Source organism: Crocuta crocuta, unplaced genomic scaffold (assembly GCF_008692635.1).
Source record: "Crocuta crocuta isolate KB4526 unplaced genomic scaffold, BGI_CrCroc_1.0 scaffold223, whole genome shotgun sequence".
NCBI classification, from domain to species: domain Eukaryota; kingdom Metazoa; phylum Chordata; class Mammalia; order Carnivora; family Hyaenidae; genus Crocuta; species Crocuta crocuta.
This window is the reverse complement of record NW_027529426.1, coordinates 331343-456342: the sequence shown is the minus strand read 5'-3', so window position 1 is coordinate 456342 and position 125000 is coordinate 331343. Positions and strand designations below refer to the sequence as shown.

The 125000-nt window shown below is 34.7% G+C and overlaps 2 long non-coding RNA genes across 4 annotated transcripts; both read left to right on the top strand.

Moving 5' to 3' along the window:
• The first annotated feature begins 18964 nt into the window (after positions 1–18964).
• On the top strand, positions 18965–28573 carry LOC144227268 (uncharacterized). The gene is made up of 5 exons (XR_013333890.1): positions 18965–19022; positions 20175–20234; positions 24507–24545; positions 25516–25697; positions 27712–28573. It is a non-coding gene; the product is annotated as an uncharacterized LOC144227268 (long non-coding RNA).
• A 16457-nt stretch (positions 28574–45030) lies between these two features.
• On the top strand, positions 45031–98279 carry LOC144227267 (uncharacterized). 3 transcript variants are annotated; one of them, XR_013333888.1, is made up of 5 exons: positions 45037–45102; positions 50379–50463; positions 82215–82376; positions 90974–91041; positions 96959–98279. It is a non-coding gene; the product is annotated as an uncharacterized LOC144227267 (long non-coding RNA). The 3 variants fall into 3 exon arrangements; XR_013333887.1 differs by having other exon boundaries at positions 96902–98279; XR_013333889.1 differs by lacking the exon at positions 50379–50463 and having other exon boundaries at positions 45031–45102; positions 96902–98279.
• The last annotated feature ends 26721 nt before the right edge of the window (positions 98280–125000 follow it).

Below are 125000 nucleotides of genomic sequence, written 5' to 3'. Positions count from 1 at the left end.
GTGTCTCTCTCTCTTTCCTAGAAATAAATAAAAATTTTAAAAAAGTGTACAATATTTCGAGATTTTTCTTTAGCCATCATTTGTGTCATAGGCTGATGCCAAAGACAGAATGAAACTTCAGTTTTTGGAAACGGGTCTGTAATAGATGCATTAATTCATAATTTCACATTAAAAGATAATGTTGGTAATACTTCGCAATTTGATTCTTGGATTGCTTTTCTTTAAATCTGACTGGCTCCATTATTTTTACAGTGTGAGTAGCTCCGATAATAAATTATAACTTTAAAAACAAACAGAATATGTGGAAATTGAGAGAAGAAGTTGTAGGGAGGGGCATATCCTTGAAGCTGTGCGAATTGAATCTCAAACTGATTAGCCTCTATTCTCACTAAATTCATTTTGGTTACCTCTGTGTGTGCATGTGTATGCATGTACATGCACCACAGACATTTTATCATTAGGAATTCTAATTCCATAGAATGTTCTCTAAGGGCAAGGGACAACATATTCCTTAATTCTTTTTTTTTTAATGTTTTATTTATTTCTAGGAGAGAGAGAGACAGCGTGAGCAGGGGAGGGTCAGAGAGAGAGGGAGTTACAGACTGAAACAGGCTCCAGGCTATGAGCTGGCAGGCAGCACAGAGCCCGACGCGGGGCTCGAACCCACGAACCGCGAGACCATGACCTAAGTGAAAGTCGGACGCTTAACCGACTAAGCCACCCAGGCGCCCCTCCTTAATTCTTAACTTCAGTTCAACGTCTTACATGTGTGCTTGGCAAGAATTCTGCTTTTCTAAAATTTTTTTCTCCCTCTATTTCTTAAGCTTCCAATATCCAAATGTCACATCATTCCTTCATTCCTACGATTATCTAGAACCTACACTATCCCCATATACATCTCTTACCTTCATTTTCTTTTGCATAAACAAAGTTCTACATACTTACGGCCCGAATATGCTAAATTTCCCTTCGGTGGTCTGATACCTGTTTCATGCACAAAGCCATATTCCCCTTCACTGATTGGTGTGCTCTGTGTCAGACACTGTTCTTAACATTTATGTGTATGTCTTAATATTCACAGAATTGTATTAGGTGGGTGCTATTATTATGCTTTTCCTACAACTGGCAAAACTGAGAGGCAATAGCATTTAAATAACTGGGCTGACTTTACCAGCTCTCAAGTGGAGGAGCCATGACAGGAAACCTGAGAGAGTTTAATATTTTTCTCCTGACTGCTGTACCACACACTATTCTTCTACTGCCTCCTTTGAGAGCAGTACAAGCACACTTTCAGTAGAATGGCTGGGAGTTCAAACTTGGCAAATGACTGGCCACGGGTTATAACTGTGAATCTGGAAGAGAATGAAGTTAATTTCCCACATACGAATTGAAACCACTGACCTGGCAAATCTAGCATAATGCTTTCACAAGTTGCACTCAACCAAGTTGCACTCAACCTCTCTTCGAAAGATCACTTCCTCATTATTGTTTACACCATTTTCGGCTCAACAGCTGTGGTTTACAATATGTCTCTTATTGCCTATCCACAATGCTTTATTTCATTTCCTAGACTGTTTAACCCAAGAATTCTCTCAGCTAATATTCTTGAAAAAGATAAAGGGATTTTATCTTAACCTTGAAATTATGTTTCTTATTATTTTGAGAGGTCAGTGAGGTCTGGAGATTAGAACATTGTATTTGGAAGGAAAGTTCATGGATTATAAAGTTGGACCTACTATCAAGTGCTGGGTGACATTAGGTAGGTGGCTTCCCAGGTGTCACTGTCCGTTTATAAAATGCGGACAAAACTAGCTTACCTCACAAGACTGTTGCAAGTCCCAAATGCAACAGAGCATACATAAAGCAACTAAAATGCTCATAAAGTTTTAGAACTATTCACTGGTCCTGTTATCCTGCCATGGATTATCTTTGCCATGTGATTATTTTGATATTCATTTGTTTTAATCTTTGTCAATAATCCACCATCTGAAAATATGGCTTTTTATAAGTGTGTTGCATCAGAGTGTCTACACAATAAGAGGAAATCTATAAGCATAAAGTAGTCTTTCATTACTATTTCTTATAATGAGGAGAGTAGTAAGATAGTAAGATGGCCCTCAACTAATTGGCCTTCTGCATCTGCCTTTCATTTTTCTAGATGTGGGTTGACTTATTTCATTTGTTTACTAGAAATACATGGAAGAATTTTTAGGTCAGGAACTGAGTTTCATTTGCAGAAATACAATCTGAAATTTCAAAAAAAAGTATTAAGTGAATTAGCAGACAAGTGGTACTATTAGAACACTTTCAACTGTCGTGTTCTAGTCCAGGTGGAACAATTAACTGCTTTGAACAGTTTTACAGGTATGCTTTATTTATGTGTTAGACTCAATCGTAGTTCAGTCATATTACTGTGCTTTCACAACCCATTATCCCTAGATACGCTGAACTTTGTAGACCAAATTGAACCATCTGTTATCTACATAAACTCTGAATTCCTTGAAATGTTTTCAACTCAGAAAAAAACAATAAACGTTTACATTTACTGAAAAATTTGTGTGATTTGCAACAGCCATTTAAAATCCGTTTCGGTAAAGCTGTGGTATATGTACAGTAAATGCATTCAGGAATGTGCTGAGCTATGTTCCCCAGTTATTTCTCTTCTCTGGTGGAAAGATAACAGAAACCTCCCCTAACAAGTTTCAAAGGGCCAAGACGTCAGTCCTAACAGCTCAGTTATTGGTAAGAACATTGCTGTAATCAAAGCTCACTTCGAAAATTCTATTAAGACAGGCATGTAAACAAACAAATATCATGCTCCATAAGAACAGTCAAAATGAAGGCAGATATAAAGAGCCCCTAGGCACAGTGGGGGGTAGGATTAGGTCTTGGCCGGAAGTTTTTTTTAGTGTGGACCCTGAAGAATGCAGTCCAGCGAGCATGCAAAAAAACATGGTTTTCTGGGAAAGAAAATGAAACTAAAGTGGAGGAGATCAAGTAGAACAGTGACAGAGAAGTGAACCTTGCATTTCTCCCAGGGCTGCCATTCAATTAAGAAATCTAACTTGTGGCTTTGCTATATTGATGTCCCTATTTTTTCAGTCCTTCCTGTATGTCTAGAGCTCTAGTAATCTCTTATTGAGTAGGATTAGTTCTTTCTTCCTTAGCTCCTAGCCTGCAGCCTCTATTATTTCCTACCTGATTTATATTTTTTTAACCAAGTCATTATCGTAGCCTAGCACTACATCAGTTAAAATCAACTGCTTACTACTCTTCAATCACCATTGAACCAGAGCGATGGTTCTCTGTTAGTGACATCCTACCTATCTCATTTTTTAAAATTTTATTTATTTATTTTGAGAAAGAGGGTAAGCACAGGAGTGTGAATGGGGGAGGGGAGGAGAGAGATGGAGAGAGGGAATCCTGAGCAAGCTCGATACTGTCAGCGTAGAGCTGGACGCGGGGCTCAAGCTCACAACCGTCAAATCATGACCTGAGCTGAAACCAAGAATCGCACGCTTAATGGACTGAGCAACCAGGCTCCCCTATCCCATTTTATAATGCTTGTCACTCAACCATAGCAGCCACTATGCTATAGACTCAAGAAGGCAAAGAGCAGATCAGTCTTGCTTACTACTACAACCCTGCTATCTGGAAAGATGTCTAGTACATAACACACTCAAAACTCTGGTTTTAAAATAAATGCTTGTCTGTGTTTATCTTTCCAATTGATTCAACTTCATATCCTTTTCTTTGATAAAAATATCTATTTTTCTCTCCTCTATTATTGGTTTCTTCTGTTTACATCTTAGTCCGGATAATTAGCCCACCCAATTCTGATGTGTCATAAATTGTGTCATAGTTGAGGTGGTCACTTAATGCTATGGGACTCTTTCTAAATTATTGTTTGTTTCATATCTTGATGCACATTAACCAAATTTTCTCTATCATGCCAGTGGAAAGGCTATGGATAGAAGCCAAGTAAGATTTTATGCTAATAACCTCTTATGAAATATTTCAGAGTAATCCCTAGGTTTCAGTAAATGCTTATAAGTAAATGAGAAAAACACAACTAACTTGTAGTGTCTGCATGTTGTATTAGTCATCTCAGGCTGATATAATAAAATACCAAAAACAGGGTGGTTTAAAGAACAGACATTTGTCTCTCACACTTCTGGAGGCTAGGGTGTCTGAAATTAGAGTGTTAGTGTAGGTTGAGTTCTGGTGAGAGCCCTCTTCCTGGCTTGCAGACTTCTGCCTTCTTGTAGCCTCACAGAGCAGAGAGACATGTTGTTGTTTTTCTCCTTATAGGGGCATCTATCCTAGTCTGAGAGCTCCACCATCATGATCCAAATACCTTCCCAAATGCCCATCTCCAAACACCAGCACATTGGGAGCTGGAACTCCAATATCTGAATTTTAGAGGGACACTTGTCAGTCCATAGCACATGTTTATGTAGATCACATGCATGTGAACATACAAAAATAGACATGTACCTTTTTCCTACATTTGTGCTTTATATTTGTATTACTTATGTACCTAGAGCCAAGTGTGCTCAGGGGACCTTTGGAGTTTCAGATGCATATTCAAGGGTCTGCTAGGATAAGACTACTTTATAACAATAGGAAGACAATATTTAGCTTTTTCACTTTATCAATATTTGCACTAATGGTCCAAAAGCATGGTCTGTTAAAACGCTGATGGCTAAACATGAATCAAGACTGCAGTCTTTGTATGAGGAAGTGCGCTTATGTAATTGTTTGAGTTGTGACCTGAGGAACCATTTTCTCTTAGGCCGCCATTTTTCTTTAAAGAAAAACTGACAAACTGGCTCACCGACAGATATTTTGTCAGAAAGAAATCAATTAAACCTGCCACTTCAAGGAAAATAACTGACAAGATTTATTGCCAATGATAAGAAGTCAAGCTTTCAAGTAAAAGTTAGAATTTTGGAAAACATGTTTGTATCACCATAGGCCTGACATCTTCAAGATTTTCTGACGAGTTTGGTGATTTATTAATGAATGTGATGTTTTTATATTGTGTAATGAAGTGGGTGGACATTTGAAAGATTTGCATGACTTAGGGAACCAATACTTTCCAATCAGTAAGTGATGTCATAAAATTATACACGGGCACAAGGTTGATTCAAAGTGAAAAAGGGACAATAAAACTAAACTATAAGGAACTACTGTAGGTTGAATTTTGGGGTAGTCTCAACGAAGAACATCCATATTACTCTCTTCTCTAACTATATATCTGGGGGGCGCAGATTTTATTTATAGACATCAACCAAAACATACTGAAATATATTGAATACAGAAACAAATGTGAGTGTTAGCTATCTTCCATAAATCCAGGCATTAAAGAGATATACAGAAATAACATACAGTACTATGCTTCTCAATGATTTTTTGGTTTTGAAAATGCATTTTTATGTAAATATATTATCTGCAGGTGATGGGTTTATTATTGTTATATTTAAATAAATTCATTAACAAATAAATTTCTTAATTTCTCAGTTTCAATTTCTAATACAGAGAATAGTGTGAGCAATAAACCCCACAATAAATGTTTTTGAGATAGTCATTATTTCTTAAGAGTATAAAGGCTTTTTGTGATCAAAATTTAAAGAATCTCTTATCTACAGAAATTTGAATCTGTGCTAAATCTAACAGAGAGTGCACACATCTTGTTCCACCATCAAGCACTGTGAAGTTCAACCAGACTCTTGGGGAAAAAGTAATAGGATATTCCTGTATTTGCTCATTATCTCAATTGAGTTTATTTTATTCTCTACTTTTTCACAAGTTTTCTAAAGGTTTTTCTAGAGACTTTGGTCTCTATTTCTCTCTCTCTACCATCTCTATTTCTAAAATGTGATCAATACTGCTTTTTGTGTTTGTATGTGTGTATTTGTGCATCTGTGTATTGTGATTATTAATTCAGTCTTTCCCAACTTACATATGCTTTAGACAATTCATTAGACATTTAGATGTAACAACTGCCGGCATTTAAATATCTCAATGCTCTTGGCCAAAGCTTTCCTAAAACATCAACTTTACCATTTTTGGAAAATAAAATAGTAGCCTACCTATACTTGTTTTGCTTCCTCATCTTCTTCTCTTCCTTAATTTTCTTTAAAAATTGTCAGCCCACTGTTAGCATCACATGCCTACTGCCTGTGAAAATCCTTGTAATTTTATAGAACTCAATTTGCAGACAACTAAAATAGTAAACCTAAGAATCACAAAAAAATAAGAGAACACAGAGAAGATCATTTTAGCCTTTTTTTTTTTTTTTTTTTTTGTGAAACTGCTTTCCTGGCTTTTCTATGGCTGGCCTCATTGTTTTTTTATGCCTACTATACAAAAAAATTAATCACATTGTAGTTTTCTACTTTAGTTTCTTTCTTTATTCATTCAACTTCTCCATCAGATTATATATATTTGGAGAATAGAGTCTATCCTCTTTCTCACTTAATTCCACATTCTAGTACAGAGTCTGTTCTATAAATGTCAACATATTCCGTAAACAAATGATGAAACAAGAGATTTGAACTGGATCATTCAATGTCAAAGCCCAGATCATTTTTGCATTTTTGAGGCTTTTATCTCTTGGAACTTTCTTGGGTTCTGTTTGGGTTTATCTGCCACAGCAATAACATGAGAAATGAATATTAAGCACCTGAATAGTATCTCAGAAGCCAGATACTGTGCAACGGTCTCACAGAAAACACACATTGCCTTTACCTCTCAGGTTCCTATGAACTAAACAAAAATTTCTTACCAGATAAATGTTCATCTTTTTACTCTTTGCTTTGAATATCATTGAAATTAGACCTGAATGACCCTGAGGGTCTTTTTTTTAACACAATTTTGCTTATTAATGCTATATAAGTTGTTTTGAAATGACTAACAATTCTGTTGTGTACCTCTTTCTTATGAACAGGTACTAGGTTATTTCCACGCTGTTTTTCCTTCTTTCGGGCATATCTGTGAATGATCAACAGGAAATAGCATAGTCTTTCATTCAACAAATAATTCTTAAGTTATTCATTGTATGTGAGAATTATTGTACTCAGCACTGTGCAAAACTCAGAGAAGAAAGATTGACACCTAACTTTCCAGTGGTGTCCTCGACCCTGGAATAGCATTTTAAAAACCTAAGAAATTTTAAAATTCCCCGTGTCCAATCCATATACCAGATGAATTGAATTGAAATATTAGGAGGTGTAATTCTATGATGAGTATAGAGTACCCAAGTGATTCTAATGTTCAGTTAAATTTGAGAACCTGGAGGTAAGGGAAGAAAGATAAAAAATACCACCTTCTGTTTGATACCTAAGTGGAAATGTAGATCATGGGTTTTAATTCAAGCCTGCCTAGCTTTAGAAACGTTACACCTTTCTTCCAGTCATAGTGAAAGAGAGAAGTGAGGGACAGAGATACGTATAGTATAAGGTAAAAAGCAATAAACTTAGTAATGTTTAATAGCTATATATTGCTATTATTTTGACTATTTCACAGAAGGCTTCATGGTATAGTTTTTATTTTTGGTGATATAGTAAAAGAAGAGAGTAACAAAGGTAAAAAACAATGAAGGGAGATATTTTTATGTATTTATTGAAATTTTGAGTTATTCTCTATGGCTAAGAAAGATTAAAAAATGAAATGTTGACTGTTTATGAAGGCCAGGAAAAGTCTGTAGAGTCTTGGGAGTTAGCTCTGTTGAGGCTGCTATAATAAAACACTACAGATAAGTAGTTTATAAATAGCACGAATTTATTTCTCACAGTTCTAGAGACTAGAAGTTCAGTAGGGTGCCAGCATGGTTACCCATGTGCTGTCTTCATGATCATAGAGTTCTTATATCTTCATGTTGTAGAAGGGCCTAGGGAATTCTGTTAGATCTATTTTATAAAAGCACTAAGTCCATTCATGAAGGCTGCAAACACATAATTTAATCACTTCCCAAAAGCTCCAACTTCTAATACTATCACACAGGGCATGAGAATTCCCACCTGTGAATTTTGAGGGAACACAAACATTTAGACCATAACACTAGTTATGGAGACTGGAGATTTCCAATAGGCCAGAATTCTGCCTTAGAGTAAGAAGAGATGTCAAAACTTCCAATAGTGATTGAAATCATCTTTATAGAATTAATGTGCTAACATGTGGAATTAGGTGGCAACAAATTGAGGAACTTCAGCAACTTGAGAGTGCAAAGTCTGATGAAGATAGAAAAAAATCATTGAAGAAGAGCACAGTATGACTATATTGAAAGGTGATACATTTCCACAAAAAAGGAGAACTTTACAGTGTTGTGTTATAACAGATGATAAGGACGAGTGATAATATTACTTGGTTTGTTGACAAGATGGTTATTGGTAACATTTGAGATTGTACTATCAGAAAAAATATTGGAGGTGGGAACCTGACTGAATATTCTTAAGAATCCAATTACTGACAAGTAACAAACGTCAATGAAAGTAGACATTCTATCAAGAATATTTACTGTCAAGAAAAAAGAGAATGGTAACCCACTAAGATACCACGTTGATGGAAGGATGTTTTTAGGAGTTAAGGAAATTATCTTTATTTTTTTGTATCTCTCCCTCACATATGTAATTATTTTCAACTGCACCCAAGTATTATGTATATTTTTCCAGCTAGGCTATAGACTTTTGAGTACAATTTCTATGTTTTATTAACCTCAGCAGCCATAAATACTCATCAGAGATCAATAAATGCCCAAAGACCTCTTCAATTATTTATTATATTTCTTGTAATTATTTCCAATGTCACTCCAGATTAATGTTTACCAAAATGGTGGAAAGAAAATGAGAAAACTAAGATGTTGAGGTTCTATTGTTCTATAGGTGTATAAACGTGCCATGATACACAGACTGAAAAAAAAATGTGATGTTTGTAGTACTAAAACATTATACATATATAAATATATATATATTTTTATATATAGGAAATNGGGCTGGGGAGGGGCAGAGAGAGAGAGAGGGAGAGAGAGAATCCCAAGCAGGCTCTGGACTGTCAGCTCGACTCAGGGCTCAACTCACAAACTATAAGATTGTGACCTATGCTGAAATCAAGAGTCAGACACTTAACTGGCTAAGCCACTCAGGAGCCCATAAAAAAATTGCATTTTTGACAAACTATTTCTTATCTACGTTTCATTGATCTCTGTGCTACATGATAAATCCAGAGATTCCATGGACTTAGATATTGGAGCTGTTGCCTTGATTTCTTAATAAATGGTGTCCTGTAACAAATGAAAAATGTTTTAAAAAGATAACAAAAAAATACCTATAGATGCTTGCAAAACACACTAAAACACAAACTAATGTAATGCAGTATCAATTCAGGAACTGAGGTCTCTTCATGTTGACAAGATAGCTACAGGGAGGAGCTGATTCCAGTTGTATCACATTGGTATTACACCTATAACCAGGAGAGAGAGAGACAGAGAAAGAGAGAGAGAGATCTTGGTAGAGACAGACTTAGCAAGAACTTACAAATAACAAGATTACAGACTCCTAGATTGATGAAAGAAAATTGGAATTGAGGTAGCAGAGTCATCATTTATCATCTGCTCCTTGCCATATATGGTTGGATGGAAAATGAGTGAACTGAGACAACTCCCATCAGCATTAAGTCTAGGACACTTGCATGGTCCTTACTTTATAGGATGTAATGAAGAAGACAGCAACAGATTCTATGTGGAAGTTTACTATGCACCCATTATCTATTGACTAGGATTGTCTTTGCACTGATGGAAGAATTCAGGGGGAAAAATAAGGTTATATTTAGAGATGAAATCTATATCTAGCTTCACAGGCTTTCATTAGTGATTGAATGTGGACTCTTCTGGACATGATCACTTATATTAAATGTTAGTTGATTCAGTACTATCAAAAGCAAACAAGTTACTGAAACTTTCTTATATGTTGTAACATACTGCTCTCATCTTTGTACCCTCAGGCTTCCACACTATGTTCATACATAGTTGATACTCAACAAGGTCTTGAAAGATTGCATGAGCAAATTTAAATTAAAATTACAGAAGTCAAATGTAAATATTTGAAGAAGAGAAAAGTTGTGATAACTGTGGTGCTTGAGAAAGAATACTCCCTATTTTTGCTGCAGGATGTTCTAAAATGATGGAATAAAGTAGTGATTGTCAGGGAAAAATGTTTGTGGAAGTGAAGAATTGTGGAATACAAGAGTTATGATCATGGCAGCACTTAGTGGCCAGCTGGATACAAGGGGAAAGAAAAGCAGATTATTGAAGAGAAGGCCAAGTTTACCACACACAGTAAGTCATTACATGTCATTAAAAATGACGAATTGTTCTAGTTTGGAAGCAAAAATATATTGTGTATGTTTCCAAAAAATAGTCTCCTAAGTCACAGTGAATGTTGTTGTGCTGTCATAGTGCTATAAATGGAGGCTGTATAATGAAATGACAAATGTCATTAGACTTCCGGGTTCTAAAACTAAGTTCATCCCTTACCAGGTGTGTGACATTGAGAAAGTTGCCTGACCTGTCTTTGCCTCCATTTCCTCATTTATAAGAAGAAAACAATAAATCTGTCACTTCCATTGGCTTGTCAGGATCAAATATTAAAATCTTTGTGATGTTTTAGTTGAAAACTAACCCAAGGAAACTTTCAACAAGTATTAGCCATTGGAGCATGTTCTCATTTTCATATCAAATTCATGGAGAGGTTACTTCCTTTACTTTCTATAGTTTTATTCACTTTGTACATACTCCTGTTTTCCTATTCAAGAAAAGATCATATTGATCTTTCTGTTGCTTCTTAAGCATTCCAACCACTAGCTTCTGCACTTGTTGCTGGAAATTCACTTGCCCAAAGATCTGCAAGTTTCACCCTTCATTTCCTTTAGGTCTTGCTTAAATGTCACTTTATCAGAAAAGATTTTCTTCAATTTCCTTTATAAAATTGAACCTGCTCATCATATTCTTCATTCACTTACCTGGATTTATTTTTCTTCATCATGCTTATTGCCTCAAAACATGATTTGTTGCATGATTTCTTGTTTACTGTTGTACTCCCTCCACTATGCAAGTTCCCATAGAGAGGATTTGTGTCTTTTTGCTGACTGTAACATCTCCCCACAGTACAATAGGTGCACTCTGTGTTCTTAGCAAATATTTGTTGAGGCAATGAAACACTCCTTGAATCTCTTGCCTCTTAATTTTCAAAACCGTTTTTTCTGAACCATAACCTTCAAAACAGCCTTTTCTTATAAAACTATAGACTAAGTTCTTTCAAGTCAAAATATCTTTATTTTCAAGACAACAAGACTTTAAGAAATCTGTTTTAAAAGTTCTAATTACTATTATCTTTCAAATTTAATGAAAAATTCCACTTGTCTGGCATAATCTGAGCATTAAATTTAGTGCTAAGTCTCTAACGACATATGTTATTTTATGGTCTTTCATTCTTGGGACAAATAAATTCCCCTAAGAAAAATGACATCTCTAGACCACTGAAGGAAAGTGAAGGGGAAAAAATATGAAATAGAAGGTTTCTGTATCCTGAGAAAACTATAGAAGCCTGACCTCTCCAATGTCCCTCACAGTTTACTGGATGAGAATCCAGTTCCTAAGGTCAGGTTTGTAATATTGGAGAGACTGAAAAAAATGCTAAGGATCTCAAACTCTTGGAATTAAGTAGGAGTGAATCTCTGACACGCCAGACTTTTAGTTAAAGCAAAACAAAAAATATTATTTGCTTGTATTCTTTCTGAGTACCTTCACACAGCTCTAGATGCTTGTGGTCATGTTCATTCATGTGGAAGACTGATCATTATTGCCTGAAAATCTGCATATATTAAATCATGAAAGTTCACTGCTTAAAATATCTAATCACAAAAAATATTGACACTGTCACAGAAATCTCTAATTAACTATTGGGTATTTGAGTCTAAAATCAATGTATAGAGAAGTGTTGATTGGCCTACATGAATATTTTCTGGTGTTCTATTTCATCAATATATCTTATCTTTTGCTTTAAAGCCAATTTGGTTTCATTTTTCCCCTTTCTTTGTTAATAAACTGTGATTGTGTCTTGTAATGAATATACCCGTAAACCATCTGGCAGTTGTCTCACGGCTCATTACATGCTATAGGCCACTCTGAGAAGCCGCCTCAGGTGACATTTTAAACTGGTACATGCAGAGAAAATCACTTTTTATTATTGAGATCAAATTTTGGAAAAAAAGTAGAGCTCTCCTTCTTCTTGCCATCAATATCTAGGAGAAAGCAGTGGTTAATTAGGTAATAATCGCCAATAGCTCTCATTTTGGGGTTGTAAATGACAATTCTCTGCATATGCATATCTATGTGTTTTTATGTGAATTAAGGAGATTTTGTTTTTGAATTTTTTAATGTTTATGTATTTTTGAGACAGGGAAGGGGAGGGGCAAAGGGAGAAGGACAGAGGAGCTGAAACAGGCTCTGTGCTGACAACATATGAGGCTCAGACTCACAAACTGTAAGATCATGACCTGAACAGAAGTTGAACAATTAACCAACTGAGCCACCCAGGTTCCCCAGGAGATAATGTGTTACACACTAGGGCTGCTGTGATTTCTAGTACATTTTTCATTTCTTAATTATTAATTGTGTATTTCAATATTACCTCATTATTTTATAAAGTGTTGGGAATATTCCATAGGGACTAGGAACTTGGCATTCTGACATTCCTCCTGGATGAAATCATGCACCTGGAGACCTGATCAACACAGACACAGAAACATGAGTTTTTTTCCAACACATGCTACCACATATTGCCTTTTTAGTTTTGATTGTCCACTCTTAAAACTGTGCTGTCTCCTGTGAATATTATTTCTTTTTGGCAAAAGTCACAATTAGTGCTCTACATGGCAATCTGTCATTCTGTTGCCAGTTAATGATAAGTTTACTGTGGCTGGGCAAAGTGTGGAAAGTATATTTTCTTTCTTTCTATTTTTTTTTTTTTTTTGGTGCAAAAAATGTGCTTTATTAAAGCATGGGGACAGGACCCATGAGCAGAAAGAGCTGCCAAAATTAAATTTTCAAAGAACAAATCTTAGAAGGAAAAGAGCATCTAAAGTGTTTCCAAAGCACAAATGAGATATATTAAACTCATAATTCCACTGAGATGGATTATGTCATGATTCTGCTTCACGGCCATGAGACAGATCCATAATTTAGAAGAATGAAAACACCTTGTGAAAAATATGTATGTAAATGATTTTTAATGTTTTCTTCTGAAGGAAATGAAGTTTTCAAATTGTCATGTTATTACCAGAGAGAGGATAACTTTGATTGATGAAAGTCAGAGGACAGGGTATTTAAACAAATGGGTCCAGCATAATGAGCCTTGAAAAGAAATTTTGACATTTCAGCAAAGGAAATCTTGACAGAAAAAAGTTTTCTCTTAAAATTTTACTAGATGCTTAGAAACACCAACTTATAAAGCTCCTCAAGATACTATAATACTTGCCAAATACTTCTATTTTGATTTATTTTGTGAGACAAAAAAGCCGAAATAACTATAGTTACAAGAAACATTGGTAATTTCTTTTGAGCATCATTGTGTAATTGATTTTTAGGTAGATGTTAAAATACACACATATGCCCGTACATAAAGAGAGAGAGGGAGGGTGAGAGAGGAAGAGAGAGAATATACATGTTTTTAGAAAGATTTGATGTGTTTAATGATTACTGGGATATAGTATTCTTGAAGGAATAAGTTATATTAAAGAGAAAAGACTGGGTGGTTTTCTTGTAGGGTCAGATGATGAATCATATTTCTATAGATGCATGGGAAATATTCTTTGCTGTAATGAGATTTAGTGCAAAAATTTAACTAACTAATGAATAAATGAACTAACCAAACCCAAAACTCTGGCCTGAGAACCTTGAGGCCACACAGCACACAGCATATGCTTGTCCCTACTGTAGCACTATAACTTTATTGCAATTACCTGTTTGAATTATGCTTCATTCATATTCCAAGTGCCCTGAAGAGGAGATGATGTATTTATCATTTTTAATGTAGTACTGAAAGCAGGCACACACAATCTTAAGTATTCAATTCTTTTATCTTCCCTACTCTCCAAAAGTATTTTAATATTATTTCCAAAATCTAATGCTAAGTATGGATAGAAACTACAGAAGTGTGACACTGCATCAAAGGGATTTAGTTTCTTTTTGATGCACTTATTGGTATTTTACAGTTCATCTTCCTGTGTCAGAGAGTAAACATTAAAAGCCAAACACAATTTGCAACATGGAAAATGAATGACATAGTTTATAAGAGCAGTAGAATCTCTGGTGAATGTTTTATGTCGAGTCAGATGAAGCTTTCTCTTACACTTAAGCTCATAGCTCTTATGGGTGGGCATTAGTAGCTTCTCTGAGTCACAGGTGGAGACATCTACCTGAACACAGTTGCTGCCAAGGAAGTCCCACAGAGAACACATTTCAAATCCCTGACTCAGCAAGAGATTACTCAGACTGGAAAATACAATTTGGAGTACTTGGCTAAGGGCGCATATCTATGAATTACAACGTGCATCAGAGAAGGGCTGCACATTTTTTCAACACTATCAAATAAATACATTTGATTAATAGCACTTGCTATTACATGACACATGGATGAAATAGCACCTGCTATTAATTGAGAAGTCCAATTGAACAAGGCCAAACCTCAGAGAAAAATAAGACCATTTAAATTATCCTTCATAATTAGGCCTCCAAATAAAATGAGAAGAACTATTTGTAAAGGTATTTCTGAAAAAGAGGGACATACTGAATTCCTAAGAAATGGTAAAAAAGCACACTTTAGGGAAGTGTGATGGAATCTTCAAGTAACTTAAGATAATGGTGTTAGAGAAATCATATATCGAACAATTGTAGAATCAGTATGAAATCATGCATTCCATAAGGATACTAAATTATTAGAAAATATTTAAGTACAAGATACATTTGAAGATGTTCATATACAAAGGAAATCCCCAAAATTCCCCATTGGGAGATCTACTTTTTTCTCTTTCTTTTTAAGTATACAAGTTCTTAATAAATAGGTACACTTATGTGAAACAAAGAGACACAGGGAAAAATGATACATTTCACACATTCACACACATACACACAAAATCAAGTTTCTGATGGGCTCAGGTAAGTCTCTAGTATAGTAGATGTTCTAATGATTCTTTCCCACTGGCTTCAGATCGCTGTTAAGAGCTGCTATAAATCCCTATTCTCAAGAATAAAAGTTAATTACTATCATAGGTTAAGAATGATTTTTCCTCTTCCCTCTGCACCACAGTGGGTTATTATACAATTAGCTACATAAAAGAGATATCATGCTTTATCTCAAAGCATTCATTCTTGTCCACAGTGAGAAGGGGCCACATTATTGCTGGCCATTTGTGTTGTGGTAATTCTCTTATTCACAACTGTGCAGAGTACCTATGCATTGATCAGTAAATGTCACTGGAAGGAATGTCTTGGGAGATTAAAGAAGGAATTGCATAAATGAACATCTCAAGCATCCTAAGAGGACACTGCAGAGTATATGACACATGGATGAAAGGGCTCACAAATGAGTCTCTATTTAGAGCTTGCCTCTGTGGCTCAATGTCTTATATCTGTGTTGGAAAATTCCAAGACAGTATCTCTTTAAATATTGTTTCTGCCTTGTTCTTGTTTTCTGTTTCTTCTTAGACTTTAGGACAAAATACATTAGCTCTTTCATTAAGTTGCATATAGGTATTATACTCTTTTTTTCCCTCCTTCTTTTTTAATGACCATGCTTCAGTCTGGGTATTTTCTATAGTCCTGTTTTCAAATCTAAAAATGTCTTCTGCTCTGTTTATTTAAAAACTAATCTCATTTGTTAATTTCTTCATGTTAGCCATTGCAAACTTTAATTCTAAAATTTGAATTTATATATAGATTCTATTATTCTGGTGAAATTTTACAATATAATCTTTATTTTCTTGAACATATAAATTGTAATTATTTTAATGCCCATGTCTGAAAAGTCCCACATCTGGGTTTTTTTGATTGTCTACTTTTCCTTCCTTCTTTTTGATCCTGTCTCCAGGCTGCCTTGGTAATTTTAGATCGCTGTATAGGAAAGCATTGTAGAAACTCCAAATGATATAATCTTCACCCAGAGGATTTTCTTTTGGAAAGTCAATCCAGTATGGCCCAAATACTCCTGTACCAATCTGAGTGTATATGATTTGAGGTGAGGTTTTAAATTATTGAGGTCTCAGGGTGCCTGGATGACTCGGTTGGTTGAGTAACCAACTGTTGATTTTGGCTCAGGTCATGATTGAGTCCCATGCTGATAGCACAGAACCTGCTTGGGATTCTCTCTCCCTCTCTCTCTCTGCCCCTCACCTTCTCATATGTGTGCTCTCCCGCCCTCAAAATAAATAGATAAACTAAAAAAAAACAAATTATTGAGGTCTAATCTGTCTCTAATTTTCCTTTTACTCCTAGAGTGTCTTTTGGAGATTGCAATTGAAATCCAGGAGTATTGATTAGAGTTCTTTATCCTGGGTTGGCTCTGAACTCACAATTTTATCTCCTCAGCATGGCAAGATTTCCAAGAGCTCTCCTTAGTTTTTGGCTTCTCCATCTTCCCTTATACTTGACTGCTTGACCTGTCCTTTTATAGAGAGGTGTTCAAGTCTCTAAGTGCTATGAGGAAAATTGTAGGGCAGAATGCATGGAATTTCTGGTAGACCAGAACTCTAATTTTTGTCTCCTAGTCCTGGAAGATTGACAAATATTTTGAGCCATGGCTTTCTGCTCAATTTCTGGGTAGTGCTTCATTAAAGAATCAGAAAATGCCTTTTCCAGTGAATTTTATGACATTTCTGTTCTTCTGGAATTTGACCACTCATGTCTTGAATGTCCAGGTTATTCTCTGATGGCTTTAAGCAATAATTTTGTTGTTTTTATTTTAGTATTTCATGCATCATTTATAGTTGTTACTTTCAAAGGGAGATTGGTCTTATAAAATATAGTCTGTCATAGTCAGAAATGGAAGTTGTACAAGCCTCTCTTTAAAAGGTCCTAAATAAAAAAAAAAATAAAAAAAAATAAAAGGTCCTAAATAATAAGCTTTTTTATTAAGTAGTATAAACAGAAAAAATTCAAAATAGAGGGGGCATGAGAAATGGAAAAATGGGCGAGGGATTCTTAAGGGGAAAGAGGAGGTAAAAAAAAGAAGAATGGCTTTAAAATGTTTTATAAACAAATCAAACTGAGATTTTAAATGTCTTTGCTTTGGGGAAAAAAACAGTTAAAAACATAAGTACTTATAAGGTGTTTTGCAATCCAGTCAAGTAAAACAGATTGATTTTTATCTGTAAATTGTTATTGACTGTGAAAATCAGCTGGCTTTTGTTGTTAGAAATCAGAACACAGTGCATTAGACTGAATAAATGTGTTGCCTAGTAAAGTTGCTTGGTGCTAAATTGCATTCAACTAGTGAATAGTTTAATGATTTTTTTCCTAAGAACTGAACATGTGAATGTGTCTCAAATGGTCTGTTATACTCAGTTGAATTTGTAGGCAGAAAGCTTATATGCCTCACAAAAAGATAAGAGAAGCCATAAAAGTGATGAGGCAAAACAGATCTCCAAATGGCAAACGTGATCTAATTTATCTGTGAACATTTAACTGAAATTAATTTTTAAATGATTGATCGTATTTGGTGACAGCAACTGTAACTGTCTCTATGCATGAGTTAGAGTCAGTCATTGTGAGGATTATAAAGATGATCAATGACTTGGCTTTCTGACAAGTCAAATCACAAACACATTAAAATTCCTTGTGCCATTCATGAAATACCTACCCATGAACACATCAGACATTTGGAATTGTCAGGTATAATTCACATATTGATATTAATATAACTCTCTGAAACATTGTCAACCAGTACTAACTGGGGGCCCTCTGACTATGTGACCAATTAGCAGTGTGAACATGTGGAAAAGGTACACCACTGTCAGGAAAGACTTCTTACACTGTTGTAAGGAAAGATAGTGAGGTATAGAAAATCATTTGCTGAACAAAATTAACTGAACATATAAAATGTTCCTGGCATTTGGTGAGGACTAAGATTACAGAGACACAAATAAACTACTCAGATCTTGTCGCAAGAGGATTATAATATATTGGAGCAGCTGATAAATAAACCAACATAAAGGGTAGGATGTGATAAATCCTATTCATTTCCTTCCTCAACAAATCTTTTTTGAGCAATTTTATGTACTAGGCTTAAGGGAATGCAATATAAGCTAGTAAAAGAAGATAATTTATAAATATGAAATATAGTAAGTATGATAGTAATTTGCAGTTTGGTACAAGATTTATGAGGAAAGACATCTAAAACAAATTGTGAGTTTAGAAAAGGATTCTCTGTAGGGAAGTAGATGCTACCTCAAATGGGTGACGATTGGGGTGATGAGATTCTTTAGGCATAGAAGGGAGCAAAATTGGAGTGTGGTGACTTTGTACTATGTTAATTTAGTTAAGCAGAAACCGAATTTTCTAGAACCACCTTCCCATTCATGGTTAGGATTGGACAGCCATTACCTGTATATGATGAGTGCAAGTCCCATGCCCCACCAGAGCTTGGCACATCCTTGCCAGTCTACTTGCTTCTCTCGCTGGTGGGCTCATACAGCCACAGCTCCTCCACCTGCTTTGCATCTCTTCCTTGAGCTTCTCCAAGTCCAGGGCCAGACATAGGTGCAATTCTGGAGTAAGGGACACATGCTGCTTCTGCAGATTACCTGTATACCTGAAGCTAGAGGCAAGTTCTGATCTGTCCTTGAGGGCACAAGTTAATTATCAAGCATTCTAGTTTGTCTTTGATTTTTTCTTTGTTTGTTTGTTTCACATAGAGATATTTTCCTGACTGTCTAACTACTGACCAAGATAACTTCAGACCCACCGTAAGGTACATAATTCATTCCGCTGACTTCTACACCAGTTTTCCTTCCTGGTTTCTGCTTAGTGTCTTCTCTCTGGTGCTCTAAATATCTTCTTCTAGAAATTTACTTCACCAACTTTCTCCACAATTGTGTAAATTCTAATCATTATAATAAATGTTTTACTACACATCATTCATAGCTGTTTTTATTCCCTTATGGAATCCCAGCTAATGCTTACATAAGGATTTTTTTTAAGTACCTTCATTGGCAACTATTAACAGATAATGTGGCTGAATGAAAGGATGAATGTGAAGAGTAGCAGAAAATGAAATCATAAGGGGATCCCATTCAGAACTATTTTAAAGTAGGATGCATGTCTAAGTTTCCATTTTCTAAAATTCTCACTTACTGCTTGTGAAAATGAACTGTAGTGTCTAGGGGCACCTGAGAAGGGAAAGAAAAATAATTAGTTACAAACAGAGAGGGAGGCAAACCTTCAGAGACTCTTAAACATAGAGAATAAACTGAGGGTTGATGAGAGTGAGAGGGCGGGGGTGCATGGAAAATGTGTAATGGGCATTGAGGAGGGCACTTGTTGGGATAAGCACTGAATATTGTATGTAAGTGATGAATCACAAAACTACTCCCGAAGCCAAGAGCATGCTGTATACACTGTGTGCTGGCTAATGTGACAATAAATTATATTTTAAAAAGATTAAACATTATAAAGTTTTCAATTTTCAAGAAAATACTAAGTACATGTGACTCTTAAAAATAATGACAGATAGGGGCGCCTGGGTGGCTTAGTCGGTTAATCGTCTGACTTTTGTTTAGGTCATGATCTTGCGGTTCGTGGATTCGAGCCCCACGTCGGGCTCTGTGCTGACTGCCAGCTCAGAGCCTGGAGCCTGTTTCAGTCTGTGACTCCCTCTCTCTCTTACCCTCCCCTGCTCACACTGTCTCTCTCTCTCTCTCTCTCCTAGAAATAAATAAAACATTAAAAAAAAATAATGACAGATAATAAATTTAATGGGGGATAGGATTTGTGCTGAACATCTTCCATCTGCCCTTTCTAATACACTTGTTCACCTTCTCCTATTCTGTGCCTTAAGGTAGACTGAGTTTTATGGTATGAGTATACATTGAATTAACAGGTCTCCCTTGTTTTCTGGCTACAGTAGGATTTGATCAATGGAGGGAGACATGTGCTGGAGATTTGAAGGTCGGAGGAAAGTGAGGTATGGTACATTTTCTCTAGACTTTCTGTCTGTTGAACTAGCTTCACACCACCAGAATCTACGACTTCTGTAGAGCTGATTTCTCCAATTTCTCTCTCTGGGTTTTGGAAACGGTTCCTTTCCTGTGTCCCTTCTGATGTGAGTTTGGTAATGCCTCCCCCTATGCTTAGTCTCAGGGTACTAAATTATACCAAATTGAGTTCCTAAAACTTTGCCCGCAACTTTATAAATAGTCCTTGAATACAATCTACTCAATTTACCCAGTCTCTATGTGCTGTTTCTTGGTGTACATAAAACTCCAATTTGTCCTAAAACTATGTTATGCAAAATATTGGAAATTGAGAAAGTTAGACATATTGGTCAACAGAAATTAGGAACCACTACTTCTTATGTATCCATGTATGTATGTATGTATGTATGTATGTATGTATTTAAAAACAGTTTATGACCACATATTTACAAAGCACTGCCATAGATATCAATAAGGAGTTGATAAACAAAATAAAACAAAACATGGAAGGGTGCCTGGGTGGCTCAGTCAGTTGAGCATCGGACTTTGGCTCAGGTCATGATCTCATGGTTTATGGGTTTGAGCCCCACACCAGGCTTTGCATTCAGGGCCTGCTTCAGATTGTCTGTCTCTCTTTCTCTCTCAAAAAAAATAAATAAAATAAAAAGTATAAAATAAAAAATAAAAATTTTAAATATTAAAAAGTAAACAAACAGGAAGGGTCCCTGGCATCAGGGATTTTACATTCTAATTAAAGAGACAGACATTAAGTGAATAATTAGAAAATTAATCATTTAGATACCTTTATGATAATTGCTAAATAATTACAAAATGCTGTCCCTGTGTAAAAGAGGGATCTAACAAATTATTAGGTAAGGAACAGAGCAGAAATTTTGGTTGTTGTTATCTTTTCATTTTGTTTCTAAACATTCAAAATGAAGTCTAAAGAATATATTTGAGTTTCTAAATAAAGTATGAGGAGAAAAACAAAGTATTCAGAGGAGACTAATTAGCCTCTATCACATCCCTGAAATGATTAGAAGTCTTGCATTTTCAAAGAACAAAACGAAGCCAGTACCTGAGGTCCAGTGGGCCAGACAATGGTGAATCTTCTAGTAGAGGTGTAGGCTGCTTCATGCAGATATTTAGGAGATATGAAGGATTTGACTTTAAAAAAATTAAAGTTTATTAATTTTTGAGAAAGAGAGAGAAAGGGCAAGGGAGGAGCAGAGAGAGAAGGAGACACAGAATCCAAAGCCAGCTCCAGGCTCTGAGCTGTCAGTGCAGAGCCCCACATGGGGCTCAGACCCACGAACCATGAGATCATGACCTGAGCTGAAGTCAGAAGCTTAACCGACTGAGCCACTCAAGCTCCCCAAGGATTTGAGATTTTTTTTAAAAAATGAAAACACTTGAAGATTATAGGCTAGGCTTGAGTTAGTAACCACATGTTTAAAAGATAACATTGACTGCATTGTGGGAAGCAGTTTAGAATGAAGAGGAAGAATGTGAATAGAATATGATTATTTGGAAGCATATCTCAGCCATCTACACAAAAGAAGATCCCAGCTTAATTAAGTATAATAAAAAGTGCATGGACACATCAATTGGGTCATCTGGAAACAGACCCTGAGAGATATCAGGAGTTCAGGGACCTACGAAAAATAAAAATGGAGAGAGGAATCAGAATTGGGTATGGAAAACCTTCAGACTGTAATGCATGTGATGAACATTTGCAAGGGTACCAATGAAGTCCACGTTCTCGAATTTTGGAAGTGGTCCTCAGCAATAATCCCTAATGAAAACCTATGTCTGGCTTTCATGTTTGGGCCATAAAATAAGCTGTACTTTCTCCTTTTACTTTCCATAGGAAGTATCTGTATTCCAGGCAATAATCTATGTGTGTGTGCATGCATGTGCACACATGCGTGTGTGTAATGTCTCATAGGTACAAAATATAATATAAAAAGGCTTCATAATTTTTGAGAAAATGATAAGCATATTCTGAATTTTATAGCTGTTGTTTCCTTGCTTTTCTTTTTAATGTCCTATATATTTATTTGTAAGCAGCTTATTTAGTTTTGCTTTTATAAATGAAAAATATTTCTATATCTTTTCTAATCTGCATTTTGCAGTCAATGCTGTGTTTTTCTAAAAGTTTTACCCACGTTGATATGTGAAAAAAATTCTATACTTGCCATAGCTCTAGATCATTCTGTTCTCCAATATACCACAATTTATTGATTAAATAAATCTATTTACATCTACATTGATCCATTTGTGGAAAATTTACACCTTTATTCTGAGTCTCCTTAATATCTTTCAATAAAATTTTATAAGATGTCCCCTCCTCTTGTAACAGTATTGAGGTTGAATATTTGATGTGTTTCATATGTAGATTCATATACTTTACATATTATACTGACTTTTTAAGATCAGTATCTATTTCTAAGTTTATCAAAATACCAAACAAATAAGTATCCAGAACTTTATGGAAAAAAAGTTGGACAGTCACATAAATTAGTGACATATTCCTTTGATTAATTGCCAGCAGAAATGATTGCCTCCTCTGCCACAGCCACTTCCACATATTCGACCATCTCCCGGCTAGCTCTATAAGGTTACTTGACTATTCAAATTAGGCAGTTTCATTATGTCCCAGAGCAACAACTGAATCTATTCTGCTCTGCTTACCTGCTTTGACTTGGGTAATTTCCTTTGTGGGATGGTCTGATCTGGCAAGATATTTGACTATGTGAGATTTAGATAGCTCTGCCTCTGAGCTGAGTCCTCAGCTGAATCCTCAGATGCCCAAAACTCAAGAGAATTTGCAGCATTTCATTTCACTAAGAGTGTGGGAAGAGAGACAGAGAGAGAGAGGGAGTGATTGAGATTTAAACTCATTTACAATAAAAGACATTTGTCAGAATAACTCACACACAATTTTTGCTACATCAACATGTATCAAAATATACACCATCTTTAATAAGTATTGAGCTGTGTGAATCTCCATTTGCATGCATGAAAAAGAAAAGCTCTTCTGTATATGTAGAGCCAGGCTGAACAATCAACAGATGGTTCGGATAAATGTCTCCACATTACATGAAAATTTCCACTGTGGGATGAAACAAGGATTTCATCCACATTTTTACTCCATGCACAGCTTTATACTTTCACACTTGTGTTATTTTTAAGATTAAATTTAGAAAGTAATGTAAATATAGGAAGGGGGTATATATTAGAGAATTTATTGGGCTACAACAAGAATATTCTTTCTATATAAGAGACGACTTGTGGGACACCTGGGTGGATCAATCATTTAAGTGGCTGATTTTGATTTCAGGCCATGATCTTGCAGTCATGAGATAGAGCCCCATGTCAAGCTCTGCACTGAGCATGGAGCCTCCTTGGGATTCTCTCTCATCCTCTCTCTCTGTTCCTACTCCACTTGCACAAGCTCTCTCTTTCAATTAAAATAAATAAACAAACATTTAAAAATAAAGAAGATGACTTGCAGGGCACCTGGCTGGCTCAGTCGGTTAACCATTCAACACTGGATCTCAGCCCAGATCTTGGTCTTGGGGTCGTGAGTTCAGGCCTGGCATTGGGCTCAGCTCTGGGTGTGAACCCTGCTTAAAAAAAAAAAAAAGAAAGAAAGGAAAAAAAAGATGACCTGCAATTCTAGTCCCTTTTCTGCCCAGGTTGCTTACTTCTTTATGTCAAAGGAGTCTGTCTTTTTGAATATGCATGTGTCCTGTTTTTCTGAATGCTTCTGAAAACGAATATTAACTACTATGTAAATGTCAATCAGTGAATACTTCATGATTTTCCTTTTTAAAATGTGTATGGTTTGCCAGGCACTATTTAAACATTTTCTTTATGGCATGGATTTGCTGTTTTTGTTTTTGTTTTTTGTTGTTTTAAATCAATGCTTGATTGTAGGGTGGCAAAGTTAGGAAACAAAAGACTGGAATAGTTCTCTTCTCTTCCTCTTCCCGTGGTCCCCATGATATAATAAAGGGACAAGTAGAAACAATAAATAAAAGAGATTAAAGAGTGAAAAAAACCCTAATCTGGATAAAAAGCAAACTGTATTTAGTTTTATGGCCTTCTCACAGCAATTTCTCAATTCCCATTCTCACTCCCAAGGCCTCCATGTGACCACCATTATAAGTGAGTTGGGTATCTTCTATTCTTTAAATATTACTCATTTATAAAAGTTTATATGTACTCTGATCTTCTCAACCCTGTTACCTTTTCAGGTCCAACATGGCCTCTGCTGCATGAAATTAAGAAAATAAGTATGTTTGATTCCACATTCTATTATTTCATGCCTATATAATTTTGAAATTCAAAGAAGTTTCACTTATTAGTTATATCTGTCATTTACTATTACATACTTACATGCATTCTCTTGTTTAATTCTTACAAAAACTTCATCATAAATCTGCATGTTGCAGATGAGGTAGCTAAAGTTTAGAAAATGTTCCTTCTGGATAGCATAAAATTTCTTTAACAGTTTCACAGAAGATGAGCTACTAAGAATGGTATCGACATATTGGTTTTGGGAGTGGCCACTTAAATTTGGCACAAGATATGCTTGGGCTCTGGGCTACTAACAGTCCTCTGCCTCGTCTTGGCCTTGAGCCACATGTGTGGACCTGAGTCTTAACGCTTGCCCCTGTTATATATGACCATAATGCTACCTCCATCCTCAGCACACAGGAACAGTAGGGGTGGTGATAGGTAGCATTTACCATGCAGCCACCACCTCCTTCCCACTTGCTCCCAGGGTAATGATCCTAACTCCTCCATGGGCTACTGCATACCAAGCATTGGCCTTCTGGCTGGACCTCTCTGGGATTGGCTGAACCTATCTTCTCTAAGATTTTCCTAAATCCATCCCCATGAAGGGAGGTTTGGTGCAAAGAATCTGAAAACCCTTAAAGAATATAGTTTCAGCTATTCCCAAGAGCCTGACTGACATTTGGTACCAAATCCATGGAAGGATTGGGTGTCTATTCCTGGTGCCAGCTGGGGGAGGGGTCATACCCACAAGGGAAAGTATGCCTGTTGTTGGTATGTGGTGCGGAAGATAGCAATCAACATCAACAGCTCAAGGACTAGGAACATAGTGATTATAGCCTAAAAAGTTCAAAAGAGGACACAGTTGAACAATGTGCTATCTATGTTTACAGTACAACGTTCCAAATGGTAAATTTAACTTGACCAGAAAACGAATCATCATTTATATTTCTGTACATTACCTAGGTAAGACTTGGATCTGAGAGACTCATTCTATGACAATAATCATGGGTTGCATGATTGGTGATGGCTGGTGCAGTGTCATGAGTAAGGATGTAATCTGCATAAAATAAATGGCACTGGGAAACTGTACAGACAAGAAGACCTAGCTGGTTCAATACAAATAGCTTCTGACACGCCACAGCATTGTGAGTAATAGCATCACTGCTATGTTTTTTTTCCTCATAATTGGATATATAAAATTAGCTAGAAATGTTGTATTTAAAAATAAAGAACATGGAAAGAAGGTTCCCAGTCATAAACAGGAAGTGATGGTGTCTGGACACTATGAAGACTTTTTATGTGTCCTAACTGGAAAATAAACAAATACATGAGTACCTCTTTTCCAGCCATTATTCTAAATCCTCATACACACAGGCCATGATGTTATAAATATTTTAAAGCCAAATAGTCCATAAAAATACTTGCCTGGGACTTGCACACCCCATGGGAGAGCTTGGTCAGGACAGTAGTGAAACTCACCACTGCTGAATGAGTAAAAGCAGAAACAGAGATGAGAGCTTGTGTCTGCTTCAACCCCTCCTCAATTCCTTCTTCCCTTCTTACTGAGGGATCACCAGGTACTCACAAGGCTCCAATGAGCACAATAGAAAAACAACACATCTTTCATCATCAAAATTATTTCATTATCTTCCCATGTTTACTTATTTATTTTGAGAAAGACAGAAAAAGAAAGAGAGAGAGAGCTCAATCAGGGGAGGAGCAGAGAGAGAGAGAGAATTCCAAGCAGGTTCCACATTGTTGGCACAGAGCTCGATGTGGGGCTCAATCTAATGAACTGTGAGATCATGACCTGAGGTGAAATCAAGAGTGAGACACTTAACTGATTGAGCCATCAGGTGCCCCTCAAAATTATTTCTAACCCAGATAGAGGAATGATATGTTAGGATTTTTTTTCTTCTATTAGTTAAAATAACAAAACAATTATTTTATATAACTATATCATTAGAAAACTGGAAAATATAATTCTGTACTAATTTTTAAAAACTAAGCAGTAAGGGGAGCATCTGGGTGGCTCAGTCAGTTAAGTGTTCAACTCTTGGTTTTGGCTCAGGTCGTGATCTCATGGTTCATGGGTTCGAGCCCCGTGTGGTGCTCTGTGCTGTTAGCCCAGAGCCTGCTTGGGATTCTCTCTCTCTCCCTCTCTCTCTGCCTCTCTCACACTCATTCTCTCACTCTCTCTCAAAATAAATAAATAAACTTTAAAAAAGTCTTAAAAAAATAAACATTAAGCAGTAAGAAAAAAACTACTTTATGGTACTAGTTAATGTGAAAGATAAAAACTACGTTTTCATTAGTGAATTTTCCAATACATAATTTTAATGATTTCATCAATTTTATTTAACTATTACAGGTTTACTAGTTAGTTTTAATTATTTTATTTCACTTTTTTTTATTTCACTTTTAAAGCTAGCATTTGATCCTTGAAAAAATTTTAAATATCAAAAATAGAAAGTCACTTCAGTTTTACCTGCCAAGTGTTATTATAAATAATGTATTATTGCATTTTATTTGACATTTTATTATATGCATTATAAGGGTGCCCTTTAAAAATTTTTAAATATACATGAAATAGCAGATATAATGTTTTCCCAAATGATGCAGTTGGATACAAAAGTATTTAATACTGTGTTAAATGATATTTTTATGACATAATACAAATCATAAACAATCAATAAGTGTTCAAAGAAATTCTCATTGGACCTCCAAATATTTAGGGAAGGATTATTTTTAACTTAAATATTGTTAATTTCTATGTAAATATAACATTTTCACAAAGAAGTACAGTATTTTATTTATTTGAAAAATGCATGGCTATGAAATTAAGCAGTAGTTATACTTTCTCCCAAGCAAATTAAGACAAATCGATCAAACTTACCTCAAATTTTATGTAAGACTTTCTCTGTGCAAACATTTTAATAGTACTTTATGCACAGATTTTTTACTTTATTCATTCAAGTACTTAAATTGCCAGCAATTTCTCATATGTATAAATCAATCAGCAAATCGAATATTAATTTATCAAACCACTCCAAAATAGTTTATACTTTTAGGTACATTTTGTTCACTATTCATACATTATCCATTATTACCACTGTGTAAAAGAAGAATTGTATGTAAATCTCTTCTTACTACCCATAGGTGGCACTGAAAATGTGTATATTTCAACAATAAAGTGTGTTCAGCACTATGTTGAAGATACCTTCTTCCTATAATGCAGTTTCAGCTTGGTTTGAATGAACAACACCCACCTACCATAAAATTACTCTGGTGTGAATGTGAAGAGGTCTGTTATGCAAATAGAATGTAAAATGTTTATAATGATGGAGCATTACATCAAGAATATTTTACTTGTATTATAAAATTTACATTGTGCTCAACTAAAATTGTATTATATTTAGCAAGTTAGATATAATATTTTTCTCTATTATTTCATTATTTTTATTTGGTAAAATTGTCATTTCCATTTTAGTCTTGATGTTGTTTATCTGAGTCAACCATATATGCAGAAGAATTTTGCAAAATTTAGAAGCATTTTCATTTTGCTTAGACTGCTTATAAATATATTCTCTGATTTGTAATGGTTAATAAAACTAGGAGCAAATATCTGAGTATTTGTATGTACATTAATTTTATTAGTAATGTTCTTCATTTTATCCGTGTGTATATAGTTAAAATTCCTCACCTCCATTATAAAAGAATTCTATTATCTCTGTCATTTATAATCCTTTTAAATCTAGTTCATTCAAGAGCTTTGTTTCAACAATTCATTGGTAAAAAAAACAAAAGCCTTATGACATTTATTCTGCATTTTTAACAGCAGTTTTATTAAAATGATTTATTGCCACAAGACAAATCCTAATGATATTCCTATTTTATAACTGCATTTTATTCTGGGCCTGGTTGGTGTGATTTATTCATATTTCCTAAGAAAATCTGAACCACTGTGTCGCAGTAGCTATTATGTAGCAAATGTGTTTTACATTATAATAATAAACATACATTTTTCAAACCCAAACTTTCCAATAATCAGATATTCTTGAGTAGTTTCAGTGGTTTTATTAGATCCTAGTGAAGTCTCATTATCTTGTACAATTTGTCTGAACTATGCTTCCCCAGGTCCCTAATATTTTCCGTTTTTTAAGCCTGTGTGGGAAAATAAACTTACCTGACATGGGCTTTATTTAATTATATTTCCATTGTCTCATCTCTGATCAGAGATCATTCAATATGAAACACTTTTCTTCTTGTTATCAGAATTTAGCTTACTCTTCTTAGTTTTCTGAGCCTCCCAAGCCTTATTTCTTGCTGCCATCCACCACACAGGACTAGAAGAGAATACTACGTACACATCAGCTCTACCCAACACCAGTTCCTTCCTGGATCATCCTCTTCTCTTTAAAGCACCATGCTCAGCTTGAAAGATTTTTAGGGTTTACAGAATGAGAGAGACAAAATGTTAATCATTGTTAGGAACAAAACAAGCTTAAAGAAAAGATATTTGTTACTTTAATATTAAGAATGCCAGAAAGGATTCAGACACAGTCAAACCCGGAGACATCTAAAATCATGCCCCCCATTGATCCTTGCTTCTTGGAATTCATCCTCGTGGGTAGTTCCCTTCCACATTGTGCAGAGCTGGTCTGTGTGGCAAATAGCGTACAACAGAAGTGATGCTATGTCACTTCTAAAATTAGCTTATCAGAAAATGATGGCTTCTGGTTTGGGCACTCTCTTTTTGGTTCACCACATCAGTTATCACGTTATGAAAATTTCACTTGGGGAAGAAGAGAGGTCTCCAGTCAACAGTCCAGAGAATTGAAACCTATGTTAAAACCATGTGGATGAGTTAAAAAGCAGATCTTCCAGCCGAAGTTGAGCCTCCTGAGAGAGATTAAGCCTGAAATAGCAGCTAAGCCACTTCTGGATTCTTGACACACAGAAACCAGATGAAAGAACTATATGTTGTTTCAAGCTGCTAAGTTTTGGGAGTAATGTGTTATATAGCAAAAGGTAACTGTTACAGATCTCAAATAATATTATCAGACCTTTGTCAGAGTTTTTCTATACTAGGTTCTTATTACATCAACTTGCAACAGTTATTGATGCAAATGGATTCAGATGATCCAATGGTACAATTGTGAAGTGTCTCTTTGTTACATGGATTCTATATCAGAGATCCACAAATGACAACTTGCTGTTCAAATCAGGCCTGCCACCTGTTTGGGGCAAATGGTGTTTTATTGGAGCACAATCACTTCAGTTTGTTTACATTTTGTCTATTATTGCTTTCCTGCTACAGTTGCAGAGCTGAGTAGTTAAGACAGAAGACATGGCTCATAAAGCCTAAACCCCTGTTCTACATGGTGGGCAGTATACACTTTGGCATCCATACTTCCAGATGAGCTGCAATTGCAGAAGGAAAAATAAAAAATTCATAACTTGATAAAAAAAAAAGTTTAAAAGAGAACTCTAATTTACCTCTTCTGAGCCTTTGTCCCAATTTTGTAGACAGGTGGAAATGTTACTCTAATTGGCTGAGCCTCACTCATGTGACCATTCTTGCTTTTAGGAAAGTTGGATGAGATATATACTCCAGCCAGATGAAATTGGTTCTTAACAGGAAAAAAGAATTTTGTTACTAGAACAAATGTAGTAGTATCTAGGTTACTTGTGGAGAGGTGGGGAAGTTGAATGAGATGCTCCCATGAAAACACTATCAAAATATACAATAGAAAAATAGCCACTAAAATGAAAATGACAAAATAATAGGGATTTCAGAAGTGCTCCAAAGGATCATGGTCTTTATTACTAATGACTGCATGAAAGTCCCAATCTTGGTAGAAAAAGACCTCCTGTTCTCTCCTTTTTTATTCCTGAGGAAGGAAGTCATACATTTTCCACCCCCTTGATCTTATCCCTTTTTTTTTCCAGGTAGACCTCTTCCTGTGTCACAGGTAGGATAAGGAATAACAGATATTAACCATAGGCTGTGCAAGCCCCATACGGGTCATATGTAGGCTGGGTAAACTTCATACACTTCTCCACCATACTGACAGTCAATCCTTGAATTATTATGGTGATTTCAGATTCTTGGGCATGCTTTGGCAATTTCTCATGTGATTCACATAAAAACTGTGAGTTAAATACTTTATTGACATAGTGACTCTGGTCTCCCAGACACAAGTGCTGATTGGGGCATATCCTGTCAGGAAAACCCAACCCTTTACCTACCTACTACCTGGTCAATTACTGGCACATAACTTAGGCACATGGTATGGGCTCTTCATTTCTTAAGACAATGAAAAGTGCACACACATAATTTAGATGGAAACAGCCAAAACAAGGACTTTGGAATTAGACCTAAATCTCTATTTTACCATTCACTACCTGTGACACCTTAGATAAATTAATTGGCCTTCTGAATTTTATTTTTCCCCCTTGTAACAGTGGATCTGGCAATGGTCACTTTGCAGAAATATTTAGGTTCCATAAATCAAAGTACCCAGCACATAAGAAATAATAAATATTAGGATCCTATATATAGGGTCAAATTGTTTATCTCCTACAATTTAACCATCTGACATAAGACCTTGAATGTTACATTTTTATGTTATAAGTAAAACACAGCTAGGGTTAAACAGAACAGTATGTACCCACTAGAAAAGCATGCGATTAAGGATCTGGGTTTTATTTTTTTAAAAAATTGAGTTTAATTTTCTTTATATAAAATTTTTACATCTCAGATTAAGTTGATTGAACTCTACTAGTTACATATGCCTAAGATGGATTAATTATGAGCAAAATTTCAAATTATTATTTATTCATCAATTACTATTTCTCCTAATGCCGGCTCAGTGCAGAAACACAGCTTAGTCACTTAGCCAGGACATTTAGCCAGGACAATTGTTTTCCATCTTCTTAATTTTAAACTTATCATAGTTGACAGCAGATTGTCCTCTACCACTATATTCTGAATTACAATGACCACCTCTTTCTGGCAGCATTACATTTTGTAACAGCGTTAATGTATAATGCAGTACAGGGGTAACTTTCATTGATGAAGAAAAAAACAAGCACTGCATTTAAAAAAAATTTTTTTTTAATGTTTTATTTATTTCTAGGAGAGAGAGAGAGACAGCGTGAGCAGGGGAGGGTCAGAGAGAGAGGGAGTCACAGACTGAAACAGGCTCCAGGCTCTGAGTTGGCAGTCAGCACAGAGCCCGACGCGGGGCTCGAACCCACGAACCGCGAGATCATGACCTAAGCGAAAGTCGGACGCTTAACAGACTAAGCCACCCAGGCGCCCCACAAGCGCTGCATTTTTGTGCAGTAGGAACAAAGAAGGAGGAGAAATAAAACCTCTACCTTCGTTTTCATAGCATTTGATGAAATGTTGAAATTTTCTTTTTTTAAATGTTTGTTTATTTATTTTGAAGAGAAAGAGATAGAGCATGAGCAGGGGAGGAGCAGAGAGAGAGGGAGACACAGAATCCGACGCAGGTTCCAGGCTCAGAGCTGTCAGCCCAGACTCTGACGCAGGGCTCATACTCATGAACCCCAAGATCATGCCCAGAGCTGAAGTCGGATGCTTAACCGACTGAACCACCCAGGTGCCCCTAAATGTTGAAATTTTCAATTTGATTCCTACATATTCGCTTTTGTTTTCTTCTTTCTTTCCTAGGCTCCTGTATTCTCTGATTTTGGCTTTAATTTGCCTTCCCTGAGTTGTTTTCTTGACTCAAATTTTCATGCCTTATGACTCTGATAAAAGAGCTCTTCTAAAAATGCTTATTATTTTGGTAATTTTCTCTGCACTGAAAGCACCACATGAAACTCTGGAGCTCACATTTCTCTCTTCTTTCCTATCCCTCTGCTCTCTCTGTGTATGTCTCAGTTTAAACACATTACTGATTCTTAGAACAAGTATCTCAGAGAATATAAACTATCTACAGAACTTATTGTCTGCATTGACATGATTTTACTATTCCACCATGTTTATCAACATTACTTTTTCAGAAAATTTCTTGGATAGGAAGAGAAATGTTGCAAATAATGTTATTGCTCATTCTAATAAAAATCTGGAAGACATATCCAGTCTTCAAGAGAAAGCTCGAAGGGCAATTTAAACCCCAAGACTCTCTGATACTTTGTTGCAACATCCTTTCCTTACTACATCCACCAGTCATGAATTATTATATCACGATTCTTACCCAGTCCTAACCAAGCTCGGAACTTCCCCACTCCATTCTCCATCCTTCAATTGAAAGGCTCAACTTAAACTAGTCTTCAAAATGTCATAAATATGTCAGCTTTACCCTCTTTCATGCAAGGTGCTACTTAGACTATGAGGCATAGCTCTCCCCTAGCACAGTAAGCAATAAATGCACCTTTGTCTTATCAACATATTGTTTGGTGATATTTGGGGGACCCAGCATTCAACATCTCTGAAACCAAATTAGTGTTTCTCCTCTGAAAAGTTCCTGCTCCTCTTTCTTCTTTACCATAATGCTACTAATGGAAGATTTTACTTTGTTAAGACTTCCTGGCTTGTTTCATAGATTTGAAATAGTGGACTAGTATCTCTATACTAAAAATAATACCAGATCAGAGTTATTAAATTTATACTCTTTCAAGGAAGGGATTAAGAATTTTATTTTGCTTAAATAATCTATATATCTAATCATTAGGTTTTTCTTCCTTTAAATTGGTAAGCTATTTAAATCTTCTATTGATTAATAATACTTATCCCAACATTCACTAATAACCAGATAGAAGAGGAACTATCTTTATCATCCTTCTCTTTCCACCCATCCTTAGATGCTGGCATTTCTACTTTGAAAGGACAATTATGACCTATTTCCAATTTCATAGCAGTTTCAATAAATTTTATCCTAAATAATTGTGATGAATTCTTCATTTCTATTCTCTGGCTTTAGATTTATTGTCAATAATATTAATGCCACAAATGAGGTGGTTTTTACAATGTTAATTTTAAGTTAAGGGCATAATATCATAAGTATTTTATTTTTTGAAAGGACAGTAAGAACAGATACAATTTGATTAGGAATAGCATAATAGGTTCAGATGCTGATACTATCAACAGAAGTGTATGAACACTACCTGGCCCATAGTAAAAGTTCAATAAATATTTGTGGGGGTGCCGAGTGTCTCAGTAGGTTAAGCATCTGACTCTTGGTTTCAGCTCAGGTCATGATCTCACAGTTCACCTTGTGAGATAGAGCCCTGTGTTAGGCTCTGGGTGGACAACACAGAGCCTACTTGGGATTTTCCTTCTCCCGTTCTCTCTGCAAATTCCCAGCTCACACACAAGTGTTCTCTCTCTCTTCTCACTCTCTCTCCTTTCTCTCGCTCTCTCTCCAAATAAATAAATAAGCTTTAAAAAACCCTAAATGTTTGTGTGATAAATACATGGAATTAATTTGTAAAAATCAAAAATTAACTCTTGTGCCATACATTGCTTACTCCAAATCAATAGTTTCTGTAGGAGCCCGACAGTGACCACGAGAAAGAATGGTTAAGGAAGAAGAGATGTGCCTGCAAACAGGACTCTCTGCATAGGCAGATCATGCTTGCAAACAGGATGCTCTGCCAAGAGGCCTGCACACAATATCCAAGGTTAATGATCCGCTTGCATACGAGGGAACGTGCCCTCCTTAAGAATAAGGAAGAGGCTGGAGTTCTGGGCAGGCCTCTTAGTAAACATGCTGTGGTCACTTCCTCCCTTTGCTCCCCCCCTTCTTTGGAATGTGCTTGGCTTTTTGTCCTTATTTGGTAAAAGAATGCATTTCGTAGATTTCGGTATGTGTCCAGCTACCGGGGTAAAAAAATAAACCTCAAGGGGGCTTGCGAAGAATTTTCTCCCTCTGGCCAGAGTTGTGTCTTTGTCTGTCTTTTGTGTGTGTCTTGTCTTTGTGTCATTTCGCCCGCAACAGTTTATTTTCCTCTTTGTTAAGAAAACCTTAATGTTTAGCATAATATGTCATGACTAGAAATAAAGATCTTTACTTGCAGTTAATTGGCCATGTGACTAAGATTAATTCAAGAACAAGGAGGTCGATATATTACTTGGAAATATGGGAAGACTCCTTAATACATAGGCTTCTTTTTTAAAATAAAATGCCCTAGGTGTACCTGGTGGTTCAGTCATTTGAACGTCTGAATTCAGCTCAGGTCATGGTCTCGCTGTCTGTGAGTTCGAACCTTGCATTGGGTTCTGTGCTGACAGCTCAGAGCCTGGAACCTGCTTCACATTCTGTGTCTCCCTTTCTCTCTGCCCCTCCCCCACTTGCGCTCTATCTCACTCCCTCTCAAAAATAAATAAATACTAACAATTTTTTAAAAATAAAAATAAAAATAAAATAATAAAATGAACTAAAGCCAATAAAGCTTAAGCTTCAAGACCCTTCATTTACATGGACTCCTCCCTAAATTATATATTTATAAATAAACTTTAAACTTACCTTGATTTGAATGTACCATTATTTCCTATTAAGATCGCAATGGATATTATACTTTCGAAACATAGTTTATCATAAATTATAATCTCTTGCCTTTATATTTAGTTCTGGATTAAACTACCTACTTTAATCTGAAGGGTCATTGTTTACAATTTAGCTCTAGTGTATAATTTTATAACTTTTCAGATCCTCTTTATGCTTAGTGAACAAGAAACATTTTTCTGCATATTAAGTTTGAATCTTTTGACAATTATTATTTTTTTAATTTGAGAGAGAGAACATGTGAGTGGGGAAGATGGACAGAGGGAGAAGGAGAGAATTTTAAGCAGGCTCTACACTCGGCATGGAGCCCAACATGGGCTTGATCCCATGACCTTGGGATAATGTCCTGAGCCGAAATCAAGAGTTGGACCCTATGGGTGCTTGGGTGGCTCAGTTGGTCCATGATGGTTCCTGGGTACCAGCCCCACATCGGGCTCTGTGCTGACAGTTCAGAACCTGGAGCCTGCTTTTGGATTCTGTGTCTCCTCTCTCTGCCCCTTTTTCCACTCACACTTTTCCTTTCTCTCTCAAAAATAAATATTAAAAAAATAAAAGGCAGACACACAACAGCCTGAGCCATGCTGGCACCCTGAATCTTTTGACAATTTAGACAAATTGTCTACCTGAGACATCAGGTAGATTCTTTTTTAACCAACTGTATGCTTTTAGTATCTGAACATTCAAAAAAATTACTGATAAGAATATCCCCTAAATCTAACAAATATAGTAATATTTATACAATAATAAATATACTATAAATATATAATATATAAAGTAATATATAGTATAACTATAGTAATATCATCATGTTAATTAATGATAAAATGCAACCAGCTAGCATGCAACACACATCACCATGTAATATTTTTAAAATGATAGATAATTACAATAGGCACATGATTATAGCAGTGACTGAGAGTGAGCTCTAGAAATAGTTAATTACGGATTTAGAAAAACATTCATGAGGGAAAAGCACTATTCTAGCATTAGCTTATTCCTACATTGAACAATTCGTCAATGAGAATTGATAATTGCTGAGTAAGACAAAGTAGAATTTGTATGTAATGCCTGAAACATGCAGCAATTAAGAGATACCAGGAAAATTAAAAATAAAGCATTTGCCCTAAGGATCTTAAAATCTAGTTAACATAAAATTGGTAACATACTTAAATAGGATTAGAATCTAAATTACAGAGAAAGACTATATTATAGATTGATATATATTAACCATACCACTTAACAAAATAAAATTTAGAAAGAATAGAAAAAAAACACTGAAAGAATTTATAGCAAATGAGTGCAAGTGAAGATGGGAGAAAAAGGTTTTGTAGTGTAAGAAGTAAATAAACACTTATCAATTCATTTGTAAACTTAAAAACTTGTGCTTGATCTGCTTTACTTATTTCTTAAATAAAATATACACATTTAAAGGACACTTTACACTTTTAATAATGGACAAGAGATACTAACATTAATATATACAGAAAATTTACAGTTTACTTCTTAAAATTTTTAGTATGGAACTTAGAATTAGGAATTACTTATTATTCAAAAAATATAAAAATTTTCTATCTGTTCTGCATTTAATGAAAACAATGTTTGTTTTTTTCTTTTGAAGATGTTCTAACAATTTACTTACTTTATGAAGGTATTTCTTTTGAGAAATATTGTTCCTGAAATCCAACTGCTGCCCTTCTAGATAGTTCATAGGTTTTGGCATCATTTAAGATAAGCGAGGTTAAAGTATACATGCTATTGTTTATATGGAAATCATACTGTTCACTACAATAATGCAATTATACTCAATATTTTCAATAAGATTCCATGCTGTGCATAAAATTAGTGTTATCACAAAGGCAAGGCTTAACAAATGTCCAATACCAGAAAATCTGAAAGCATAAAAAGGAAAACACTTTTTTCACAGGGAGTAGAGCAAAGCATTTTCATTCTGTGGAAACCTCTACTTAGAATCTGGACTCCTTTACATTTATTTTAAATTGCTGCAATGATCACAGCTTTCATTTTTGATTAACATAATCTTGTAACTGATTTTCAAGGCCCAACATATAAATTTCTCATGAAATTGCTATAAATATGTGTGAAATTGTATCTTAAGAAGAAACCATTGGTATTTTGTTTCTCATCTTTCCTTTTTTTTTTTCCTGTCATTTTTATTGTTGTTATCAAAACAGCAGTAAGTACAATGGCAACAAAGTGATAAGGGGTATTTAAAAATGGGTAAGACTTCTTGTCCTGCCTTAATTTAATATTTGATTTGATTCAAATCAATTAACTTCTCTGCACCTCATTTTCCATATCTGTAAAATTATAGGATTCCAGTAGGTTATAATGAAGTTTTCTTCTATATATAAAAGTATCTGATTCTAACATAAGCATTTAAAAACTATTAGTTAATCTTTGAAAAATATGTATACACACATTATTGCCAATTAAAGTATGCAATTAGAAGAGAAGCCATTTTAGATTCCAGTCTTTAAAAAGAAAAGGTTTAATAAAAAAAAAAAAAACTGGGTCATGTAGGTGGCTCAGTCAGTTAAGCATCTGGCTCTTGTTTTTGGCTCATGTCATGATCTCACACTTCATGACTTTGAGACCCATGTCAGGCTCTGTGATGATAACGTGGAGCCTACTTGGGATTCTCTCTTCCCTTCCTTTCTTTGCCCCTCCCCCATCTCAAAATAAATAAATAAACATTAAAAAGTTTTTAAAAAACTAACAACACTTAATTGAGGAACAATTTACATACTATAAAATGCACATATCTTAAGTGTTCAGAAAGATGACACAAATGTATGCCCTTGTATTAAAATATCAAGTCATTTCCATCACCCTAAAAAGTTTCTTGGCACTCTTTTGTAGTCACCCACTCCTTCCAAACGCTACTCCAGAGGCAACCATTTTTCCACTACCCTGATTACTCTCATCATGAGCTGCTCAAGAGCTTCATATATGTATGAGGTCATATAGTATATACATTTTGCCTAGTTTCCTTGGCTTATCCTGAAATTCCTTCATGATGCTAGATTCATCAGTGCATTGTTCTTTTTGTACTGATGAATAAAAACTCATTTTATAACCCATCGTTTGTAAATCCAATCTGCTGATTGAAAGATATTTGAGTTGCTTCCATTTTAAAGTTTATATAAATAAAACTATTCTGGAAATACATTTACAAGTCTTGTGGATATATACTTTATTTTTTTTGGCTAAGTACCTAAGAAAGGAATGGCTGAGTGCTTTTACAAAATGGTTGAACAATTTTACGTTTCCACCAGCAATGTACAAAAATTCCCTTTGCTCTGTCACCTCACCAATGTACATTTTATTCATTTGGATGCTATGTAGTTTCAAGTTGCATGTCCATGATGACTGATGATATTAGACAGCTTTTCATATGTTTGATGGTCATACATATTTCTTTGTGAATTGCTTGTTTAACTCAATTTATCATTAATAAATTGGCTATTAAAATTATGTTAACCAAAGACACCATCAAGAAAATGAAAGGGCAAACCACAGATGGCAGAAAGTGTTAGGAATACCTATATTACATACAGCAATATATATGTATATATACATATACATATGTATAAGCATATGTTATATGCTATAAGCTATAACACTTATAGCACACACACACACACACACACACACACACACATATATATATAAAACACATATAGCAATATATATATATGGAAAAAACACTTTTATCCAGAATGCATAAATAATTTCTACAAATCTCAATATGAAAAAGATAAGCAATACGATTATTAAGATGTGTAGATTCTAGTCTTCTACAATATGCTTTAAGGTAGGCTTTCAAATAGAAATAGGGGTTTGGGGATTAAAAGTTTAGATTAAAGGGGATCTTGGGTAGAGTTAAGCAGCTGACTCTTGGTTTTGGTTTAGGTCATGGTCTCACAGTTCGTGGGATCAAGCCCTGTGTGGGGCTACAGCTGACAGTGTGGAGAACATGTGGAGAAAACAAAATTGAAATTTATAAGCAGTTGTACAAAGCTTATAAAGACCCTAAAATATTTCCAAGGACAGAATTACTTGGGAATCCAATTGTTAATTCTATCTCACCAAGGCATTAATTTGCTATGCTAGGAGACTAGATGCAAGGTCCAATCCACTTCTTGTCTGCCATGTCTTGAGATGTCTTTCTCTTAAATTCCATTCAGTTTTTATTTAAACTGTAAGTTTAAACAAACTTGAAAGTTTGTTACTTTCTACCAATACTCTTTTTCTGTTTTGCTGAGGAGCTTATGTCCTTATGATGCTGGCATATATCAGATGCCTCTCTCATATTCAGGACTTTTCCATGATAAATATTGATCATCTGTGCTTCATTTTACAAGGGAGAGGTTTTAAATGACTCTTTAGGAATATCTACTCTTTCAGATAAGAAACACAGATTCCCAGGTGGTGCTGCTAGTATATCAACTCATCTACAAATCAAATTTAGTTCTATCCTTTTTTTTCTTTATTGTTTCCAACATTTCATTATGAAAACTTTCAAAAACACACAAAGAACAGAGAATAGCATGTAAACTCCATGCATACATATTCCAGCTTCAACAATTATTAACATATGGCCAATTTTATTTTATCAATATGCCCTCCATCACTCTTGCTTTCTATTGAATTGGTTTAAAACAAAACCTAGTCCCCATATCATTTCATCCACAATACTGTAGAATATATCTTTCAAAATGGGAACTTGTTTTAACATAACTATAATTATCACACCAAAAATAACTTATAATAATAATTCTTGAATATCATGAATGTGATATCATAATTAACCCAGATCATAGCAGAATTGGTTTATATGAAAGTTAATCAAGAGTATTGGAAACAAGAGAAACATCCATTGTTTTAAAAATTTTTTTGAAACGTGCTTACTTCATGCTGTGAATTTTCTATGAATTTATCATATAAGGTTTCAAGATCATAGGGTTAGTATTTTGACACCCCCCAAATATTCTGATTTTATAAGACACATTCCACATACCTAAAATGAATTGAGACCCAATCTAATTTTATGTAGATTTGCAGTCATATCAATCTTTCCTTTACTGTTAACACTACTTGATAGCAAGGCTTTCAAAATATCTGTATTCCCTTGGAATCTTGGTAAAAAGCATGTTATCACCCTCATTCTGCAGAAAAGAAAATGGAGGTTCAGAGAAATATTAGATGTGAATCAGAAAAGGAGAAACCAGTATTTGAATCTGATATTTGTGCTTTTTATAGTGGACTATGATAGGTTTCTCTAACAGGAATATTAAATTTAGTGTTTCTACTATACCAGCCATGGCACAAAGTCCCACCACACAGAAATTAGTAATTGCCATAATTTCAAAAGCAGTCATTCTGTGATGAAAACAAAATTCTTTACTTCATACATTACTTTCTAGTTTTTTTTTCATAAATTTCTTTTTTTTTTTTTTTTTTTTTTTTTTTTTTTTTTTTTAAGTAAGCAGTAGAGAGATGTTACCAAAGTAGTCTGGCATCTAAAACTCTGACAGTTCTACCTCAACTATAATAACTGTGGTGATGAGTGCCTCCTTTTTTTCACAGTGAAATGTTTGTGCTGACTTCATAATCAACTCTGATGTACCTTCAAGAAGTTCCCAAATCTTCTCAATTACATCTTTTCAATATCTTATGAATGCACTCCTCCATTTTGCTTAATTTCTTCAATTATATATTAAGAAACAACTATGTACAAAGGGAAGTGATGTGTTGGGTGGTATATAAAAATGGTTAAGCATTTTCATCATCTTCAAGAGAGTTTCCAAAGTGTAAGGGAAATGTACACAAATTATTACCATAAAATTATAGTAAAAAAATGTCTTAAGAAAGACACAGAGAAAGTAATATGAGAATTAAGGAAGCCCTAAAAGTTATAAAAAGGAGTAGAACAGAGGTGTACAAGCATGGAGGCAGCCTTTGTGAAACTCAGTGACACATGGGAGACCAGAGTTTAAGAGGTGAATTATCAGCATGTAAGAAAAATATATGTCCTTCACTCTTTCACTCTCAGCCTAGCTCCTAAGTCAGTCTCCATACCCCAATTCCCCCCACAGGATCTTTGATATTTGAAGTAGAGTATTTCCAATAATGCTAAATAACTGTGATCTCAAATGGCACTGTTAACTTATCTACATTTTATGCATGATGCTGAGTATAAACCTGTTCAGCAAGGCTCACAAATGACAGCAAATACTTTCATCTATTTTTTTTTTTAACCACAGTTACTGCTTATATTGCTGTCTTTCTATATTACAGCTGTAAAGTCAAGTTCTATTTCACAAGATATTTTAATCTGCATTAAAATTCAAATATCTTAATCAAGTTCAGTGTCTATGGACATAGTACAGTCTTTGAAAATTGAGAGAATTAGGTCAGCAAAAACTTCATTTCTTGAGACTAATTAATGTATTAATGTGCCATTTTAATTGATGCAAAAATTGCTCAATTAGAACTGGGAGAGGAACTGAAGAGGTAGTATCAATAATTTACATTCTTTGTAGAAAACTATAGACTGACATTCTAGGAAATCTTCAGCTCTATTATAAAGGAATTCTGTAACACTGTCAGCATAGTCTGGGCAGTATTCTATTTTTGTTCCTCCACCTCGACAGCTCTTTAAGTAACTGTGCTAACATGGAGGCCATATAACACCATAGACATGATGTACACATGTGTAAACAAGTAACAGAATCAACCCAAGGTTTTTAAATAGCTTACGTATACTAAATGTAATTTTATATTTAGGACAAAACCTTTCTAAAACCTATTACTAGAACTTCAGTCTTATTAACAAGATGAAAAATTTAGAGGGAATAGTTGTATGCTAATTCTTAGGCAAATAAAATATTCGCTTCTTTTAGAGTTTATTTTAATTTGCTTAACCTAATAGCTTCATCATGTAGTATTTGATAGAATAACCGGTGATGAATGTTAAGACTATGACACGTTTTAATGGATGATAAATCTTTAATTGAAGAATTACAATAATAAAGGTCAGTATTCATGATATTGGATCAATTCAGAACTCATTGCAAATACAAAAGAATATTTTCCTTATAATAAATTCCTTTCAAGTTTTCTTTGTTTCTTTCTTTCTTTCTTTTTGGTTTAATTCTATTAAATAGTCTTAATTTCTTGAGACTTTAATTAAAAGAGACACTTTGCTCTTCCTTATGGGAAATTCAAATGGCAGAAGACAAGTGTCATTATTAAACATTTCAAAAATGATGATTCTCTTAGTACTTGCTTTGGTCACCTGGAGAAATATCAAATTAGACAGCTTATGATGAAAAGTCACTTTATGTGATTTAAGTTTAAGTTGCTGTCTTCTGTACTGGAACAGAAATGAAATTTAATTGGGATCATAAGGAATTTTAAAAACTCTTCTTACCATTATAATTATGTGTATTAGTAAGCTTTCCACATGAATACACCTGAAAAAATAGGACTTTGTGTTGAGAAAATGAGACATGAAGGTGGATAAAATTGAGCACAATTAACTTAGAAGAGTTACATTTGAGACACCGTTCTTAGGATTTTAGAAGAACTTTCATGTTTTCCCCTAAAATCCCAACTATTACTGTTAATGTTCAATCTGAACCAAAATATATTAGAAAAAAAAATCAAATAACACTTTTTAAATTGATGCAATGCATTACTTCAAGTCAGAGAATAAAATAATTTTGGAAGAAATAGAAAACTCAAAGACCAATTTTAGTGGGTCACAACAGCTTGGAAAAGAGGAAATTAGGAATATCAGAATAACCCCCACAAATATTTTCTGAACCATACCTAAACCCTTTCTCCCCACCTAATAACTGTCATTCCAGTACAACCATCTAACATTTAATTATTTTTTGAGAACACCTGCCAAATTTGGACTTCCTTCTCAGTAATCATCCACTAAATACTTCCAGTCAAATTTCAACATCTCTAAAACTTTCCCTATGGCAGACTGAAATCTTTCTCTCTACTTTTTCTCTCTTTGGCTTTAGTTATACCACGTGGAGGCATAGACTACGAATTATTCTACTTCCAACATATTGCCATTATGCTTGAAAGCAATGACCTGTTCTCCAAGCTTTCTCAATGAAAGTTCTACTTTATACTTATATTCAAGAAGTTGTTAGGCAAATCAGTAACGGGTGGTACAAGGGAAGCTTGAATGTTTATTTTTTGGGCAAGGAGACTCTCCTATTGATGTTAAGAAGAAAACTACGGCGATGATGTCAGAATCTGAATGCTAGCCTGAGTGAATCATTAGTCTGGCTCAGTGCAGCCATTCCCGAATCTTTAAACAGATATGCTAACATAAAATATTAGTCAGGCATCTAATCTAGAATTCAATCTAAAGGAGCTGTCAGTTACACTTAATTATTAACAGAGTGGAGGAGACAGCTATGTCAGTCACAATCTCTTGGCATAAAGGAATAATCTGCTTGTTAGAGCAATCATTACTGAGACAGCAAGATGATTTTAAAGACATGCCCAGGAGCGCCAGGGTGGCTCAGTCAGTTAAGCTTCTGATTCTTGGTTTAGGCTCAGGTCATGACCTCATGGGTTCATGAGTCTGAACCCTCTGTGGGCCTCCACGCTGGTGGTGAGGAGCCCGCTAGGGATTCTGTCTCTCACTCTCTCTCTCTGCTCCCTGTCCACTCATTCTCTCTTTCTTTCTCTCTCTAAATAAATAAATAAACTTTAAAAAAAGACATTCCCTGATTCCCCATATCAAATAAGATAAAGTTTACAACTTATGAAATACACAAATAATATATATAGTTATATGTGATACTCAATATTCCTTTAAGTATTTTTATTTTTAATGCTAGAGATAGAATATATATTATAAGAGGTTATACACATATTCAAAGAAAAATCTTACTATTATGTAAAAATGCAGATTTAACTAATAAAATGAATATTGTAAATACATAAAAATATATTTATGAACAAAGAACATATATTTAGAAATAGGATATAAAAGTTTTTCAAATTTTGAGGGGGGGGAGGGGCAGAGAGAGAGGAAGAGAGAGAGAATCCCAAGCAGTTTCCTTTCTGTCAGTACAGAGCCCGACCCAGGGGTCAAACTCACAAGTCAAGCTGCGAGTTCATCACTTGAGCCCATGTCAGACACTTAACTACCTGAGCCATCCAGGTGCCCCTAAATATTTTAAATTATACACATATGTATACACATGCACACAGTCTTTATTAGGATAACAGCTAAGAGAATAATTCAACTACTATTTGTTATATATTCCTTAGGGGTTATTACTGTAAAAAGTTTTCTAATTTTATGAACATCAATGTCATTTAAAATCTCTTTCACAATGTTGTTAGTGGCACCTTTCAAACCATGAATTGGAAAGTGTTACTTCTCTGGGAAAAAAGAGCAGAGGTACGATGGTTTCCTATCCTAGTACCTAAAGCATGAAAATCCCTGGCGTGCACCACAGCACCTGAAGTATTTTGTAATCCTTTTCCAGCGTCATCTCTATGGCGGCGATCACATTGTCTGATTGCACCGGGCATGCCCCTTCCAGAAACATACTCTTCCTTTTTTCCCTGCAGAACTCGTGCTCATGCTTTTGGGACCCAATTCAAATGGTCTTCCCTTGTGTAAAAGCTTTCCTACCGCTTTCTAAGCACCAGCAGTCCTGCTCTTCTCTTATCCCATAGAATCCATGATTCACACATTTTGTTAATAATGTGGTTATATTTCCCACCAGGCTGAGATACTCTCAAGAGCAGGGACTGAGTGTCATTTGTCTTTGTTCTCTAATGTCCTGCATGGTGCCAAATATTGTTAGGAAGAGCACTTTGAGATTCTTATTTTGATGTCTAATCTCATCTTTGTCTCTCAACAGACTCTTCATCTTAATCAAGTCCTTTAACCCTTTTGGCCTTGGGGTATCCTGTTGAAGGATATGTGCACGTTCAGTCGGTAAGAAGGCAATGAAATTTAAGAGAAATGGCATAGAATTTGGAGTAACATGTTTGCTGTGTGTGCTGATTCACTATGTTAGATCACTATTATCCCAGCTTTCTCTTGTATAACAGTGATTAGTAATTACTGCATCTGCGTTTGTGGTAAGGACTTAATGAGGTATAGTATATAGAAAAGTATCTGTCATTGGTTTGACTACATGGATTCTAAAATATCTTAGGAACTCAAATAATCCATGGATTATCAGGTTATTAGAGTTCCTAAGACTTTCTTTTAGAAACATCTTTAAGTACAAAAAAAAAGATTCTTTTCTCATAGTCAGTGTTTTATCAAATGATACTGTGATTAAGATGAAGTTTTGCAAGGCAGTAAAAATAATAAACTACTAAAAAGGTTAACTTCTCAAGAAAACGTAGAAAGTATAAATTTTGATCTAGTGGGGGCGTTACTAACAGTAACTGAATTTAGAAGGTGTAAATAAGGAAAAGACAAGCAAAATGTATTAAAAGTTTTACATTGGCATATTAACTATGGGCCAAGAGAAATAAAAATACTATGACATGAGAATTGAAAGTGTAGACTAGATATAAAATCGATGTCATGTGGTCCTGGTATTATTGCAATGGAAAATTTTTAAAAAGTAATTTTTATCGAGAGCTATTTGAGTGTTTTAAAGCCATTGTATATAAGGTGAGATCCAGATTTTAAAATTCTAGTAGATTAAATTTAAAGCAGGAATTAAATTTTTATTTTTTTAATTAAATTGTAGTATAGAATATTATATATTGCTTACAGAATTTGCCAATTAACACTAAAAAGAAATCAGTCCTTTGACCTCAAAATCATAATTTTCTTAGGTTTCATTGTTTTGAAAAATCAATTCATTCTTTTCTTTTAATGTTTATTTTTTGAGAGAGAGAGTGAGAGTGCGAGGGAGATAAGTGCAGAGAGAGAGGGAGACACAGAATCCAAAGCAGGCTGCAAGCTCTGAGCTGTCAACAGAGAACCCTACATGGGGCTCAAACTCACAAACCGTGAGATCACGACCTGAGCTGAAGTCGGACGCTTAACTGACTGAGCCACCCAGGCGTCTCTGAAAGATCAATTTATTCTATGGCAATTATGATTCTGTTTCCATTAGAAACTATATTTGAACTATATTTCAGCAACCTATTTTAATATGCTTTCTAAATAAAATAAATAATGCTTTCTAAAATAAAAAATTTAACAATAGAGATTACAGTCATCTTATTCTTTGTTGAAATTTATTTGGAAGACATAAGCAGTTATTTTTTGTGTCCTTATTTTAAAAAATCCTAAACATTCATTTCCCAAGTTTGAAGTTATGAGAATTGTGACTGTGTACCTGGGCTTGTGTGGGCTGTGTGTGTGTGTGTATCTGTGTGTAAACCACCCCACACCCCAACACACACAAACAGCACACACGTTTTGTTTGCTTCCAAATATATTATGGCTTTGAGTAATCTTGTTACTGACGGATATTAATCAAGTGTTCATTTCAGTTCTGCTGATGTACTGAAAGTGTCTAATAGTGAACTATTTGCCTATTAATTCTAAGTATCCAATCCTCCTTTCAGTACTACCATCAAATTCCAGAGTTTCAGGGCCAAAGCATAATTATACTGATAAAGAAATGTTAAAAAGTCTTACTTGTTTACGTTAAGAAAATTATTTCCTAGTGTGAAATATAGTTTAACCCAATGTTATGTATAAATAATCAAAGATTATGTGTAAATCTGTGAAAAAATAACTCACTCCAAACAATTTTAACACAACGAGGTAACTTAAACATTGAAAATTTAATGCAGTCTTCCTAATGGCTTTTGGTCAGCAAAGTAGTGGTCTTAACAATTCTCTGTCACATTGTGGTGATACAGAACCTGAGAAGGCTCACGACACATGTATTTACATTGAAAGATGCTGTGGCACTTTTTGTCATTTGTTTCTGAACTATTTGGGACTCAATTTGCAAGGAAGTTCCCACCATAAAGACCTATGACCTTTTTGACAACTTGTTTGAGGAAATGGATGTTAGAATCTTGAAAAGTACAAAGTTCTGGAGAAAAGCCTAATGTTATCATGAGCAGCACGTAGCGATGGAGAGAACACTAAGGCGACTGCGTTCTGATGCCAATTTGATCACCTAGTGACTCTGTAACCTTCAATGGATGCTCAGGTTTTCCCGACGCTTTGACTTCTCATTAATCCAGCAATAAAATATACATCCCATACCTTCTTCCTAGGGCTATGGAGGAAAAAAAAGTGCTTAAGAAGAATGTAACTTTTAAGGTGTATTATTCTATCCTTTGCTATCATTCTAAAGATAATAATAAATCTACATTATGAGGAGCACCTTGGTGTAGTGTTAAGTATGACACCCAGAAACAAAAGACAGGAGTTCTAATTATGTCTTCTGAATTCATTAATTGATTGACCTTGGAAAACCTACTTAACTCCTCTGAGCTCCCTTTACTTCTTTTCTAAAAAGCAAATGATGAGATAATTCCTCAAAAATGGCAGGAAACTGGAAATAACAATCTCTTCAAGTTAAAATTACATGTTTTAGCAATGAAAACTTTCATTCTCGATTTCTTTGAGATAGTGGATAATGAAATCTCAATAATAATAGTAGTTCATTCTCTATAATAATAATAATTATAATTCATTGAGTCCCTGTGTTTTTTCAGGAAACATAATATTCCATATGTGATATTTTACTTAATCTTCACAAAAATCTTCTGAAAGTTACTATTATTATCATTTTACACTAGGGAAACTGAATTTTGAAGGTTTAATAACATCCTCAAAGTCATAGACCAGTACTAAGTTTGGGATTTAAACCCAGGATGATTCTAAAGCCCAGGTCATTAATCATCATGCTACAATCTTTTCAATATAATATTTTCCAGTATTAATAAAGAATGTCAGTTTGAGTCTGTTAAAGGAGAGTGGTAATATAAGATATATATATACATATTACACACATATATATGTAAATGGCAAAAACTTAGTCTATGTTTATAAGATGCAGTAGTTGTATCTTACTTGATATTTTTCTCTCTTTATACCTTACTCTGTGCCCAAAGTACAGGATACGAACTTTAAACCACAAACAAGATTTTAACGCTCAGTTATGCAATTTGGCAGAGGCAGCCTTATATGTCCACTTGTCTCACTTGAGGCTTGTGGACATCACTGCTAAAACATCTATTAGAAAAGACATATTAGTGGGTGGCTCAGCCGGTTAAGCATCCGACTTCGGCTCAGGTCATGATCTCATGGTTCTCGAGTTCCAGCCCTGAGTCAGGCTCTGTGCTGATAGCTTAGAGCCTGGGGCCAGCTTCAGATTTTGTGTCTCCCTCTCCCTTTCTGCCCCTACCCCACTCATGTTCTGTCTCTGTTTTTCTCTCTCAAGAATAAACACTTAAAAAAAAAAAACTTGGGGAACCTGGGTGGCTTAGTCGGTTAAGCGTCCGACTTTTGCCTAGGTCATGATCTCGCGATTCGTGGGTTCGAGCCCCGCGTCGGGCTCTGTGCTGACTGCCAGCTCAGAGCCTGGAGCCTGTTTCAGAGTCTGTGACTCCTTCTCTCTCTGACCCTCTCCTGCTCACACTGTCTCTCTCTCTCTCTCCTAGAAATAAATAAAACATTAAAAAAAATTTAAAAAAATAAATAAAAAAAACAAAGACATATTGGAGGACTATGAAGTGAAGGAAACCAAGTCAGTTTAGGCCTGAAATTATTCTAAGCCAAGAGTCTTACCCCTAAGAAATTTAAGTAGATATAGACCTACTTTTCCAAAAATTAGAAACGTTTGTAGTTTCTAATTCTAGGCTTCATAACCCAAGCCTAGTGTTTTAAATTTGTTAAATCTCTTTTGTATTCTTTAATTAGAAGGAGAATTAAATTGGAAGAAACTTCTGAGACCTATGGCAGATTGTATTTTTTAATATGGCAGTGGCATTATCTCTCAGCCCTCCTGCTCATCTGCAATATGATCCTGTCTTTTCTGCAAAAGGCAGTGATGGGAGCATGGACAGAAAAACTACTAAATATGTTGTCTGTTAAATGTTTGAGCCATTGGGTGAGGCTATAGTGGATTGCATCTTACTTTTTCCTTCACACTCTGAGACTTGACTCTACTAAAAACATTTCCTTTTGGAAGAAGGAGAGCAACCACAGAAAACTAGTTGCTGCCAAGAGTTGGTGTAAGAGGGGTCTTGAAAAGTCTTCGCCTCCCACATCCAGCTGGAGCAAGAATGAGGACATTTTTTACTTTGGAAACAGGAGCAGGAGTTAAGAGGGAGGAGCAACTGGTGCCACTTCTGCCTCTTTTTTGTCCGCAAGCTCAAAATTGTGGGATTCTCTCATTTTTTTCCCCTTTTAAACGTCTGTGGTTTGAAAAACAAATGCTTAATATAGTTAAACTATGTAGGTAAGCTAAAAACATGAAAACTCATACTTGAAAATTACTGAAAGTTAATTCAGACACCATTAAGCAACATTTGTATAGATTTTATTTGCTGCTGTCTTAGTTTTGTCTCAGTTACAAATGTATTACATATCTAGTAAATATTCTTGGACACTTTTGTTAGCCAGGCACTGTGTTATATGTTTATGAGTCAGAAAGACCTGAACCTGAGGTGTCTGGCTGACTCAGTCAGTAAAGAATGCAACTCTTGGTCTCAGGGTTATGAGTTCGAGCCCTACACTGAGTGTAGAAATTACTTAAAAATAAAAGACCTGATCCTACCCTCATATGGCAGATATTCGAGCAGAGGAGATAAACATAAAGTTAAATTTAAATTATGATTTATGTTTGGAAGAAAAGTGCTTGGTTCTATTCGAGTAACAGGGAGCCATAACCTAAACTGAAGTTTGGGGAAACTTTTTTTTTTTCCATGATAGTGACATGTAATCAGGAACAAAAGGGATCAGTAGGTGTTGACAGGGTCAGGTTGAGAAGAGAACCAGAAGAATTCCAGTCCAAGAGAAGAGCGTGTGCAAAGGTCTTTCAGTGAAAGAAAGCTTAATGCATTTAAGGAACTGAAAATGTTCCAAGAGGACTGTGAGATAAAAAACCAGGGAGAAAGGTGGGAAAAGGCGCTAGGGAGAGAGGTAGGACCGTGTCATGCAGGCTAAGACTCTTGCACTTTATTTGAAATACATGGAGAAGCCATTAAAGGTTTTTATACAAGAAAATGTTAAAACCAGTTTTGGTGATTGTGATTTGTTTCCTTTGTTTTTTAAAGGTCAGTGTAATTGCACCATGGATAGTGGGTTGAAAGGGGCAAGCAACAATGGTCAAAGCCACTTTAGGAAGCTTTTCAGACTAAGGTAAGAAGTGTTGGTGGATTAATTAGGGTACAAGAAAGATGAGAGAGGCTGAAGAATAGGTAGAGAATTAAACCATTAAATAAATTAACTCAGTAATCACAAATCTCCTAACAAAGGAGTCCAGGGCCAGGCTTTCAGGGGAATTCTACCAAACATTTAAAGCAGAGTTAACACCTATTTTTTTGAAGCTGTTCCAAAAAATAGAAATGAAAGGAAAAGTTCCAGTCTCATTCTACAAAGCCAAAATTACCTTGATTCCAAAACCAGATAAGGACCCCACTAAAAATGAGAACTACGGACCATTTTCCCTGATGAACATGGAGATAATAATTCTCAACAAGATACTAGCAAACCAAACCCAACAATACATTAAAAGAATTATTCACCATGACCAAATGAGATTTAATTCTGGGCTGCAGGGCTGATTCAGTATCCACAAATCAATTGTGATACAATTGTGAAACACAAAATGTGATACATTAATAAAAGAAAAGATAAGAACCACATGATCTTCTAAATAGATGCAGAAAAAGCATTTGAAAAAAGTATAGCATCTTGATAAAAACCCTCAAGTAGGGATAGAAGGAACATATCTCAAGATCATAAAGGCCATATATGAAAGACTCACAGCTAATATCATCCTTCATGGGGAAAACATGAGAGCTTTCCCCCTAAGGGCAGAAACACAACACATGTTGTTCAACATAGATTTGGAAGTCCTAGCCTCAGCAATCAGACAGCAAAAAGAAAATAAAAGGCATTCAAATGAGCAAAGAAGAAGTCAAACTTTCACTCTTCCAGATGACATGATATTTACATGGAAAACTTGAAAGACTTCACCAAAAAACTGCTAGAGTTAATACAGGAATCCAGCAAAGTCACATTATATAAAATCAAGGTACAAAAATCTGTAGCATTTCTACACAGTAATAATGAAGCAGTAGAAAGAGAAATCAAAGAATCAATTTGATTTACAATTACACCAAAAACCATAAAATGCCTAGGAATAAACTTAACCAAATAGGTAAAATATCTTTACTGAAAACTATAGAAAGCTTATGAAAAAATTGAAGAAGACACACAAAAAAATGGGGAAAAAAATGGGAAAAAAAAATTCCTTACTCATGTATTGGAGGAAAAATATTGTTAAAATGTCAGTATTACCGAAAGGAATCTACACATCCAATACAATCCCTGTCAAAATACCACCAACATTCTTTACAGAATTAGAACAAATAATCCTAAAATTTGTATGGAACCAGAAAAGACCCCGAATAGCCAAAGTAATGTTGAAAAAGAAAACCAAATCTGGAGGCATCACAATTTCAGATTTCAAGATGCACTACAAAGCTGTAATCAAGACAGTATGGTACTGGCACAAAAACAGACACTCAAATCAATGGAACAGAATAGAGAACCCAGAAATGGACCCACAATTGTATGGCCAACCAATCTTTGACAAAGCAGGAAGGAATATCCAATGGAAAAAAGGCAAATGGTATTGGGAAAACTAGACAGCGACACACAAAAGAATGAAACTGGACCACTTTCTCACACCATACACAAAAATAAATTCAAAACTTATAGAAGACCGAAATGTAAGACAAGAAGCCATCGAAATCCTAGAGGAGAAAACAGACAATCTCTTTGCCCTCAGTCACAACAACTTCTTACTTGACATGTCTCTAGAGGCAAGAGAAACAAAAGCAAAAATGAAAGATAAAATTTTTATCTTGATCTTATCAAGATAAAAAGCTTCTGCACAGTGAAGGAAACAACAATACTAAAAGGCAACTGACAGAATGGGTTGCAAATGACATATCAGATAAAGGGTTAGTATCCAAAATCTATAAAGAATTTACCAAATTCTACACCCAAAAACCAAATAATCCAGTAAAGAAATGGGCAAAAGACCTGAACAGACACTTTTCCAAAGAAGACATCCAGATAGCTAACAGACATGTGAAAAGATGCTCAACATCACTCATCTTCAGGTAAATGAAAATCAAAACCACAATGAGATAACCTCACATCTGTCAGAATGGTTAAAATTAACAACTCAAGAAACAACAGAGGTTGACAAGGATGTGGAGAAAGGGGAACACTTTTGCACTGTTGGTGGGAATGCCAACTGTATTTTGTACGGAGGTTCCTCAAAAAATTAATAGTACCACCCTATAACCCAACAATTGCACTACTAGGTATTTATTCAAAAGATACTAAAATGCTGATTTGAAAGGGCACATGCACCCCAATGTTTGTAGCAGTGCTATCAACAATAGCCAAAGTATGAGAAGAGCCCAAATATCGACTGATATTGAATGGACAAAGAAACTGGCATATATATTCAATGGAATATTATTTGACTATCAAAAAGAATGAAATCTTGCCATTTGCAACAATGTGGATGGAACTAGAATGTATTATGCTAAGTGAAATAAGTCAGTCAGAAAAGATAAATATCATGTGATTTCACTCATATGTGGAATTTAAGAAATAAAATAATAAACATAGAGGAAGAGAAAGAAAAATAAGATAAACAGGGAGGCAAATAGTAAGAGACTCTTAAAGACAGAGAACAAATGGAGGGGTATCGGTGGGGAGATGGATTAATTGGGTGATGGGCATTAAGGAGGGTACTTGTTGGGATAAGCACTGGATGTTATATGTGAGCGATGAATCAATAAATTCTATTCCTAAAACCACTATTACATTATATGTTAACTAACTTGGACTTAAATACAATGAAAAACATTTTTTAAAAAGACTATAATGAATCGGATGGTAGGGTGGGTGGAGAGGTGTTGTGGCATTTTGAATCAATTCGGGGTTATTTTCCTAAAGGTTGGTGCCTTTTACTGAGACAAGGTTTCCAAAAGTTTTGTGTGTCAGTGGGTTTGAGATACTCTAGTAGAAATCATGGTAGCAGATATAAATTTGATGGGTGTCAGTATAATGTTTTATAGCAGAAAAGATGTTGGACAAGAAAGATAAGATTAGAAGAGGACTTGAACCAAAGCCTGTGGAATACTTAGATTTCAAGATTGTTATTGGAAGATAACAATAATGTGTGAACTACTATGAAATAAGGTAGAGTGTATAGTACAGTTGTTAGGAGCACGTAATCTAGAACCAGAATATTTGGATTTGAATTATTGTACCACCACTTACTATAGTATCACAGGTAAAGTATTTGACTCTTTGGGGCTACTATTACTTTATTTTTTTTTTTTTATAAAATAAAGATAATAACAGTGCTTACTTTATAAGAATTGTATTAATAATTCATTGCATGATATGTTTAGAGACTGCCTGGCACAAAGTAATAAATAGTTACTGTTAAGAAAATTGTATTTTAATTTTTTTAAATGTTTATTTAGTTTTCAGAAAGAGAGAGACAGAGTATGAGTCGGGGACCGGCAGAGAGATAGGGAGACAGAATCTGACACAGCTGTCAGCACAGAGCCTGATGAAGGGCTAGAACTCACTAACCACGAGATCATGACCTGAGCCAAAGTCAGACACTTAACCAACTGAGCCACCTAGGCGCCCATAACAGTAACTATTTTTTAAGAAATGATTTCTTTATTCATTTATTGAACAACCACTAAATGAGTTTTTACTGTATCAGGTACCAGAGTTGAGTGCTAAGGCTAGAGTGTTAACCAATATAAACTAGTCATTGTGTTCATGGATCTTATGCTCTACTTGAACAATAAGTCATTTGATATGGTATCTTTTGTTGGACTGACATTAAAAAAGCAAATGGCAAACCTGGCTGTAGAGACTGAAAAAAGTAATGCTTCCCTCTAGAATCCAAATTACCACCATGGAGGATACTAATGATGAAAAGCAAAAAATACCATATGATTATCCGAAAGTTTATTTCACTATATTTGCTGCATATATATATACATACATATATAACAGGCACATTTGTGTATATATATATACACACACACATATATATATATAACATATATAAACATATATAAAAGGTNCAGGCACATTTCCGGGGAGGTCTACTATAGGACCTTTGTCAGCTGGTCATATCCTAAAAATGTCTTTCTTGATTGCTTTCACCCATTCACTCAACATTGCTTCAGTAGAGTGCATGATATTGTGGTCTGTCTCAGTCACAAGAATTTATTATGGATTTGCTTCGCGATATTTAAATGTTCAGATGATCCCTGTTATCTTTATTATGTATCCAAGGGCATTGAACGTTGTGTTCACTGTGGTCTCTTAAATACAAGCTCTTCTCTATCTCCTTGAACATTTCTTGATATACAATGAACATATTCTCCTCTGAAATCCTTTCTAAAAAGGCTAATAATTTACATCCAGTATAGCCTTTTAAATTTCAAATGGGCTTTTCCAACTTGACCAAACGTAAAACATATTTAAAGTGCGAGTTATTTTAAACCCCAGATTTACAATAATAATAAGTGATCTGCTCCATCTCAACTTGATTAATGAGGCCAGGTTTGTACATCAATAATGATGAATAATTATACTATATCTTTCTAAGCTAATTCTCACAGGAGAGTCAGAGTTATGTTAAACTGTTAACTTTCTTATGGTAGCAAATGGGGCATCTTTTTTGCCTCCTCCTGAATTAATACATGTATTTCCCTCCAGTGTTTAGAAGGACATCAAAGCATGACTTTGATACAGATATGATAGAGATAGAGAAAATGACTTGCATTCCCATTTGTTATCCGCAGTCACTTCTTTTCATCTGGTGCTACTCATTCAGGTGGGTTTAAGTGAAACTATTGCGACTGGAAAGAAATGAGGAACCCACACTTTAATGATTTTCATGAGTCTTGACTTAGAACAGGAACTAAAATCTTGAAGCTTGTTCCATGCTGAACAAAACGTCTGTCTAAATGAAACGCTCTTTTCCCCACAATTTTACATAGATTTGTATTTTTGTTAGAGTGTTACCACAAACATGACATGTTTCTTAAATTTCCTGTCTTCTATAGCTCTCAGTATTCATATAGTTTCTGCATATTTATTAATTTTTGATTTTTTACTGAGTTATAATTGACATACATTATATTTGTTTCAAGTGCCCATCGCAATGATTTGATATTTGGATATATTGTGAAATGATTACCAAAGCACATCTAATTAACATCATCACCATACATACATACACCCATGTTGTTGCAAGTGATAATATTTGAATGAAATAATATTTCATTCTTTTTTTATGGTTAAATGATGTGCCATTGTATACATCACATTTGTTTTACCCATATATCCATCATTAGACCCAGAATATTTTCATATCTTATTTATTATAAGTAATGAATGTGAAGGTAAACATATCATTTTGAATTAATAATATTTTTGTTTCCTTCAGATATGCACCCAGAAATGGAAATTACTGAATCATAAGGTAGTTCCATTTTTAAGTTTTTGAGGAAAATCCATAATGTTTTCCATAGGGGCTGCACCAACTTACGTTCTCACCAAGAGTTCATGAGGAGTCCCTTTTCTCCACATCTTCACCAACATCGTTATTTACTGTCTTTTAATAACAGTCATTCTAATAACTGTGTAATGATCTCGTTATGGTTTTGATTTGTATTTCCCTGATGATTAGCGATGTCGAGCATCTTTTCATGTATCCGTTGCCTTCTGTTTGTCTTTTGTGAGAAAATGTCTATTCTGATCTTTTGTCTATTTTTTAAATTGTATGGTTTGGTTTTTTTGCTATTGAGTTATATGACTTCTTTATATATTTTTTATATCATCCCCCTATCAAACATATGGTTCACACATACTTTCACCCATTCAGTAGATTGTCCTTTCATTTTATTCATGGTATCCTTTGCTGTGAAAAAGGTTTTCAATTTGATGTAGTCCTACTTTATTTGTTTTTGCTTCTGTTGCCTTTTCTTTGGGTGTCAAGTAAAACATATATATTAGTTTCATCATTGGCACATGGCTGTCCAGATTTCATAGCACCATTTATTTATTAAAGAGGCTGGCCTTTCCCCATTATATATTCTTGACTCCTTTTTCATAAATAAATTGACCATATATGCATGAATTTATTTCTGGATTTCTATTCTGTTCCATTCATCTATGTGTTTGTTATATTCATGTCAACACTATATTATTTTGAATACTATTGGTTTGTAATGTAGTCTGAACTCAGGGAGCATAATAACTCCATCTTTGTTCTTCATCCTCAAGATTGTTTTGGCTATTAGGCATCTTTTGTAGTTCATACAAATTTTAGGATTGTTTGTTCTGTTTCTATGAAAGATGCCAGTGAAATTTTGATAGGGATTGTATTCAATCTGTAGATTGCTTTGAGTAGTATGGACATTTTAATATTATTACTTCTTTCAATCAATGGGCATAGCTTGGAACATGGAATACCTTTCTGCATATTTGTATCTTCTTCAAATTTTTTTTATCATTGCCCTAGTTTTCAGCGTACAGATGTTTCACCTCCTTGGTTAAATTTACTCCTAGGTATTCTCAAGTATTCCTTTTGATTAAATTGTAAATGAGATTGTTTTCTTAATTTCTTTTTTTGATAGTTTGTATTAGTGTAAAGAAACACAAGGTATTTCTATATATTGATTATGTAAACTGCAACATTACTGTTCATTTATTAGTTCTAATTGTTTTTTGGTGGAGTCTTTGGGGTTAATATTATATGATCTACAAACCAAGAAAGAGACTCTTAAGTATAGAGAAGAAACTGAGGGCTACTTGAAAGGAGAGGGATGGGAAACGGGTAAATAGGTGATGGGGATTAAGGAGAGCACTTGTGATGAGCACTGGGTGTTGCAAGTAAGTGATGAATCACTGACTTCTACTTCTGAAACCAGTATTTCACTGTATGTTAACTAACTAAAATTTAAATGAAAAATCATTTTATAAAAAGGAAGGCACTTGTGTTGAGCACCAGGTGATATATGCCTTTGTTGAATTACTATATTGTAGACCTGAAACTAATATAATACTGTCTATTAACTAACTGGAATTAAAATAAAAACTTAAATAAAAATCCAAATAGTGACACTTTTGCTCATTTCTGTCTCCCTAGTACCTATCATAGTCATTGAGTCAGCTGGCACTCAGTAATTATTTGTTGATTATGTGTATTGAGTTCTCACAAAACCATGTGCCTGAGGTATTATTTGCCTCACTCAATTTATAGGGAAACTGGGCTTTAGAGAGTTTTAGCAACTTGTTGAGAACCTAGGAGCTGGTTATGGACTGCACAGTCAGGCTTCTTTCCTGATTACCATGTTTGTCTTTAGTTTTTTCTTTGCATTTAGTATCCAAAATGTATCACATTCCATATTTTAAAGTCCTAAAACAGGCTTTAGAATAAATGTTTGCTCACCTGTGGCTGATCCTTTATTTTAAGTTGCAATATAATTATCAGTTATAAAATGGGTAGATATATCTCCACAGACGTGAAACATTGTCTGTCATTACTTTGAGGAAATTGTACTGTCAGTGGTTATTTACTTTGAAATAGAAATAATGAAGGTTTGATGTATCCCAAAAAGGGTTGTTCCTCAAATTGATACATTTCAATTAAAGAGAGAGATTTTTTTAAATAATGTTTTTGTATACATTATAATTATTTTTCTACTTAACTCTCCAAGGAAATCCAAATAGTGTTATGTGGCATATCAAAGCCTACATTTTCTAAGTGTGCAAGACCACCATCCCAAGAAAATCAATACATCACCCACACAAGAAGGTCATCAGTTTGATAAATGGCTTAACCAAAAAGAAATACTATAGGAGGTGTCTTCTCAGTATTCACCTCATTTACAGACACATAAACTGATGTGTTTAGCATGTGTTTCTCTCTCTCTCATCACACACACACATACACACACACACACACGCAAACACACATGTGCACATGCCATTATTAGGGGCAGTATACACTCCCTTTGTTTATAGAGGTGCTGTAAAACCTGAGTTTTTTCTGTACAGTGTTTATATTTTTTAAAATGTATGAATAACTTTCAGGGATCTTAAGTTTAGTGGGGTTTTTGTTGTTGTTGTTTTTTGTTTGTTGGTTTGTTTTCCTGAAGTTACCAACAGAGCATAATGCTTGCTAAAATGATTCTACTCCCAGATGAAGAAAGATTGAGGATTATAGAAAGATGATGCTTTACACATCCATCAATCACAAACTCTCCTTCAACTTAAAAATTTCATAGGATCTAATTTCAACAGAACAGTGTTACTGATGCATGCAGTTTTGTGATTTTTAAATTGAAAAAGACACTAGACATTCTAAGCTGATATATAATTTCAGTGCTTTCCTGGAATAAATGAGTATTTCAAGGGCTCAAAGATTGTGTTTCTTCTGCCCTTCCCTTGAAAGCTACATGGTATATGTCCAGTACATTTTTAAAAAGACCTCATATTTATTTCATTATTATTTTATAAAAATCTACATAATGTCTAGGCACTGTAAAACTACTACATTTGATGTTTCCAATATTTTAATTTAGTGTACTTTATTGCACCTTTAATAACTATTTTATCCAACAATTAAAAATTATTCTAGTAGAGGGGCACTTGGGTGGCTCAGTTGGTTGAGCGGCTGACTTCGGCTCAGGTCATGATCTCACAGTTGTGGGTTCAAGCCCTGCATCGGGCTCTGTGCTGACAGCTCAGAGCCCGGAGCCTGCTTTGGATTCTGCATCTCCCTCTCTCTGCCTCTTCCCCGCTCCTGCTCTTTCTCTCTCTGTCTCTCAAAAAATAAATAAATGTAAAAAAAATAAAATAAAATAAAAATTATTCTAGTAGAATTCTAGGGCTATAGAAGTAAAATGATTTTCTAGTACAGTACCTTTCTCTAGTAACGTTAACACTTAGGGAGCTTTGAGAGAGAATTCCAGTCTATATCCTTCACCAAACAGGCTTTGTGTATTTTTCCCCCAAGTGAAGCTATTCTTTTATAACTTCTTTAAAATATTATTTATTTTCCACTCAGTAAGATCACAACATTTTTGTATTATTTCAGGAAAAAAAAATGGAGTCATAGAAATAGGATCCTCTTTAGAAATGTATTTATTCTTCAACTTCTCTCCACAAAAGACATGATATTGTTTATATATTCTACAAAAGATAAAATGATTTAGATTAAAGGAAGATAAATTTAAAAATATAAAAAGACTGAGAATCAGATTAGCATAGAGAACTAGAGAATTCATATCCAGTGATCCTCAACAATTGCTAAAAGGAGATTCCAAATATGCCCCATACTTCACAGATCAACATTAGGAAAAACTTTATTTTCCAGTTTTCAACTATTCTAACCATATCTATTTAATGTGGTAGGCAGAATTCTAAGGCAAAATTCAAAACCCCTGTGTATTCACAACTTCTCCTGTTTATTCAATCCAACATTAGTCTATATGTTGCTATAAAAATATTTTAGAGATAAAATTAAGGTCCCAAATCAGTTAACTTTAAGATGGGTAGATTGTCTTGGTGGCTAACCTAACCTAATCACACAAGCCTTTTAAAGTTGAGTTTAAAGGTTAGAAAAAAAAGAAGTCAGAGATTCAAAGTATGAGGTGGATTCAATAAGAGGGAGATTTTCTGTAGCCAGCTCTGAATATGGAGATTACATGTTTAGACACGCAGACAATTTGTGGGACCTTAAAATGGCCTCTGGCAGATAGCCAGCAAGGAAATGGGGACCTCACTCTTTCTTATAACTACAAGGAAAAGAATTCTGCCAACATCTTGAATGAGTAGAAGAGCATAAATTTCCCTGGAGTCTCCAGGCTAGAACTCACCTCCCTCAATACTTGAGTTCAGTTTTGTGATATTCTGAGCAGAGAACCTAACTGTGCTGTGCTGGACTTCTGACCTACACTACCAAGAGATAATGAATAAGTGTTGCTAATTTTGTGGTAATTTGTTCCACAGCAATAAAAAACAAATACCCTGTGCAATTTTCAGAACACGGGCCTCCACTCATAATCCAAAGTACATATACTTGTTTTTGGCAAAACAACAACAACAACAAAAACCAGAGTCTTACTTCCATGGTTTTCATATGCATCCCAAATTGAATGTGTTTCCCTTTGGATTTTTCAGCTTTCAAAAGAGGATGTTAACCCAAATACTTCCAAATGACTTTTATGTGCACATAGTTCTGCCTTTAAGTACAAGCATGATATATCTATATTTAGAAACTTTTCAAGAAGCAAAAGACAAAAAAATTCTGATTCCCAACATTCAAAAAACAGTAAATTGAAAGAAATAGTACTCCTAAGGATTGCCTGAAATCTTGACCATCCATCTCTACTTCTGTATGCTTTTAAGGAGCCCCCAAATGAAACTTAACTTTCAATCATGAAATAGCCAGACTATATACTCTTTAACCTGCCACAATCAAGAATTACTTTTAATAAATTGTGCTTTTGCCTTGAGTTGGTTTATCTCTGGGGCAATTTCAGCCCCACTTTTTTTTTGTGTGTTGTACTCTGTACATCAACCTTCAAGGACCTGTGTTGACAGAAGTTTGTCCATCTGCAATTCTTGGCTTTCAAGAATGCCCTGGGCATCAAGATATAGCCAACAGTTTGGGGAAAATGGAGCATGAAAGATGAGAAAGGTTTTAGGGCCCAGTCTCGAACTACTGTACCTCATTTATGCTCACGGTTATTGGTTAGACCTCAGTCCTGTATTTATACCTTACTGCAAGAACAGCTGAGAAATGTGGTTAGCTTTGTACCCTAATTTTATCTTTTATTTTTATTTCACCTTGTTGTATAATGTTTGTTTTAAAGATGCCGTAAGTTTTTTAAAAATAAAGTATGATATGAATCAAACATTAAACTACGTAGTTTAGAAGATGCAAATAGTACTAACGACATAGGCTTTCTATGACATAGAAAATTAGTGAAAATTTAATGTATTATTACATATATAGTGCAAAGAAAATTGCCTAATGTATAAAAAATAAAGAAAATGATGACTTTCTTCTTTTCTTAAGTGTTTATTTATTTTTAAGAGCAAGAGAGAGAGACAAAGCGTCAGTGGGGAAGGGGCAGAATGAAAGGGAGATACGGAGTCTGAAGCAGGCTCCAGGCTCCAAGCTGTCAGCACAGAGCCCAGTGCGGGGCTTGAACCCATGATCCATGAGATAATGACTTGAGCCGAAGTCTGACGCTTAACCAACTAAGCCACCCAGGGCCCCTGAAAATTATGACTTACTTGATTTTTTAATTATTATTTACAGTGGTATAAAGAAAAAATTAAAAATGACTGCTTAGAAGAAAAACAGATTTTTTAGAATTAAGTCCTAAGACATTATGTTTCTGCTAGGTGCTCATAAAGTATGTATGATGTTCTTGACAACAATAGATATGAATAGAGTTTTTATCCATAACACCCTCATTGTTAGTGATAGTAAGTCAAAGATATAGATTTTGACTTATAATATATAATGTANTTCAGGATTTTCATATTCTAGCTTTATCTTAAAATAAAATTTTGTGTACCTATAGAAATGGATCCCCTCAGGTGTTATGACATTAAATCAATTCTCACAGCTAGAATTTTTGATGAATTAAGTAACTAAAAGTTCAAGGTTTTATTTTCTTATAAGAATCTAAAAAAACCATTCTATTCAATCACTTAAATACAGAATTATATTCTTCAACAATCAATCAAGAACAGTTTGACTTAATATATGTGCAAAGCTACTTCATAGTTGTTCATTGATCAGTTTTAATTATATTTCTTATAACACCAATAATGCCAAACTTGAGAGCAACATTTAATGCTTTGTATTAGGAATAGGGCAGTAAGAACTATTAATTTGTGTACATTGTAAATATATCATTTAAATTAATTTTCAGTCCCTGATCCATAGCATTTAAGCTCAAGACTGGCATAAAATCAATCAGCAAAAGAAAGCCAGTTTGTAACTAAGTCATGTATGGTCTTATTACCAATTGCATTTTGATTTACAGCACTTGTATCACTATCATGTTACAACTTTCTTATGGCTATTTCTATTCCAAGGAAGGCTATAAGAAACCTTAAGTTCACTTCATAGACTAGAGGAAGAAAAAAAGAAGTAAATTTCCTACCTCCACAAACCCACAAAAGAAAATTCTAGTCAAGTAAGAGGAACAGATTCTCCCTATAAAAGGAAGGACTGGGGTGAAATTGAGGAGTAACATAGTAAAATAAATATATGTGTAATTACAATAAAGACAAAATTTTCCCCAAATATTTTTATTAGATTAATTTTGCTGGTTAAACATGAACAGTTCATAAGTATATATATATACATGATTTTAGTTCTGATGTTGAAGAGCAGTTGTAATTATTTAATGCATATTACATGGGCATGTAAACTTTCTGAGTATCTGATGTTTTATTGCTATATAAATATTTGAGCAAATAAACTACTCCACTATTTTATCTCTAATGATTCGTGTCTTTTGGCTAAATTCTACTAGAATAGACACTAAAGTGTTTATGCTAAAATGTTTTATTTACCATGTCATCCAAGAATATTAGATTTCATTCTCAATATTAAAGTTTATGCCAAGTACAGGCAAATAGAAAAACCTAAAACTCTGTTGTGATTGTTATTACCAGAGACCCTTGAACAAGAACATGAGTTTGAACTGCATGGGTCCACTTATACATGGATTTTTTTTTTCAATAAACACACTACAGTACTATAATTGTATCCTATCTTTCTTATGATTTATTAAATAACATTTTCTTTTTCTAACTTACTTAAGTGTGTGAGTACAGAATATAACACATATAACATAAAATAGGTGTTCACTTACTGTTTGTGCCATCTCTAGAGCTTCTGGCTAATAATAGGCTATTAATAGTTAAGATTTTGAAAGTTAAAAGTTACATGCAGCTTTTTGGTTGTGTGTGAGGTTGGTGCCCCTGACCTCCACACGGTTTAAGGGTCAACTATATTGGCTTCAGTCAATCTGTAAACACAGTCTTATCCAATTTCTCTTACATGTATTTCAGCTGAAAAATGGGGGTGGGAACAAATTATAGAAATTATGTTTTGATTGTATACCCATTCTTAATTGAATTTAACTCAATTACATTGAGTTAAAATTGAAATTAAATTTGGGGTGCCTAGGTGGTTCAGTCAGTTGTGCATCCAACTTCAGCTCAGGTCATGATCTCACGATTCTTGAGTTCAAGCCCTGTGTTGGGCTCTGTGCTGATGGCTCAGAGCTTGGAGCCTGCTTCAGATTCTGTGTCTCCCCTCTCTCTGTCCCTCCCCTGATATCTCTCTCAAAAATAAATAAACATTAAAAATTGTTTAAAAAATTGAAATTAAATTCAGTTAACTGAAATGAAGTATAATTAAATAACAATGAGATATCACTACATACCTAGCAGAATGCAAAAATCCAAGACACTGACAACACCAAATATGGATGAGAATGTGCAGCAGCAAGAACTCTCAATCATTGCTGGTAGAAATGCAAAATGGTATAGCCACTTTGCAAGACATCCGGGCAGTTTATTATCAAATTACACATATTTTTACCATGTGATCCAGCAATCACTCTTTAGTATTTGCCCAATGACTTACCAAACCATAGAAAGGCATGGAGGAAGATTACATCCGTATTACTAGGTGAAAGAAGCCAATATGGAAAGTCCACATATTGCATGATCCCAACCATATGACACTATGGAAAATCCAGAGCTGTGGAGACAGTAACAAAGATTAGTGGCGGTCAGGGATTGGGCAAGGAAGGGAAGAATCGATGGAGACAAGGGATTTATAAGGCAGTGAAACTATTCTGTGTGATACTTTAATGGTGAATCCATGTCATTATATAGTTGTCCAAAACCTTAGAATGTGTAACACCAAAAAATAATCTTAATATGAACTATGAACTCTGGGTAATAATGATGTGTCAATGTGTTGGTTCATTGATCATAACAAGCATATGACTCTATGGGGGATGTTAATGGTGGGAGAGGTATGGTGAGGGTGCAGAAAATGTTGTATGTAGAATTCTCTGCTCCTTCCACACAATTTTGCTGTAAACTTAAAGCTGCTTTTTAAAAAAGTTCTCAATGTAAAGGTCAATTTGACTCCTCAGAAAAAAATTATGATAAATCCATATATTTGCTATATTGAAGATGTCACACTTATATCTTCTCAATTGTTTGATGACAATTAAAAGAAATTGGAATGTTTTATAATATTTCCCAGATAAAACACTTTGCATTTGGAATCAGCAAATAGGATTTTGAAATAGGTATATAAATATCCATGTTTTTAATTTCTACTTGGTTTTCTTTTCAATTAAGTTATAGGTAAGGAACCAAAGTGGTGTTAGAGGAAAAAACAAGAAAAGTACAATTAAGTTGAAATACTTTAACTGATATCAATATCATACAGCATCACATAAGGTATAATTGATGAGTGAGTACACTGTAATATCATGAAATGGTATTCTGTCTTCTGATGTGTAGAAAATATTGATGTAGGAATCTCATCTGTGTGAATGAATGGTGCAGATACAACACATTTGTATTAATTCTTAAATTCAGATATATCCCAGGGGCACCTGGGTGGCTCAGTTGGTTAAGTGTCCAACTTTTGATTTCCTGATTCCTGCTAAGGCCATGATCTCACAGTTTGTGATTTCAAGCCCTGCATGGGGCTCTGTGCTGACAGCGCAAAGTCTGCTTGAGACTCAGTTTCTTTCTCTCTCTGCCCCCCACTCCTCTCACTCTCTCTCTGCCTCTCTCTCTCTGTGTGTCTCTCTCTTTCTCTCAAAAATAAATGACTAAACTTTTTTTTAAAACATAAATATTCTAGCAAATTTCTCCTGTGTACTAACTCAGAAACTCAGAGCTATAAAAAACCGTCAAGTCTAAAAAGTGTGGTTAAGTCAGTGATTCCAGTCTTTATATATCCCTTGTGGAGACATTCAGGGTCACACTTATAATGGAGCCACGCATTGTACACAGTCTTGGAGAAGTTGCTTAACTTTACCTCTTCTCTCTCACTGATTCTTACACTTGAGTCCTTATGCAGTGAACCCCTGATCTAGCAACTTAAGTATAATTTTTTGTCAAAATTTAATGTCTATTTGTCATGTATTTCTGCTTTGTTCTGTTTCAAGACTATACAAGTATGCAATCTTATATTAGTAGAATTACATTTGTGGAACACTTACTTGTGCCAGGCACTATTTTAAATACTTTGTGTGCATTTTCCCATTTAATCCTAACAATAATCATACAAGATAGATACTGTTATTTTCTTTATTTAGGTGGGAGAGTGAATAATTTGTCCAAGATCACTCAGCTGGTGAACTGTTTTAATCACCATACTAACTCTTGGTCACTATACCACATTGCCTTTTAAAAATAACCTTGGTAGGGGTGTCTGACAGGCTCAGTAAGGAGAACATGCAACCTTCAATCTCAGAGTCATGAATTCAAGCCCCACAGTGAGTGTAGAGTCTACTTAAAATTAAAAAAATATATTTAACAAGAAATCTATGCCCATGTATGTGTATATATATTTACTTATATATATTTATATTGATGACTAGAATAGCTTCAGAAACAAGACAGACAACTCTAAAATAAATTCTTCATGAAGGAAGTAATAGTAATGAATTAAAGAAGTTAATCCAAAATAACAGTTGGAGTTGTTCTTTTAAGTATAAGGAAATTGCTATATTACTGTTGAAATGAAGTATTAAAGAATGAGACTAATGCACATTTTGGAAACTTTGTCAAAATATTAATTAAATAAGAAGCTTGAGAATCAATTATATTTCAAACTCTATTCACTGTTATTTCTAATAAATAATCATAATTTTGTCAAATTTATTATTCAGGAACCTATTTGAAAAGCTCAGTTAAAAACACCAAAAGTATGACCTTCCATTTAGTCCACCTCAAAAGTATAGGTACACCTTTGAGGAAAAAAAAATCTCTTATTTTCTTTTATATTCCTCAGAGCTGTTTAGTTCAATTGCTATAAAAACTTGTTGAATAAATTCTTAGTAATTGATTTATTTTTTGCTCTATTTAGCTTAAAGAATGCCAAATACCTCCAACAATGTCATTAAACATGTGTTTATTTATGTCATTAAAACAAAACAAAAAAGAGCCATGTCAGTTCAAGTAAATATTTTAGAACAGACATGCATAAGTTTTTGTAGCATATTTTTTAAAAAGGTTAATGCAAACAAGTAAAAACAGAGAATAGCATGATAATCTCACAGTCCAATTTAGAACTGAGATCAAGAAAAACTAATACATGAGATTTATGCTATTTATAAGATAAACTAATGATGACAAATGTTATAACAATTGTCATGACACTAATCCAAATGCTTAAATTATTATTCTTCCAGAGGCAATTAGGTGAGTCTAATAATCTCTTTCCCAGATATGTCCAAGAATCTTGTCAGTGTGTAAACGTACCTCAAATCTGGCTGCCTGTTTATGTGCTAAGAATATAATGCAGTTTGCATTATAATGCTTACTTCCTGCTGCTATTTTATGTTGTATCCACATCATCCACTCTTATGTAGGAAGTTATAGATCATTATCTTCCATCAAATCTGGTGAGTTGTTAATCTTTGAGTCTTTATTAGTCTATTTAGTGATGGACCCACAAGTAAATCAAAATTGCCTTTTCCATAGCATCCTCTTAATCCCCTCCATTGGCAGGCATTTATTGAACTAAGATAGACATGTACTTCTGCATTAATAATAACCCTTCCTATGCCTATTGCGGGACTTTTATTTTAAACAAGCATCATGTTTTTTCTGGTAATACTGAATTTTTCTGGTATGATTATAGAGACAGAATTCATGTTTATAAGGAACATGCAGAAAAGGAGCAGAGGCCTCATCTGAGCTGAGGCCTCATCTGAGTATTTTATTAGTAGTTTAAATCACATTATCTCCATTACTGCAACTGAACGCTACTTTTCTATTCATTCTCTTAATGGTTTCTCATTCAAATAAGAGACATTAAAATCAGAAATGCTTCACATACCAGTTTTTGATTTTGTGTTCTGAATTTCTACATTGTACATTTCTTACATATAAATGGAGGAAATCGCACCCGAGTATTTGTAAAATCAATTGGAAAATTATTCCTCCTCCACAATGTGCTATCTCTTAGAAATTGACATGATTAATCCTCATCACATTTTAATGAAATTAACATTATTTTTTTTGCATTCCAAAGATGAACATATAGAAATCCAGAAAGATGAAATATGGACCATATAAATAATGAACTTAAAACCAGTGGTTTTATCTTCACAAAAATGACACAAATAACCAAGGCCACGTTAAACAGAGGGAAAAGAGAAACAAGTTAAGATAATAATCATTTCTCCTAGATACAGTCTTCACAATGGTATCTATTCAATGTTCATTACAACTTTGTCAGAAATTCTTTATGAATATAAAAGGAAATTGAACTCAACTGTGGTTAGGTATTTTTTGACATCTCAGCATCATGTCCAATGCCTTCTCTGCAGTCCTCTGCACTGCAAGGACTGGAGAGCTGAAAACTACATTTTTACACTTACTGGAAAGATCCCTCCTTATGCTTGGTAATGAAAAGACTCAGGTGAGATATGAAAAGAGTAAGAGAGGCAGGAGTCATTCTTCAGGGGCGACACAAACTCTGGAAGACATGAGATTCTGCAGCATTTTGGGGGCATGTTTTCTGGGAATCAACTTCTTCAGGTCCATAGACAGTAGAGCTGGTCCAAAATGTCCACAGTTTTCTGATTCCCTGCAAGCTAGCAGCAAATTTAAAACCTAGCTGTATACTTTCCCATCTTTCCAATAATTTTCTAAGCATGAATTTTAAAGATCCTTCCTTTTTGAAATATCTTCCACTGATTATGTTTCTGACAAATTCTTCTAAATACGGATAGTGAGATAGTCCATGCAAGTTGTCAGAAAGTGCCATCACTTTTACAAATCAATTAGTCTTTGCAGGACCCCACCTGGAACCCAGGGTTTCCTTTTAATGTTAGAAACTATTCAGGTCTCAATTAAAATATTTGAAATTTATCTGAATCCTCATTCAGAGCCTAGGGTTTGTTAAGCACGGTGCTCATTTAAACTGTCCGTTCCTAATGACCCAAAGCCTGTAATTGCCCACTCATATGTAACACAGTGTTACACACTGCATTTGATAGATTAATTAGTCAGATACATGTCCAATGTCCACCAGACCAAATGTCAGTGACTGTAGGACTGAACAGTTTCCAACACATTTTATGCAGAAAAATTTAAATATAGAAGTTCAGAATGTCATCAACTAATCAGACGGGGCACAAAAGTAATAATGTTTTTGCATTATAGGATTTGGGTATCATTTCTGTCACTGAGAGGCTGAAGCACCCTTTGAGTTACTGATCCTGAAAAAGGTGGTTTTGTAACTTTCCTGAAGTTTACTTCATCACGATGCACTGAGAATAGAAATCCCAAAATAGCTTTTTAGAATAGCCTCTTCTAAAAGAAAAGTGAGATATGAATCATAAAAACCTCTTCCTTGTAAAAGTTAGTTTCTCCTATTGATCTTTCTGAGTATTCTCAACTAAGAAGTGCAAGGAGTTGGAAATGAGTTCTGGAAAGATGTAGTGCACCCCAGCATAAACTGTCCCCAAACAGACATTTGTGTAAAGATGAAACAAAACAAAACACAACTAAAAAATAGCCACAGAAAAATCCTGGCAGCACTGAAAATAAAATGTGGTCAGAGATCTTATTCCCCTCACCAAAGTATTAGTACCTGACTATTTTCAAGTATCTCCATTTATAAATTCAAATTATACTTTCCTAGATAGTAGATCTTTTAAACAATTAAACAGTAATTTGAGGCCCAAGATTTTGAAGTTAATTAAAAAAATACAACTTGGCACATTCAAAATTATCTATATTCATTTTGTTTCATAAAAGCAAACTTTTTATTAAGACATTATAAGAGCCAAAACAATTTAAGCAGAAACTAAAATTCTGTTGGCTTCCCTTCTATCTTTTTTTTTCTAAAATAACCAGTGACAATTAGGCTAGTTGCCATTTATTGGACATTTAAAGCCTTCCAGGTGTTTTAAATGATTCATCTCCTGTAACACTTATGGCAGACCTGTAAAGTACTAATAATGACCTTTTCACAGCAGAGAAAACTGAGACATAGGGAGATGAAGTACTTGCTCAGGATCACACATCTAGTAAGAAAATGCAGAATTAAAACCTGGGGAATATGACAAGAGTTTCCATTATAAAGCATTACAATATATTACTGCCACTAGATTTGTGATACCAGCCAGTACTCTCCTCACCTGCAGTTCACAGAGGAGTAATGATAGACTGAATCAACACAGTAAAGATTTATTGAGCATTTACTAAATACAAGAAACTTTACCAGATGTTGATGATAAAACTTAGATGTTTACTGTCCAATTATAACAGATAACAATGTCGACCCATTTCATCCTTCAGCTGTACCCCGAGTTATGATTGTAACTTCCATATTATAGGCTCATAAAATGTGACCTTGCTTCCTAGACACATTTAATTTTCCAGCCAAATAGGATATCTATTCCAATCCATCTTCTGTTACTTCCCCCTGGCTATCTCTAGGTAGTCCAGGGTCAGAAAGCTAACATCTGAGCCAATCGGGACATTCTCTAGGAATGTAAATTTGGACTTGGGGGTTCTGACTCATTGCTCAAGGAGATGACATATAGATTTAAGAGACCTTGGTGGCACTATTTTTCTGCTTTTATTCTGAAAAATAGCTTGTCTGAAGGTGAAAGATGAAGCAGACCAGCAGTGAGAAGCAATATAAAACATAGAGAGACTTGGTGGTTTATTTCAAATTGTTTCTGGGACCCAGCTGCATCTCTGTCCATGAGTTCTATGAAGCACCCTTACATCCTAGGAAAATGTTTTTCCTTCTTTCTTTTTTTTTTTATTGATGCTTAGGCCAGCTCAAGTTGGGTTTGTGTTATTGTCAATCCAAAATTTTGAACCATAATAGCAGAGAAACTATGGTCACCTGTGCCACAGAAAAGGATTTTACCCAGTTTGTGTTTCTCATAGAAGAATTTTAAACATGTGAAAGTATAGAGAAATTCTTTTTATGAAAGGTCAAAATCCACTAGCTTTCTGGAAAGAAGGATAATGACCCCTAATCGGATCTCTTAGAATTCCCTATAAAGATCTCCAAATTTGGGACCCAATTTACTTTCCCATTTCATCTTCCTCTATTCCTTATTACTTACTTAAACTCCAGCTGAAATAACTTGTCCTCATCACCAAAAACATAATTTCTCTCAACTGGGCTGATATTCAGCTGGTGTTCATTGGTATGTTGGTTTGATCCAACTGGTAAGTCAATGTTCATGTCATGTTGTTTTCATAAATATTTTAAATTTCGCTTTCAGCTTCTACAAGTCTGATTTGTTACATATGGTTCCATCATTCTAGTATATCCTTGTCTAAATTGTCTCAGTGGCAAATTCCCAATCACTGATTCATTCATTCATTCAACAAATATTAAGCACCTATGAGACATGCATTATTTTACTCATTTGGGAAACTAATGCATGCCTTACTTTTTTAAGAGGGTCATTTTGCTGTGAGAGGAAGACTCTAGAGTTAAGAATGAGGCAGGGGGACCACTTGAAGCTCTATTAAGACCGTAGTCAACACTAGTATCTAGGTTGATGATTGTAGCAATGCAGACTGACGAATAGTATATTCTAAGGTAGAGCCTTTTATTAGTATTTTAAATATCACTTTTCCTATGAAGTTCTCCATTACTCTACAGAGTTATTTGCTCTATCACATGTGCTTACATGATATGTAATTGATATATCTTTTTTTTTTAAGTTTTCCAATGTCCATTTATTTTTGAGAGAGAGAGATGGAGTGCAAGCAGGGGAGGGACAGAAAGAGAGGGAGACACAGAATCCAAAGCAGGCTTCACATCCTGAGCTGTTCAGCACAGAGCCCAATGTGGGGCTCGAACGCACAGACTGTGAGATCATGACTGAGCTGAAGTCAGACACCCAACCGACTGAGCCACACAGTTGCCCTGCTATTGACATTTCTACTCTAGCCTTTGTCAATTGTAATTAAGTTATAAATAATTTCCTTTCCTCTCAGGCTTTGATCTCTTATAATTTAGACATCTTAATATTTTTATCTTTCTTTCTCAATGTCTAGCACAATGCCTAGTTCATACTACACAATTAATCTTTCTCAGCAAAAACAAGAGGATAAAATTACATGATTATGTGGAAATATTTCTAAATTAAGAATATACATTTATATGCATTCTCTGGTATTATTGATTGGGTTAATTCTTAACTAATATGTAAGGTTAGCCTATTAATGGTATGGAAAAGCAAGAGTTAATACAAATGATTCCTTCATATATATCTTTCATATGTTTTATATATGAAATGTAATAATAGTACCTACAATAATGTATTATATGTTATGGAGCACCTGGGTGGCTCAGTCACTTAAATGTCTCACTCCTGATTTCAGCTCAGGTCATGATTTCACAGTTTGTGAGATCAAGCCCCATGCTGACAGTGTGGAACCTACTTGAGATTCTCTCTCTCTCTCTCTCTCTCTCTCTCTCTCTTTCTCTCTCTCTGTCTCTGTCTGTCTCTCTGTTCCTCCCCTGCTCATACTTGCTCTCAAAATAAATAAATAAACTTAAAATATGTATAATTATATATTGTATATAAATATTATATAAATATTTTATACATATGTATAAAATGTGATCACAAAGGGAAAAATACATTGGTCCTATGGTTAGTTTTGCAATGATTACCAATCCACTTCAATATATTGGCTTAAGAAAGAAAGAAAAAATCCCAAAAATTTGGTAAGAAATCTCAGAAGAAATTCCTGTTGAAGTGCATGTCTAAATGATGGGCCACAAGCAATCAACATTTTGCTCTTTAGTCTTGCTATATTTTATAGTTCAATGGGAGTGCAGTGGCAACAGTAAGTAATTAAATGAAGTTTATTTGTCCTCCCAAATGAGTAATCTACAAAACCATATTTATTATCAGAGACAATGGCAACTCTGCATGAACAAATTATGGCGGCACCACAGCGTTAAAGTGAGGAAGCATGATGGCATGTGGGTATCTGAGAAGTGGTAACTTGCTAGTGATATCGAAATTCTCCATTATCTAGAAGCTGTGACTTGTTTTTAAATTTAGCTCAGCTTGTGACAGTGGGGAAAGATTGGCTCCCATATGTTGGAGAAAGTCATCGAAAAGACGGACTGCCAATTTGACCGTTGACCCTGAGCCCTGGCCTAACGAGATGTCATACAATATATAGTTTGGTACTTTGCCTTTTATTTCATCAAATGTCTTATGTCTTTCAATTGATATTTTGAAATAGATAGCAAGGCATTTCCCCCTGATTCTGACTCACCTGTTACTAAAGGGTATAGCCAAACAATTATCTGATGACTATCATCTGTGCAATGCATTTAATTCGTTTCTGCATATTAACACAAATCGATTGGCCCAAGACCTAAAAGAAATTATCAAGCTTAATGCAAAACAGAAAGCCATCAAGTACGGTTTTGAAATGCAAATCAAAATGGTTGTTCCTTGAGGTGATAATAAACCACCTTGCCCTAAATGGAGAAGGCTAAATGTACTAAATGGGGAAGTCTAAAAAAAAAAAATTTGCAGGAGGATTTCAACATGTTTTTTGGAATTATTTTCAACTGTAGTCCTGACATCTTCTTTGGTTGCCAGTGAGAGATCTTGAATGAAAAACTCACATATTTCTAAATCCTTTGGAAAGCTGTTTACATTTCTTTCCATTAATGGTTTTTTAACATGAAATATATTTATCACAAAATTATACTTTTTATTAAAAACATTGCATATAAAAAAAGTATCCCACCCACCTATATGTGATCACTATTATTTTCTAGATGATATCATTTCAAACTTACCTTGAGCATATACAGTGTATACATATATTATCTTCTATAAAAATAGGATTGTGCAGATATTCCCCTTTCTAAAAGTTATGCCACTTTACTTTTATGAAAAATCTGTATTAGTACTATAACAACTTTTTTCAAAAAGCAAAAATCCTGTTCGGATTTCTTTTGGTTACCAAAAACAGGTATTAATGAAAGTCCTCAGCAGAAGTGAAGAGACATAGCACAGATTTTCAAAATGCAAGGGATCTCTTCCCTTTTCACCATTTTGGTTTATGAAAAGTTTCACAGAAATGCTCTACTTTCAGTAGCAGGAACACCTGTACTCAATGTACTGTTTTAAAGTATATTGGGGTACCTGGGTGATTCAGCCAGTTGAGCATCCAATTCTTGATTTTGGCTCAGGTCATTATCTCGCGGTTGCTGAGTTTGAGTCCCTTTGGAGCTAAACCCTCATAGCATGAAGCCTGCTTGAGATTCTCTCTCTTCTCTCTCTGCCCCTCTCCTGCTCTATCTCTCTCTCTCTCAAAATAAATAAATAAATAAATAAATAAATAACCTTAAAAAGAAATAAAATTAAAGAAAAATAAAAGTAATCTAAAAGGAAAAAAAATCTTTGGAGTAAATTAATTATTCTGAGCCCTAATTTTTAATAATATAATTTTATTTATGTTCATATCTTTGTATCTTTATAATTTCAAGAAATGTGTTTACATTGAAAATTTCCAGTAAAACAAAAGAAGGTTATTTTAACAATACATAAATATAATTTGTATATGTATATTTGAAATAATGTTATGAAGCAGAAACTTTTCTCATATTATATAACTTGTATATCCATTTAGTTATCTATTATCTATATATAAATACAAATTAGAACATAGGTCAATTGTAAAGAAAAACTAATTTCTATTCCATGATAATCTAAATTAGTCTTTTCCTTCTAATTATCTGTATTAATTTAAATAATCTATAGCTTATAACACAAACAAGCTGTCTGGAAATTTAGTGATAAAAATTCTACTAATGAAAGTTATGCAATTTTTATTGATGAAAAAGTTTTTTATTTGGTCAATAAATATCCCAGTGAAAATTTATTGATTTCTCTCAAACTCTAGAAATAGAACATGATATAAATCTCTGACAGATCTGAACAGTTTTCTCTCTTTAATAGTCCTATAATTCATTTATTTCATTAGATTTAGCATGCTTTTTTTTTCTTTTCTGTGAGTTCTTCCTTTATTATACAGACAATGTTTGTTGTTTTGCAGAAAATTTGTGATCACAAATGTTGGCCATGTAAAAATATTCAGAGCAGGGCTAACTTTGTTAATATCTAAAATGACTTCTGTGAGCTAAAAAATATACAACTTCTCTGAGCTCCTATCGTGAAGAATGCCCTTACCTCAGCAGTTATTCATCACACACCAATTTTTACTGCTTTGAAAACTCATTACTTAGTAGTAAACTTTTACTCATTTTAGAGAACCCATCTGCCATTAACTATATGCATTATCCAGCCTCTCCACATAAATGATAAAAGCCAGGGTCCAGTTTAATGACAGTGTTGTATGGCTGGTGGTTGAAAAGTCAATTGTCATTATGGATTTGTCTGCTAAGCATCATTATTTCTGTAATTTTGAAATTCAGATGAACTAAGAGTAAAGCTTTATGCCTTCTATAAACTTTCTGGACCAAAAAAGAGGCAATATACATGGATGTTTTTATTTTAAAATGTTTTAATTCATCTTTTTCCTCTCAGATGAAGCAAATGACAAAATCTGTGTTTGTCCTTCAGGATCATTGACTCTAGCACACACATATACAAAGGAAGTTTTATGCTTATTTTAGTTGAGTATGCAGCTTAGATCAATTAGGAAAAGTTAAGTTATGGAGCAAATTAAACTTTAAAGCAATTATGCAACTGAAGACCTCAGCTTATTTGGCCTTTAAATTTTTATGTAAACTCTTAATAAGTATATAACATAACACAGAAGTTTAGCTGCTAAGCATTTTTAAACCTAAAGACCATAATTTTCAGGATCAGATTAGGATAACTTAATTTTCTCTAAATAAAATAAAAGAGAAACTTATTTTAACTGCATTTGTCATTTTTTAAACTATTAATATACCTGAGAAAATTTGAAAATAAAATCCTTAATATTCTTATAAACAAGTCAACTGGACAATCTTTCTTAGAAGTGAGCAACGTATGGGATTGAAGGACTTCTCATATGGCTGGTTCAAATAGAGCACAAGAACTAAGTCCCATATCTGGGTTCTCTATCAAAAGCAACTGGTAAATATAAATTTCTAGGTTTAAAGAGACATGAAGAGATATTTCTAGTACGTAGTACACATCTTCTATTTCTGACATGAACCTAATACATTGTCCTTTCCTCCATAAATATTGTATTATATTTATGTTTGTGATCACAATTGTATTTTCATTCTAAAATCCCTTTAAAAATCAATAAATTCTGTGCAAATCTTTAGTGTAATTATTAGAAGCAAAGAATATAAATCACACAGGTTCGTATTGAGATGTTCTCTCCCATTTACTAGTTGTCTGGAATATGGGAAGGAATTTAACATCTTTGTGACTCAGTGTCCTCAAAAGGAAAATGAGGATAATAACTTAGCTAGAAGGTTATTGTGAGGATTAGAAAATATGTCAGAAAGATTGTAGCTTTCAATTCTTATTATTGAATATACAAAATCATGAATATTTTATTAACAGCTACTGTAATGATTATTTTTGAGAAGGAAATGTATTTGGAAATTATATTGATAAACTAGTTGTGAAATATGGACAAATTATTCTTTATGAGAGTAGGAGATCAATTTATTCTGCTTCTAAAATGTTGGAGGTAAAAAAAAGAGATCATCAAAGAAAGCAATGAGAAAAGAAAAGAAAGAATATGAGATAGAGGACTAGGTGGAGGAAGAGCCAGTGGAATTTTCTCTTTATAATATGCTCAAAACACTTAAGAACCAGGGATGAATGGTGCTGAATTGTAAGTGATTTCATTACCACAGTGTAAATATTTCCCTATTTAGGAGTTTATGCCAACCAAATATTTGCTAAAGCCTGCTATACTCATTGTGCTTTGTATGACTTGTTTTATTATTTTGCTTTGTGAAAAATGGAAAAGGACCAAAAATCTTGTGATGTACAAAAATGGACTGATGTCACAGAGGAAGGATCCAGGAGGCAGTCAGCTCCCAGGTGTTGGAAAATTCTAGCAACTGCTTTGGATTTCCATCGAATACAATATAGGAAACTATAATTAATCATATGTATATATAAAGTGATAGGACAATCTCCAGGTGATACTGACTTTAAGCATATAGCCATAATCATTACATCTTCAAAGCAGTGTATTGTTTTCAAGGAGTTTTTGGTACGTGATCTCGCTTGTTCTTCACCAAGCTCAATGAGGCAGACAGGGCAGGCATTCTTTGTCTCACCTGAAGTATCAGGAAATAGTCTCAGAAGATTAAGTGACATGTTCAATATGATATTGTGATATAATAAGAAATGTATATTTGGTCTTTGTCTTTGGTTGCTGACAGAGTCCCTAAAACCCTAGTAATTTCCTGAATGATAAAGCTGAGAAAAGCATCTCTTGTTATTTATGAGTCCTTTTCCACCACACGTGAGTTTATGTTAATAATGTGACTCTCAAAAGGTCTTTAGCTAGCTTCAGGATGGAGTCTGGTAACCACTCGTGATTAAAGGGTTGGAACTTTCGGTACCGCCTCCTTGTCCTCCTGGGAAAGGAGAGACCCTGGAGATGAGCTAATCACCTGCCGTCAATGAATTAATCAGTCATATCCACATAATGAGACCTTCATAAAACCCCTAAATAGCAGGATCTGGACAGTGTCTTGGTTGGTAAACACATTCACATGTCAGGAGGGTAGTGAACCCTAAACTTCACGGGGACAGAAGCTCCCACACTCAGGATCCTTTCAGACCTTGCCTTATATATCTCTTCATTTGTATTCTTTATAATAAATAGTAAATAAATGTTTCCCTCAGCTCTGTGAGCCATTGTAACAAATTATTAAGCCTGAGATGGGAGTCATGGAAATCTTTGATTTATAGCCAAACCAGAAAGAAGTGTAAATAATTTGAGGACCCACTACTTGCAAATGGTGCCCAAAGTAGGGGGCAGTCTTGTACAACTGAGCCCTTAGCCTGTGGGGTCTGTGCTAGCTCCAGGTAGATAGCCAAAACTGAATTCAATTGTAGAACCCCAAATTAATGTCTGCAGATAATTGGAGAGTTGTTTGGTGTGGAAAACCCCACTGTTGGTATCACAGTTTTATGAGTAGGGCAACAGCTTTTTCCTTTAACCAAGGTAAAGGAAGTTAGTAGAGCAAAAAGAGCTGAAATAGTCCAGCTTTTTTATCTCTGTAGAGGATAGAAGGTATAGATTGGAGAAGAGTACCTTGGATCTGGTAACTGTTCATTTTAGTTTACGTAAAGGTCATCTTTTATGAAACCCAAGGAAAGAAAAGAATACATGCCTCGGGGAGAGGAGGATGAGCATATTGTTTAAAAAATAATTTTTGAAGTTATGTTAAAAATAAATGAATTTATTACTTATATTAAATAGGAGTGTCTTTAGAAAGAAATTGATCCTTCTAAAGGATCAAACAATCTATGTTTGATTTCAAATTTGTTGAAAGGAATCCAGCCTCAACCTAGAATGAAAACCCCTTGTTCCTTTTACATGTCAATGAGTACACACATATACTCAAAGTTCCTTATCTCCCTTCCATGACATCCAGAGTGGAATCAGTAGAGCTACGGATCATTACTCATTTATGCTCACCGCAGAGAAAAAAACTGTCTACAGGATAAAATCATTGAGGCACCTGGATGGCATAGTAGGTTAGTTGAGCATCTAGCTCTTAATTTTGGCTCAGGTCATGATCCCAGGGTCTCAGGATCAAGCCCTGCCATGCTCAGTGTGGAGCCTGCTTGGGATTCTCTCTTTCCCTCTGTCCCTCTTTCCTGCTCACACATTTTCTATCAAATTAATTAAATAATTAATTAATTTAAAAATTTATTAATGACTTTTATGTCTCAGCCTCCTGAATAGATAAGACACTGGGGTACACAAAAGAACTTCTACATTATGATTCTAAGTGTATGGATTGTATTTCTCCAAGAAGAGACAAATGTAACCCCTTAAAGGGAGCATCTTGAGAGCTGAGTGGTAGAATGGGGGTCATTAGGAATCAAGGAAACACTCACATTCTGAAGATTTATGCAAGAAGAAAGAACTTTCCTATCTGTAAAATAGAATAGGAGGTAAACACCTTATTCCTTGTAAAATTATAAAAATAAACCCATGTGAATTTTAGATTATACCCAGGATCAAGTTCACTAATACTTTCTAATTTATAAGCAATCAAAGGACACAGAATTAAACAGGGAGAGGTCCCGACTATTGAATGTGGCTCCCCATTTTTTCCCCTTTCTATATTGGACTCACACTCTTTGGCTCAGAATGATAGATGAAGAAAATGAGTGTGTGAATTACCTCATACTTCAGGGAGGATTTAGTTATGAAAAATTGCCATTTTTATACCTAGGTAGTACTGCAGTTTACATGTTCTTACAGGAAGCCATGCCTAATAAACCATAAATTCTAGAATTGTTTGCCATAAGTAATCCTCAACCAAGGACATTCTGCTATAACCATTCCATAGATTAGTGCTTTATTTCTGACAAATAGCATTGGTCTGTTTAATAAAGTCAATTTTCAGCAAGCTTACAAGTAGATTAGATTGGATTACCTGCTTTCTTTCTTCATTTTCAGGAGCATCTGTCCAATAACAGGAGTCATAGATCACAAACCCACTGCTTAACTCTTTCCTCCTTATTACCTTTCCTCTTATCTCCCTTACCCAATTTCACTACTTTATAATACAGATCTCTATCTACTGTTGGGGCAATTACTTAAAATCTTAAATAATGTGTCTCCATAACTTTATATAAGATGGTCAAGGCTATATTTACAAAATGGAGGGGGAACTTTATTCCATGGCCATAGAGAAGAGTTATTCAGTTGGTCCTAAAGGCTTAGTTTTCTCCCCCTATCCTGTAGTTTATTAAAGAGGTGATTCAATTGGCCTTATGTAGGTTAATGGAAGAACAGGCTGAGTAAGGAAGATTTCTTTCTTGCAAGGTCATTTCCTGTCCTGGGAAGCTCTATTACATAATTGCTTATATGTTTCTTAATCATCTTTTGCTATAAATATCTACAGTTATGGAGGTGAAATTCCTTTGCTGGAACCTTTTCCATGGTATGTCCAGTTCAAATATTATCAGGTTAAGCACATGATTCTGTTGGATGATTAAAGTTTGGGGAATTATGTGTATTGTGCTAGTTATCTGTTGTAAGTTTTTCCTCAATACACAGTATATTATATTTACATTGAATAATAGTGATTTTATGGGTTTCTATTTCTTTTTTTATTGTGCAGCAATTATCAGATGGGCATTGGCACACACCCTAAGGTGAAAAATAAATTTAAGCTATGGATGAAAAACTGGTTACAAACATAATAAGATCTGTTTTTTGTTTTTTGTTTTTTAATTTTTTTTTTATGTTTTATTTATTTCTGAGAGAGACAGACAGCGTGAGGGGAGGGTCAAAGAGAGAAGGAGATACAGAATCCGAAACAGGCTCCAAACTCTGAGCTAGCTGTCAGCACAGAGCCTGATGCGGGGCTCGAACCCACGAACTGTGAGATCATGACCTGAGCCAAAGTCAGACACTTAACCAACTGAGCCACCCAGGTGCCCCTAAGATCTGTTGTTTTAACTTTCTCCTTTGTGGGACAGGGACAGGAGAGTGTAATCACCAAGATTTCATTAGTAATGGTATTCCTGTAACCCAAACTTAAGCCCAATGATGCTTAGTCGAATAAAACTTTTACTAAAGTGATTCTCTCAAGTGTTTTATGTGGTGGATAGCAATCCAGGTAGAAGAACATCCACTGCTCCAAGACTGAAAGGAGTAGAAGTTCTATTATTCCATTTACAAGTGGTATTCCATTCACAAAACACTTCACAATAAATATATCATCAGAAAAAAAGTATTTCAGGGGTGCCTGGCTGGCTTAGTTGGTGGAGGGTGGAACTCTTGATCTTGAGGTTGTGCATTTGAGTTCCACATTGGGTGTGGAGATTACTTCAAAAAAATAAAATCTTTTTTTTAAAGAAAGTATTTCAGAATCATTCTTGAGGTTGTGCATTTGAGTTCCACATTGGGTGTGGAGATTACTTCAAAAAAATAAAATCTTTTTTTTAAAGAAAGTATTTCAGAATCATTTCCTTTTTCTGAAAGAAAAAATATAGGGACCCTTGGGTAGCTCAGTCTGTTAAGTGTTTGACTCTTGATTTAGGGTCAGGTCATGATCTCATGGTTGTGAGACTAAGCCCTATGTTGGGTTCCATGCTGGGCATGGAACTGGTTTAAGATTTTATCTCTCCTTCTCTCTCTGCCTCTCACACACTCACTCACACACACACACACACACTCTCTCTCTCTCTAAAAAATTAAATAAATAAAAGAAAAAAGAAAAGAAAAATATACACCTGCACTTAATATTTTAATTACCTCAAGGACATAGTTTCTCGCATATGATTCTTCAGTAAAATATTATTGACTCAAAGTATGACATATCTCTCAAACGCATTGGCTTAAAAGTGATATAATGAAGGTAACATAAATTCAAATTTTTAAATATGTCTAGTGTTTACTTTTGCACACATAAATTACAGATGTAGTGATATATGGGGCTTTCTGTGTATACATAATGTAGAATAAATGAGAAAGTTTAGAAAGTGTTTCTGGACTCTTCTGGGCTAAATTTAGCTAGTAGTAATTTCTTTAAAAATTGATGGCTCCAAAATAAAGTATCAGAATAAATATTTTAAAAAGAAAATAGGGAAAGCAGGTGTTTGCAGTGACATTAAAGCCCTGGAGACCAGAAAGCAAATGCTTCAATAAAGGCTGGGGCTTTCCTCTGGGAGAAGAGACTCCCAAGTCGCAAAAGGTACTATAATTATATGTTGGGTTCTCCATACCCCCACCCCCATATTTACTTTAAGACTTTTAAAGAAACACAAAATAGAGGAAGGATGAAGTTTTAGGTTTTAGTGATAATATTATTAATAATAATAGCATAAGGCAAAACAAAATATACTGCAAATTTTCTTAAGGTCTACAATCTCATTGGACTTAAGTCTCTTCATTATCTGTCTTTTGCACGATAATGTTGTATAACACTCTCAGAAAACCTCAATGGCATAGGATGATAATTTTGTTAATTTTGTTTCTTAGTCAATGAGTTAGCTGGGTGGGGCTACTGATATGGTCCAAACTTAGTTTAGCTTGGCTAAACTTGTTCATTTGTCTGAGAGAAACTTGCAGATCAATTAAGGCTGTTCTTGGCATAGATTTTCCATCTGTACCCTATGTGGCCCATCCTCCAACACTTTAGACCAAGGATTTCATCATGTCAGATACAAGGGTTGAATAGAGAGAATGAAAATGTGCGAGCCCTTTTGACGCCCCATGTCAGAAATGTTCAATCTTTTCTGTTCAACCCATTGGTTAAAGTAATAGCTCTTCCAGATTCCAAGTACAAGGCCTAGTGGAGGAAATAATCATTTTTCCCATTACTCTCCTAGGTTCTCTGGCTGGGGCCCTGTTAACAGGACTGACATACAGATTTATTTAAAGTTTTATGCAACACAGGAGACTTCACGAGGAGATGAATACCTGATGAAACTTGAGTATTTTTATACTAAGTTTGATGAAAAGTGGAAAGTCATAGGAAAATCAACAAAAAGGTAATAAACTGGAGGAAACTTAGCAAGTCCTATTCATACAGATTCCTGTCAGTATCCCTCCATCTTCAGAGGTAAGTATGGTCCTGCTTCAGGGAAGAAGGGTGAAGTCAGAGTCCATTTAGCACCTGTCATTTCTCTTCTTCATTTTGAATAATTAAGATGCCAAGATGCCATTTTTAAGGGTAGTGTGTTCTGAATCCAATCAGAGACAATTAGGAATTGCAAGGTAAATGTTAGATGAATGGAGGCCATTAACAAGAACTATCAGTATAATCAATTCACCAAAGTAGACGGAAAGTACAAAAATGTACATAAGCTTCATCGTATAGAACAAGAGGATTGGACCTTTAACTGTGATTATTTTCCATCTTGAGAAGTCCTGCTGTATATCATATTCTGCTGAATCGAACATTTAAAACTTTTTAAAGACAAAATTTCTAGGACTCTTGGCACCCTAAAGGTGTCGTTACCTAAATGCATGATCTGTAGTAAACGGAAAGAGGAAACCACAATTCTTCATCTTGGAAATACACCAGGCAGCTCTGATAAGCAGCAGGGCAAGGAAAGCCTCAAACAGATGTTAATGGGAGAGAGATGCACATTTTGCAATGAATTGAAGCACAGAAAATTCCTCCCACACCAGGTAAAGAAAGATAAGAGCTGCAGTTTAGAGAAGACAGCATCTTCCCAGGAGGAGTGAGTCATGTGTTTTTTGAACTAAAGCCAAAAATCATAAATAAGAGTGGGGCTCTGTAATAAATGTCAGTTGATTTTTATTTATTAACCACTGTTATTTATCCAAGTTAAAATTCTTGTGAAGGAGCTCATATTTCCTTTCTACAGTTGATCTGAGAACACATTAAAATGTGGGAGAGGGGGAGGATGAAAGCTATTTATCCAGTCCATCCCACAAAATCAATCCCCTTTTAAATCCATGTCAGCAAAACCATCGGATAAACCCATCACCTGACAGCTGGTTTTTATTAATATTACCTCAGTGAATAATAACAGTAAACATGTATTGAGCACAGAGAAAAAAATGGCCATGGAGAAGCCTCCCCACCAACACATACAAATAGATAGCACTAGTTTTCAAAGAAGTGTCTACCACCAAAATTAGTTGAAAGCTTAATGATTTTTAAAAATATACTCTAGTTTATTTGCTGTCAAAATCCACATCTAGTGCTAACTTCTTAAGGAGGTAGTTAAATTCAGAACAGTCCTGTTAAAATTTAGTCTCGTCAGATGTTTTAGCAGACATTTCCAACCCTCATGTGTCCCTTCCACCCCAGTATTTCCATAGTGCACTTCATATTCTGGGTTCTACCTTTGTATCCAGTTCATTTTTTGTCTATAGCTAGTGGTAATTATTGCTGATACCCTAATCTCTGCATGTTATGCATCTCATAAAAATAACTTTACCCCAATATATAAATGTCTCCTCAATATTCACTGAGATGGTAAGAATAGTAGAGATTTCAGCAGCCTGTTAGTAGGTTCTTGGAGATAAAACTTTAAACTGCTATCCCTAACTGAAATAGAAGCCTAACTTGTTTTCGTTTTTTAAATTCTTTTTTTTTTTTCTTATTTTTTAATGTTTTCTTATTTTTGAGAGAGACAGAGTATGACCAGGGTAGGGGCAGAGAGAGGAGACACAGAATCTGAAGCAGACTTCAGGCTCTGAGCTACCAGTACAGAGCCCGACACGGGGATCAAAACCACAAACCATGAGATCATGACCAGAGCCAAAGTCAGACACTTAACCGGCTGAGCCATCCAGTTGCCACAAGCCTAACTTGTTTTCCATATGATCTTAATTAATTGGTCTATTGTTCTTGAATATATTTTATCTGTTTACTCTTTAAAACCTAGGCAGAGTTTTATAAACTCATAGTCAATATCTCTACATTCAAGAAGTCACCAAATTCCAGTGGATCCAACTCTGAAATATGTCTCAAATTTAATAACTCTTAATCTCCAAGCCCACTGCCTTTGTTCGGTCCTACTTAATTTTTCCCTAGACTATTATTCTGCTGCCTTGACAATCAGCCTTTAACACTGGTCCCAACCCAAATTCCAATTTAGTATTTAGACTTCTATCTAAGTTATCTAAATTCATTTTACCATTTCATAAAGAGCCCTTTCAATGAACTGCTCATAGACCATAGGATAAAATGCAAAACCCTTGGGTATGAGGCCATACTCTGCCTTATTCAAATCTGTAGTTTCATTGCCTGCCTCTATGTCTGGCAATGAAAATGTACTCAAGGCACGTTTGAGAAATGAAATAAATGGTCTGCAAATTAAAAGGGATTCCTCTCTTTTGAAGATGTTAAGGAGTATTGCACTATTGTCTTGAATATTCTGTTATTTGCAGAGTCAGCTTTATTTGAACTTGCAGACTAGAAGGTCATATAAGCAGGTGAAAGAAATTCATTCTCATTTTGCTTCTCGTATGTGAAAAACCAATACCGCAAAAGATATAAAAGAAATTTCTGATTTCTTTTTAAATAGGAGATTAGGAAGAATTACAGCTGTTTAACTGTCAAGAAGGCAATGATCACAAAGTCTCAGGGAAGTGACAAATGTTTTTATCTAGAGTATACATAGGGTAGCAAAATATTTAGAAACTTACCCTAAGACAATTTTACAAGTTACAAAGGAAGTAAAAATAGGCCCCGTTGACAAAATATTTTTCTGGTATCTCTTCATGTAGCATCTTCCTGTCCCCTGCTTTTTCGCTAACTTCTGAAGATATTACCATCAACTGAATTCATGGAAATTAACATAAAGATTAACTCCTATTCACCAACAACAAACTGATAAATTTTTCCATGCCTAGGAGGACAATACAAATAATATTTCCTGAATTTTATACATGAAATAGTTACTACTATCAATCATGGAATGAGTTCAGTAAGAATACATTCTGTCTGATATTTTAGATCCTAGGAAATTTTCAATAAGACCTATGCAATCTTCTCTCTATTTGTTTTCAATAGATAGGATAATCAAGAATATAGGGATAAAAGATTATCCCTTGTTCTAGCTCTTTCCACTGGATATTTTATGCACCTATGTTTCATGTTTCCATATTATCTGGTCTCTACATAGGCAGGGGAAGTGTCTTGTGCAGATTTTGTAGCTCACAGAAACTCATAAAGTGTTAAGTGATTATGAACTATGTACTAACTGATTTAATTCCTCATTAGAGGATATTGAGAAAACATATTTGTTATCTGGTCCAATTTCCACTAATTTCCTTTGTGTTCCTGAAAGCAGCTCCCAATGAAACATGTTCCAATATTCAGGAGTATGGATTCTTAATAAGCGTGAAGGTTAATTTTATGTGTCAGCTTCATTGGCCATTGGATGCTCCAATTAAACATTATTTCTGTGTGTTTCCAAGTGAGATCAGCACTGGCACTGGTAGATTCAGTAACATAGATTGCCCTCCTCAATGTAGGTGGGTATCATGCAATCCACTGAGGTTTTAAAAAGAAAAAAAATGGAGAAAAGGAGGATTCACTCTTTTCCTGCCTACATACTTGAGCTAGGACATCATCTTCTCCTTCCCTTGGACTGGAATCTACATTACCTGCTCCCTTGGTTCTCAAGTCTTTGCATTAGGACTGAAATTATAGCAATGGTTCTCTTGCGTCTCTAGCTTACAGATGGCAGACCATGGGGATTCTCAAAGTTTGTAACGATGGAAACTGATTATCTCATAATAAATGTATGTATATACACACATATCTATATATCCTATAATGTATATCTTATATCTCTATATATTTATATAGAGAGATATTGGATATACTATATATATATGATAGTTCAGTTTCTCTAGAGATACTTAACTAATACAATAAACTCTAAAGGTAAGCAAATATCAGCAGGGTTATTTAGCTCAAATTTGACCCAAGAACAACTTCAGTTCTTCCTATTCCATGGTCAACGCCTTACAATGGCTGCTCTGGATAATATATGCATTCCGAGTTAAGCAGGCACTTCAAATGAAGGTGTGTTTCAGGAATTCAGCTGAGGAATCATAGATATTAGAGCTGGAAGGAAACTAAGGGTAGAATTTGTCTTCATCTTAAAGAGGATGAAAATGGTGCAGAAATTTAGGTGTCTTGATACGTGAACAGGTTGTCTTTTCAGTATATAATGATATGTGCTTTGATATTTAATTATATAGCTTCTAGTTCCCTCAGAGTTCATAGTTTGGAGATACATGGAACACAACTCAAATTTGATCCTTTAGGACATGAGACAGATGCAAACAATCACTAGCGAGTCCTTGAACTGCTGAGGTTAGAACGGTTGTGAAGACTGACCAGTTCAGCGAAGAGTTCTGCTGGAGAGTAGAGGCACCTGAGCCATACTTAACTTCCCATGTTCTAAAGCTTTTGCACAATACTTGTCTTAGACAGCACTCCTGGGGCTTTAGGAAGACGATGAAACTAGAGAGAGAAATTTCAGACAATTATTCTGGAGGAAGAGACACCCTTAATTCCTGTGTTCATCCATAGCTTGGCTTGTTATTGCAATTGTAAATATATAAACTACTAACCAAAAGCATTTTGAGCATGAGAGCTCACTTTGATTTATTCTGATGCCATATTTTATTCCCTTTTACCTGTGTAAGGCTCTGTGCTAGGTGGTGGTTCCTGACTATAAAACCAGTAAACCACTACTCCTGCCATCAGAGTCTACAGTCTATTTGATGACCAAGAGACAACTTCGAACTTCAGTGAGCTCACATGAGGGATTAGGTTGCAGCTTTTTCATGTTTCCTATTAAACTTATGTGTAACTTTATATCTGTCCTGAAATAGAAATGTTAATGGTGAGAACAATAAGATGATATTTATTATGTGCCTTTTCATATCCTCAGATGATTTTGTTAAGCAGCTTATAATCTTGTCACTTGTAATCCTCTCAACTATAGTTCGGCAGGTTGGGTATAATGATCCCCCTTTTTCCTGATAAGGATGTTTAAGGTCACTTAATAAATGGTACACACTGTTTGGAAAAATTAGAAATCCAAATTATTAATGGCAAATATGAATATTTAGGGAAAGGAAATAAGGCATATCATTTTTATTGGTTAGAAGGGAATATTTTCAGGAACAGTTTTTGAGGAATTTGAATTCTTTGCTATTTTGTTAACCGACCAGTTGGCAAAGTACTTAATATTTCTGCTAGCAAGAAATGCCCTTTTCCTAAACATCTGCAATAGAATTTCCTTATCACTCTTGTGCTCACTTTGAGCATTGTGGAAATTAATATTATTTCCATTTAAAGTTTGGTTAAAATAAATTCAAAAGCTAATGTTTCTGAAAACAGCCATGATTCCTTTTTAAAAGTGCAGGTTATGTCAAACACTAGCTATGAAAATTTGTTGAAGCATTGCATTAAGTAAGCTTCATTTTTGAAAATAATTAGGAGTAATGATAAGCCTTGCTTTAAGAGTCAACAAAGTAATTTTAAGAGAAGTTGTCAAGAGTTCATGAAAGTCTCCTGTAATGGAAAAAGGTACTCAGGGAAATTCATGTTTCTTGAGAACATGTATCATATAACTGTGGTCTATTTTACAACTGTTGCCATTAGGAGAAGTCTAAATATCTCTCATGCCAGAAATTAAAGGCTATGATTCCAGAACCATTGGTTATCACCAACAAGCCTCCCCCCATCAAAAAATGGTGAATTTGCTTTAATTACACATGAAAAAAAAATCAGTTAGAATAAGAAAATATAAAGATCATTTCAAAAAATTATTTTTAAGGTATTTTATATCTTAATTTTTGTTCTAATCATGAGGACTATTTGAAGTATATTCTTTGTTCATTTAAAACAGAGTTCTAATTCTATACAAAAGTGGATTAATAGTTGGAAAAGTATTCTATATTCTCTGTATTTTAGCTCAAGACTTTAATGGTGAATTGAGATAACTGGATCATTAGGCCACATAGAACATGTGAACACATACTTTGAGACAGTCTGTCTTAAGGGAATATGACAGTTCATGAAGCATGAATATGTCAGCTAATCTATATATAGATGGGGCTGAAAGCAATAACCTTACCACATCTGGTGCAGAATTTAAGCAGCTTCAGCTACCAAATGGAAAGTGCTTCATCTAAGAAGGTCAAGGCATGAACTTAATACAGGAGGTTAAGAAGGTCCACAGTTTCAGTATTCATTCTCTTAAAAAAAAAAAAACACTAGTATCAGCATTAAAAGAATTCAATGCAAATAAACAAAGAAAAGGCTTAAATAACAATTAGGCAATCAAAAATATAGCAGAAACCATTTTGTGTGCCTGTAGCTGATGGAGGGCATAGAGGGAAAAATTAAAAAAATACTATTGAGGGCATAGCTATTGCTCATCTTTGCAAAAGAAATAACACCTATTTTAATTTTTATTCTGATTCTAATCTTTTCTGAGTATCAATATTAAAAATATGTTTTATCAATACAAATTCATTTCCTAATTAAAGCAACACACATACACACATATACACATATTTTGGTCCTATTTACACATGTTAATAAAGCAAAAAATATCATTTGATGAAGTATATAAGATTTTCTAAAATGTATTAGTAAATTATAAAGAATATTTTTAAAATAGATTTTTGAAATCCATATTGGTATTTTTACAGCCACCCAGTAAAAATGTTGTAAAATCTAAGAATCATGTCACTGAAAAATGAAAAGCAATTTTGTTGCCTCCCAGCCTCTTACACATGGTCTCTTAATCACTGGATTAATACCAAATCCAGAGAAGATTTTGCTTCAAATCTCTAGTGACACTGCAGAGAAGGATATACAAAGAAGAAGACTCTAAAAGCACAGACAGACCCCTCTTCCGTGTTAAATTTTAGGATTTTTTTTTCCAATCAAAAGAAAGTTCAGAGTTTATCCTGGACATCCTTAATGAAAGTACAGAATTTAAACTTTTCAAAATTAGACTTCTAAGAAGAGCAATTTGATTCAATTTTTGCTGTATCATGTCTATTTTCATTGGATCTAAATTGATAGTGATATTTGATTCTCCCTCCCCCACCCCTAGCAACCTTTATCCATAGGTAATAGAAACACTGAATATATGAATTGCTTTTTAAAAAAATAGTTTATTGTCAAGTTGGTTTCCATATNCCCCCCACCCCCATCAGTCCTCAGTTTGTTCTCGGCATTCAAGAGTCTCTCATGGTTTGCCTCCCTCCCTCTCCCCAACTATTTCCCCCTTCTTCTCTCCCACGGTCCTCCGTTAAGTTCCTCCTAATCTTCCTATACATGCAAACATATGGCAACTGTCCTTCTCTGCCTTATTTCACTCAGCATAACACTCTTAAGTTCCATCCATGTTGCTACACATGGCCAGATTTCATTCTTTCTCGTTGCCAGGTAGTATTCCATTGTATAGATAAACCACAGCTTCTTGATCCACTTGTCAGTTGATGGACACTTAGGCTCTTTCCATATTTTGGCTATTGTTGAGAGTGCTGCAATGAACATTGGGGTACATGTGCTCCTATGCATCAGCACTCCTGTATCCCTTGGGTAAATTCCTAGAAGTGCTATTGCTGGGTCATAGGGGAGTTCTATTGTTAATTTTTTGAGGAACCTCCACAGTTTTCCAGAGGGGCTGCACCAGTTTACATTCCCACCAACAGTGTAGGAGGGTGCCCATTTCTACACATCCTCGCCAGCATCTAGAGTCCTCTTATTTGCTCATTTTAGCGACATATGAATTGCTTTTTAACAATTTTACACATTGTTTTATATCTCATATAAAATAAGGCATTCCATAAGATTTTTTCTTTACTTTCTTTTCTTTTGCTCTATTCTGTTTGTTCATCTCTCTTGCAATGTTCCCAATACATCTTCGTCAATGATGCCCCATTCTAAATCTCTTCTCCTAAATTCTATCTCTAATCCAGTAGAACTTTCTACAGTGATGGAAATGTTCTCTATCTACACTGTCCAAACAGTAGTCACTAGATGCATGGGGCCATTGAGCCCTTTTGATGTGGCTAGTGCAACTGAGAAACCAAATTTTAAATTTATTTATTTTTCTTTTTTAAAGTTTATTTAATTATTTTGAGAAAGAGAAAGAGCACAAGCAGGGAAGAGGCAGAGAAAAAGGGAGAGAGAGGATCCCAAGGAGGCTTTGTGGTATCAGCACAGAGCCCAACATGGGGCTCAAACTCAAAAACTGTGAAATCATGACCTGAGCCAAAATCAGGTGGAACTCTTAACTGACTGAGCCACCTAGGTGCCCCCAAAATTTAAATTTAAATAGCTATTTGTAGCTAGTGGATACTGGATTGGACAACACAGTTCTAGACGTTCATTCTGGAATGCCTGCTAGATTTCTTATGAATATTAACTTCAATATTAAAAGACCCAAATATAAATGTTCATTCTGTGGTCAAGGCACCAGTTCCCCCTCCCCATCAAAATGTATGCACATACTTACTAATTTCTTCCTTTCTGTCTGTTTCTCTATCTCTGCTGCTTTCATTTTCATAGACACCACACATGCACACGTACACAGATATGACATTAAACTGCTTTTTCTTTCAGGTCTTATAAGTTAAATAGTCATCCATCCCTCCTGGATATCATTCAAGTTTGACACCTAGATAACTTAGGTAAGTCACTGTTCCTGAGATATGAACTATATCACTATAATCACCCCTCCCCAAATGGTGTTTTCCTCTACCTTATACCTAGGGTATGCTTTTTGTATCTGCCCATTTCTCTGAACAATTCTTGATTCTTATCAAGACATCATCATCTCTAATTATAGTACTAACATGTGAAACATTATTGCATGTTAATAGATATTTGTTTTCCGTAGACAAAATTCATTTTTTAAAGAATATAATTTATAGTTAATCTCTTGCCTACTATGAACTAAGAGGATAAATTTTATAATTTTCTTTTTTTAAATCATAGTTAACAACGACAGTATTACTTAAACTATGCTTGATAAGCAATATAAAGATCTTGTTTTGTTTTTTAAAGATAATTTTTGGTTATCATACTCCCCTTTTCAAGTTGTCATTTAGTCCTAATTGGAATACCTATTGAACTTTATGTCCTTCTGGCTTAGGAGTGGCCATGTGACTTATGCTAGCTTCATATTATTGTTATTTCCTAGGATTTGAATCATAAAGAGATGTATTTAACTCCTATCCTTTCTGAGTTTGCTCATCAGTTTTGTCTTAAATTCTACAATCAAAAAATGACTCGTTAAAGGGTTTTGTTAAATTCAGGCCATAGTTGTCTCACCATTTAAAACACACACACATACAAGATGAAATCATTATAAAAAATTAAAATTGTATAGTCAGCACAAACCCTATGAGTAGGAGTCAAAATATATATCAGATGAAAGGGTTAATAACCTGAGAACAGGCAAATGATCGAACAGTCTAAAAACTAATTTTAAACATATGGATTTGGAAAGGATCTAGAAGTAAAAATACATAATTATTAAAATAAAACAATAAATGGATTAGATATCAAAAAAAGAAAATATGAGAGAGAATTTATGAATTATATAACCAAGTAATTTTTAAAAATACAAAATGTAACAAAATGCCCAAAAGTTTTGGTAGCTAGAATGAAATCTTGTAGCATGTAGCTAATAGTATTTTCAAAAGGGTAACATAGAGAACTGAAGTTAAGATAATGGCCAAGAATTTTCAAAATCTGAAAAAGGACTTAAGAATTATTCTAATCCTGTAGCAGAAAAATAAAACACATTCAATATGGCACATTTTAATAAAATTGCAAAGCATTAAATACAAAGAAAATAAATAAAAAACAGATTCCCAGCCAAGAAATGTCAATTCAACAAGTGGCAAATTTCCCATTCACTGTGAATGTCAGAAGATAATAAAATAGTATCGTAATAATGGTGTGGGTAAATAATTTTCAATCTAGAACTCTATTACCAGATACATTTCAACCAGCTAAATTCTCTGACCACCTAAGAATGAAGAAGAAGTAATGGCATATTTAAACAAACACAATTTAAAACTTACAGACTTCTAGAAGATGAAGGAATAGGGTTCATCAGTTAGCCAGGTTTAATTGATTGCTTTAGAATATAGTTTTGAACCTTCTATCTACTTGATACTTTTAAGTGACCACAGGTATTTGACACTTTATTCAATACGGTTATGATTGAACCTTTATTCAGTGTGGTTATACTTTGTGGTTATACTGCGTGGGTGTGTTCTGATCATGGCCACCTATTCTTAATAGAGCTCCTCTCTTTTGTCTGTGACTACTTTGTAACAAATTCTCACATCCTCTCCAACTCCAATTTGATCACTCTGTAATTTTACTCTCCAACTCAGTAAAAGCTGTTCAACCTTTCCAGTTCAGACTGATGTCATCCTCTTTTCTACACAGAATGCCCTAATCTTATCAACACATTCTTCCTGCTCTCCTTTGAAATATATCCAGATTCAGCCTACTTTTCATTCCCCTCACACTGTTGCAACTGACCTGGCTACATAATCTTTCTTCTAGACCTTTTAATAGACAACGATTGGTGTCCCTGCTTTCATAATCTATCCCACACATGACTATAAGCAAGATCCTTTTAATGTGTGGCTTGATGGTTATCATCAGTTTGGGAAGTGTTCTTCCAGAGCCAATATTTTTTCAAATGTTGTTTCTGCCCTATAATTCTTTGCCTCCCAAATATACATGTTAGAAGTCCTCACGATGTCTGAAAGGTCTCTTATACACTTTCCAATATTTTCTATCCTCTTACATCTTCACGCTTCCATCTGGACAGTTACTGTGTCCTACAATCCTGATCATTAGCCCTCTCTCACTGTACCTAATTTTCTGTTGACCCTTCACTGGAAACTTAATTTTTAATTATGGTATTCTTTTTCTGTTGCAGAATTTTCATTTTAATTTTTATAGGAATAGAGGTGCATTTGTTTTTTTTTTTTAATTGTGAAATTCTCTATCTTATCATCTACTTTCTTGAACATAGCAGTTATGGTTATTTTAAAACTCATGTCCTATAGCACCAATGACTGGGTCATCTATAAGTCCCTATCACCAGCTTTTGTCTTCACTTTGTTGCTAAATATGTTTCACAATTCTGGACTGATTACTGAGTGCTGTGCATGAAGCTTTCCAGCAATCTAGATGATGTTATCTTCCTTCATGGATAGATCACCTTGTCTTTTCATAGGCATTTAAGAGTTGGGTAGCATCATAATAATCCAGGTAGAAACTGAGCTGACTAAAAGCTAGGCATCCGTGGGTAAGCTTTTTCTGCATCTGGCTCATCCAACTCTGGGAGTTCCAACAGAGAGCCTAAAGCTCTTAAAGAACTCTTCTTTGAGGAGACGACAAAAATTCTAAATTTTGTCACTTCAGTACCACAGGACAGTCAAGCACTTTGTTGTTTTTCCGTGTTATTTCTGCTTTTCTCTTAGATTATTGCCCCCTGCAATCTAACAATGTATCAAATAACATTAGTGAAAAATGACAGAAGGTTAATTATTGACTATAGGGTTTACTTCTGTCTGAGATCTTGCCCATTTTTTTTCAACTGACCTCTCTAGTTGTTCTTGGTGGAAATCTTTGTCTACTTACTACAAGGATTTTTATCTTAACTAGAAGTGGAAGTCTCCCTTGTGTGATTTTTTCAAGTTTATTTATTTATTTTGAGAGAAAGAGCACAACCAGTGGAGGGATGGAGAGAAGGAGAGACAGAATCTCAAGCAGGCTGCATGACACCAGGGCAAAGTCGGATGCAGAGCTCAAACCCACAAACTGTAAGATCATGACCTGAGGTGAGATCAAGAGTTGGACACTTAACTGACTAAGCCACCCAGGTGGTTAAAGCCAAGCTACTGAACATATTCAATAAGTAAATAAATTTCCCCTGGGTACATTTTGGCCTCACTATTGCTCCTTGATCACTGTGCTATAGCACATTAGCTTCCACGCAGTTCCTCAAATCACACACAACTGCATTCAACGATATATTATATTCATTCTTAATTTCCTTACTTTACTCAGATTTCATGGTATCCGAGAAGTCTTCTCTGGTCACCTCAAAAAAGATTGCAACGTATCCCAGTCAGTTTATTCAGAGAAGCAAAATCACTAGGATACATACACACACTCACATATATACACATCTCTATAACAAAATGAGTTTTAGGGAGGTTTGGCCTTACATCATTGGTTGAAAATTTCATATAGGGCTTTTGCTTCTGTATCTGGTGTTTACATTTTGAAGTTCAACAAGGCAAGTAGTCAGGAAGAGAGGACAGATGTGAAGTGCAGGGAACAAAAACTGGTTAAAACATGTAGAGATGGGCTGGAAAACACAAGATGAACTAGAACCTAAGAAGACAAATTACAACCTACCTCACCATCTTCGGGTCTCCAGCCTCAAAATGGTGTTTACCTGGGGAAGCTGGCACCCTCCATCACTAACTAAACACACACCTCAGCCAGGAGTCACAGAACCTAAAGAAGAAAATCTGCCATCATCTGAAGTCACTGCAGGCCTGGCTTCTACATGACAGCGGGTAGTGAGCACACTGTGGAAGCTTCAGCAGCTCCTTGTCCCTGCCCTGACCTCTCAGGGTAACAGGAAGGTGACTGCTGGCTCCTTCTGCCTTCCTAATCTATGCCGAATGTTTCTTTTGGCACACAGTGACAGCGAACAAAGAATTCTGGGAAACAGAGTTCCAGCTTAGCTAAATGATACAAGCCCACCCTAGCCCCTCCTTGGTCAACCTGAATCCATATACATTTCCTTTATCAATACTTAGCATTTAAATAAAGATGATAGCAAGCTTTGGCAACTCCCCTTTGTGTAACTGAAACTGTGCCAACTATCTTCCCCTAAAGGACTCAGAGTCCTTTTATCTGTTTGTAGGTGTGTTCATTCTTCATCTAGCTGAGACATACACCTCCCCTGATACTTTGTAACTTTAATTTTGAGAGCTAAGAGTAATTATTAGCATCACATCTTGTGACAAATGGTAGAGGAAAGGAAAAAAGAAAGAGAAAAACCTGGTTAATATATACATAAATATATCTAGGTCATTATAAGTAAGATTCATATCCACTGCAATCCTTCCTTGTACAACTAATTCCATGGTCATAGCTGATCTTTATAACTGCTTGACCCAGGTACCTTAGCTTGCTGTGATTCCTTAGCTCATAAGGAATGATCTAAATCTACCTTCTTTAAGTGTTGAAGTGTATGGACCACCATCAGACCGGCTTGTTTTGGGCTATTGTAGTTTTCCTTTGATTTTAACCATGTACATGGGAGTACTGGGAAAGATCCCAAGGGATCTTTTTTTTTTTTTAAACATTTATTTTTGAGAGACAGAGCATGGGCAGAGTAAGTGCAGAGAGAGAGGGAGACACAGAATCAGAAGCAGGCTCCAGGCTCTGAGCTGTTAGCACAGAGCCCAACACAGGGCTTGAAGTCACACACTGAGGAATCATGACCTGAGCTGAAGTCAGACACTTAGATGCTGAGTCACCCAGGTGGCCCAGGATCTTTTGCATTACGGACATGTTCCTTCTTACCATTATGTTGTAGAAGAAACAAACCCTCCCCGTGGATATAAAGGTCAATTGTCATCTTCAGTACAGTAATCCCCTTTTTTGCTTTTTATATAAAGTTTACTTATTTTAAGAGAGAGAGACAGAGACAGAGAAAACAAGCAGGGGAGGGGCACAGGGGAAAAGAGAATCCCAAGCAGGCTCTGAGCTGAGAGCACAGAGTCCTATGTGGGCTTGAACTTGAGAACTGTGAGATCATGACCTGAGCTGAAATCATGAGTCTGATGCTCAACCTACTGAACCATCCAAGTGTGCCCTCTGCCCCCCTACATTTTCCTCTTTCTTCACTAGCATGAAAAGTCCAAAGTGACCCAGTGGTAGTCTCTTAGACATTCCAACTTCTGCTTCTAGCCAACATGAAGTAATAGGGGCCAGATAAAACTTTTCTCCTGAAAATAATTTAAAAAAAATAAAAGATAAAGAGAGAAAAATAATTTTCAACACATTGTACATCAGGCAATGAAAGATAATGATCGCCAATCTGTTTCTACTATGTCAAATCAGCTCAAAAATTTAGGTTTATTCATATTTAAATGGAAGTCCAAAACTAATAACCCCAAGCTAAGTAAAAGCGACACTTGGTTTGTCTATAGCTGTGAAGAATGCACCCCTTTATCCCATCCTTCTCCCCCTCCGTGTCTATTATAGTGAAGGTCATTGCACAATTACCATTACCATTCATTCTGTCAATAAATATTTTTAATTTGCAAAACCTGTGCAGAGAGTGATGCAGAAAGAGAAAGGAAGCTTTATTTCCTAATGGAGTAAACTCAAAGTGGGTTTTTATTCCTGCAAAAGCTGTGAAATACCACACCAATCACCTTCAAACCCACACCGTGAAACTACTAGTCCCCAGACTGTTTTATTCTCTTTTAGAAACCTGTGAAGAAAAAGTGGTATGATGGAGTTAACCCTTGAATTGGTCTTCTGCAGCATGCAAAATAAGAAAAAGAAGAAGAGGAAAAAGAAGAAGAAGAAGAAGAAGAAGAAGAAGAAGCAGCAGCAGCAGCAGCAGCAGCAGCAGAAAGCACTCAAAATTCTCTGTGTTTCATCTTTGGGAACAAACTCCTGGAAGAAAATCCATCAATGACAGTTATTGATTATTTTCTATGTTCAAAGCTATTATATTTTTTTCTGGAGCTTTTTATGTTATGAATATACAAAGAGGCACCATATAGATTTTCCATACTCAAAACGTTTATGAGCTTGCTGGAAATTCTCTTTTCTTTTCTCATTTTTTCCATAAATGTAGCAGAGAGACTGTTTCCAGGACTTTCCAAGTAGTGTAAAGTCATTTAACGTTCAGTAACAAATATTTTATTGAAAATCTATTATGAGTCAGATATTGTTCTGGACTTAAGAGATACAACAGTGACGACAAGTGTGAAAAACATCTGCCTTTATGGAACTTCTATTATCATAGAAAGAAAATGATTTGTTTAAAAGTAGCAGAGAAGACTAGAAACACAAATTAACCAAAGAGATGATTAAAGGGAGAGTTATGGCTATCAAATAAGAAAAGGAATATTAACAAAAACTTTGATTTAAAATTTGACAAGCCCAAACCATTGGGACCCACCCCTTTCCTCTGCATTGCACATTTTCTTTTGTGCACAGAATAGCTCTGAAAGCCTTTGTATAAGATCATTTGAATGATAACTTTCTTGTTTTCCTTTCTGACCCTATAAGTTGACTTAGAAAATTATTTTCACTATTTCTCTGTTAGAAATCAATCTCTCTGATTTGTACAATATAGGCATGCAATTTTGTAAATAATTTAAATGCAATTTTATAAAACCCTAGTGAACATAAGCTTATGAGTCAAACTTAGAAGGTAGCTTTCACTGTGGTTCCCATGATGTGACAGATTAAAAAAAAAAAAAAACTGCAACAAAATTAGAAACAAAATAAACAAATGATGACAACAAGATCTTTATATTCTTTAAATGCTTTATGTCTTGTTTTATAAGCCATCCAAATATGCTACCCTGTCTGGACTACTAACATGCTAATTTAAATGACCTAAGAATTTTGTTCATAGAAAAAAAATCACACTCAGTTTGTTTAAAACGTTCTCTTCAAATGCCTGGGTGGCTCAGTCAGTTAAGTGGCCGACTCTTGATTTTGGCTCAGGTCAGGATCTCACTGTTGGTGAGATTGAAACCCTCATCAGGTTCTATGCTGATAGTATGAAGACTGCTTGGGATTCTGTCTCTCCCTCTCTCTCTGCCTCTCCACAGCTGGTGCTCTCTCTCTCTCTTTTTCTCAAAATAAATAAATAAATGTTTAAAAAATAATAAGTTCCTTTCTTGTATTTGAAATTGGATTCAATGTCCGTGTTACATAATACATCATATTTTTCATCTACACATAACAACAAATATTTATCAGTGTTTATTAGACAAGAGGTTAAATTTTGGGGAATAGTATTATCTCTCTTTTGCTAGGATCTGTAGAAGAAAAAAACATTTAAAATTTGGTTTGGAAAAGAAGCTACTTGGGTGAGAAAATGCATAAATTACTTACAGGAAGAAAATCATAGTCTTGATAAAATGAGAAAGTGGTTTATTATAAACAACGAGACTAAATCTTGTTCTGAGAAAACAGTGGTCCATCCACGAAGAGGACAGTCAGTCAAGAGCCTTGTAACATTTAACCAGACATTTCTGTCTTTGTCTACCTACTCTAACAATTCTACTTCTGAACACTCTTTCCCATAAATAATTCTACTAAAACAGGAATATTTGAATTAATCTGTTAGAGTCTTCTTTTTGCCTTACAGAAAGTATTAAGATACCTTAATACTTTGAAGGGTCCTTATAATTAAATTCTCCAAAGAGGCTTTTTTAAAAACTATATAGGATCTAATACAAGCAACACTAAGGGAACTAAAATTAACACCCTTTGGCTTTCATTGAATTCATTTTTTTAGACATTAACTGAAGACCACTCATTTCTCTTTGAAAAGAACAATCAAAAAATTTTTTAAACAAGTAAAGGAAGAAAATGTTATCTATTTTCATAATTTAAAAACATATACAGCTAACTTCTGTCACTTGTTAATTATTACTCATGAAATTATTTCATGCATGTCTGAAAAATTCGACAGCTAGTTAGAAATAGAGCATTACTGAAATGACACTTATTCATTCAAAGTGAGATTTACTGAATAACAAAAAGGAAGGAGACATTTGTTAAGTAGTAGAAAAGCACAGTTTCCCACCCGTGGGAACTTTGCTTCTACATTATTCCCAATTCACTTTTGAAGCCTTTTTCTTTTACCACCCTTAAGTCATATGTCTTTGAGATCTCAAAATCTTAAGGAAACCAAAATCTCTGAAGGTATTCAAGCCCCCTAAAAGCAAACTCAGATATGTGATCCTAATGAGAGTTCTTTAATCTTAATGAAAATTTTTCCCTATAGTAAACACTCTGTAACCCAAACATTTACTTTCTGAATTTCCCCTCCTACCGAGTCAGTCATGTGTATTTTCCCAATAGATAATTTCTTAGCGTTAGTACATAGAAACTCAACAACTCAGGTCAGGAGTGTTTAGTCAGAATCACTAGGAGAAGCAGAAAGAGTTAGTTTACATAGGGAAAGATCAGAATGAAGAAGAAACTGAGAAAAAACATAGATGAGATACATCCATTGTTCAAGAGGAAAAAAAAAAAACCCCAATAACCTTGGTTACTAATGCATTTCCATTTCCTCTCTCCAGTTTCTTGAAGAACTTTATTATACATTCTCCTTGTAATAATAATAATAGAAGAGCTCCTCACTGCTACAACTAATAAGAGAATAACTAGTCGTATTGAGGGTTTGCCATGAGACAGGCAGTATTCTAAGCACTTCATATATACTAACTGATTTAGTCCTCATATTAAATTGGTGAAGTGGTTACTTTAATCACCTTTATTTTACACATGAGGTAAATGAATCATAGAGATTCATGAAAATTGCCTAATGTTACACTGGTGGAGCTAGGATTTAAAACCAAGAAGTCTAGTTTCAAGGACTGTGCTGTGTTCCTATGCATTCAGTTTTTAATTGTTTCCTTCTGTGGGTTTCTATTACTTAAAACCAAGTGACTTCTACTTTAGGATACAGTAGATTTCTCATACACAGATTTTACCAATCTACCTAAAAAAAAAAAAAATCAATATGGATAGAACAATTATATTCAGGACCCTAGACTTTAAGCTATAAAGACATCTCACTCTCATAGGAAACAAATGAAATAAGTTCAACAACTACTTGGTATATTTCTCTGCAAAAGTTCCCAGGCTGTGGTGCTGGAAAAGGGAAAACCAAGGAGGGAGTAGTCAATGCCTTTAGTGGAAGACACAGACCTGATAGTTCAAGGACACAGGGGCAACTATAGTCAGCAGGGAAGAATATTTATAAGTTGAGAGCAGAACAAGGAAAGAACTCTGAAAACCTGAAGCGTTTTCAGACGCTTGCAGCATTACACAGAGCACTGTTCAGCACATGTGGGAATCCATGTAAAGAACTGCCCAAATGGATAGAAAGGACAGTACCTAGAGCCCAGATGGTACAAGAATAGTTCCTGCTATCCCAGTTATACTGGAAAGCTCCATAGTTCACGCAGAACTGGGTAGTACACCTAGAAGCACCTTTTGTCAGTCAAGGAGGTGATGATTCCTAGACTAATTACTGCTCTTGTCCAACATAAAACAAAATAAAACAAAACAAATACATTAAAAGAAGACCCAAAAGACTCCAATTATTTAAAAATAATTTAAACAACTCCAAGAAAAAAAAAAAGCTCAAGAAAATGTATAAGATTACAAAAATACTCAGAATTCAGGCAAAATTGCACTCAACAAGGCAAAATTAACAATGTCTTGCCTCTAATAAAAAATTACCAAGCATGGAAAAAGAGCAGAAAAATATGACTCATAATGAGGAGAATAATTGGTCCATCCAAACAACTCAGAACTGAAAGAAATGCTGGAATTATCAGGGGAGCATCATAACACTATTATTATTATTATTACACTGCACACATTCAAAAAGCTATAACAATGATTAAGTATCCTAAGTAGAGACATGGATGATATTTTTTTTAAAGGACCAAATCTCTTTGCTACAGATGGAAAATATACAATACTGATTTGAAAAATGCACTTGATGGGATAAAGAAAGACCAGACATTGCAAAACTTAAGTTAGTTAACTTGACAACATAGCAATAGAAACTACCAAAAATGAAATACAGGGAAAAAAGAAGACTTAAGACAATGAACAGAGAGCATCAGTAAACTGTGGGACAACTTCAAGTAGCCCAATCTCTAGGGAAATTGAGTCTTCAAAAGAGAGAAGGAAAATTATAAATATATTTATTGAAATAATACCCTAAAATTTTACAAATTTGATTAAACAATAAGTGCACAGATTCAAGAGAGTCAACAGGCTCCAAATATTAGAAACATGAAAAGAACAACCAAGCAACAAACAAAAATACACCAAGACATAGTGTAACCAAATTGCTCAAAGCCAATAACAGAAAAAAATCTTAAGGACAGACAGGAAAAAAAAAATGTTACATATAGGGAAACAAAAGTGAGAAAGATTTTTTATGACAAACAATGAGTCCAGAAGAGAGGAAAATATTCTTAAAGTATTAAATGCAAACAAATGGAGCCAAACTATAATTCTATATCTAGAGAAAATATTCTTAAAAATAAAGGTGAAATAAAGACTTTTTCAGACCTATAAGAATTGAAAGAATTCATCTTTAGGAGAGTACACTGCAAAATATCTTAAAATAAATACTTCATGCAGAAGAAATATGGCCCAAGATAGAAATCTGGAGCCGCACAGGCAATGAAGAGCTCTTGAAATGGTAAGTATGTGAGTAAACAAATATTTTTGTTGTTGTTGTTGTTGTTCTAAAAAGCTCTTTAAAAGATTAGTGATTGAGCATTGGTAATAGCAGTAGAATCTGAGAATCTATACACAACAGTAATATCAAAACTGGAAGGAGAAAAATGAAAGTATAGTTTTAGAAATTTGTAGATATTAATGAAAGTGATATGGTTTACAAGGAAATAGATTCATTTTAAGTTAAAAGTATATACATTAGGGGTGCCTGGGTGGCTCAGTAGGTTAAGAGTCTGACCGGCTCAGGTCATGATCTTCCGGTTCGTGGGTTCGAGCCCCGCGTCGGGCTCTGTGCTGACAGCTAGCTCAGAGCCTGGAGATTGCTTCGAATTCTTTGTCTCCCTCTCTCTCTGACCCTCCCCTGCTCACCCTGCTTCTCTCAGAAATAAATAAAACATTAAAAATTTAAAAAAAAGAAATATCTTGCTGACGTTTTAATTTGTATAATCTCATATCTAATTTTAAAATTAGTAAAAGTAATGTTCCAAATCTCTTCCTACATATAAACATCTACCTACACATACCTTTTCTACTCTAACTTTCAAGCCAGATCTTCATTCCCCCACTCCGCATCCCTGTGGATTGATTCTCTTTGTCACCATCTTCCAATTTTCCCAGCCTCAAAATCTGTGAGATTCCTTTCTTCTTTTTGTTTCATATCAATTTACTCAAATTCTGTTAGTTTATAGTTTTCAGTGTTTTCAACCCTTCTCTTGTATCTCTCCATACTGTCTTTGTCAAACTCAGATCCCTTATCATCCCTAATTCTTACACATGGAGGCAATGGGTTCTCCACTTCCATTCATGCCTTCCACTCTGCTTTGGTCCATTCCTCCTCTCAGCCTCTTATTTGAAAACCTGTTGTATCTGCTCATTTCCATCAGAATCCTTAGCTGGATTTCCAGGTCCTCTACAATTTATTCTAATTTACTTTTCCAAACCTGCCTCTCATTACTTACCATCATAATCTGTCTATTTCACCCAGACAGTTTTTCTCATTATTCAATATCCCTTCTCAGATCTTACCTCTAAGCTGAAGCTCATACTATTTCCCAACTTTATTCTACTTCAGTCTTGTAATTTCATTCAGTTCTCAGTTTCAATCACAGCAACATAGACAATTTAAGAAGTAGTATTAAAATGGAATTCAAGTTTTTGGCCACTTTCAAATCAGATCAAGTAATCTTTCCCAGGTGATGATTTAAGTAAAAAATAATCTTTTTGTTTAGGAGGTTTTGTTTGGTCCCCAAGAAGATTTTATTAGAGTCAAAATGGTTTCTGCTTTTTATGGGTAATAAAATCCACATAAATGCTACCTGGTTAACAGATTCAGAGATAATATAATTTTGCAGGCAGATCTAGATTTCAAATGGTATTCAATTTTTATACCAGATGTTATGTGCTACTTATCTGAATAAGGTATAGAGTGGCTGATAATAACTGAAGAGGGACTAAAGAGAATTAAGTGACGGAGTTTAAAATTTTAATTGAAGTATATTCTGTAGATAATATTCAATCAACTATTTCAGTATGAGAAAAAGGTTGCATACTTGGAAATGATTATTAAAATCCAAGTTTCTTTTATTCATTAAGTTGGTTAAAATATCTTCTCATTCACAATTACAAATCACCTTTCACATAGATCTGACTTTATTAAATGACATACATTCCTACTGATGCTTGAGGACATAGGAGGACTTAACTATGCGATGTGATTTGTTAGAAAACAGTGAATACTCACTTTAAAAACAGGACCAATTCACTCATAAGCAAAGTAAACCCTTTCCTGACAATTTTAACAATTTCAAGGTCTGTTCCTGTCTAGAGAGCAATGAGATAGGTATGTAGAAGCTCTAGGCACTTTCGTTAATGCTTTTATTATGTGAGCTTAGAATTAACATAGTGTTGGGATTGGCTCAGTATATATTGAAGGGAGTCAAAGAGAAAATTAAGACCTTTTCATAACAAAGGATGTATAGGATATATAGTAATTAGTATTATTTTTCAAAATATTTCCTGCGTGGGAGAGATTTATAGTACCTTATGCCATTAATTTTGGCTTGATTGTGTGACTTGAGATGCACCCCTCCTTTGTGGGAAGGTTTAGTTTCTGTCTTGTTGAATTTAAGAGAGGCCATATGACTTGCGTTGGCCAATAAAATATCGCTAAATAATAAATGTGTGTCCCTTTTAAGAAAGCTTTAGGAGATTCTGGTTCACCATCTCATGCTTTTACTCCTGGCATGAGACTCCTGGATGGCAGTAGTTTCATCAACATTGAGCTGGAATGCAGGCAATATGGAAAAGAACTGCAGCAGACCCTCAACAGGTACACAGCAGAAAGAAAAAATGTGTTTTGTAAAATACTAAGATTTTGTGGTTGTTTATTTAGTGCAACGTAACCTAGTCTACTCTGGCTGGAGCCTGACTAATACAATGAATCTTATTCTTTGGACACTTTTTTTTTTATAACTAGAATGTAATGTGTTGTCAGTGGAAGTTGTATCAATGTACATTTTGTACAGATGCAAATGATTCCATGTTTCCAATTTTATTCCAATAATATTTGATAAAAGCCTTATTAATTTACTTTTTCAACAGGTGATACATACATATGTGTATAAGAGTGTGCAGTGAAAAGTCTCCCTTCCTTCCTGATTACTCCTCTGTTTATCCCTCCTCTCTCACCATGGAAATCACTGTTATGAACTCTTATATATCTTTTCAGTTTCTTTATATTGAAAGAAACAGATACAGACCCTGATTTTCTCTCTGTTTACACAAAAGGTGGCAAACTATGTACATGGTTCTGTACATGATTTTTCACTTATCTTATCTTGTAGACTTACTTATATCTTGAAGACTTCCCCTATCAGTACACAGGTAGCTTGCTTATTGCTTTTTAGCCACATACCATCCATTCTGGATGTATCATAACTCATTTAAACCCTTTCATTCTGATGGTATTTTGGGTGGCTTGATTCTTTAGCCATTACAAACAATGCTGTGACAAATAAACTTGTATGTATGTCATTTTGCATATGTAGAACCACATATGTAGACTAGATTGCTAGAAGCAGAATTGCCTGATCAGAAGTATGTGTGTTTGAAATTGTAATAGATGCTGCTACATTTCTGATTATAGAAATTGTAGTAGTTTATACTCCCACCAGCAATGTATTGAAGTCTTGGATTCCTTCACTTCCTTGCCAAAGGTATGTCACCAAATACAGGAATATTTACAAATCTGGTAAGTGAATAATGGCAAGTGAGCATAGTTTTAATGTGCATCATTCTTAGAAGAGAAATTGCTTATGACTCCCAGCAATGTAGTAAATCCTCTTTGTTGGTGGCTGGGACACCTGCTTAGCAAGTCAGCCCTGCATCAGGCTCTGTTCAAATTCAATTTCTCCTTTCCTTCATTGGTTGCTACTATTCTAAATTCCTCTCTCTGGTTCTAATTTTTTCCTTCCTCCCTCCCTCCCTCCCTCCCTCCCTCCCTCTTTCTTTCTTTTTTCTTTCTTTCTTTCTTTCTTTCTTTCTTTCTTTCTTTCTTTCTTTCTTTCTTTCTTTCTTTCCTTCTTTTTCTTTCTTACTGTTAATTTTTTACTTTGAGAGAAAAATAGAGTGCATGAGGGAGGGGCAGAGAGAGAATCCCTAACAGGCTGAGGCTGACACCAGGCTGGATCCAACCAACCAGTGAGATCATGACATGAGTTTAAATCAAGACTGGGACACTTAACCGACTCTGTCACCCTGGTGCCCCTGATTCTAATTTCTAATGTCTATTTCTATGTTTTTCTTTCTTTGGCTTAGTGTTTTATTGATTAACTGGAATATAAATATCCTTATGGGGGTACTTTACAAAAAAATCAGTCTTCTACAAAATAAATAAATCCATCGGTATCTTTTCTAATAGGATTCTAAATGTGAAAAGTCAGGAGTATCAGGCTTACATCTGGAGAGAAGAGGGGAAAGGAGAACATAGAGAAAATGCTTGGTAGCACCAAAAGAAACCTCTGCCCCAGGAAAATTATTTGTAGGACTGCCTCTATTTTCTACTCATCTGACCTTGTACCTATAAAGAACTTGACTTCAAATCTCTGTGTCTCCTCTTCCTTTCTAACTCACTCCTCATTGTACTTACTAACTCCAAACAACTGATTGAGGAGCTTAGTTGAATGTAGCCATTCCAGGGCAGCAAATTTAGCCTAAGATCTGGAGAAAATGAAACAGCATTTATAACCTATAGGTTTGTAACTGGTTTTTTTTTCTTCTTTATTTGTAAACTGCATGATGGTTATTATCATGTAGTCAAGATTCCTGGTTTCATATTTATTTATCACTAATTCCTGGCTGTGAGCCTTACAATATATTACAAACTGGTTCTTTCTCTTCTGCCAGAATAGTTGTTCCTCAAATTGTATTATGAACAAATGAAATTCTCTCTAAAAAACACATTGTTACATTTTCTGCATAGCTGTTCCACAGTCAATATTTAAGTAATTGAAATCTCCCAAGAGCAGCATTCTGAATTTTCCAGACCTTTTCTGGTCTTTACAAATAATTCACAATTTGATTTCACTAATAATTTTTTCAGATCAATAGGAAACTAGAAGCACCTTGTTCTCTTTTTCAATGTTAAATTTTATCTGGATAGTAAAGATTATCTGTCAGTTAAGATGTTATGCATGTATCCATCCGGTAGTTCATAGCTTTTATTACAGACCCCAGCAGAATGTCAAAATGTCTATGCCAGGGAATATAACACTCATTTTTAAGATGTACAAAAATTTTAATGTCAATGTCCATAAAGTAAAAATGTAAATTATCCTTAACTTATAAATATGTGAGTTTTTGTAACCCCTAGGTGTCCTCAAAAGCATGAATTAGGTGCATGTTGGGTACTTTAACAGAAGGACGGTCATGATGAAGAAAAGCAGTGTCTCATGCTTTACTTGTATTTCTCACCTTGCTTCCCTGACTCTGAACATACACTATGAGAATCCAATGTAAAGAAATGTTTTCCTGGGCAGGTGATCCCACTCTCCTGTTTCCTTTCTAATTTTGAAATGGCCATGGTTGTTGTCGACACAGCCTTTCTTTCTAAAGGAGTCATATGTGTCTTTGATGTAATTTGCATATTCACCCTCAAGAAAAGAGCATTTTCTTATCACCACCTGGGACAGGAGGAGAGCATGAGAATCCCCTCCCAGACTAAGATTACTTTATATCTCCACAGCGTGATGTTTGACTCCTTCATACGTTCTTATCATATGTTCATATAATAGTTATGTATCTGACTTAATACCCTTAGGTGTAAGCTTTTGAAGAAAAGGTTTGGCTATTTCCTCTAGAATTCGGTAGCCAATACTTTATAATATATAAGCAATGAACAGTTCTGTGTTCATTTTTATTAAATAGTTAATGCATCTCTAGGTTTGATTGACACCACCTTGTTTCACTTGTAGGCTATTGGTTTGTGAGCAACCACTGGTAGTGAGCAACATATTAATGTATTTATAAATTTATATTTATATTTACATTTTAGTCATTATTTAAGAATTATTCAGTATCAGATCTTTATATTTACCTGCAACTTAATATTAGCTTTTAAGATAGATATTTTGTTTTATAACCTATATAACATTTATTTTAGTAGAACAAGCATAATATTTATCAATAAATAAATACACATGTATTTGAAGTGTGGACTCAGAATCATAAAATGTTTAGAAACTATTGTCCCAAAATACGATACATGATGAGGATGAGGAGTTAAACTTCTAAGAAGAGTCGGTTTGTAGGAAAAGCACATAGTGTTAGGATTGTTAAATCTACTTCCTTCTTTTTTTCTGGAACAATAAAAGGTAAAAAGCTCAAATGTAAATTTCAGAGGAAAAAGGTATACTATTACCTTTAAATTGCAAGTAATTTCATTCTATATCCATAATGCCACCTTTCTCTTTTCCCATTAAGGAATTACAAAAGAAGAAAAATGATGATATGACACTTAACATGCAGGCAGGAATCCTAACAAGAAAGTCTGCTCAAGTCTACTTAAGTGTAGCCCTGAAGTAGAAGGAACTCCGTAGAAACAAAGTCAGATTGTGTAAAAATCTGGATTTGTATTCTCTGTAGTCATTTTGTGGCTCTGAGAAAATCACTGAGTATCTGAGCTTCTCTTCCCTAACCTGAAAATGAAGAACAGAAATATATCCTATAGACAAGGCAGAGTTATTTGGTGACTAAATGGAAGTGAAAATATAAGAGTGAAAGGAAAATAAGGGTTTTAAAAGTAATATTTTGTCATAGTATTTGGAATCAACGTAAGAAATAATCCAGAATAAAGAGGGTTATTGAATGAACCAGACAAAACAGAATAAAAATATTTTCTACAATCTTCAGATAAGGTTCTGGGTTTATTTATTTGAAAACCTCTATTTTAAAATACTTTTTCAGAGTAATACTAATTTAAATAAAATTTAAAATAATTTATAATAAAAAGTTCTGTTCAAATTATATTTAATTGGAAATATATCTTCACACTCTGTATGATGATTAGGTGTTGCCCCTGCTGCTTATTTGCTAGCTGAATTTGAGTGAAATAAATCATAGTCAAAGATTTTAAAAATGTATACATAGGGCCAGACTCTAACATTAAAGCATGTAAGAAGCTATACACTGGTAAACCTATTCTGTAAGAATCTTTATATCACTTTATATTTTTAATACACTTAATTTTTTGAGCAATTTTAAGTTCACAGCAAAATTGGGCAGAAAGTTACAGAGATTTCCCACATACTCCTTATGCATACACATGTATAGCCTCCCTCACTATTAACATCCTATGCCAGAGTGGAACATTTGATATAATCAATGAACCCACATTGACTCATCATTATCACCCAAAGAACACAATTTATGCTAGGCTTTAGTCTTGCTGTTGTACATTCTATATATTTTGACAAAAATATAATGGCATATACCCACCATTGTAGTATCATGTAGAATAGTTTCACTGCTTTAAAAATCTCCTGTGTTCCAACCATCCATCACTCCAGCCCCTTGACCCCTGGCAACCATTGGTCTTTTTACTGTCTCCGTAGTTTTGCCTTTTCCAGAATGTATTCGAGTTGGAATTATATAGCATAAAGCCTTTTCAGATAGCCTTCATTCACTTACTAACAGGCATTCCTGAGTTTAAGTCATATGCATTACTAGGGTTTAAGTTTCTTCCATGTCTTTGAATAGACATTTTTCTGAAGAAGACATAGAGATGTGTAACAGACACATGAAAAGATGCTCAGTATCACTCATCATCAATGAAATACAAATCAGAACTACAATGTGATATCACTGCACACAAGACAGAATAACTAAAATGAAAAACACAGGAAACAACAAGTGTTCGCAAGGATGTGGAGAAAGGGGGACCCTATTACACTGTTGGTAGGAATGCAAACTGGTGCAGCTAATATGGAGAAAAGTATAGAGGTTCCTCAAAAAGTTAAAAATAGAACTACCCTACAATCCAGCATTTGCACTATTAGCTATTTACCCAAAAGATACAAAAATACTGATTTGAAGGGTTACATGTCCATGTTTATAGCAGCATTATCACCAATAGCCAAATTATGGAAAAAGTCCAAATGTCCATCGACTGATGAATGGATTAAAAAAGAAGTGGTATATATTATACAATGGAATATTACTCAGCCATAAAAATGGATGAAATCATGGATGAAGCTACAGAGTATTATTCTAAGTGAAATAAGCCAGTTAGAGAATGTCAACTGTGATCACTCATATGTGAAATTTAAGAAACAAACAAATGAACATGGTGGAGAGAGGTGAGACAAACCAAGAGGCAGACTCTTAAATGTAGAGAACATATTGAGAGGTTGCTGGGAGTGGGGGTGTGGGGGTGGGAGGATAGGCTAAATGAGTGATGGTTACTAGGGAGGGCACTTGTGATGAGCACTGAGTGTTATATGTCAGTGACTCTACGCTTCTAAACTTGAAACTAATATTACACTGTATGTTAACAAACTGGAATTTAAATAAAAATTTTGAGAAAAAAACTTCCTCTATGTCTTAATACCTCATTTCTTTTTCATACTAAAGAATATTCTGTAGTCCAATTGTACCACATTTTATCTATTCACCTACTAAAGGATGTCTTGGTTGCTTCAATGTTTTGGCGATGATGAATAAAGCTGCAGTAAACATCTGTTTGTAGTTTGTTATGTGCACATAAGTTTTCAACTCCTTTGCTTTTAAATACCAAGGGATAAGATTGGGGGATCATATGGTAAGAATATGTTTAGTTTTATAAGAAGCCACCAAACTGTCTTCCAAAGTATCTGTACCATTTTGCATTCTAACCAGCAATGAATTTTAGTTCCTGATTTTTTACATCTTTGTAAGTATTGAGAGGTCATTGTTTTAGGTTCAGTCCATTTTAATAGGTACCTCACTGTCATTTAAATCTGCATTTCTCTGATGATATACAATATTGAGCACCTTTTTATATTCTTATTTGCTATCTGTATATCTTATTTGGTGAGATGTCTCTTCTGATCTATGGTCCATTTTTTAATTGGACTGTTGTTTTTTTATTGTTGTGTTTCTGGTGTTCTTTATATATTTTGGATAACAATCTTTAATCAAATATGTATTTTGCAAATATTTTCTCCCAGTCTGTGACTTGTCTTTTCATTCTATTGACAGTGTTTTTGCAGAGATATTAAAATATCTAATTTTAATGAAGTATATCTATTAATTATTTTTTCATGAATCATGACTTTGGTGTTTTATCTAAAAAGCTACAGCCAGGGGCACTTGAGTGCCTCAGTCAGTTGAGTGTCCAGCTCTAGTTCAGCTCAGTTCATGATCTCACGATGGTGGGATTGAGCCCCATGCTGGGCTCTGCACTGAGTGTGGAGCCTGCTTAAGATTCTCTCTCTCCCTCTGCCTCTCCCCTGCTCTTATGCTCTCTCTCTCCATCCCTCAAGAATAGAATATAAAATAAAATAAAATAAAATAAAATAAAATAAAATAAAATAAAATAATATAAAATAAAATAAAATAAAATAAAATAAAATAAAATAATAAAACAAAACAAAATAAAGTAAAATAAAATAAAATAAAATAAAATAAAAAGTTTATTGCCAAACCCAAGGTCCTCTAGATTTTCTATGTTATCTTTTAGGAGTTTTTGTGTTTTGTTTCAATTAGGTCTATTTACAATTCATTTTGAGCTAATTTTTGTGAGAGGTATAAAAACTGTGTCTAAATTCAATTTATTTATTTTTTTTTAGAGATGGATTCAATTATTTTTTGCAGCATCATTTGTTAAAAGACTATTTTTTCAGTTGGTCCAGGGTTGTGGGTTATCATTAAGCTGATTAAAAGACTATTTTTTCTTCTTTTATTTCCTTTTATTCTTTGTCTATGGTCAGTTGACTGTATTTTCATGGGTGTTCGGATCATTTAATTTTTATTATAAGCATGCAGTGCATTTAAAGATTTTCCTTGGATTTTTTACCTGATTCTCTTAACTATAAATGAGAATATTTAGGCCTAGAGACTTTCTAGTGCTCATTTACCATGTGGCCAAGACAAGAATCAATGGTTTTTGATTTCCAGTCCAGCGACTTTTTTTCCATTCCTGTCCATTTTTTAATCAGAATTCTGTCGTTATAAAATTAATCTTTATTTTGCTGATGTAACACTATCGTTTCTATTTTAGACATTAGTTTTCAATTCATAATATGTTACATTACTTTGGCTAGTGACCAAATACTTCAAGAGTGTCAATCAGGCTGTTGTAAGGGACTTCAAAGTTTCTAAAGTAATTAATTCCATAAGATCTCTGATAAAAGAATGGAGGGGAGGAGGACACAAGTCTCATTGAAAAATGCCAGCCACAGTCTGCTATTTACTTTGTAGTTGCTGTCCTTTAGGCTTTTACTTGTCTCTGCTAGAGATATGTGGATTTCAACACTTCATCTAATCTTGTATTTGGACAACAGCAACTGTTCTTTCTGATTACATTCGTAATCATCCTCAAAGCAACCAAGGTCTTCAGTTGCATTGGAGGTCATTTAGAAGGAAATAATTAAAAGAATGTCACAAGTATACATTTCAAAAACTGTATCCCTCTTATACTGATAGGTCTTCTTTTAAGTACTTCTTAACTTGGCTTCATCTCAATGTCTTCTACTTATGAAACGTAAATATCCCAGTTTCTGACAGTGTCTTTGTATTTAAAGTGAGTCTTATTCATACAACCTATTTTTTTTTGTTTTTACTCTGTTTGATAAAGTGTCTTTTAATTATAATGTTCAGGATATTTACAGTCAGTGAAATCATTGATACAGTTAGTCTACTATATTTTTGTTGTTTTTGTTTGTTTTGTACTATTGCTTCCCTGTTCATATGATTTGTTTTTCCTGCTAAGAAGAGTGTGTGGTACTTAGCTCTTGTCCATTCCTATTTCCAAACAATTACTAATTCCTTCGTATATAACTCATTGACCCTTTAAAATTTAGATACCTTCTCTCAAGTGTTATTACCACCTCCTTTCTTCAGAGGATTCTCAGTTTATCCTGATTAAATAGTTGATATTTGGTTTCTTCCTCCTGCTTTTACCTAAATTTATCACATTACCAGCAGAATGCTCTTTCTAAAATGACGGTTTGAATATGTCATGTTCCTATATGATCCTTCAAAGGCTAATCTTTGCTGTACCAGTTTTGGGGAAGAAATTAATTATTTCAATAGAGCTACAAAGCTCATTTTCCTTCTGTAACCTTGCAACATTTTTTTGTGCACAAATATCCTGAACTGCATGATGTTCTTTAAACACATCATATCATTTCTCTTCTTTCAGTTTGAGAAAGCATTCATTTTCCTTGTGAAACAAAAACCAAACAAACTTCAACCAACCAACCAAACAAACAAACTTCATGTAACCTTCCCCAAATCAGCTTCCAAAAGAGAAGTAATCACTCATTTATCTGTTCCAAACTCTTTCCTTCCAAATATATCTATTTTAACATGCCACGTTGAATCATAATGGCTTGTCTCTTCCTTTTCTAAACAGTGGAATCTTTCAGGGGTTGAAAACAAATTTTACATGTATAATTCTTAAAACATAATAAGCATTGTGTAAATGTTAGTTGTTATTTTTTTCTGTCTATAATAAAAGAACAGTACTTAGCAGATAAGAGATGATGAAGCTCTGGGGTGATTTAGGTAAGGTTTGTGTGGTCTGGAGCCAACATTCAAAAAAGAATTCTTGGAGACGTCTTTGGTGCAAAAAGGTGATTTTACTAAAGCACAGGAACAGGACCCATGGGCAGAAAGAGCTGCACTGGAGTTGTGTAGAATGGCCGGTTATATGCCCTGGATTTGGGAGGTAAAGTCAAAAGCGAAGTATCCAATGAAGCTTTCATATGATAAAGACTCAAAGTTTACTGGAGGCCTAGCTATTGTCATGCTAAGGTTGTTTTTCTCTTTGGCAAAGCTTTAATTTTAATGTTAATATATTAACCTTAAGACAGTAAGGAGTTCCTAGACTTTAGGCTATTGATGAGATTGCCTTTTTCTGGTAAACTGATGGAGATTGTTACCAGTTTAACCATTTGTTTTTTGTCCTTTCATGTGTTGGGGTAGCCAGGAGAGTCCAAGGAATATCATACATCTCCCACCTGGGGTAATTATGCTAGCTTTATGCTTTGCTTCTCAGCCTGCCTCATGCTCCTTCATGAAGAAGGACTCATTAATACATTGAACAAATGTTTCTATGCATGCATGAATCAGTAAAGGATAAATAACCTAAAATAGGAAAATATGCACTAAGAAAGAAAACTATACCAGATGGTAACAAATATTTCACTTCATCTTTTAGAATCTCAGAGGTAATATCAATGTGAGCATGTACTCATGAGGGTATTTTTTATTTTTCAGTTTATATTGAAAATGTCTTTGCTTTAACTAGTAATTGGAGTTGGAAGGCACATGGAGCTCATCACAGATTTTGGAAAAACAGTGATAGTTATATTGACACAGAACTGAAGACTTGTTGAGAAGAGTCAGTTAAATACAAATTAGTGTTAAAGAGTAAAAAGAATTTTTCCTATACCTTCCCAAGTACTCATATGAGGCTCTTATAACAAAAGAAAGATTAACAAGACTAGTTTATTTACATGTATACTTCATGTATACATGAGAGATGACCCAAGGAAAAATGAGTAAGTCAAAGGTTTGGTTAAAACTTGAGTTTATATGGTATCTTAGCACAGGGACAAGACATTTTTAGAGAAGTCGCAACATAAAGGAAAAAAGTCCTGAGTCTCTAGAGGACAGTAAATTATGAGAAGGCAAATATATGGGAAACTAATGGTAGATAAAGACTAATTAGTAAAATTTCTTATGTAGATTTTGTTTCAGGATGATGGGATTTCAAGTTTCCTCTGGTGATTAACTTTGTTGTTCTTGGTAGAGAATGGAGGAAAGACATCTTTGAAAATCTGTGTTCTGGTTTTAAGTAAATAAGAGGAAAGTGCAGAGCTTTTCTTGTATCTGTTTTTTCTCAATTGCCTTCTTCTCAAAATAATTATTATGTCTAGTTAGCATATTTTGGGATGACATATTCTGCCACTCTTCAAACAAAAATACACTTCACTCAATGTAGTAAAATTAAGATATATTTTTGTGGGGCGCCTGATGGCTCAGTCAGTTGAGCATCAGACTCTTGATTTCAGCTCAGGTATGATCTCACAGTCATGAGATGGAGCCCTGAGTTGGACTCTGTGTCAAGCATGGAACCTGCTTGGGATTCTCTGTCTCCCTTTCTCTCTATCCCTACCCCGCTTGTGCTCTCTCTCTCACAAAAATAAAATAACATTTATTAAATAAATATTTTTATTAACAAAACAGAAATGAAAATAACTTCAAATTCATTTAGTGCTTTCATTCATACACCCTCATGTAGTTTTCTTTATAATACAGTTATTTAGACTTTTTTGGTTGACTTATTGTTGAACTTTGCAAATCCATGTAGAGATAGAATTGCATTCTGTATTTTAGAACTCATTTGTTGAATGAGAGCACAATTTATAACTTATAAGCTAGAGTAGAAAACCTGTCTTTGAGAGATCAAATTTTTTTTACCAAATAGAGGTATTTGTCACTTTTTTTTTTAACTTATGTAGGTCTATTTTATTCCATGGTGGTTATGGTTTTTATGTCTATGCTTATGATTTTTCAGTAGGTAAATAAACATCAAACTCAACTTCCCTTCCTCATCTTAATTTTTCATTATTAATTCATCTAAAATTGGCACAACCAGTAGTTTCCTATTTTACCTGGTAAAATATTCATTTAAATAATCAAAGTTATAGGGATCTTTTCCCCTGAAATTTGAAGAGAATCATATATATTTTTTAAATCAAAAATTAAAATGGAAGACATTACAAAGAAAATGTTGTTGCTGAAGTAGAAACCCCAAGCTAATGGAAAAATGGAAAGAGCTGGACTCAAGTGTCCCCTGAAAATGAGTTTAAATCTCACCTTTGATATCTGCCACTCAATAGCTGTGTTATGTAGGGAAAATTACAACACTCCTTTGAGCCTTCGTTTCCTTATTTTGAAAGTGAGGATAAAGGTTCAAATTTGTTAAGATTACATAGTTCATCATGGGAGAACTGAGACTATTAGCCTAGAACCTGCATGGGAGCCAAGATCGTATCTCTCTCACTTATTGGTGAGGGTAACAGCACATAAATGGTGCTCAAGGAGTATTTATTTAATAAATAATAAATGCAGAAAGTTGTAGTGAAGATTGGCATGTGAATTAATTGGTACATCTGTAGGCAGTCATCAGTAGCACACATTTCACTCTTACTAATTTGAGTTGATCCATTCAAGTTTTTCACTTTCATAATTTTGTTATAAATACTGTATCATTTTGTTGAAGGTGATGGTGTCTTGCTGAAATTATTAACAATTTTTTGACATTACTAATTACTTTATGGATAAACATATATATTTTAGCCTTAAAATTTATTTTACAGGGGCGCCTGGGTGGCTCAGTTGGTTAAGCATCTGGTTGAAGCTCAGGTCATGATCTCATGGTTCCTGGGTTTGAGCCCAGCCTGTCTTCGGATTCTGTGTCTTCCTCTCTCTCTGACCCTCCCCTGCTCATGCTGTCTCTCTGTCTCTCAAAAATAAATAAAACATTTAAAAAAACTTTTTAAAATTTATTTTACAGTTGCGCATGGTCATTAGTTCTTAAATAATACAAAAGTCAATAAGGAAAGTAAAATGCATTAACAACAGAAGGGGAGATTTTCATGGATTTTCTATAAAACAATGATGCCATGGTTCAACATAAAGCTGGTTTTATTATTGCTCTATGTCTGCAGCCCATGGGAAGCCTCCAAGTCTCCAAGCAGATTATGGCTCTATGTAAATCTAGAAAAGAAAATTAAAAGTGTTAGACCTTTCCCACCCCATGAGCAGCTCTGTTTAAAGAAAAAGTAAATGGCTTTCCTTACTTGTATATCACAGAGTTTAAATCACTAAAGCTGTGTAATGTGAGACATGTTTAGAAATTCAGCAAAGCATAGGAAAAAAGCCTTCAATGGTAAGTAGAGCATCTGATGGACACAGCTGTCTTCTAAAGTGTCCAATTGCTTCATTTGTCTTAAAGTTAGCTCAGATCTCTCAAAGGCTTAAAAAACAGTCGAGAACTTGCCTTGACATCACTCCTTAAAATTAGTTGTAGATTCAGTTCCTTTGTTAAACATGGTTATTTGTATTCATTTTGTATTTTTCTCTTCAAAGGTGTAACTTATTTAAATTTTGAAAGAACAGGGGCACCTGACTGGCTCAGTCGGTTAAGCATCTGACTTCAGCTCGGGTCATGATCTCATGGTTGGTGGGTTGGGGCCCCACCTCGGGCTCTGTGCTGACAGCTCAGAGCCTGGAGCCTGTTTCATATTCCATGTCTCCCTCTCTCTTTGACCCTCCTTGCTCATGCTGTCTCTCTGTCTCAGAAATAAATAAAACATTAAAAAAATTTTAAATTCAGAAAGAACAAACTTACATTATAATATTCCAAGATAGAAAAAATTAAAAACACTTCTTAAAGCAATTTCCAACAGTTTCTTATATGGACTCCGCAATAGTAGCTATGTAAAATTTAGTGCATGTTTGCATAGTTCTAGAGACGGTGTGATATGAAAATTTAGGATTCAGTAGGCGAGGGGGAAGGAAAGGACCTGAAGACCCTGGGTGAGGAGAAACACATATTTTGGAAGAATGCTGGGAGGGTCTGACCACAGCAAACTCCCTCAGGCACAAGGTTCCTCTTAAGAATGTAACAGACACTACCCATCCCCCCCTCAGGTTCCCCTCAGGAATTTGACAAAAGACCTGACTAAAAATAAGCAGACCAGAAAACATATAGACCACCTCTCAGACAATGGACTCAAGCCAATCAAGAATGGACAACCCAGCTCCTAGAGTTATCAAGCCAATAATAAGGGTCAGACCTGAGAAGGAAAAAGGCAAAGGGAAGGCAGGGCTGAACAGAACCTTATAGAACAAGGACCCTTGCCTATAATTATGGGCATTCACTTTCGAATGCCCCCCTCTCTGTAAAGTGAACTTTCATATGACTCTTAATTTCTTATACTCTAATAAACTTTTGCCTGCTCATCTCTTCATTCTTCAAAGCATCAAGACAATGAACCCTGGGTATTGAGTTAAAAAATCCTGGAACAACAGCAAATTCACTGTCAAGGAAAACACAGCATCACTGGATATTCCAGTTTAAAGAAATATCACACCTCTAATTTGTCTCCTTTTAAATGCCCATCTTTACTAAATTTTCCCATATATAGCCATCCAGAACAAATCTAATATTTTTCTATATTACAGAGGTGCACCCATTTCATATTCCAAGGTAATGTCTTAATATTTAGTCTACATTATTTTGCCACTTTTTCCCCTCTTGATCTCAAATGATATGTGATAGAAATATTACATTCAGGATTGTCTATAGTGCACAAATTTATAACACCAGTATCTATATTAATCTCCTCAATTAATTTGCATATTTTAAAAAGAAGATAGTTCCACTAATTGAACTTTTCAATTTACATAATTTGTGATAAATGGAAACAAATGCTTATTGATCATTTTTAAGCAATATAGCCCCTATATATGCTAGACACTCTCCTAAACACTTTAGTAATACCAATTTATTTAATTCCCATAACATCCTAAAAAGTAGACACTTTTCTGATTCTTATTTTATGCAGAAAATAAAACCTGAACACTTAATAATAATTTGGCCAAGATCATGCAGCTAGTAAATAATGAAGCTGAGATCTGGTAGGTGATGTGCCTCCAAAGCACTTTCTCTTAACCAAGCAATCTTAAAAGGTAGGCATTATTAGTCTCATTTTAGAGATGTGGAAACTGAGGTAGAGAGATTAAACAACTTACTCATAATTGTACGTAAGTGGAGAGCTAGAATCCAAACCCTGTAAGAAGAATACATCGAAGAAAATTCAAAATGCAAACTAAGAAAAATAAATATAAAATCAAAACAAATGAAAGCTCAACCTTTGCTAAGTTTCATTAAGTTGACTTGACAATTGAATCTGGTGATATGGGGAGAATAGATAATGGCATTAAGGAGTTTATGCCTAAATCCACTAACTCAATAGATTCCACCTTCCAAATAACAAAATTCGAGCTCATCTACTTTTTTTTTTTAAATCTCTGAGTCAATGGGATTACCAAAACATGTAATTCCTATTGGTGGCATTGACTCTATTTACATCTGTTGCAACTGCTGCTTTCAACACCTCTCTTGCCTGTCGGCAGATGTTTCTTTTCTCAGTTCTTTAACGCACCAGTCTACTAGGCCCCCATGCTCTAGTTCAGCTATATGCACAATAACAATAGTCCATCTTGATTTGGATTCACCTAGAAGTATTGTTTTTTTTTTCTGTGCCTCACTGCTTCACCAATTACAGCTAATCTCTAGATGCTTCTGCACCTGAAGCTGTTTGAACTAGGAAAATGCCTTTTTCTATCTCTTGTACTTGTGTCCTTGTAGAGGACAAACTGACTTTTCAGCCTCCATTCACAAACAAGTTTCGATATCCTTCTAGGAAACACCATTCGTCGCACTTACAGGCCATCAGGGTTTACTTTTAACTCTCGGGATGACAACTTGACTGATACATAAGCTAGTATGACAGAAGTGTTTGCTTTTGTGATGGAAATATGATTCAATCGGGACCATGAAATACAAAATCTTTTGGCAGAATGTTATGTGAAAAAGTCTGTTGAATTTTCTGTGGGACCTAAGATTTCAGAACCAAATAAGCATTATCATTGTGTTGCACATGGTGCTTAAGAATAAAGACAAGAAATTACAAAACAGAAACAAGAATTGGACAGAAATCTTGTCTGATGATAATTTTGGAGCCCGAAATTGAGTCATTTTTGAAGCCTACACATCACCAGATAGTTCTGGTTTGGGTATTATGTAATAATGACAGAAATGTTCTGAATATCTTAATCTGTGATTCTTAGAAAGACTGTTTTGAGCCAAATCCTCATTTGCCACTATCTCATTAGGTGTGCAATTCAGGAAAACAAGAGTGAGGAACAAAAGAAAAGACAGGAAAAGAGGGCGATCCAACCTGAGGCCCCTGGGAGTGACTGATTCTAATAACTTGGCATCTTCTTCTTAGAAGTTAAAATATCACATAACTATACCTCAGAACACTTCACAGTGATGGAGGGTATGGAGACATAAGATAATAAACATATCCATCAACTCTTATTTTTTATTAATCAAACTGTCATCCCATGGAGAAGTATTCTCCTCAAATCTCTGGGTTGAAAAATATGCAGTCTAAGCAGGGTCCCAAGATATTCCAGCTTTGACACTCTAAAACTCTTCTCTTAACCAAACCTGAGTTTGAGTTTCCTCTGAGCCCTTTTTCGACTACGCATCTTTATTGGGCTTTGACCTCAGGAGCTAAAATCTTGCTAAATCAGTTTAGGGAGAATTGCCCACTGTTAGTATCTGATTACTTTCTATACCGGATCATGGTTTTTTTTTTTTTTCTCTCTAAATTCTGAAATGATCTCTCATCACCCTGGCCCACCTTTAGCAAGAATACTGTGAGAACTGCCCATTTGACCCCTGATGTTTCCTCTAGTAATTCTGCATCCATTGATTCCCCCATTATGTTGCTTGGCTATAAATCCTCACTTTTTCATGCTGTTGTCAGAATTAAGCCCAGTTCAAAACTGAGGTCTCATTTTAAGTCCAACACTCAGCCTCCTTTCCATTGCACAAATAATTTTAAATAGATAAAAATTCAAATATAAAAATAAATATTTACAGCAATGAGAATAAGTCACAGCAATAAAAGAACAAATACATTACATGAGTAAAGTAATTGACAGCAGACAATATGTAAGAACCAATGATTAAAAAGTTGAAAAGTAAAATAAAGTAAAAAAAAGTAAAATAAAAAAATTTATTAACAGTGATAATAAAACAATGCATAGTTGATTCTCATTACTTATGGTAATTAGGTTCTATATGACCGCCATGAACTTTGAATTAGTGAACAATGAACATCTGTTCCTAGTGGATAAAATAGAGTTAGAATTTTGGATTCTGTGGTCACATTTTTGTCAATTGATCAATATATAACTTTGTTTTATGTGAACCTCTATTTAAAGATACCTTATTTAACATATATTGCTGATTCATCAGACTCATAGCCAGTAGCAATGTAACTGCTACCAAAATTAAGTTTATGTAACACTCATATTTTCTTGAAAGTTTTACCATAGACTTTTTGCACTTCTAGACAGTGCTTTAGCACTATGCTTGGGAAGCACTACAAACATCAAAATCACCAACAAAAAAGCACAAAAATGTGGAAACCATGACATTACATAGATCCTGAAAAGGGTACTTGTTTTCACTCTGAGAGTTAAAACAAGGCAAAGCATTGCCTTGTTCGACCTCAGCTGGGAACATGAGCATCAAGCAATTCAAAATTCTCATGACTCTGCATGTTCACAAATGACCCCAAAGCACCATGTGGATTGAATTTGGAGATACAGATAAACATTAGTGAGCTGGCAGATCTGCAAATATGGAATCTGTAAATAATGAAGATCTACTGAAATAGAGTATAGCATTATAAATTAAGGAATTTGAAGGGCACCTGGGGGCTCCGTCCATTAAGTGTCTGACTTCGGCTCAGCTCATGATCTCCTGGTTAGTATGAGCCCTGCATCAGGCTCTCTTCTCTCAGCGTAGAGCCTACTACGGATCCCCTCTCTCTCTCTCTGCCCCTCCCCTGTACACTCGCTCTCTTTCTCTCTCTCTCTAAAAAATAAACATTAAAAAATAATAAATTAAGAAATTTGGAAATCAAAAATCAAATGAATTCAAAGAAATCAAGGAATGAGGCATCAGTGAATGCTTGAGGGCACTCTCTTGCCTTAGAATAAAGAACATAGAAACAGAGAGAAAGGGTCTTGGCTTCATTCATTCTTTTCTTTTATCTTCTGTTTCAGGAAATTGAATTGTTAAGTGTAAGGAAAGGGGTGAGGCACAGAGAAAAGTGGTGGCCTAATTCATACACTGCAGTAGCCCATGTAAGCAGGCTTAATTGAGGTTTTATGTAAAAATACATGAATTGTTATCCTGAAAAAAATCAATGCACTATCTACCTTGTATTTATATATACTTTTAACGTGGTTTTGTACTTGGAGATGTTCAACACTGATTGAGATTTCCATGTACATTATATTCATCCTCAATTTACCTATTCAGGTAATGGAGACTCACTCCTCTGGGCAGTAATTTCTTCTCTTTGAGATACATGCTTTCTAAAATTGGTAAGAGATAAATATTTGACTAGAGTCTAAAAATATTTGAATACATCTGGTATGCAAATTATCCAGAGGACTATGTGGAAGTTAAAAGGTGTGACACATTCTCCACCTTAATTATTTCTTTTCAGAGTAGTTTTTTCACATTTGGGATTTTGAAGTAATCACTCTACTGTTTCTGAAGCATTCTTACTAATTGAATAAAGACTTATTTTTATTTTTTTAGGATACAGTAATGTCCTAGTTTGCCTAGGTTTTACTATTTTTCTTAATGAAAACAAAGCTCTTTGAAATTATTTTAAGGAATACTTATGACATGCTTTCTCTAATCTACAATACAGCTATTGATTACAAGCTGCTAGTGGGTAATTAAAAAAGTTTTTCCTGATTTACAACAGCCACAAAGAAAACATTTACAAATATGTGAAGCATTTGGTATATTGCTTGACACACTGCATGGATCAATATGTGGGTTTTGATTAATAAGTCCAGTTTAGTAACAAGGGAAGTTAAGTTGTATTTTTAATGAAGAAAGTCAATTATTTTTGGAAATCTCTTATTTTATGCACATCAAGTAAAAAAGGGTAAATTCAGTTCCAGGTAAAAGATTTCAGAGTTTCATTCTATTCAAGTTCATATAATGAGTGGAAAAATCAATCAAGAGAAAGTTTTTAACAAACCAGAATTTTGAATGCATTTCCATAAAAAAAGAACTCGCTAAGAAATGCAGTTACAACAATATAATGTATTACTATGGTGTCCGTTCAGTGAGAAGTCTAAAGATAGACAAAAATAGGTGCATGAATGAATGAAATGGAATGAAGGAATGAAAAAAAAATGCATTGAAATTGAAAATCACTTTAGAGATAGTATTTTTTTCAACCTATCAAATTAGGCAAACTGAAGACAGTTTTTATATTTTAATAGGAAATTAGTTTGTGAGTCTATCATAGACTTTCCCAATTTTTTCCACCATATTAATTAGTGCTTCCCATGTGCATAACAGTGACATCACACTCTTCCCATCATCATCTTTCAGAATTAAAGTTACTTTGTTATCATATTAAAATATAAAATATATTAAAATATAATAATATTTTGATAACTTAAGCTGCTTCAAAACAAAATGTCATAAGATTAGATTTGAAAATAATTCTTTGTCCTTAAGTGTTATCACTGGTACATTTTAATAGCATACATTTGGAATTTAGGTAGTTTACACAGGATTTTAATTTTTTTTTAATGTATTTATTATTTTGAGAGAGAGAGGGTGTGTGAGGAGGAGAGAAGCAGAGAGAGAGACACACACAGAATCCGAAGCAGGCTCCAGGCTCTGAGCCATCAGCACAGAGTCCTACATGGGGCTTGTACTCACAAACCATGAGATCATGCCCTGAGCCGAAGTTGGACACTCAACTGACTGAGCACTCTGGTACTCCTGTGCATGAGTTTAAAAGGCTTGTGGGCCCCTGGGTGGCTCATTCAGTTAAACAACAACTCTTGGATTCTGCTCAGATCAAGATCTCACAGTTGAGTTTGTAAGTTTGAGCCCCAAATGAAGCCTGGAGACTGCTGTGGATTCTCTTTCTCCTTTTCCCTCTGCTTCTCCTCTGCACAGCTTCTCTTTTTTTCTCTCTCAAAATAAATAAATAAACTTAAAAAAAAAAAAGCCTTGTCTTTGTAAAGCTTCCATTTCTAAAGGCAATGCAGGTGAGCTCAATAATTAGGATTGTGTTTGAGAATCACTCAAATAATAATCATAAGTCTTATTTTTAATATTAGAAGATTATATAAGCATATATTTTGAGGAAAACAATTTTGAAGTTATATTGATTCCAATTCAGTATCCTACTTACATAAATAAATGTTTATATACATAAATTCTTTATGATACACTTTTATAAAGAAATTCAATATAAGTATATTCATTATGATACACTTATAAAAATAAATTCATACTCAGAACATGGTCATCTCAAACATGGTAAAATCCTCAACTACTAAATATATATTTTCATGTTCCACGCTCCCTAAGACAGAGAGTTACATTTATGTGTTTTAGAGCTTTTCAATGTGCCTTCACTTTTCAGAGTGATGCCTACATAATAACCAGTTAACAAGAAAATATCAAGAAAATGGAGTCTGAATTCCTGAGTAGTCTCAGTGTTTACTTACACTTAGATTAAAATAAATGTTAAATGCTAATTTCCATTTATCTGAAACACTATATATTTTCTTAAAATATATCATCAGATTGTAAGTAAAAATGAACATTGGTTTGAAAATCTATCTTTTTCTGAAAATGTAAGACCCACATTTTTCAGAATGAGGTGAGAATTTAGGGCCCAGCTCCCTAGACACAACCCAAATCATCCCCTTCTTTTGCTGAAGACTGGGACCTGCTGACACCCCAGTGCTTCACCATCCTCCAGTGAATACTCCTGCACATGTATCACTGACACTCTCCCTTCACTGCCCTGCTATTAAGATCAACCCCCATGGTAATCTGAACATTGAAGTCCATTGAAGATCCATTCAACATAACCCACAGTTTCTTAATATCCTCAGTTAATCATCTAGTTACCCTTACTCTTATCCTCTTTAACCATATATCAAAGTCTCATTTTGAAATGTACCATTTTTGGCCATCATTTTTATCTATCTCAGCTACTATTCCATTCTGACAAGTGTCAACACAATGACTTTCACAGTAAACATTACAATTTCATATCCTCAATTCCCTCTGAACTCATTCTAACCTCTGTGTTCCTGTACGATATTCATACATTTGCAAACACCGCCAACTCCTTCCTTCTCTCTCCTTTTTCTTTCTCACCTGATATAATTCCAACCCTCATTAAATCCAGGATCTCACTTCTGTGTAGCCAAAATTTTCTGTAGAAAAGTACATAGAAGTTTTGACTGAAATCACTTGCAGTTATGATTGCAAATACCAAATAATCTATACTACTAGGAAATATTACTGCTCTTTCCTTGAACTTTCATCTTCCACAATCTATGACTATTACTTACACAATCACATCTTCTCTCTCTTTTTTAAGATTTTTAGAATCTCCTTTTTGAGGGAAGATTTTTTTTTTTTTTTTTT